The following is a 144,179-nucleotide window of genomic DNA, read 5'->3' on the forward strand; positions in this document are numbered from 1 at the left end:
ATTATATGCTTATATCCCACTAGAGTAACTAAAACAAAACAAAAGCAGCACCCCACCCAACAAAAAAAATCCCTGAAAATAAACAAAAAAAACAAAAAGAACTCTAGACTCCTATTTTGAGACTCAGCATTTTCTTTTTTTAGATTTTTTATTATTTATTTATTTAGGTGGTACTGGGGTTCCTGGAATCCCTTCTACCTCCAGGCTACACTCCCAGACCTATTTTATACTTTTTTTATTTTGGAAACAGGGTCTCTTAAGCCAGCACGGCTGGCTTTGAACCAGCGCAATCCTCCTGTCTCAGCCTCCCAAGCACGGGGATTACAAGCGTGCACCACCATGCCCAGCTGAGACAGCATTTCCTATGATCAGACCAAGGACGGTCTTAGGAAAATAGCACAATTTAGAAATGTTGCCATCTAGCGTTCACCTTTAGAATTAGCCCCATAACATTAGTATAACACAAAGAGATTATTCCAAGATACTTATAATTGGCCAATAAATAAATGAAAAACTGTCCAACATCACTAGCAATTAGGGAAATGTAAATAAAAACCACTGAGATTCCATCCAATTCCAGTTAGAATAAAGTACAAACCAGGTGTGGTGGTGCATGCCTATAATTCCAGTACTTGAGTGGCAGAGACAGGAGGATCCACACACTCAGCAACTTAGCAAGGCTCTCAGCAACTTATCAAAATACCGTTTGCAAATAAGATTAAAATCAGGCTGTGGGGGTGTAGCTTGGAGGTAGAATGTACCTGTGTTCAATCCCTAACACCAAATAATAATTATAACAACAACAATAATGAATGGAATAATTAAAAAGTTACAAATGCTGATAGGAATGTGAGGAAATAGGAACTTCTTGTTTTTTGTTTTGTAGTACTGGGGATGGAACCCAGGGGCATTCTATCGTCAGGCTACACCCAAACCCTATTTTTTTATTCTTTATTTTGAAACAGGGTCTCATTGAGTTGCAAAGGGCCTCACTAAGCTGAGGCTGTCCTTGAACCATGATTCTCTTATCTCAGCCTCTCAAATGCTGGGATTACAAGCTTGTGCCACCACGCCCAGCTAACAGGAAATTCTCACATACAATCTGTGGATTCATAAATTAGTACAACACTATGGAAGTCAGCATAGAAGGTCCTCAAAAAAATAGGAATGGAACCACCATATGGTCCAGCTATACCACTCCTCAGTATCTTTCCAAAACAAAGTCAGCATACTGTTGTTATACATGCATATCCATGTTTATAGCAGCACAATTCTCAATAGCCAAATTATGGAACCAACCAGGTGCTTTTCAACAGATGAATGGATAAAGAAAATGTGGTGTGAGCCAGGCGTGGTGGTGCACACTTGTAATCTCAGTACTTGGAGGGTGAGACAAAAGGATCACAGGTTTGCAGCCAGCCTCAGCTACTTAGTAATGCACTCCAACTTAGGGAGACCCTATATTAAAATAAAGAATTAAAAAATAGGGCTGGGGGTGTAGCTCGGAGGTAGAATGCCCCTTTTTTCAATTCCAAGTACCACAAAATAAATAAATAAATAAATAAATAAATAAATAAATAAATAAATGCGGTGTATATGCACAAGGACTTCTACTAAACCATAAAACAAAATTGTGTCATTTGCAATGAAATGGATGAAACTAGAGAATATTAGGCTGAGATTAACCAGTCTCAGAAGGTCAAATGTCATAAGTTTTCTCTCATATGTGGAATCTAGAGAGAAAATAGGAGCAATTTTGGTATGTAGATTTTTTAAAATTTATTTTTATTGGTGCATTGTAATCATATATCACATTGGAATACAAGACTTGAGAGGATATACAAGCATACATCATCCAATTAGCCCTCATCCACTCCCCATCCCATTTCCTTCCCCTCCCTCGATCACATGCTTGCTTGGTGATTAAATTTGATACATTTGTTTATGTATCTCCTGCATTTTAAAGAGGCTTCATCCTCCCCTATTCCATACTGTCTGATTGGTCACCTTAATTGCTTCGCTATAGGGCCCTTTCTATAACTCGAACTCTTTCTGTTGCCCCTTTCCTCCTAGTTATTGCTGATGAGGGGAAGGATCTGGTTTATATTTTCTGCGATATTTCTCTGTGCATGCCTTGTTGCAAGTACCGATCCCACTCTTGACGGCCCCAGTAGTGGCCTGGCTACCCGGTGGACTGATCCAGACCTCGTTGGCTCAAGCAGCGGCCTTGATTCATGGGAGGCCCTGATTCTGGCCTCGCTGGCCCTTACACCGGCCTAACCTCTCGGCTGGCTCTGATCCTGGCCTCGGTGGCCCCAGCACCGGCCTTGCCTCACAGCAGGCTCCGATCCCGGCCTTGCTGGCCCCGGCACCGGCCTAACCCCTCGGCAGGCTCCGATCCCGGCCTCGAAGGCCCCAGCACTGGCTTTGCCTCATGGCAGGCTCCGATCCCAGCCTTGCTGGCTCCTACACTGGCCTAACCCCTCGGCTGGCTCTGATCCTGGCCTCAGAGGCTTCAGTAGTGGCCTTGCCTCACGGCAGGCACCGATGCTGGCCGCTGGCCCCGGCATCGGCCTAATCCCTCGGCAGGCTCCGATCCCAGCCTCAGAGGCCCCAGTAGCGGCCTTGCCTCACGGCAGGCTCTGATGCCAGCCATTGGCCCCGGCACCGGCCTAACCCCTCGGCAGACTCTGATTCTGGCCTTGGAGGCCCCAGCACCGGCCTTGCCTCACGGCAGGCTCTGATCCCAGCCTCGCTGGCCCCAGCACCGGACTTACCCCTCGGCAGGCTCCGATCCCGGCCTCAGAGGCCCCAGCACCAGCCTAACCCCTCGGCAGGCTCCGATCCTGGCCTCGGAGGCCTCAGTAGCGGCTTTGCCTCACGGCAGGCTCTGATGCTGGCCGCTGGCCTCGGCATCGGCCTAACCCCTTGGCAGGCTCCGATCCCAGCCTCGGAGGCCCCAGTAATGGCCTTGCCTCACAGAAGGCTCCGATCCTGGCCTCACTGGCCCCGGCACCGGCGTAACCCTTCGGCAGGCTCTGATCCTGGACTCGAAGGCCCCAGCACCGGCCTTGCCTCATGGCAGGCTCCAATCCCAGCTTTGCTGTGTCTGTCGCTGGCCTCACCCCTTGCCAGGCTCCAATCCGAGCACTCTCTTTGCCCAGCCAATTGTCCCATGTTCTTGAGGGTGTGTGGTGGTAGCATTCTGCCTCTGGGGTATTACTTCAAAAGTTCCAGGTGTAATGCATCAGATCTCTGCCTCCCCTGAGTACTGGCCACTGCCATTGCCACTGCCTCCACCATTTCAAATCTTTCCCAAGCTCTTTTTCCACTCTGAATGTTGTCCAGTGTTCCTCAGCATCCATGACGGTAGCATTCAACGTTTGGTGCCTGTGAGGCACTTTAACTTCTGGAAAAGGCAAGGTCAGCTGGCAGCCTGGAACCAATTGTTAGTTTTTCATATAGTGTGAACATCCATGTATAAACATCTCTGCTTTGTGAAAAGGATGAGCTACTGTAGCAATTAAGAAAACACCTAAGTGTAAGCCGGGCATGGTGGCACATGCTTGTAATCCCAGCATTTGGGAGGCTGACACTGGAGGATCGCAGTTCGCGGACAGCCTCAGCTACTTAGTGAGGCCCTCTGAAACTCAGTGAGACCCTGTCTCAAAATAAAGAATAAAAAATAGGGCAGGGAGTGTGCTCAGAGGTCAAATGCCTCTGGGTTTCATCCTTTCATTCCCAGACCCGCAAAAAGAGAAAAAAAAAAAAAAGAAAAAAAAAAAGAAAACCAGAAAACACCTAAGTGAAGAATTAAAGAAAGCACAAATCACAGCAGTGAACAAGCTAAAGGCCTGGGAATTTGCTGTGTTGGTGACTATGAATCAAGGCCCAGGAGTGCATTTGCCTTTTGTTCCTGTTAGTGCATCTTTTTATGTGATCTTCACTTGTGTTCTTATAACTGTGGCCACCGAATAGGACATGCATTCCTTGGAGTAGCCTTGGACACCAGATTTTAGTTTAATATCTGATTGGGACAACTTAAGGGGGCATTTCCAGCCATGACTTCCTATCTAGAATACAGGAGAGTGAATATTAGAAGCAAGATGACAACGAGGTGCCTGCCATGCAAGAAAAGTGATTTTTGGAAGAACATCCCAGAAGAGATGAGAGAAAAGACCACTTTAGCCGTGCATGCTGGGGAACTCTTAACAACATATCTTGTAAGAAAAATGATCTGGGTGTGGTGGAGGGAGCCCAGCAGTGCCGGGCAGGAAGCCCAGCCAAGTCCCAGGGAACTCAGTGGGCCTCTATTCTGTGCTGGGGGCCGTGATGTGCTCGGAACAGCAGATCCTGCTCTACGCAGTGAGGCTGTGGCCTCTGCTCTTTGAGGGGAGATAAAATCCATTGCTGCTGAGTGCTTGATCTCACAAGCTCTTCAAAATATTGGAGAGGGCTAAGATGGCAGCGGCGGCAGCCAGTATTCAGGAACTGAAGACAAATCCTATCCAATCCACCTTGAACTTTTGGAAAAAAAATTTCCGCAAAGGGGGTCTGCTCCTGCTGTACATGCTTAGGAATTCTGGACATTATACCATGTAAGGAAGTTGCTCAGGAGAACCAGGAGGACGGCGACGGTGGCAGGGGTGGCAGCGGTGGCCATTATTTGGGAGAGACAGAGATCTGATCCAATCCATCTCGAACTCTTGAACTCTTGAAGAAATCTCCCCAAAGGTAGACTGCTACCGCTGTGCATGCTCAGAAATTCTGGACAATACACTGTGTGGGAAAGTTGTTTGGGAGAAGAGCTGAGACGGCAGTGGCGCCAGTACTTTGGAGAGGCAGAGATCCAATCCAGTCCACCTTGAACTTGGGAAGAAATCTCCCTAAAGGTAGGCTGCTACCTCTGTGCATGCTCAGGAATTCCAGACAACATGCTATGTGGGAAAAGTATTTGGGAGAGAACTGAGTTGGTGATAGTGGCGGTGGTGGCTGCCAGTAATTGGGAGAGGCAGAGATCTGATCCAATCCATCTCGATCTTTTGAAGAAATCTCTCCAAAGGTAGACTGCTACTGCTGCACATGCTCAGAAATTCTGGACAACATGCTGTGTGAGAAAAGAGTTTGAAAGAGAACTGAGATGGTAGTGGCAGTGGCGGTGGTGGTGGGCAGTATTTGGGAGAGGCAGAGATCTGAACCAATTCACCTGGATCTTTTGAAGAAATCTCCCCAAAAGCAGAATGCTGCCACCACACATGCTCGGGAATTTGGGACAACATGCTGTGTGAAAAAGGTACTCAGAAGAGAATTGAGATGGCATTGGCAGCGGCAGCGGTGGCCAGTATTTGGGAGAGGCAGAGATCCAATCTAATCCACCTTAAACTTTTGAAGAAATCTCACCAAAGGTAAACTGCTATTCCCACACCTGCTCAGAATTCTAGAAAACATGCTGTGTGGGTAAAGTGTTCAGGAGAGAACCGAGATGGCCGTGATGGCAGTGGTGGCGGAGGCAGTGACCAGTGTTTGGAGGGACAGACAGATCCAGTCCAATCTACCTTGAACTTCTGAGGAAGTCTCCCCAAAAGTAGACTGCTCCTTCCCCACATTCTTGGGAATTCTGGACAACATGCTAAGTGGTAAAAGTGTTTGGGGCATATCAGAGGGAGCCCCGCATAGCTAGGTTGGGCCACCATGCTGCGTTTTCTGGGAGACATCAGCCCTCATGTCCACTGTGCTCCTCTGTGCAGTGTGGGAGGCCCAGGGTGCACATGGAGCAGCAGAGCCTGCTTTCTGAAGTGAAGCTGTGGACCTCTGCCTTCAGAAGGGAGACAAAATTCATTGCCACCAGGTAATTGGGCTCCCAGCTTTTTCAAAAGACATTTACTGCTTTCTCATATTTAAAAAAAATGGAAGAAAAAGGGGAACATCTGTAGACAACCGGCTCACAGTGACAGAGACCAGAGCCCACAGCACAGCGAGGTCAGTGCCAGAGCCTCTGAGGCCAGGATAGGAGCCTGCCGGGAGGCAAGGCTGGTGCCAGGGCCAGTGAGGCTGGGGTAGGAGACTGCCTTGCTGTGAGGCCGGTCCATGTGGCAAAGCCAGTTTCAGGGCCAGTGAGGCCGGGATCAGAGCCTGCCATGGGGCAAGGCCAGTGATGGGGCCTCTGAGGCCAGGATCGGTGCGTGCCGTGCGGCGAGGCTGGTGCCGGGACCAGCGAGGCCAGGATCGCAGCCTGCTGTGTAGTGAGGCTGGTGCTGGGGCCAGCGAGGCTGGGATTGGAGCCTGCCATGTGGCGAGGCCGGTTCTGGGGCCAGTGAGGCCGGGATCGAAGCCTGCCATGAGGCGAGGCCTGTGCTGGGGCCAGCGAGGCTAGGATTGGAGACGGCCTTCTGGGGAGGCTGGTGCCAGGGCCTGCCAGGCTGGGATTGGAGCCTGCTGTAAGGAAAGGCCAATGCTGGGACCTCTGAGGCCGGGATCGAAGCATGCCATGCGGTGAGCCCGGGGACAGGGCCAGTGAGGGCAGGATAGGAGCCTGCCATATGGCAAGGCCGGTGCCAGGACCTTCGAGACTGGGATAGGAGACTGTTGTGCAGTGAGGCTGGTGCTGGGGCCAGTGAGGCTGGGATCGGAGCCTTCCGTGAGGCAAGGCTGGTGTTGGAGCCTCCGAGGAACAGGGTTGGAGCCTGCTGTGTGGTGGGGCCGGTACTGGGGCCTGCGAGGCTGGGATAGGAGACTGCCATAAGGCAATGCTGTTGCTAGGGCCTCCGAGTCTGGGTTCAGAGCCTGCCAGGCAGCGAGGCCGGTAATGGGGCTAGCAAGGCTGGGATCGGAGCCTGCCGTGAGGTGAGGCCAGTGCTGGGGCCTTTGAGAGTGGGTTTGGAGCCTGCAATGTGGCATCCACAGGGAAATAGCAGAGGAAATAAAATATCAGATGCTTCCCCCAATATGCAAAAACTAGGAAGAAATGGGTAATAGGAGGAAATCTAGTTGGAGAAAGGGCCCTATGAAGGAGCAATTAAGGTGACCTATCAGAGGGGACGGGAGGGGGGAAAATGTAATCTCTTTAAAGCACATGATGTACTTAAACAAATATATCAAAGTCAATCACTAAATCAAGCATGAGATTGAGAGAAGGGGAGGGAATAGGATGGGGATTGGATAAAGGCTAATTGGGTGATGTGTGCTTGTATATCCTCACAAGTCTTGTATTCCATGAGATGTTTGACTACAATGCACCAATAAAAATATATTTAAAAAATCTCACTCTACAACTCTGCTTATTCATTTTCTTTTCTTTTTTTTTTTACTGCCAGCTATCTTTATATTTTTTATTTCTTTTTCTGGGTTTTTAAAAAATTTTTATTGGTGCATTATATTCATACATCATATTGTGGTAAAAAAAAAAAAAACGTGTGTGTACAAACATATACACATCGCTGATATAACCCCTACCCAGTTCCCACCCCATTCCCTCCCCATCCCTCCTTCCCTTGCTTGGCTTAGTGGTTGACTTCAATATGTTTAAGTACATTGTGTGCTTTAGAGATTTTCCTCTTACCCCCTCCTTTCTCCTCCTTTAGGTTGCCTTATTTGCTCCTCTATAGGATTTCCATTTATTTATTTATTTATTTATTTATTTATTTATTTATTGTGGTACTGGGGATGGAACCCAGGGGCATTCTACCTCCGAGCTACACCTCCAGCCCTTTTTAATTCTTTTTTTCTTAAATTTATTTATTTTTATTGGTGCACTGTATTCATACATCATATTGGGATAAAAAAAATTTTGTAGACATACATGCACACATTGCCCAATTAGCCCCTACCCAATCCCCACCCCGTTCCCCCCATCCCTCCTTCCCATGCTTGACTTAGTGGTTGACATCTAGTATTATAGCAATTTATCCAAAATTAACAATGATAATCTCACATAACAGTTTCATTTGTCTGATACCAAGCTTTTGATGACTTAAAGATAACATTTCAATATTTCTTTTTGCTTTCTTTCTTACCAGAGAATATTTTTTTCTATTTTTTTTAGGTGAAACTATCATATATTTATATATTTATTTTTCAGACAAAATCTATCCTAATATGGAATATGGACTCTAGATACCCAAAATGATCTCGAAAAAGAGCAAAGCTAGAAGATATATATTTTCTGATTTCAAACCATATAAAGCAACAATAATTGAAACAGTGTAGTACTGTTATAAAGGCAGATATATAAACCATTGGAGTTAAATAAAAGCCTAGAGATGAATTCTTCCCTATATTTTCAAGTTATTTTTGACAAGGTTTCCACGAACATTTGGTGGAGGAAATAATAATCTTTTAACTAAATATTGTTGAAAAATAATAATTACATGAAAAAGAATAAAATTGGACCCTTACCTAATCCCATATACAAATATTAACTCAAATTAGATAAAACACCTAAATATAAATCTTAACACTATAAACTTTTAGAAGAAAATCTGGGTCATAAAACCTCACAACATTGAAATTGGCAGTGATTTCTTGGATATGATTTCAATGGCACAGGCAACAGAAGGGTATACAAACTCCCTAAAAAATAAAATATTGTATATCCAAAGACAGTGTAAACAGAGTTAAAAGTTACTGATAGAATGGGATAAAATATTTCCAAATGCTATATCTGAAGGTATATTAGTATTCCAACTAGAAATCCTAAAAATTAACAACAATAAAAGCAAACAATACAATTTAGAGATAGGCATAAGACTAACATAAATAATGAATCTCCACAGATAACTAATCTTAGTTGTCTGTTGGATGGAAAATCTTGTTTCTCTGGTTCTGGTGTGTGTTACCTATTTCTTCTTTGTAGTTAATCTCTTTGAGTATTTTCTCTAGTGCTGGTTTTGAAGACATAAATTCCTTCAGTTTCTGTTTGTCATGGAAGCTTCTTATTTTCCCCATCTAATTTGATAGAAAGTTTTGCTGGGTAGGAAATTTTTGGCTGGAACTTGTTTTCTTTCAGAGTTTGGAATATGTTACTCCAAGCCCTTCTGGCTTTCATGACTTGGATTGGGAAGTCTGGAGTGATTCTAATTGGTTTGCCTCTGAATGTCATTTGGTCCTTTGTTTTTGTTGCCTTTAAGATTCTCTGCTTGGCTTCCACATTGGTCATTTTGACAATTATGTGGCGTGGGGATCCTCTTCTCCGATCCTGTCTAAAGGGGGTTCTATAAGTTTCCTGGACCTGTGTATCCACCTCTTGCTCTATGTTTGGAAAATTTTCTGCTATTACTTCCTTGAAGAGATTGTTGATCCCTTTGGTTTCACCTTCTTTTCTCTCCTCTATTCCAATTATTCCTAGGTTAGCTCTCTTAAAATGGGCCCATATTTCTTCAATGTCAGATTCCTGTTGTCAAATTTTTTTCTAAGTTATAAATTATGCGTTCATTTTTGGAATGATCATCTTCTAAGAGCAAGATTCTATTCTCCATGTGGTCTAGTTGGTTGTTTGTGCTTTGAATTGAGGCCTTTACTTCATTAATTGCATCCTTTATCTCTTTTTGGCTCTCTCTGAATTCTTTTCGAAACACCTCTATTATTTCTATAGTTATTTTCCTGATTTGATCTTTTAGAAATCTCTGATTTTCTGTTTTATCTGGTTCTGATGTTATGGGGTTGTGGGCATTCATTGCTCCATTGTTATTCTTCTTTCCCATGATTTCAGAAGTTTGTGCCTTCTCTGCGTTCTTCCCTTGGGTCACTACGACTTTACTTAAGGTGCTCTGGATCTCGAGTCTGTGGTATCTCAGACCCCACTACTCCTTTACTGGGTTGTATCGCAGAATCTCAGACCCAGGGAGTCAATAGAGGCTGCTTTAGACTATGGGGGGTGCCAGGTTGGGCGTTCTCCTATGGTGTGATATCTCTGTCACCGCCACTCCCCCACTGGGTCAAGTCCCTGGGAGTCAATACTGGGATTTCTCCTCTGGGGCCCGCAATTTGACTCACTGTTTTTGAATATGCAGATGGAGCTGTAGCGGACTCGGTGAATTCTCTGCTGCTGCCGCCGGTGGCAATATGGCGCTGCTGTCACGCCCTCGGCCATGAGGCTGGCGTATTTCTTCTCTGGTTTTGAGCTCCGCTCTGAGTCCCTGCAGCATGTGCTGAGCTCAGCCACTGGGAGCTTTAGATGCTCCCTGCGCTGAGAAATCTGCCGAATTCCTCCCAGCTGATCCACAGCAGCTCACCTGGAGCCTGGTGGGCTGTTGAGTGCCTTGGTCTGTAGCCGTAGCTGTCCAGTGAGCTTGCCGCTGCCGCCGGCAGTATGGCGCTGCTGCTGCGTCCTCGGCCATGAGGCCGGCGTATCTCCTCTGTGGCTCTGAGTTCCGTTCTGAGACTCTCTCCTCTCTGGGGCTGGTGATTTTTTTGTTTCTCTGGTGATGGTGTTTTCTGGCTATGAAAGGCGCTGATTTTGTGGAAATAGAGGTTGGTTGTTAGCGGGGCTTTTTAGCCCCGCTTTTCTCGGTCACCATCTTCCTTTGTATAATGTACTATTTGGAAGGAAGTATGCATGGTCCTTACTGCCTCTCTTTTTGAGTATCTGTATTATTTGGAATTCTTCATGGAAGATTGGTCTATTTTCCCCTATTAATTTATGCAATGTTTTATTTATATCAGTATAGATTCACAGATATTTATTTTACACTGTAGTGATTTAACAGTGCTTTGTTTTTCCAATCTTTCCAACTTTGGCCACGGGACGTCCTTGCAGCTGGCGCCTGTGCTCTTCTGACAGAACCGTGTCAATATGGCGGCTCTTGGTTTGCTCATTTTTGCCCTTCCTTACTTCCTTACAGTTCAATATGTTCTAGGCTCATCTTGCAAATGTTCTACTCTACTCCTAGACCAATTAATTTCTCCAAGGTATTCTGATTATTTTATGGGAAATGGTGTTAGAATGATTTTGGAATCCAGGTGTGGTGGCACACAATTGTAGACTCGGTACTTGGGAGGCTGAGACAGGAGGATCACAGGCCTGATGATCAGCAATGTACTGAGACTCTCAGCAACCTAGCAAGATCCTGTTTCAAAACCAAAAATAAAAAGGGCTAGGGGTGGAGCATAGAGGTAGAATGTTCCTGGGTTCAATATCCAATACCAAAAAAATCCAGTTAATAAACTTTTGTTTTATGGACATTTCCATTTTTTTTTTGTTTTTTTGGTGGTACTGGGGGTAGAACCTGGAGGCTTTCTACCTCCGGGCTATACTCCCAGACCTATTTTATATTTTATTTGGAAACATGGTTTCACTATGTTGCTGAGAGCTCACTATGTAGCTGAGGCTGGCTTTGAACCTGTGCAATCCTCCTGTCTTAGCCTCCCAAGCGCGGGGATTACAAGAGTGCGCAACCACGCCTGGCTGGACATTTCTATTTTGTTTATACATTCCTCCTCTATTCCTTTTTAAATTTTTTTATTGGTGCATTATATTCATACATCATAATGGGATAAAAAACTTGTGTAGCCGGGGTGGCACACGCTTGTAACCCCCGCGCTTGGGAGGCGGAGACAGGAGGATCGTGCAGGTTAGTAGTCAGCCTCGCTGGCTTAAGAGACGCTGTTTCCAAATAAATTAAAAAAAAGGTCTAGGAGTGTAGCCCGGAGGGAGAAGGGCTTCCAGGAACCCCAGTACCACACACACAAAAAGAACTTGTGTAGACATAATGCACACATCATCAGTTAGCCCCCACCCAATCCCTACCCCATTCCTTCCCCAGGTCACTGTAGCTGCTGCTTCTTCTCAACATTCAATGGCTCATATAAACTCTTAATTTATCTGTCTTTGTTGTGTCAGCCTGGAGTTTCAGAAAGTTTGGAGACCTATACTCAGGCCTACCAGGTTTTTGATCATGTTGTAGAAAAGAATTTAAGCACAAGTCAAGTATTAGTAGCAAATAAGAAAGTTTATTACAGAAATTGAAGGCATGTACTCTCAGAGCAGAGAGTGGCAACCTCAAGTGTGAGCACATGGGCAGGGATTAAGGTTGAATTTTGATTAGGGTACATAACTAGGTGGAGTATGTATGATTCAAAAGGACTGGGTTCTCTCCTTGCTGGAAAACAGAGCAAGATCTTGTTTTTGCTGGGTGCAGTAGAACACGCCTTAATCCCAGTACTTGGGACAGTACTTGAGATGGAAGAGTCCCTGGTTTACGGTTAACTTCAGCAACTTAGTAAGGCCCCCCCTTTTTTTTCCAGTACTGAAGATGGAACCCAAGGCATTCGACCTCTGAGCTATACCCCCAACCCTTTTTATTTTTTTAATTATTCTTTATTTTGAAACAGGGTCTCACTGAATTGCAAAGGGCCTAAGTAGCTGAGGCTGTCCTCGTACTGCGATTCTCCTGTCTCAGCCTCCCAAATGCTGGGATTACAAGCGTGTGCCACCATGCCCAGCTATGACCCTGTTTTCAAAAAATAAGTGATAAATAATTAAGCTGGATGTGGGGGCACCTGCTTGTAATCCCAGAATTCTGGAGACTTTAGACCAGAGGATGGCAGTTCGCGGACAGCCTCAGTTACTTAGTGAGTCTCTTTGCAATTCAGTGAGACCCTGTTTCAAAATAAAGAATTAAAAAAAATAGGGCTGGGGGTGTAGTTCCGAGGACCCTAGGTTTTATCCCCAGACCCGCAAAAAAAAAAAAAAAAAAAAAAAAAAAAAAAAAAAAAAAAAGCTAGGGTTGTGGCTTGGAGGTAGAGTGACCCTAGGTTTAATTCCCAGTATTAAAAGAGAAAGAAAGGAAAAAAAATTACAAAGATTGTGTTTCTCCATTATGGGGTCTTGTCTGGTCTGTTGGTTTCAACTTAAATCAGTGTCTCTAGTAGTTCGTTGTACGGTTGGTCAGGTGATGGGGCCACAGGGTCACAGCCCAGTTAAATATTGGCCCCTACTTTCAGGAGGCTAAGTGAGTGTGTGTGTGTGTGTGTGTGTGTGTGTGTGTGTGTGTGTGTGTTTATTGAGGTCTTGTTCCTGTTTTTCTACATTCCAGAAAACTTGTAGGGTACTGGAAAGTTACAAAATAGTTTCTGGGCTATTTACATTCTTACATTCTAATTTTTTTGTTGTTGTTGCTTAGTCTTGTGTGGTTTATGAGTTATTTATGAGTTGTTTGTTGTATAGTTTAACCAGGGCATTTTCCCTTTAGAGACTCAGTGTTCTTTCTGTATTCCTAAATTTCTCACTTGGAATACTGACTCAGAACTTTCTGAACCAGTGTTTCCTGAACTGCAATTCCTAAGACCCCAAATAAAGTTCTTTTTATTTTTGCAATATCTGAGTTTGGATTGATACTTGGCATAAAGTTTGCACTGGAAAGGAGAATTAATGTTTAATTAGTTAGTCTGCTTTATCAGTTTTCAGAACAATGACTTGGTTCACTAGCATCTTCCAAGGGTGGCAATGGGTTGTTCTTAAATTATCATACTTAGGAACACCTAGATTTAGAATATTTGATGTGCTTCACCATCTTGTAGTTATCCTTTTAGTGCTCTTATTGTGCCATCTTTGGCATGGGAAAGCTTCTTTAAGTTGTTTCCTGAGTTCTTGTGACATATTTGTGGTAGTTTTTGCTAGTTTTCCTATTTCTAGTTTGTCAAGATATTTCATGGGTCATAAATTTGGCTTGATAGTATCAATATAAACTTATGCATTTCACCTTAAAATAATTTTGGGGGGTACTGGAGATTGCACCCATAGAGCCTAGACTGTGGCATCTAAGTACCACTTTCTTCTAACAAGAACCAGTATTCTTGGGGAAATACCTGATTCTAAATATGGCAAAATTTTATCTTCTGAAGTCTCGTATCTCCCAAGCCAATTACTGTTATTGGCAGAGTTTGGAATTATATTTAAATACAGTTCTATATATGGATCTCAGATTAAGAATCCTCTAGAAAATCTAAAGGGAATCATGGACATTTAAAGTGGTGGAGTAACAAGGTTAGATTTCTATTTTAGAAGTAATACCCTGACACCAGCATTAAGACTGGGGCAGGTGGCAGGGGAGTCCAGGGCAGTTGCACAGGTGAGGGACGCCCAGTGAAGGGGCTTAGTGAAGATTAGAATGGATATGGGGAGGAGTTAATTTGAGGCAGTGGTGGTGGGATAAACAAATAGGGGACTGGTCTCGCTTATTGGTGTGTGTATAGGAGGAGGGAGTTTACTGGGCAGGGTCAGAACAGCAAAGGCTGCTCTTGGCATCTGCTACCTGGGGAAAAGTGTGCTCAGAGTTATAGGAATGGGTGGGAGAGGACACAACTTGTGGAGGAATCCTTGACCTTCATGCCATAATTGAATTCGAAAATGCCTTTCATAGGTGGGCATTCCACCCTGGATTACCAGGGGTCATAGACTTCAATACTGTGAACATTTCCTGAATAGTTAGTAATAGTCCTCCGCCCCCTGTTTGCCCAGTTAGTAGTAAGAAGCATTGCACAGAAACTTAGAAATTTTCTGATGTGAAGTGGGGTGTTCAAGTGGGAGAGGAGGCCTCTTTCAAATAATCATAAATCCTGGCTGATTACTGATGTGGAAGAATGGGGCATTGTCATTTAAGAAAAATATGCATTGAGCAGAATTTTAAGGTAAAGTGCAACAGGTGAAGAATGAGCTACATAGTAGATCAAGTCTTTCCTTTTTATGGGGGGGGTGGTACTGGGTGGGGGGTGTGTGGAACCCAGAGGCTTTCTACCTTCGGGCTATACTCCCAGACCTATTTTATATTTTATTTGGAAATAGGGTCTATGTTGCTGAGCACCTCATTAAGTAGCTGAAGCTGGATTCGAACCTCTTGTCTTAGCCTCCCAAGCGCGGGCATTACAAGCGTGCACCACCACGCCCGGCGATCAAGTTTTCCTTTTGCAAGGCTGGAAAAACGTTTTAAAAACGTGGTCAGGCTAGTAGGAGATTGGGTTCCCGTAGGAAGCCAGCGGCCGAGCTCGAGGAGTAAAATCTAAGCCGACATCGGGCGCGTCCACCGGGCATCCTTACTAGATTGATGGGGTGAAAAGAGCAAAGGTGTTAAGCATCCTCCCTGCCTCTCCAGGCGGCGAGCGCCGGGCTCATCCCCGACTTGTGCGCATGCTCACGCCCGCGAGCCGGCGAACCCGCGGACGCCGGGAGGTTCCAGGACCACGTCCCAGGCCCCGCCCCCTCCCGGGCGGGGGCGGGGCGTGCGCGCTCTCGAGCGTGCCGGCGCGGAGCTCCCCCGCCCTGCGCGGACGTCAGCGCGCGCCCGCCCCGCCCGCCCATCTCCTGCTCGCTCCGGCCGCCCGCGCTCCGCAGCCATGGAGATCCCCGGGAGCCTGTGCAAGAAAGTCAAGCTGAGCAACGACGCGCAGAACTGGGTGAGTGGCGCGCGCGGCGAGAGGGCGAGCAGCGGGGCGGCTCCGGGGCCTCCGCCTGGGCCGGACCGCGCCCCCGCGCCCGCCCGGCATCCTCGCGGGAGCGCGGGGGCGGGCGCGGGCCGGGGTCTCCTCCACGGCCGCGGCAGGACCGAGCCCCGCTCCGGCGCCGGCCCGGGAGGACCGCGACGAGGCCCCGCGGCTGCAGCCCGCGTCCCGGCGAGGGAGCCGCCCGCGTCCCGGGAGCCTGGAGCCCGCAGCGGAGGCGGGGCGGCGCGCGGCCTGCGGCCCCTCGCTCGGCCCCGTGGACCGCCCAGGTTTGGGTCAGTCTCCACGTCGTTCCATTCTGAGTTTGAGCGTGAAGGGAGCGTATCCAACAATGTGGCCATTCATGAGTTGAGACTTCCCCGAACTGAGGGTCTTTGTGTCTCCGTTTTAAATGGAAACGTCTGACTTGAACAGTTTCAGAAACTTGATTCCTGGTGACAGTTAGATGTGGGGAGACCAGTGGTTTGTATCGTTTAGCAAGGACTACCAGTTGGCTTGTTGGTCAGAGGCTGTGGGCTCAGAAGATTGCTTCCTTCCGTAATTATTCTTCGGTAAGAAACAGCTAATGTTAGCGCGGAGGTGGGGGCGGTCCAACTTCGGATTCTGGAAAGACATTGGTTTTAGGCTTAGGTGGAATTTTTTGTTTCAGAGTCTAACAGAATCATGAGGTTTAAATGCAGTCCTGCAAATCATCACTTGCTCTTGGTGAGTCAAAAGGGAAGAAAACGATTCCAGGCAAATGTTCTTTCGAAGTTCATAACTTAACATACTGGTTGTGATGATCAGCGATTCTCAGACTTCCTTTCTCTTTTTAACTAACTCTACCATAGAAGGCGAGGAGGCAAGGGACAGAAGTGATGTGGGTCAGGACATTGGAAAGAGCTTTGGACCCACGGCCTAGTCTCAGTCCCAGCTTTGCCCTTTTCTGTCTGTGTGGTCTCTGGGAGAGTCACTTTACCTTGAGCCACAGCCGACTCGAGAATATAATAGTGTGTTCTTTACAGGTTGTTTTTATGAGCAAAGAAGATAATGGATTTGAGAGTGCTGTGAAACCCCCGCTCAAACTCAATTTTGCTTCTGCTACTTTGAGGTATTGATTTCATGCTTAGGGAAATACGATTGGCTAAATTTGGAGATTTACAGATAATTTCAGTTACACTGCCCATAGCTAATTTAGTCATTATTCCTTTTACCATATTAGAGAGTGTTTTATGTAGAGACCCTTGCTAGATGTGGAGATGAGGAATGTGGGACTTAACACATGCTCTGGTTGCTCATGCCTGGTTGGGTCTGTAAGTGGGGTTTGCCAGGTGATGAGTGTGTATGTTTATGAATCATAGTGAGTGGTCAAAGGCAAAAGTTTTATTGCAATTTAGAGGAGAGATTAGTGTGGTTTGGCTATTTATATTTTATGGAGGAACTCATTACTGAGGCAGAAGAGAACTGTGTAAATGCTGGGAGTAAGAATTATTGGAGAGGAGAGACTTGCTTGACTACTGTGGAGAGTTTTTTTTTTTGTTGGGGAGTAGCTAGGTCATTCAGTTCCATTTGTTTGGCTGCAGAGTTAATACTTGATTCTGTGGCGACTCCCTGCTATGGGGTTTGAACCCAGGGTCTCCTGCATCCTAGACAAACACTCTACACTGATCTACATCTCCAGACTCTCTGAGAGATTTGATGGGGTTAGAATTTAAAATGTTCAGGCTCTTGTAAATCTTTTCTCTCCCTAATTAAAAAACACATCCCACATATTTAAGTTGATTGATAGGTGCAAGTGTGAAGCGGTTCGGGAAAGCCTCAGCTACTTAGGCCCTCTGCAACTCAGTGAGACCCTGTTTCAAAATAAAGAATAAAAAATTGGGCAGGAGGTGTAGCTCTGAGGTCAAATGACTCTGGGTCCCATCCCCAGACCCACAAAAAAAAAAAAAAAAAAAAAAAAAAAGTCTTACCTTTAAGGCTCCTATTACTGGTAAAGTTGGTAATCCAGAAAGACTAGTCTGCTGATGAAATGCATACTGTTAGAGCACAGAGGTGGAAATAAGTCCTGGAGATTAAGAAAAGGTTATAGGGAGGGTTAAACAAATTAATAGATTTGAAGCATGTCTGGTACATGAGCATTATTTAAGGTATCCTTGATACTGTTATAGATTCATTTAGTGTAAGCAGGTGAAGTGCTGGCTCTAAGGTGACAGAAGACAGGAGCAGATGTGCCAAAAATTTTTAAGGAAGGATAGAGAAGACCTTACTAGATTGAGTGGGTGAAAAGAGGAAAGGTGTTAAGAAATGGTTCTGAAGCTTTGATCCTGGCAAGTAGGGAGAAGGGTTGAAATGTTTTACATGAATTAACTCATTGGATTTTTGCTACATTTGTGGGGAATAGGGAAGTGTCATGAAAGATAGTGGAGCTGGCTGGCTGGCTGGAATCTGGATTCCACTGTTTGTTATCCCTGCAGCTTTTGGCTGGTCACTTAAATTCTGTATGCCTATTTATTTATAAAAGAGAATGATGGCCTCACAGGGATATTGTGAAGATTAACTTACTATTATCATCTTCTTTATCACCATTAATACCTCCATTTGTTGAAAAAACTGAGGCATAGAGATGTCATAGAGCTTGTTATTGGTGATGCTATCTTTGAGAAAGCCTTACTGGAGATAATTTATAGACCAGTGCTGTCCAACAGAAATAGAGCCACATATGTAATTCAGAATTTTCTAGAGGAAAAAAAAGGTGAAATAAATTTTAATATTTTTTAGCCACATATATCCAAAATATTATCATTCAGTGTAAATGATTTTTTAAAATATGAATCTAAATTTGTGTGTGTGTGTGTGTGTATGTGGTACTGAGGGTGGAACCCAGGGGCTTTTCTACCTCCGGGCTATACTCCCAGACCTTTTTTATATTTTATTTGGAAAAGGATCTCACCAAGTTGAAGCCTCACTAAGTACCTTAAAGCTGGCTTTGAACCTATGCGATCCTCCTGTCTCAGCCTCCAAAGCACTGGGATTACAAGCATGAGCCACCGTGCCCGGCAAATCTGGAGTATCTTTTACACTAACACCTTTCTGTTCATACTAGTCATGTTTTAGTTACTCAGAAGAGACATGTTGACACGATAGTTAAAGAGACTGAATTAGGTTGAGGTTGGACGTAAAGATCTGATGTTTGAATTTAAGTCAGAGAATATCAGGAGAGTTCATGGGAGACCAAACACAAAGCTTTGGGTAATGTCTCCTGTTGAGGAGCACATAAAAGTATTACATTTTTGGGAAATCATGGACAAGAGATAGGAAAAGGTTAGCACTGTGGCATGCATTGGGAAAGTTTTTTTTTTTTTTTTTTTTGGGTCTGGGGATGGAATCCAGGGGCATATGACCTCTGAGCTACACCCCCTGCCCTATTTTTTATTCTTTATTTTGAAACCGGGTCTCACTGAGTTGCAGAGGGCCTCACCAAGTAGCTGAGGCTGTCCGCGAACCGCGATCCTCCAGGTCTCAGCCTCCCGAATGCTGGGATTACAAGCGTGTGCCACCACGCCCGGCTTGGGAAAGGTTTCGTGTTTAGTTTTATAGAAAGATGTCTCCAGAGATCTGCAAGAATAGCAAAGCAAAATCAAGAGTCCACTTGCTTTCAGAGCCTGCTTTCATATAAGTCCAACCAATCATCAGATATAATGAATAGCATTTGTTCTCTGATTGACTTTCTCCAGTTGGTCCAGTTTTCATTTGCCCTCTGTGATGTGTTAGTTGGGCTAAGGGAAATGTGAAGCATTCAGTTGAGACTCTGTGTTTTCCTCCCATTTTGTAGGCTAATGTTGAGCTGAATTCCGTACTTGGACTAGCCTTACAGTGGAGTTGGGTCCTACTTCCCACTGAAGAGTCTGAAATTCAGTATGACTTTCAGAAGTGGATACAGTCTCGCTCTGGTTTGTTTTCCATTCTCCTCTCCAGCCCTCCCCACATTTCTACAGTGCCCTCCAACTTTCCTTCCATCCCTTACTACTCATGCTTTTTTTTTTTTTTTTTTTTTTTTTTTTTTTTTTTGGTGGTACTGGGGATGGAACCCTTCTACCTCCGGGCTACACTCATATTTTATATTTTTTATTTGGAAACAGGGTCTCTTAAGCCAGTGCGGCTGGCTTCAAACCTTTGTGATCCTCCTGTCTCTGCCTCCCAAGCGTGGGGATTACAAGCGTGCGCCACCACGCCCTGCACTCCTCATGCTTTTACATAAGCTTATTTGTCTGCTTGAGAGGCCCCTAGCCCTTATCATGGGCTGAGATCTTGAGAGGGTTGGGCTCTTACTGAAACAGGGTGAAGTAGGTGGCCCATAATATTGACTTGCTCTTGGGCTGAATTGGCTGAGCCCTCTCTACTATTATCATGTGTGTATAATATTTCATTACAGATGTTTTATGTCTAGACCAAGATTCTTCTAATATAACAGGATGATAATAAGAGGCAGGGTATAGAGTAGCTTAGGTGCTTCTGGTACTAAAAATTCCTAGACACTTATTAATACCTTAGCACAGCTTAAGTGAGGGAATAAACTGCATATGTGGTAGGATTCAAATTAGTTTTGTTACTTTCCGTCTAGGTGATCTTGGACACCTTTTCTTAAACTCTCTGTGTTTCAGTGTCATTATCTGTAATAATAGGGATTATGAAGCATACCTCCCAGTGAGGATAGTAATGCCAACCTCATGGAGTTACAGGGAAGTTTAATAAGTTAATATATACAAAGCAGTAAGGTTCCGGGCACATGAGCACTATTCTTGCTATTATTTATTAACTCATCAAATATTTAGCACCTGCTAGTATGTGCCTTTGTTCCTTCTGCCAGAGGTGTAGTGGTTGAAAGACAGAAAGGGTCCTGCTCTCATGGATACTGAACATAGCTGCCTGGGAGAGTGAATGACAAAAACAAGTCAGTGTAAGATAATTCTTTCACAATCTGCCTTTCCCAAACAATTCATTCCTTCATGCTGTAGATACCTTTTGTAGAAGGTCAGCAGTCTGTTCTGAAGTTTGAGGAAGACAGACAGTATGAAAATGAACACAGACGTGAAAAGCACCAAAACGCTGGCCCGTCTGGTCAGGGGCAGGTACTGATACTTAGGCTAAAGCTCGGGAGATGTACCCCAAAAATTGCTTAAAGAAAAGGTAAAACTGAGTTGGGTGTGGTGGCGCACACCTGAAACTTGTGAAGTTGAAGCTGGAGGCTCACTGGTTTGAAGCCAGCCTCAGCAGTTTAGTAAGACCCTCAGCAACTTAGTGAGACCTGTTTTGAAATAAAAAAATAAAAAGGAGCTGGGCGTGGTGGCTCACGCTTGTAATCCTAGCATTTGGGAGGCTGAGGCAGGAGTATCTGGGTTCACCGGCAGCTTCCACTACTTAGTGAGGCCCTTTGCAACTCAGTGAGACCTGGTTTCAAAATAAAGAATAAAAAATAGGGCTGGGTGTGTAGCTTGAAGGTAGAATGTCCCTGGGTTCCATTCCCAGTACTGCAAAATAAATGAATGAATGAATGAATGAATGAATGAATAGACTTGGGGGTGGATCTCAGAGGTAGAAAGTCCCTGGGTTCAATCCCTGGTACCAAAAGAAAAGAAAAGAAAATGTAAAGCTGAAATTCACCAACAGATGTACTTTTTTTTTTTTTTTTTTTTTTTTTTTTTTAGGTTCTGGGGATGGAACCCAGAGGCATTCTACCTCCGAGCTACACACTCAGCCCTATTTTTTATTCTTTATTATGAAACAGGGTCACAGTGAGTTGCAGAGGGCCTCACTAAGTAGCTGAGGTTGTCCTTGAACCGTGATCCTCCTGTCTCAGCTTCCCAAATGCTGGCATTATAAGTGTACACCACCATGCCTGGCACAAATGTACTTTTAATGTTGATTAATGCTGTGGTTTGGATAAGTGTACCCCAGAGGCTCGTGTGTTGAAAGCCTGGTCCCCAGCCTGTATGCTGCTGGGTGGTGGCAGAATCTTCAGGAGCTGGGGGGTGTGCTCTTGAAGGAAGTACTGGAGCCCTTTCCCCTTCCCAGCTCTGTATCCTGGCTGCCTTGAGGGGAGCATCTTTTTCCACCACGCACTTGGTGCTGAGAGGTCTGGCCTCACCACAGGCCCAGAGGCAGAATCCAACCAGCTATTGGTGAACTCTAAAACCAAGAGCCAGAGGATACCTTTCCTTCTTAAAACTTGATTATTGTGGGTATTTGGTTACATTAACCAAAAACTTACACAAATAACAAGGTGATAGCAAGGTATACATTTTTATTATCTAATAAGGTAGCCACTGGCCACATCTGGCGAGCTAAATTTAGCTAAAATTAAACAAAATAAAAAATTTAGTTCCTTAGTTGAGTTAACCATATTTCTAGTACTACATATATGATTAATGGCCAGAGGAATGGGCAGCACAGTACAGTTTTTATTAATTTGTAAAGCTCTCTTGGACAGTGTGGGTCTAGATGTTGCTTTCGGGTGGCTGCCAATTTTGTCTACTTATCTGTGTATTTATATATTCATGTATTTTGGTTTCTTTCCAGGGTGAGGAATTTCCAGAGATATTGGCTTCTTTGGTATCTTGTTTTGGGCAGTTGGGTATCCCTGGTGTTTGGCAGGGTACCTAGCGCTTTTAGCTTCTCGGTAGCATAGTTGCGTCTGTGAGAAGGAAGTGTCAGTAAGCCTCCAGCCTCGCTCTGTCTAGTTAATTTCCAGGAGTGTGTCTGTACCCAGTGGTTTTCACGGGGGAGGCTGGCAGTTCTAGAGATGCTTTTGGCTGTTGAACGTTTGTGTGGGCAGGTGGTACCTCTGGCATCAGTTGGCTAGAGGCCAGGGGAGTTGCTAAACATTCTTCAATGGGAAAACCAACCCATTCAACCAAGAGTTAGTTTGTCCAAAAGGTCTTTAATTCTGGAGTTAAGAAATCCTATCCTACTTTTTGCTTTCAGCAAGAAAAAGAAAAAAATTATTTAAATCTGAATGTAAAGTAGTCATTGAAAATAAAGTCCAGTTGATAAGGGATTTTCTCTTTTGTCAGCCTCAAAGTTAACATCTCTTAATCTGAGATGATCTATTACCTATAGCGTCTCAGTTAACAAAGCAGGAAAGCTCCAGTCCTCAATTCTTTTGAAATAATAATACTGAGTGTAGTTGTCCTGTAGTGTTTGTGGGGGATTGGTTCCAGGGCTCCTGTGGATACCAAAATCTGTGAATGCTCAAGTCACTTATGGAAAATAGTGTGGTATTTGCATAGAACCTACACACACCTCTTATTTATTTTATTACTACTTTTTGGTACTGGGGATTGAACCCAGGGGGGAAAAATGTTGGAAAAAAGAACATATGGGACCAGTAGGAAATAAACAGGCTGGGTATGATAATGCACACCTGTAATCCTAGTATGTGGGAGGCTGAGACAGGAAGATTGCAGGTCAAAGGTCAGTCTCTGCAACATAGGGAGAACCTGTTTCAAAAAAAGGGGGGGGACTAAGGGTATAGTTTGGAAGTAGAATGTCCCTGGGCTCAATTCTTAGAGGATTCAATTAAATTTTTCAGTTCTGCTAGGCTGGAAATTTTCTAATATGATTTATCATTTTATTTACAAGTTATACAAAAACCATACTTTAACACAAATGTATCTATAAGCCAGGTGTGGTGGCGCACACTTATAATCCTAACATTTGGGAGGCTGAGACAGGAGGATTGTGGTTCATGGACAGCCTCAGCTATTTAGTGAGGTACTTTGCAACTCAATGAGACCCTGTTTCAGAATAAAATTAAAAAATAGGGCTGTGGGTATAGCTTGGAGGTAGAATGCCCCTGGGTTCCATCCCCAGTACTCCCCTCTCTCAAATATATCTTAAGTTTTGCTGAGCACTGACTAGGAACAAGAAAGGAAGTTGGGCATTGTGGAAAACACCAGGATTTTTAACTTAAAGTCCTTGACCTACCCTCTTAAGGAAGTAAAATATATATATGAACAAAAAGGCACTTAAAGGTATTATATGGCTGGGTGTGTTGGAGCACACCTGTAATTCCAGTACTTGGGAGGCTGAGACAGGAGGGTCACAGGTATGAGGCCAGTCTCAGCAACTTAGTGAGACCCGTACCAACTTAGTGAGAACCTTTTTCAAAATAAAAAATAAAATGGGACCGGGGGTGTAGATCAGAGGTAGACTGCACCTGGGTTCAATCTCAGTACTACAAGAAAGTATTATATGGCCCATAAGTAGCAAATGATACAGGCACTTAAGGGATTGCCTGGGTGATATGTCTTTCTATTCAGGCTATTAGGTAAGAAATAATAAGCCGGATTTCTTTCCTGCAGATAGAAATCAGGCCATTCAATCAAGATCAGAAATTTAGAGTGGAAAGGAAACAACTCATTCCTGACCCTTATTGAGTCACAGAGCTAGTATTTCTTCAGATGAACTATGGGAAGGATTTAGTTGGGGTGGGCACAGAAACACAAGAAAGGGCAGTTAGGAGATTTTATATAAAAGTGTTCCTCAAGCCCCACTGAGGTTTTCTTCCAATATCTGAAGTCCTGGTATCCCAATTACTCCCCAGCTTCCACATATTAGAAAAAACATACGACCCTTCACTTTTTGATCTCACTTAATATAATGTTCTCCAGTTTTATCTATTTTTCTACAATGACATTATTATTATTGCTGTGTGTGTGTGTGTGTGTGTGTGTGTGTGTGTGTGTGTGTGACTGGGATTGAATCAGGATGCTCTCCTCCTGAACTCTACCCCCAGAGCTAATTTTTTATTTTGAAACAGGGTCATGTTAAGTTGCTGAAGGTCTCATTAAATTGCTGAGGCTGGCTTTGAACCTGCAGCCCTCAAGTCACAGCCTCCCAAGTATCAGGATTACAGGCATGTGCCACTACACCCAGCTGCAGGTATCTCTTTGATCTAATGATTTCATTTCCTTTGGATATATACGCAGAAGTGGGATTGCTGGATCAATTGGTAGTTCTATTTTCAGTTTGTTGAGGAATCTCCATACTCCATATTCCATGAGGAATTTAAAAATTCCTACAAACAGTAAACAGTATGTGAGTTGTCTTCACATCCTTGCCAGCAATTGCTTTTGTTGATTGAACCTAAGGCCTTGCACCTGCTAGGCAAGTGCTGTGCCACTGAGCTCCATCCACAATCCTATTTATTGTTTTTTTTTTTTTTCCTTCAGTACTGGGAATAGAACCCAGGGGCATTCTACCTCTGAAATACACTCCTAGACAGATTTTTTATTTATTTTTTATTTTTATTTTTGAAATAAGGTCTCATTGAGTTGCAAAGGGCCTAAGTAGCTGCATCTGTCTGCGAACCGAGATCCTTCTGTCTCAACCTCACAAATGCTGGTATTACAGGCATGTGCCACCACGCCTGGCTGTCTTTTTGATAATAGCTCTTTTTTTCTCTTTCTTTCTTTCTTTCTTTCTTTCTTTCTTTCTTTCTTTCTTCCCTCCCTCCCTTCCTTCCTTCCTTCCTTTCTTCCTTTCTTTCTTTTTGCCATATTGGGGATGGAATCCAGGAGCATTCTATCTCTAAGCCAGATCCCCCAGCCCTATTTTTTATTCTTTATTTTTGAAAAATATCTCACTGAGTTGCAAAGAGCCTCACTAAGTAGCTGAGGCTGTCCGCAAACCCGGGATCCTCCTGTCTCAGTTTCCCAAATGCTGGGATTACAAGTGTATGCCACCATGCCCAACTGATAATAGCTTTTCTAATTGGGTGATATCTCATTGTGGTTTTTTTTATTTTTTGGTGGTACTGGGGGTCCTGGAAACCCTTCTACCTCCGGGCTACACTCCCAGACCTATTTTTTATATTTTTATGTGGAAACAGGGTCTTTTAAGCCAGTGTAGCTGGCTTGGAACCTGCGTGGTCCTCCTGTCTCTACCTCCCAAGTGCGGGGATTACAAGCGTGCGCCAGCACTCCCAGTTCTCATTGTGGTTTTGATTTTCATTTTCCTGATTTAGTGATGTTGAACATTTTTTTATACACTTATTGGCCGTTTGATTTTCGCCTTTTGATAAATGTCTATTCAGATCATTTTCCTATTTTTAAATCAAACTATTATTTTGCTGTTGAGGTTTTTGAGTTCCTTAGTATTCTGGATTTTAATTCTTTGTTGGATGAATAGTTTGTGAATATTTTCTCCCATCCTAGGTTTTCTTTTTATTTTGTTTCCTTTTCTGTTAAAAAATTTCTTAGTTTGACATAATCCCATTGTTTTCAACCCTTCACTTTTTAGTTTATGTGTATCTTTACTGGTGAATATAATTTCTTGTGTTTCTATACCCGTGAAGTGAGTTTCTTTTAGATGGGATGTTGTTAAGATTGTTTTTTAATCCATTCAGTCAATCGATATCTTTCTGTTAGGAAATTGGTTCTATTTACATGTAAGGTTATTATTGATAAGTAAAAATTTCTTCCTACTACTTTGTACTGATGATTGAACCCAAGAGCATTCTACCTTCCAGGTACACCCCCAGCCTTATTTTTTATTATTTTTGAAACAGGGACTTACTAAGTTAAGTTGCAGAGGGCTTCACTGAGTAGCTTAGGCTGGCTGAAAACTTGTGATCTTCCTGTCCAAGCCTCCCAAGTACTAGGATTACAAGTGTGCGCCACCACACCTGGCCTTGTTCATTTTTTTCTAATATTTTCATCATTCTTTTTTTGTCTCATTTTGTGATTTGGTTACTTTCTATAGTAATAAAGGTTAATTATTTCACTCTTTCATTTTTGTGTATGCTTTACCAGTGAGTTTCATTCTTTCACATCTTCATGATGGTAATTATCATCCTTTCACATGTAGGACTCCATTAACCATTTTTTGTAGGACTGCTCTAGAGGTGATGAATTTTCTTAGTGTTTTCTTGTCTTGGGAAGATTTTAATTCTTTTTAATTTCTGAAGGTTATCTTTGATGAATATAAAATTCTTAATTGGCAACACTTTTTCTCTTTCATATTTTGAATATACCATCACATTTTTTTTTCTCCCTAGTCTAATTTTTTTTTTTTTTTTTTTGGACTGGGAATGGAACCTAGGGGCCTTCTACCTCCGGGCTACACTCCCAGACCTATTTTATATTTTTATTTGGAAACAGGGTCTCTTAAGCCAGCGCAGCTGGCTTCGAACCTGCGTGATCCTCCTGTCTCAGCCTCCCAAGCGTGGGGATTACAAGCGTGTGCCACCACGCCCAGCTAGTGTAAGGTTTTTGCTAAAAAATCTGCAGTTTGTATAATGGGAGTTCCCTTAAATGTGACTTGGTGCTTTTATCTTGCTGCTTTTAGAATTCTCTTTGTTTTGGACTTTTGACAGACTCTGATAGGTTGTGACGAGCCAATTTTAGTCAAATCTACTTTAACAAGCATATCAAACTCAATCACTAAGCCAAACATGAGAAGGGGGGGTGAAGGGAATGGGATGGGAGTTGGGTAAGGGCTAATTGGGTAATGTGTGCATGTATGTCTCCACCATCTTTCATTTCATTAAGATGTATGAATTCGGTGCACCAATAAAAAATTAAAAAAATAAGAAATAAATGCAATAGTACCTTAAAAAAAAAAAAAAGTAGAGGCCTAGGAGCCGGGCATCATGGTGGAGGCTTGTAATTTCAGCATTTGGGAGGCAGAGGCAGGAGGATCGAGGTTCACTGACAGCCTCAGCTACTTAGTGAGGCTCTTTTCAACTCAGTCAGATCCTGTTTCAAGATAAAGAATAAAAAATAGGACTGGAGGTGTGGCTTGGAGATAGAATGCCCCTGGATTCCGTCCCCAGTAAAAAAAGTAGAGACCTAGGAACCTGGATGTCCATTTCTTTTCCAAAGCTTGGGAACTTTTCAGCTGTTGTTTTATTAAATAGCGTTTCTATCCTCTTTCCTCTCTCTCTTTTGAATACTCATAATGCTGATTGTTTATTTAATGGTGGCCTATAAGTTTTGTAGGCTTTTTTCATACTTTTTTTTGGGTGGTGCTGGGGTTCCTGTAAACCCTTCTACCTCCGGGCTATACTCCCAGACCTATGTTTTTAAAAATATTTTTATTTGGAAACAGGGTCTCTTAAGCCAAGGAGACTGGCTTCGAACCTGTGTGATCCTCCTGTCTCCGCCTCCCAAGTGCGGGGATTACAAGCATGTGCCACCATGCCTGGCTGTCATTGCTTTTTAAAAAAAATTTGTCTATGTAGTTTTAAAACACCCATCAAGTCCAGACATTCTTTTTTCTGTCTAGTCTATTGTTAACGCTTACAACCATATTTTTTATTTCTCTGATCTTTCAGCTTCAAGACTTGCTTGGCTTGTTTTTCTTTTTTTTTTTTTTTTGTGGTACTGGGTGTGGAACCCAGGGGCTTTTCTACCTCTGGGCTATACTCCCAGACCTATTTTATACTTTATTTGGAAACAGGGTCTCACTAAGTTGCTGAGAGCCTCACTCAGTAGCTGAGGATGGCTTTGAACCTGTGCGATCCTCCTGTCTCAGCCTCCCAAGCGCTGGGATTATAAGCGTGCACCATCATGCCCGGCCCCTTCAATTTTCATCTGTTTCTTTGTTGGATTTCTCACTCTGATTATGGAGTTGTTCTTATGTTGTATTCTCTATTTGTATTCTTTTGGATCTCAACGAGTTTCCTCAGGATCATTATTTTGATATCCTTTGCATTCATTTTGTAGATTTTCTTTATATTGAATTCTGCTTCTGGGGAATTATGGTATTCTTTTGCAGGTACCATGCTTTCTTGATTTTTTATATTTTTTATGTCTGCATAGATGGCTGTGTTTCTGGTATAATCATTGCCTCAGATTTTATGTTTTTTTTTTTTTTTTTTTTTTTTTTTTTTTTTTTTTTTTAATAGGGGAGAACTCTGTCCTGTAGATAACTTTTAGGGCATTAGTTAGATAGGGTGCCTTGGCTTTAGTTCTGGGTGAGGACAGAGATGTGATCTTTAGCTATAATCCAACTCAGTGTTGTCTGTGATTATGTCAATTGTTTAGACTGTGGGTGTTTGTGGAGGGTAGTGGTGTAGATTTGTATTAGATGGAGGTGGCCAGGGGTGTATGAATTCAAGACTAAGGGAGGTAAGTGCTGAATGCTGATTGCAGCTGTGCCTCTGATAGTAGCAGAAAGAGTGTTGAGGTTGTGGACCATAAGAGATATATCTTTGTCTTCAGGCCTTGCAGAGATGGATGCTGCTGGCAATGGAGACCTCCATTGATGAGGCCTGTAGCACCAGGGGTGTGTGGACCATGGGAGACATGTCCTCAAGTCCTGCAGTAATGAGCACTGATGGCAACAGTCGGAGGCTGGGAGTATAGTGTTGATGGGCTCCAGGTTCCAGGATGCATTATTTTTGGTTCTTTACATCTTGAGGGTGGTACTCCCTGCTGTGGGGACCACTTGTCTCTCCCCTTTAGTGCAGGGAATTGCATAGACTTAGGTGCTGGGGTCACAGTTGCACAGCTGAGCCTACTTTATTCCTGAAGTTGCAGCCTTTTGTGTGTGTGTGTGTGTGTGTGTGTGTGTGTGTGTGTGTAGTGGAATGAGTCAGGGGCTCCAGGGATGGTGCTATTTGGAGACTTCTGTCCCCTAGGGCAACATGGACCCTATCCATGACTCTGTTCTCAAGATGCCACTGTGCTGCGTTATTCCTGGGGGCTGGGAGCAGGAAGACAGTGTGTGTTCCTTTTCCAAAGCTGAGTTGACGTGTGGACACCAGGTGGCTCTCTGGCTGGGTGCCAAGCCTCTGATGGCTGGAGTCCTTGGCATTGATGGTGGTGGAGTCTCCCTGTGGTGGAGACCTCCCGGCTAGGGAGTCAGGTTTGCTGTAGGCTTCAGTCCTCTCTGCACCTTGCATCACAGGTCACTGTGTCCTACGGGGTTCCCATCTCTCCCTTACTGAGTTCCAGGGCTCTCCCTTAAACTTATCTTGAAATTCAATTATTCATTTATCGTTTTGGTTCTTCTTTGTTATTGAAGTAGATGCTGGGCACCTCTATTTGGCAATCTCAGAATGTTTCAAATTCAATTTTTTTTTTTTTTTTTTTTGGTACTGGGGATTAAACACAGAAGCATTCTACTTCTGAGCTATACCCCCAGCCTGATTTTCTTTCTTATTTGGAAACAGGTCTCACTAAGTTGCTGAGAGCCTTGCTAAGTTGTCAAGGCTGACTTTGAACCTGCGCTCTTCCTGTTTAAATCTTCCAAATACTGGGATCACAAATGTGCCACCACACCCAGCTCAAATTCAGGTTTAAGGATGAAAAATATCAAACATACATTAAAAAAAGGCCTTCTTATACCCAGACTATGTTTGCTGACATAAACTTTTTCAGTGCAGTAGGCAAGAAACTCCCAGCATGCAGGTAGTCTCTACTTATCTTGTATTTTCTCTCATCCATAATCTCAGCAGTTTATAGCTTGCCAGGTAATTTTTATACAGTTTAGCATAATTTAACTAGAAAAGCAGAAGATATTTTATAGGACCAGAACAAATTAAAATTTACTAGATACAGGATTCTTCTTGCCCAAGAACAAAGTAACTTGGAAAGTTTTCAAAACAAAATGAGTAATTTGAACAGGTTCTTCAAGTGTAGGCAGCATAGCTTGTATAGTACCCCTACTTATCACCTGTCTAGCAGAGACCTAGCTCCTTTCTCCTCGTTAGCCAGAATGGCTGGTAGCTAGAGTGGCACTGTCTCTTCCTAAAAGATGCAGAGGTCTGTATGTGAAACCCTGATTTTTGTTTAAATTCTTGGAAATGCAGAGCTGGTAAGATTTGTTTGCTTCACCTGTTTATTGAAAATAATGGGTCCATTTTCTTATATTCAATTCCTCATAAGTAACTATTAAAACCTGTAAAATGTAATTTTATTAGAGACATCTGTTAATGAGATGATAAGTATAGCTTTTGTGATGTGCTTATTAAAAAATTGCCAAATTAATGATAATTGGAACCAGAAGGAACTTCAGGCAAATGAGAGAAACCAGTAGAACAGTGGGAGGGGGAGGGGGAAGAGTTGGGAATGTGAAAAATGAAGATTAAGGAAGAAAATAGCTCAAATAAGGTAATGTTAATATACAGTTTCACTACCAGTCTCACTGACATTTATGGGGAGGGAGAATGGGAAATGGGAGGGGTAGGTACATGGAAAGAAATAAACCAAGTGCTGTGTGCATGTATGTATATATTATTTTGGATCTCACTGTAATGTGTAATTACATTGCATCAATAAAGTATTAAAAAAAAAAGGAGTGGCCGTGGAACATGGCACTGGGATTGTAGTTTGTTGTGTTGGTGAGAGCGGGTCCATATTGAGGCCCAGCACTCGATTATGCTTATTATAAGAAGATGAGTTTGGGAGACCAGGTAGGGCATGACCCCTTCAAGGCCCAGTATCCATTCATAATTGGACTTTGTACTTGTTTTTATATCATTGTGATCAAAGGGAGAAGGACTATTAATAAATTTTAATTATGCATTATTGAAAAAATTGTTCCTTTGACAGAAAATATTTTCTCCCGTATGGCAGGAAGCCATATTAAGATTCAGACAGGCAGGAGATGCCTCTTTCCTGTATAAAATTGTAGGGGAAAGAGGGCACATTCACAGGAGACCAGTTTTAGAAAATAGTATGTGTGGGGCTGGGCGTGGTGGTGCACCTTTGTAATCCCAGCATTTGGGATGCTGAGACAGGAGGATGGCAGTTTGCGGACAGCCTCAGCTACTCAGTGAGGCCCTTTGCAACTCAGTGAGACCCTGTTTCAAAATAAAGAATAAAAACATAGGGCTGTGGTGTAGCTTGGAGGTAGAATGCTCCTAGTCTCCATTCCTAGTACCACAAAAATAAAATAGAAAAGAGTATGTGTAGAAGTTGAACATTTAGATGGAAGTAATTGCTTAAAAATAATCTGATTCTTGGTGGATATCAGGAAGCTGGCACAGTGGGAGTTTCCAGTGCTTCTGTCTTCACCCAGAAATATGAACTGAACAACCATCCTCACACAGAAATACCTTTAAAAGAGGTAAGGAAACTAGATGAGATATTACAGCATCCATGTAGCACAGGAATAAGATGCATTGAAGACATGAGCAGGGACAATTTTACAGTACCCATATCATCCCTCTCTTACCCCAGGCAGTCAGCTGGGAGAGAGGTACCTTGGACTTGGCACAAGGAGAGAAAGTAAGCACCACACTCTGCCTCAGACCTAACACTGGTCCCATGTCGGTAAAACCCGGCACTGGGTAGGCCGGCATGTTCCTTGACCCTAGGCTAGTACTCGTGGACAGCTTCTAAGCCTGCCTTGGTGTGGTGCCAGCAGTACCTACAGCTCTTGAGGCATACCACATTGTCAGTGTGATTTCAGTGGCTTCAGGCTCTGGGCTTCTCTCAGCACCAGGCGACCCTCTACTTGATCAGGCACTAAGGTGGCCTTAGCAGCCCCAGGTTTCAGACCACTCTAGTTCTAGGCTGGCCACCAGTCCTAGCATTCAGGCTGGTACTGCCTCTTGGTTCACCAAGTTCCAGATTCTACCAAGGATTTAGACCAGCCCAGGTTTCACGTCTGCTTTACTCTCTAAGCTGTCCTCTGCAGCCCCTTACTTCAATAGACCCAGGATTGCCAGAGTAGACTGTGGTGTCAGTCAGCTCTGGACAGAGACTCCAAGCCACTCCTTGTGCACCCAAGTACTATGTCTTAGTACGTGGTCAGCCCTTGCACACTCAAGCTCAGGGCAGCACTAGGTCAGTTCCTGTAGACCCAGGCTCAGAAAGGCCCTGTGGATCAAGGCTCCAGGCTCCAAGCTTCAGGCTCTCCTCTCTGCTATTTAAGGACCATTCAAGAATTAGCGGCAAGTCTTCCTGTGGGAGCCACCAAATGACTTGCCCAGAATCTCTGAACATTCTGACTTCAGGGCTTTCCCAGACAAAACCAGCCTGCAAAGTGTGGAGTAAGTTATTTTTCAGTTTGCAGAAGTCAACATAAGGCAATGAGAAATTTGAAAACCCAAGGAGACATAACATCACCAAAAGAACACAATACTCAATGTGGCTGGCCCAAAAGAAATGGAGAAACATGTACTACCTGAAGAATTAAAAATATTTGTTTTAGCTGGGCATGGTGGCTCATGCTTGTAATCCTAGCATTTGGGAGGCTGAGAGGGTTCAAGGACAACCTCAGCTACTTCGGCCTTTCGCAACTCAGTGAGACCCGGTTTCAAAATAAAGAATAAAAAAATAGGGCTGGGGCTTCCACTTCCAGCCTCCCCAACTTGACCTCCATCCTGGGGTACTGTTTCTGGCCATCCTGACCTCAGGGGTCAGGGAAGCCCACTGGGAGCAGGGCCGGAGCGCAGCCATGGCACGCTCACTTGCTGAAGCCCAGCCTTGAGGGCCCAATTCTGAAGAACCCAGGGTTTAAGCTTCCCTCCAGAAGGGGAGCTCACGGCTACTGCCCACCCTCCTGATTGCCCTCCCGCAGGCCTCGCACCTCCTGGGGCTGACTCCCCAGGCCAGCCCAGCACACCTGGCGCCCACCACCCGTAGCTCCATAGTCCCGCGCCGTGTGCACACACAGTTTTCCTCATCTGTGCAGTGGGCACGCTTTTTTCCCCTCTCAGATAATTTTTAGGTCTTTGATCCATCTCAAGTTGATACCTGTGCACAGTGAGAGGTTTTGACTCTCACCATGGCCATCTCTCAATTTCGGTTATTTAAGGTTTGTACCTGCCTAGCAACATAATTCTCATTCTGAAAGAGATTAATATGCAGATCTGGCAGAGGAAGAAAGTTAAAGTGGAGATTAAATAACTCTGCCAACTACAGTTGATTATTCCTCAGTTCCTAAGAAGACAGATGTGGAAGAGTGGACTTCCTGGGATGAAGATGCACCCACAAGTGTAAAGATTAAAGGAGGGAACTGGAATGTGGCAACACAGAAAAACTTTGGAACAACTGGAACCTGTATTATTTTTTAAGGATATGACACCAACTATAAGGAAAACTCAGAAAATAATTATTAAAAAGAGAGAACCATTAAATTTTGGAACTCCAGATGGAAACAAGTTTCTCCAGTAGATTAGCAACTACACAAGATATGCCTTTTATTCATCAATCTTCTGAATTAGATGACTTAGATACCTGGCAAGAAAATACCAATGCATGGGAAGAAGAAGATGCAGCGTAGCAAGCAGAGGAAGTTCTGAGGCAGCAGAAAATAGCACACAGAGAAAAGAGAGCAGCAGAACAACAAAGGAAGAAAATGGAAAAGGAAGCACAGAGGCTAATGAGAAAAGAACAGAACAAAATTGGTATGAAGCTTTCATAACAGAAACTCTTCACATGTCATAGTGCTGGTAGGAGAAGTCTGAGCTCCTCAACCCACTCACTATTTGTATGAATTTAAGATTATTTTTGGAATATAACACGCTGCTTCATTTTAATGCATTCACCAGACCATAAAGGACATCAGGATTCTTCCAAAGTACCTTGAACTCTTAGTGACCGAGACTCAAAAGAACAAAGACTTATGAGACAATATTTTCTTCAACGTGCCCCAAATATAAGACAATTGTTTGCTGTAGAGAAATTATTACAAATGGAGTATACTGGGACCTCTCAAGCTAGTTTTCTAGATAAATAAATGGTGTAAATGATTTTTTTGGTGGAAAAGAACTCTGTTTTCTATTATGCTTTCTTTCAGTGTGCATAATTATAAAATACATAATTTTAACATTCTCTTATTTCTATTACTACTTGACCTAAATTAGACCAATTATAGGACTTCAATTTCCTTATTTTAGTTGCCAGAAGCTGGTGTTGGAAATCATTATCTCTAATTTAAACTGGAATTATTTATGTTTGATACACCCTCAAGGAATTTGATGACTTGGGTTTTCAAGAGAAATTAAATGCAATAATTTTATTTATAAATATTTGTACATCACTATTTTCTTTTGGATGATGTAATATATATATTTGTAATTTATGCTGCATGTATAAACATTGAAAATAAAAAAATAGGGCTGGAGTTGTAGCCGGAGGTAGGATGCTCCTGGATTCCATCCCCAGTACCGTAAAAAAAAAAAGAAAAAGTGTGTGTGTGTGTGTGTGTGTATACAATTCAAGAAAATACAGAGTTAAATAAAATAAGAAAAACATGATGCAACAAATTTAACAAAGTGATTGAAATTATTTTAAAAAATCAAGTTCTGGAGCTAAAAAATAAGGTGAATAAAATGAAAAACTGCAGTTGAGAATAGTAACAGCTTAATTGATAAAGCAAAAGAAAGAATTGGTGAATTTGAAGATAGGTTATTTATTTTTATTTTTTAATTTTGTTGTGGTACTAGGGATGGAACCCAGGGTCTTTTCTACCTCTAGGCTATACTTCCAGACCTATTTTATACTTTATTTGGAAACAGGGTCTCACTAAGCAGCTGAGGGTGGCTTCGAACCTGTGTGATCTTCCTTTCTCAGCTTTCCAAGTGCTGGGATTACAAGAGTGTGCTACCACGCCTGGCTGAAGATAGGTTATTTGAAAATGTACAGTTAGAGGAAGAAGAAGAAAAAGGAATTAAAACAAATGGACAAATATTATTGTATTATGGGACAGCATCAAAAACAGTAAATATTTGAGGTATAGGAGCTCAAGAAGAGAAAGCAAAAGGTAAAGAAAGCTTATTTAAAGAAATAATATGGCTGGTCATGATGGCATGTGCCTATAATCCCAGTACCTTGGAGGCTGAGACAGGAGGATCATAGGTTAGAACAGTCTCAGCAATATAATGAGACTTTTAGCAACCTAGTGAGATGCTTTTTCAAAATGAAAAAATGGTCTGGGGTTGTAGCTCAGATAGAATGCTCCTGGTTTCAGTTCCAAGTTGCCCCTACACACACACACACACACACACACACACACACACACACACGAAAAGAAAGCCGGGTGGGTGGCTCACGCTTGTAATCTGAGCATTCGGGAGGCCAAGACAGGAGTATCACAGGTTAATAGCCTTAGACATGCTTGTAATCCGAGCATTGGGGAGGCTAAGATAGGAGGATCATAGGTTAACAGCCTCAGCTACTTAGTGGAAGCCCTCTGCAACTTAGTGAGACCCTGTTTCAAAATAAAGAGTAAGAATGTCCCTGAGTTCCATTCCCAGTACCGAAAAAAAAAAAGAAGAAAAGCAAAGAAAGATAATAATAGAAAACTTAGAAAACTTAAGAAATGTGAGGAATAATGTAAATATCCAATTACAGGAAGAAAAAGGTCTCTAGTCAGATTCTGCCCAAACATGACTGTACCAGGACATACTGTAATCAAACTGTCAGAAATCAAGAGGAATGCAGTAAGAGAAAATAAGCAAATCATAGAAGGTAGTTCAAATAAGTCTAGCAGTAGACTTAATAGAAACCTTACAGGCCAACAGAGTGGGATGATATATTCAAAGTACTGAAGGAAGTAGACTGCCAACCGGGAAGACTGTACTCAGCAAGGCCATCCCTCGGAAGTGAAGAAGAGAGACTTCCCAGATAGAGCCAAGGGAGTTACCATCACCAGACCTGTCTTACAAGATATGCTAAAGGAAGTCCTTTAAGCTGAAATAAAGGATGCTAGTTAGTTCACATAAAAGTATGTAACACTGTGTAACTCACTGGTAAAGTAAGTACACAACCAGATTTAGAATATCGAACACTGTAATGTTTTATCTTTAGTATGAGTTTAAAAGCCAGAACTTTCAAAAACTATAAGAGTTGTAGTAATTTGCTATTGGAAAAATTGTTGAGGGATGGCTTCACTGTCAGATACTTTCAAATATTTATAGAACAGTTAATACCAGTCTTTTTTTACACTCTTCCAAAAAAACTGAAGGAGAGGGAATGTTTCCAAATTCATTTTATGAGGCCAGCATTACCTTGATACCAAAGCCAGACAAGAACACTGTAAGAAAATGACAGGTCACTATTTTTTATGAAATGGATACAAAAATCTTCAACAAAATATTAGTAAAATGAATTCTAGCAGCATAGTATAAGGATCAGTCTCTATGACCAAGTGTAAATTTTTCCAGGTTGTAAGAATGGTTCAACATACACAAACCTATAAATGTGATGATATTACTACATTGATGGAGAAAAATATGATCATCTCAATAGGTACAGACAAACCATCCTGTTATGAATTTTGCCATTTTGACAGAATTCCACATCCTGTCATGATAAAAACTCACAACAAATTAGGCTTAGATGAAATGTATCTCAACACAGTAAAGACCATATATGATGAGTCTACAGCTAATGTCAAACTTAACAGTAAAGAGATATATGTACTCTTATCTTTACTACAGTGTTTTCCACAATTGTCAAGCTATAAAATCAGTAGCCAGGTGTGGTGGTTTTGATCTCATTTCCATGATAGGATAAAGATATTAAATATTTAATGTGCTTATTGGCCATTTGTATATCTTCTTTTGTTTCTTTGTTTTCAAGACTGAGGATTGAACTCAAAGGAATTCTATTTCTGAGGCATATCCACAGCCATTTCTTAAATTTTTTGTTTTGAAACATGATCTTGCTAGGTTGTTGAGAGTCTCGCTAAGTTGCTGAGGCTGGCCTCAGTCAAACCTTTGATCTTCCTGTCTCAGCCTCCCAAGTGTAGTGTTACCAGGTCTGGCTGTGTATTTTCTTTTGAGAAAAATCTTTTCAGGTTTTTCAGGCCTATGCAATTTTACATATTTTTTATTTTTTCATTGCAAAGGTAGCTGTTTCTTGGTACCTGTAGGTATCCTTTTCATGGTTCTTTTGGGAATCTGCTCAATACCACCTTCTTAGTGCCTTTCTTGATCACCCTATTGAAAAAGGGTATTTACCCCTTTGCCCTTTTCTTTCAGTTTTATTTTTATACAGTGAACTTTCATGCTATTAATAGGTTTAATTGGTTCTCACTTTTCTCTAGTTGAATTTTAGCCCAATGAGGGAAGGGGTCTTATTTTGTTCACTTCGGTCACTAGTTGGGCCTCAGGTAATCCTGATTGAACGAATGATGGACTAAATGGGTGTGTAAAAAGACTAGGCTCTGGAGTCCTCTGATCATTAGTTATGGGAATCTGGATAGGTTATTTAGCTTTTCTCAGTTTTTTTTTTTTTTTTTTTTTTTTTTTTTTTTTTTTTTTAGGTCTGGGGATGGAACCCAGAGCTACACCCCCTGCCCAATTTTTTATTCTTTATTTTGAAACAGGGTCTCACTGAGTTGCAGAGGGCCTCACTAAGTAGCTGAGGCTGTCCGCGAACCACCATCCTCCGGTCTCAGCCTCCTGAATGCTGGGATTACAACTGTGCGCCACCACGCCCGGCTTTTTCTCAGGTTTAACATCTTTCTCCATAAAACCCATGGTAGTATGAGTACCTGTGTCATTGGGTTCCTGTGAAGATTAAGTTAGTTGTATATGAAGCATAAACACTATGCTGGTACTTTAAACAAAACAAAGACTGGCTGTTTTATCATTTCCCTGCCTTTGGCATGTTACCTCTGGTACTGTTTGCAAGGAGCATGTGTTTACCTTTTAAAGGACTCAAGTGAACTACAATTCATGTGTTTTCTTTTTTATCTTTTTTCCAGGGGATGCAGAGAGCAACTAATGTCACCTATCAAGCTCACCATGTCAGCAGGAACAAGCGGGGTCAGGTGGTGGGGACTAGAGGCGGCTTTCGAGGTTGCACAGTCTGGCTGACAGGTATGGTCAAGAGAGATACGTTGGCTTATTTTATGTTGATAGGAGCCTCATACTAGGATATGCATTTTAAAATTCTTAGCTCTCTTTTTGTATTTGGAGCCAGAACAACATATAACTGACACAGTTGCTTAATAAAATAAAATTTCTTTGGGTAATTCCTTTTGTTCTTTTGTAGGATTGCTATTAATAAAAGAAAGGGGGGAAATGAGAATGTAGCCCAAAACTACCTTTTAGTAGATACTACATTGAATTCTCTAAACTTCTAAGTGCAACTAAGACCTCCTCCTGCTATAAGAAGCTAAAAACCAAGCTGGGCATGGTGGTGCATGTCTGAAATCCCAGTACTTGGGAGGCTGAGAGAGGGGGATTGCAGATTCAAGGCCAATTTCAGCAATTTAGTGAGAAACACTGTTTCAAAATAAAAAATAAAATAGGCTTGGAAGTTTAGCTCAAAGGTAGAATGCCGTAGGGTTCAATCCCCAGTACCTCTCTACAAAATAAATAAAAATGAAGCTAACAATCACATAAAAAGTAAGAATGAGTAATAAGGAATTTCATATAATCAGTTTCTGTCAATCAGCTTTTACTTTTTGGTCTCTGATTGTTTCTTGTATTGGTTTTCTGAGATTTTCTCTTTGGGCTTAGTCATAGCAGGCTGGTAAGAGGGTAAATTGATCCATACTTTGGAAGTAGCTGTAAAAATTACCAATCCTCTGCCAAGCATGTGGTGTACCTCTGTAGTCCCATTACTTGGGAAGCTGAGACAGGAGGACCACAGGTTTGAGGCCAGCCTCAGCAACTTAACACTTTTTAAATATTTATTTATTTATTTATTTATTTATTTATTTATTTATTTATTTATTTATTTATTTTTGTGGTACTGGGGATGAAACCCAGAGTCTTTCTACCTTCGAGCTACACTCCCAGCCCTGTCTTTTATTCTTTTAGTTTTGACACAGGGTCTCACTGAGTTGCAAAGGCCCTTACTAAGTAGCTGAGGCTGTCCTCAAACCGCGATCCTCCTTTCTCAGCCTCCCAAAAGCTGAGATTACAAGTGTGTGCCACCATGCCTGGCTATTTTTTATTTCTTAAAATAAAAAATAAAATAGGACTGAGGGGGTATAGCTAAGAGGTAGAACACTCCTGTGTTCAACGAAACAAAACAAAACAAGAAAGTCATGGATTCTTAAAGCATGTTATTTGCATGTATAAATATGCCACAATGAAACCCATTTTTCAGTATAATTAAAATGAATTCATTAAAAATATGGATCCTATTACATCTAGGAATTTTATTTAAAAATTTGATATAGCTGGGCATGGTGGTGCACGCTTATAATCCCCGCTCTTGGGAGGCTGAGACAGGAGTATCACGCAGGTTCAAAGCCAGCCTCAGCTACTTAGTGAGGCTCTCAGCAACTTAGTGAGACCCTGTTTCCAAATAAAGTATTAAATATGTCTGGGAGTATAGCCCGGAGGTAGAAAGCCCCTGGGTTCTACCCCCAGTACCACCCCCCAAAAAAATTATAAAATTTTGATTTGATGTATATTTCCAATTTGCCCACTGAAATTTTATATCTGTTTACCACCAGTGGCCTGGTCCATTTTCCACTGTCTTTGACAATACTTAGTATTTTCAGTTCTTAAAAATTTGTACTGATTGTAAGAAAACAATTATTTATTTATTTTTTTTGGTGGTGGTACTGGGGTTCCTGGAAGCCCTTCTACCTCCGGGCTACACTCCCAGACCTATTTTTACATTTTTATTTGGAAACAGGGTCTCATAAGCCAGGCGCGGCTGGCTTCAAACCTGCGCGATCCTCCTGTCTCTGCCTCCCAAGCGCGGGGATTACAAGCGTGCGCCACCACGCCCGGCGAAAACAATTATTTTTTAAAAAATGTTTTAGACGCCGGGCGTGGTGGTGCACGCTTGTAATCCCTGCGCTTGGGAGGCGGAGACAGGAGGATCGCGCAGGTTCGAAGCCAGCCGTGCTGGCGTAAGAGACCCTGTTTCAAAAATATAAAATAGGTCTGGGAGTGTAGCCCAGAGGAAGAAGGGCTTCTAGGAACCCCAGTACCACCAAAAAAAAAAAAAAAAAAAGTTTTAGACAAGTTTATTTTTCTGTGAAAGAAGATAGCATCCTCATATTTTTCCTATCCTCATTCTTTTTATTTTATATTCTTATGGTATTGGAGATTGAACCCAGGAGCATTCTAACATTGAGCTCTACCCTTAGCCTTATTCTATTTTATAAACAGGATCTCACTAAGTTGTGGAGAGCTTCACTTAAGTTGCTGAGGCTGGCCTCAAACTTGTGATCCTCCTGTCTCAACCTCCCAAGTACTGGGATTACAGGCAACCATATTTCCTTATTTATAAATCTGTCTAGATTGTTAAATTGTTGTTTTTAGGTTGCACAGGTTTTTAAACACTAATACTCTGTTCTAACATCGATAATTTTTATACTTGTTTGCATTTTTATTGAATAACCAAGTTGATTCAGCATTCAGTAGTTCCTTGAAGATGGTCACTCGTGCCCTTTATTTGAATTAGGTCTTAATAGTTTGTATTTCATTATTAAGTAGTTTTTGCAAGATAATCCTGTGTTGGGATCTGAATTTCCTGAGATTTTATGTTTGCTAATATCTGCCATTTTTAAGACAACTTGTCTGTATATTTGATTCATACTTTCTTTGTCTTGGAATTTTTATTTTTTATTTTTTAAAATTTATTGTTATTGGTGCATTGTAATCATACATCACATTGGAATACAAGACTTGAGAGGATATACAAGCACACATCATCCAATTAGCCCTCATCCAGTCCCCATCCCATTCCCTCCCCCTCCCTCGATCCCATGCTTGTTTGGTGATTAACTTTGATACATAAGATTATGTACCTCCTGCTTTTTAAAGAGGCTCCATCCTCCCCTATTTCATACCCTCTGATTGGTCACCTTAATTGCTTCACTATAGGGCCTTTTCTATAGCTCGACCACTTCCTGTTGCCCCTTTCCTCCTAGTTATTACTGATTAGGGGAAGTATCTGGTTTTAATTTTCTGCGACATTTCTCTGTGCATGCTGCATTGCAAGTATCGATCCCACTCTTGACGGCCCCAGTTGTGCCTGGCTACCCGGTGGACTGATCCAGACCTCGCTAGCTCAAGCAGCGGCCTTGCCTCATTGGAGGCCCCGATTCTGGTCTCGCTGGCCCCGACACTGGCCTAATCCCTCAGCTGGCTCCGATCCCGGACTCAGAGGTCTCAATACCGGCCTTGCCTCATGGAAGTCTCCGATGCCGGCCACTGGCCCCCGGCACTGGCCTAACCCCTCGGCAGACTCCAATCCCGGCCTCGGAGGCCCCAGCACCGGCCTTGCCTCACAGCAGGCTCCAATGCAGACCGCTGGTCCCGGCACTGGCGTAACCCCTCGGCAGGCTCCGATCCTGGCCTCGGAGGCCCAGCACCGGCCTTGTCTCACGGCAGGCTCCGATGCCAGCTGCTGGCCCCGGCACCGGCCTAACCCCTCAGCAGGCTCTGATCCGGCGTTGGAGGCCCCAGCACCGGCCTTGCCTCACAGCAGGCTCTGATCCCGGCTACGCTGGCCCTGGCACCGGCCTGACCCCTCGGCAGGCTCTGATCCTGGCCTTGCTGGCCCCAGTACCGGCCTAACCCCTCGGCAGGCTCCGATCCCGGCCTTGGAGGCCTCAATAGCGGCCTTGCCTCACGGAAGGCTCCGATGCCGGCCGCTGGCCCCGGCACCAGACTAACCCCTCAGCAGGCTCTGATCCGGGCCTCGGAGGCCCCAGCACTGGCCTTGCCTCACGGCAGGCTTAGATCCCGGCCATGCTGGGCCTGGCACCGGCTTGACCCCTTGGCAGGCTCTGATCCCAGCCTCGGAGGCCCCAGCACTGGCCTTGTCTCACGGCAGGCTCCGATCCCGGCCACGCTGACCCTGGCACCGGCCTGACCCCTTGGCAGGCTCCGATCCCGGCCTCGGAGGCCCCATCACCGGCCTTGCCTCACGGCAGGCTCCGATCCTGGCCACTCGCTCCGGCACTGGCCTAACGCCTCAGCAGGCTCCGATCCCGGCCTTGGAGGCCCCAGCACTAGCCTTGCCTCATGGTATGATCCGAAACCGGTTTCACTGGCCCCAGCACCGGCCTAACCACTTGGCAGGCTCCGATTCCGGCCTCGGAGGCTCCAGCACTGGCCTTGCCTCACGACAGGCTCCAATCCCAGCTTTACTGTGTCCGTCGCCAGCCTCATCACTCGGCAGGCTCTAATCCGAGCACCCTCTTCGCCCAACCATTTGTCCCACTTTTTCGAGGGTGCGTGGTGGTAGCATTCTGCCTCTGGGTTTATTACTTCAAAGGTTCCAAGTGTAATACATCAGATCTCTGCCTCCCCTGAGTACTGGCCACTGCCATTGCCACTGCTTCCACCATTTCAATTCTTTCCCAAGCTCCTCTTCCACTCTGAATGTTGTCCAGTGTTCCTAAGCATGCGCAACGGTAGCATTCGACCTTTGGTGTAATTTCTCCAAAAAAAAAAAATAAGGTTGGTAGGCTCCAATTTCTGCTTCTCCTGAATACAAGTCTCTACCGCCAACGTGGAGACCGTTTTCAGCATCGCCTTTCTCCTTGGTCTCCGCTAAAGTCTCTCTCCTTACAGGTGATGTCCAAGATTCTTAACAATGTAGAGAAGAAGCAGTCCTCCTTAGCAGGGAATTTTTTCAATAATTCCAGTTCATTTGGATAAGTTTTGTCTGCATCTCCAGTGTCCTGGCATCCGCCACGGCCTCCTTGACCCCTCTCCGATATTTTCCTTTTTTCTTTTTCTTTTCCTTTTTTACAAGGTCCTTCTGGGTGGAAAGGGGGTCGCTTAGGGATGCCCCACCAGTGCCTGCCCGCCCGCCCAGGATCGGGGGCAGAGGCCCGGACCACAGGGTACTTCCGGGTGGAAGGGGGGTCGCTGAAGTGTGTCCCGCCAGTGCCTGCCCACCCGCCCAGGGTCGGGGGCAGAGGCCCGGACCACAGGGTACTTCCCAGTGGAAAGGGGGTTGCCTAGGGGTGCCCTGCCAGCACCTGCCCACCCGCCCAGGGTCGGGGCCAGAGGCACGGACCACAGGGTCCTTCCGGGTGGAAAGGGGGTCGCCTAGGGGTGCCCCGCCAGCACCTGCCCACTCGCCCAGGGTCGGGGCCAGAAGCCTGGACCTGTCTTGGAATTTTTAAAACAGTACTTCATTGTTTTCTGACATTTTATATGGTTGTCTGAGGATAATCATATTATTTTCTGCTTTTTAGGAACTTTTCTTTTTCCATTTGATGCCTGAAGAATTACATCTTTTTCCTCCATTTTCTTTCAGAGATTTGGCTTTTCTCATTCAACTGTTCCTCTGCAGTTGGTTCTTGTATGTCCTCTGAAGGAGGGACCCATTCTTATTTCTCATATGGATCGTCAGTTGTCCTAAGTAAATACATTGATGATCATTTGTCCCATGTATAAACAGTCTATTCTCCTTCATGTGAATAATCAGTTTCCCAGTGTTTTCTCTGATATACAAAGTGCCAACTTTGTTGTGTCCACATATCTTGTTGTCTGGGCCCTCTGTTCTGTACCATGGCTATAATTGTCTGTTCCTCTGTTATGTCACATTTTCTAATTGTTATCTATTTTCATAAGTCTTGAAAGCCGGAATAAGTCCTTTTACCTTGTTCACTAATAGCACCAACTTTAAAGAAAAGTTATGGCTTCCCCCTCAGCTCTTGTGTTATTATATACATTTTGTAATAGACTTAACCAATTTCCTGAACTCCATTGGGATTTAGTTTGGGAGTGTGTTGTATGTAAAGGTTAATTTTGGGGAAAATTGATCTTTAGAATAGTGAATATTCTTTTTCTTGAATATGGTCTCTTTATTTCTATTAATGATGCTTGTAAATATTTTATCATATTTTCTAGTTTTTTTTTTATGGTGTTACTAGAGATTAAGCCAAGGGACATTCTACTTCTGAGCTATGTGAAATAGGGTTTAGGGTTGCTGAGAGTCTTACCTAATTTCTGAGGCTGTCTTCAAACCTGAGAGCCTCCTTTTCAGCCTCCCAAGTATTGGGATTACAGGCATGTGTCACCATGTCTGGCTCTTGTATTATAATATTAATTTCCTTCATCTACTTTAATTTCTTTTCCTTTTTGTCTGTATTCACTGTAATCGTATCTGTGGAGATTCCTCTCTGGGACTTGGGAGGGAGAGACCTGAATTAACAACTCGGAAAATTGCCTCCTCACGTGCAGCTGATAAAATTTACTCTCTAAAACTAAGTTTTTGCCGGGCGTGGTGGCGCACGCTTGTAATCCCCATGCTTGGGAGGCAGAGACAGGAGGATTGCGCAGGTTCGAAGCCAGCGCGCTGGCTTAAGAGACCCTGTTTCCAAATAAAAAGTATAAAATAGGTCTGGGAGTGTAGCCCGGAGGTAGAGGGCTTCTAGGAACCCCAGTACCACCAAAAAAAAAAAAAAAAAAAAAAAAAAAAAGTAAAAAACCTAAGTTTTTTATATCCTTTTCCAGTTAGGTTAATTATCAAATCCTCATCAGAAAGAGTAAATAGCAAAATACAACGGGGGGGGGGGGGGTAAATTGCTAAGATACAATCATAAGCAAGACAAAAAGACCTCATGAGACATTATAGGTCTTGTGATTAAGATCAGCCCCCTGCTCTCACTGGTGGGCCTTAGAGGGCAAATTCCAGAGAGGACAGGAGTCACACCTAGAGCTTTTGGAGGATTCGACCTTTAGACCTTTCGTAGAATCTCCTTTAACTCTTTCGGAATCTTTCATTCCTCAGGCTTCATCCATGTCCTCTGTCAATATCAACACTTTTTGTCAGCAATTCAGTTTTCAACAGTGTCTATTTCTTTCGAATTTTATGTATTATATGTGTCTATATGTATATAAACAAATATAGGTATATAGATATTTTATTGTAATTTAGGTTGTCTTTATAAAAGACATGGTTGTTTTTTGTGTAATAAATTTATAACGTTAGGTTTTAGCCTGTCTTCCTTTACCCCCATACTTGGTGTTTAATTGGTACTTAAACAACAAAAATAAAACAGTAGGACAATTTGCTCCTTTCAGCCACCATCTCTTTGTTCCAGTTACTGTTGTCGGGTAACAAATTGTCCAAAACATAGTGGTATAAAACAGCCACCATTTGTATTTACTTGCCGTTCCGAAGGCAGGGAATTTGGGAGGGCCTAGCGGCTGCTTTTGCTGAGATCTTAGTTGGTGGTGGTTGATCTGTCCTGGGCTGCAGGTCTTCAAGGCTCTGCTGCAGTGGGCTTCCAAGGTGACCTACTTGGTTGATGCTGCTTGTCAGCCGGGAGCTAAGCTGCTGACACTGTGGACTGAAGCTCCTACTTCTGATCTTATTAGCATGGTGGGCTCAGGGTACTTAGTAGCTGGCTTCAGCCAAAATAAGTGACCACAGAGAAGCTGCATAGTCTGTTCAGACCCAGCCTTGGGAGGCTCACATCATTGTTACTCTGGCTAATGGTGACTCAGCCAGTCCTGATTCAAGGTTGGGGCTAAGAGCTTGATGTGACAGTGGCAATGTCCAGTTGTAGGACAGCTTGAAGGATAGGATATTATGTTGCTGTCATCTTTGGGAAATATAATCTGCAGTACGTATTTAAGTATTTATAAAGCAGTAAGCACTCTGTTGATTGTCTCAACATATCCTTTCTTGTCTTTTTTTTTTTTTCCAGTTAGCTTTCTATGCTCCTATGTTTCTTCTCAAGAATATTGGCATATTAGACTTTAGTATTTCATCTCTTGCCTTATAATTACCTTGGCTATGAATTCTATAATTACATATTCATCAAGGTGGCAAAGTAGTAGTACTGCACAAATGCTCTCTTTTAAATACCACTGGTAGAGGAAAGTGAGTTGAAGGAGATTTTTTTATTTTTCTTACAGTACTGGTGATTGAACCCAGGGACATTCTACCTCTGAGCTACATCCCAGCTCAATTTTTTATTCTTTATTTTGAAATAGGGTTTCACTAAGTTGCAGAGGGCTTCACTAAGTAGCTGAAGCTGTGAACCTGTGATCCTTCTGTCTCAACTTCTAAGTACTGGGATTACAAACGTGCGCCACCACGCCTGGTGAGGATATTCTTTTAAGAATATTATAAGTTGAGCTGGGTATAGTGATACATGTCTGTCATGCTAATACTTCAGAGGCTGATAGGAGGACTGTAGGTCTGAGACCAGTGTGCAGCAACTTAGACCCTCAAAAACTTAGCGAGACCTTGTTTCAAGATAAAAAATAAAAAGAGCAGGCAGTGTAGCTTAGAGATTGATTGGCCCTAGGTTCGGCCTCTAATAATAATAAAAAAAAGATTATAAATTGGACTCCCAGAAGCTTTTATCGTGGTGATCTGTGGGAGATGATGTACCTGGAATATGGAGGTAGTTTTGTTATTTGTCTTTTTTTTTTTTTTTTTTTTTTGGTGGTGCTGGGGATGGAACCCAGGGGTATTCTATCTCTGACCTATACTCCAGCCCAATTTTTTATTCTTTATTTTGAAACAGGGTCTCACAAAGTTGTGGAGGGCCTCACTAAGTAGCTGAGGCTGGCCACGAACCCGGATCCTCTTGTCTTACCCTCCCAAGTAGAGATTACAGGCATGCACCACCATGCCAGGGTCCAGCCCTAGCAAGAGTCGAGGTTTTTGTGTTGGTGATAGAGGAGCCGAAGTCGATGAGAGAAGAATGACCACACGAAATCACATTTAAACTTCTCCATTTTATTCAGGATTTGTTACAACTTTTATACTTTCTTTGTTGGTAGAAAAGCAAGGGCATAGTCATGCAAGCAGGATTTTCAAGGACAGGAAAAGTTATTATTTACATACTTCAGGGCAGGGTGTTAGACATTTAATTAATCACAGTATGCTTTTCTCACTTATAAGGCTGACTTAAACTTAATTTTATACATTGGCCCAAACTAAGGTCAGTTTGAATTTAATGTTTGGCCCAATAACTTTATCCTCGGGAAAAAAATCTTTGCTGCCTGAGTCTCTCACAAGCCGCTGCCCATCAGTTTTAGTTATAATGTTTGTACATAAAATTCCAATTATACATATTAATTCAAATAATCCTAAAGTAATTTTTTGAAGAAAGGAATGTTAGACATACTTCATGGGGGATCTACGCCATTGCGGATCCCCTGATCAAGCTTTCTCAAGATCTGCATGAAATGCTGTAGCACCACCACACCTGGCTTCATATGTCATTAATTTTTGTTCTTTCTTTTTCTTTCCTTATCAGAAATAATTTGGGAATTTAACCTTTTTTAAAAAAGTGTTGGCATGTAGTTTTAGAATACTGTTAACAAAGTGAATATATCTGTTGAACCATGTTTTCTAATAAAATTGATTAACCATTTCTAAAACTTTTCAGTGATTTCTAGGATACCTTTGACATAAATAATTTTTTCCAAAAATGCATATTTTGTGTAAGTGATAAATATTTTCTTAGGTAAGAGGTAATTTTTAAAGAGGATATCGGATAAAAATGTTTCTGAGAGACTGTTGTGAATAATGAATGCAGTTAAGCCTGTTAGTAAGATTCTTCAGTAGTTCTTCCAGCTTTACGCACATTCTGGTTGTTTGCTTTTAGGTTTGTCGGGAGCAGGGAAGACCACGGTGAGCATGGCTTTGGAGGAGTACTTGGTTTGCCATGGCATTCCATGCTACACTCTGGATGGTGACAACATTCGCCAAGGTCTCAATAAAAATCTTGGCTTTAGTCCTGAAGACAGAGAAGAGAATGTTCGACGCATTGCAGAAGTTGCTAAGCTGTTTGCAGATGCTGGCTTAGTTTGCATCACAAGTTTTATATCACCTTATACTCAGGTATGTGGATTTTGTGCCACTGCTGTTCTAATTACATTTATTGAAAATATGATATCAGAAAGTGCATATGATTTAAACATTGTTATGTGCTTTAAGGCGCAATCCAATTAAAGTAACCTCTAAAGCATTTCTGTATTATGATTTTCTGAGTAAATCAATTTTTGCTAATACCTACTGTTAAAAACCCCAAAGTAGGGGATGGAGATGTAGCTTAGCAGTAGAGTGCTTGCCTAGCTTGCAGAGGCTCTGGGTTTGATTCCTAGCACTGCAGAAAAAAACAAACCAACAAACCCAAAGTGTAACTGAATTTTGAACTCAAGCCAGTATCCATATTATTTCTAGCTTGACTTGTAAGTTCAATAAAAACCTACCATGAATACTTGACAGGTGTCATATACCAGGGAATATTCAATTTCCTTAACAATTCCTCTTCTATGACTTCTTTGCTCACAGTTCTTTGGTCACAGCTCCCATCTCCCTCTTTCTTTTAGAGACCTTACCAATACTAAATTGCTTATTTAATTTCTCTGAAAAAATCTTGCTTGTCCTGCCATAGGATTTTCATTTCTTTCTGGCTTGGAAGGCCATCTTCTTTTTCCTCATGCTACTCACTTTTTCAGCTCATTATCAGTTGGCATTTATTCAAAATTTGAGACTCAGGTTAGGCATCTCCTCCTCCTGAGCAATTTCTTTCCTCTCGCAGTTTTTCATGCCCTTTTTATTGTACCTTTAAAAAAATACTTTTATTGGTACGTTATGGTCTCACATCAAAATGTTGTTCATAGTGATAATGACATATACACACACACAGCACTTGGTAGACTTTCCCCTGGCTTTCTCCCCACTCTTGCCTTCCTCATGCAGGATATTGAAATTAACATTGGTGTTCTCACATATGTACCTAATGTTCATGGAATTGATTTCTTTGTTAAATTTTCCCTCACATTCCCCTTCCCCCAGATCACCTCCCTGGCTCCACTGGAGTTTGTCCTGCATTACCCAGTCTCTCTGGTATTCCAATTACTCCTTACTTCCAGCATATTAGAGAAAACATATGATTCTTTAACTTTCTGTGAGTGGCCAATCTTACTTAGCATTTTGTTCTCCAGGTCCATCCATTTTCCTTTGAAGGACATAATTTTGTCCATTTTTGCTGAGTAGAATTCCATTGTGTATATGTCCCATAATTTTATAATTCATTCATCTGTTGACCTGGGTTGGTTCTGTAATTTGGCTGTTGTGACTTGTGCAGCTATAAGTGTGGATAGGCATATATTACTATGATTTTCTGATTTCAGTCCCTTTGAAAAGATATCCAGGAGTTTTATAGCTGGGTCATATGGTAGATCCATTCCCAATTTTCTGAGGAATCTCCACACTGATCTCCCTCCATAGTGGCTGCAGTAATTTGCAACCCCACCAACAGTGTAGAAGAGTTTCTGTTTCCTCACATCCTCACCAGCATTTATTCTTGTTTGACGTCTTGATGATTGCCTTTCTAGTAAGCTTGGTTTGTCCTTCTAGACCTTCTTCAGTGCTTATTATATGTAAGGTAATTTCATATTATCCCATATTTCTTGACTGTTCATCATCGTGTTTTCATTTTGACTTCTGTATATTGTTGATGGTGTGATCAGTTTTGAATGAACTATCTTCTGAGGAGACTCTTGTTTTCCATGTGGTCTAGCCTGCCAGAGATGATTTCTGTTGAGGTCATAATTCATTTATTGACTACTTGATTTCATTCAAAGCCTCTTTTTGGCTTACCTAGGACCTCAATTTCTCTGTTCATATGTTCTTTTATTTCCTATACACTCTCTGTGATTTCATTTCTGGGGCCTTTGATCATATTGAAAATCAAAATTATGAATGCTTTAGTCATTTCTGCAGCTCAGTATTGGTGATATCCCTTGTTGTTGAGTTGTGGGAATTTATTGTTCCCTTGCTGGTCTTCATTCTCATGTTTTCAGAGTTCTCAGTTTTATATTTTTTTGTCTTGGCATCCTTTTTCTCTTTTGTGTGAGAATCCTTTGTCTATTTGTCATCCCTTTATAAGAAGGCCTCTGTTGGGAGGATATATATGTGCCTCTATGTATCTGTCTCATATAATCAAATTTATGAGTGCCCCAGAGCCTCTTTAATAAAATATGGTACATAGTCAGTACAGGCAAACAGGAGTCTCTGATTGTTCAAAGGTTACTGTGCTCTTCAGGCTCAAACTCCATAGGATTAGAGACTCTGATGTTCTGTTCAGAGCCTGCAGCCTGCTGGTTGGGATTTAATACTCCACAGACCCCAGTTGATCCTAATGCTTCTCTATTCGTTGTGAAACCTTGAAACTGTAGAGTTCTGATCTCTAACCTTTGTGGACACTGGGCCTAGCTCATCAGGGACAGAGAATACTGTGTTTAGAGCTTTGTGGCTTGGCTGAGCTATGATGGCCCATATATACCACTGTGTATCTGCTGGTTACTATCACCAGAGTGTTGAGCCACCACAGGATACAAGTTTTTATAGCCTTCTGAGCCTGCTGCAGGGTTGGCTGAGTTATTTCAACCTACAGGCACTGTGGCTGGTGGTTGTGTAGTGAATCCTGGAGACCCTACAGGGGCAAGGCAAACTGTGGACCCTAGGTCCTTCCCGCCTGAATATCCCTAGGAGTTGTCTGCTAATTCATGGTTCTGCTGTGTCTGACCGTAACCCCAATCCCCACCTCTGCAGTGATGATTTGCAAGTAGACTCAGTCTTGACAAGTGCTGCAGGAATGAGTTCAGCTGCAGCCATAGGAGTTCACTGGATGACTGGTCTAGATTCACAGGGGTCTTGACAGGTGGAATATAGCCCCTGGGGTCCCTGCAGGAAGGTCCAGGTATTTCTCAGGCAGAGTTCAGTTATAGCTGTAGGATTTTGCTGGGGGTGTCTGGCTGGGTGGCCTGAAGAGTCTTCAGATATTTGAGTTTAGAAAGAAGAGTGCTATTGCTTTTGATGATACATTCTTCTCTGTTGGAGTTGGGCTCTGAGAACCAAGATGGTGCCACCTCTGCTCTGTGCAGACAGATGAGACTCATGGGGCTCTTTCAGTCCTTTTCTCTTTGTGCTACATCTAATTCCACTATGTTTCAACTGTCATTCTTCTTTTGTGTTCTGGCTGCTTTTTTTCTCTTGTCCAGAGCACTCTTTCTGCTGATTGAGTTCCAAGTCTTGGAGCAACTGAAATGTACTGTCTTCCTTTATTCTGCCATCTTTTTAAAAAAAATTGTACCTAATGCATTATTTATAGTATCTTAGTTCACTGGTGGTGTTTATAGTATCAGTAATGAAAATAATTTTAGTAATAGTAGATAAAATTTAATGAACATAGCCGGGCGTGGTGGCACACGCTTGTAATCCCCGTGCTTGGGAGGCTGAGACAGGAGGATCGCGCAGGTTCGAAGCCAGCCGTGCTGGCTTAAGAGACCCTGTTTCCAAATAAAAAAGTATAAAAATAGATCTGGGAGTGTAGCCTGGAGGTAGAAGGGTTTCCAGGAACCCCAGTACCACTAAAAAGTATATGTGAATGGCAGAGTGGTAGGAAAAATAAGATTGTTAGGTGGGATATGGTGAAATTAGTAGCACAGAGATTTCACCAAAAACTTTTTTTCTGCCTAGAGATTTTCTTTTTGAAATAGGGAGTAGGTATTGTGTGTCAAAGGTCTCCTAAGAAGGGTGGTAAATGCTAAGATGAACCGTGTGTGGAATGAATGGCAGAAGTTGCAGGGCCAGCTTGGAAAATACTGGCACTGCACTTTGGTATACAGAGGTGGAGTTGGAGCTTGCACTTGAGAACAGCAAAATAAGCAGCATCCTCCAGGGAGACCTGGGTTTAGTTAAGAGAAGGAAGAAGAAAGGGCTGGCTTTAGAGGAAAGCAGTGGTTCCAGAGGAGGAAGTGGAGAGTTGAGGCAGTGATGAAGATGGCTTTGAGAGTTGGGAGTTAGGAGCTGTGCAGAAAGGTTAAGTTTGGCAGTGCTAAAGAGAAGTGGCTCTGTTTGACAAGAAGGGCCCTGCATTTGGCAAGGGAATAAGCTAGTCTCAGAGCTCTGATGACCTTGCTTAGGAAGATGCTTCCGTGCCAGCTAAGGCCGTGATTGAAGAGGACATTAGAAAGAGGCTCTGAAAGAGCCTGGATGATAGCACATTCCAGCTGGACTTGGCTCAGTTTTTCCAGTGAATTTAGGTGCAGGCATTCATGGCACACTCTTCGTTTCTCCTCTGTGACTCTCCAGTATCTTAGCTTTGTAGAATAGTATCCCTTGTAAAGTTATTACAGAGAGTGAATGTTAATCTAATAATTTCTTAGATTTGTTTATTTCAGTTCACATTTTAAAAATATAAGTTAATTTTTTGCCAGATATACTTTCTTCTAACTCAGGTGCAAATCAGTTTTTACTTGGCCTTGATATTAATTCCGTACCTTCCATTTATGTGAACACTTTTTATTGTTTCTGTGCATATCTTTTTTTTTTAAAGGATCGCAACAATGCAAGGCAGATTCATGAGGGTGCAAGTTTACCCTTTTTTGAAGTGTTTGTTGATGCTCCTCTGCATGTTTGTGAACAGAGGGATGTCAAAGGACTCTACAAAAAAGCACGAGCAGGAGAAATTAAAGGCAAGTGCTATTTTTTCCCCCGATTTTCTTAATTATTTTGTCTTTTTAACTGAGACTGATCTTCTTTTCTAGGAGATGGGGAGTGTTTCTAAATGACTTGGGGCTCCTTAAAGAGAGAAAGAGGTCTTATTCCACTACTCACTCTCTCGGGCTTAGAGGTTATACCTGGCACTGTGCACTAAATGAATATTGTTAGTCATGTTGGAATCCTACTCCCAAAGCAGAATTGATGAAAACCTGCCTCATCTAGTAGGTGTGTAGCAATAGATTAGCAGCTGTTGAGACTTCTACTCTAATTGTTCCAGTGAAAATATAGGGTGTCCCATAGCCATTGGGAAAGGTGCCTGAATTGTAAGCATTTTGATTATAAGGGATATATCTTGTTCTTATTTAATGCATAGTGCTTGGAATAGAGCCTTTTTCATTCTATGTAGGATCATTGAATTAAATAGATTTAATAGATCACTAATTCCATCAAAGTATACACCACTTTATTTTTAGGTTTTGTGATCTTGCTCCCAGAAGAAGAAATTTAGAACCTGTATCTACTATTGCTTTTTTTTTTCTTTTTTTTTTTTTGGTGGTACTGGGGTTTCTGGAAGCCCTTCTACCTCCGGGCTACACTCCCAGACCTATTTTATATTTTTGAAACAGGGTCTCTTAAGCCAGCGTGGCTAGCCTTGAACCTGCACGATCCTCCTGTCTCTGCCTCCCAAGCACGGGGATTACAAGTGTGCACCACCACGCCCGGCAGTACTATTGCTTTTGATACCAATGAAATTATTTATTTTATAGATTTTTTTTATGCCATTTCTGTTCTATTATTGTTAATGAAATAATGGGAACAGAACATGCTGACATGAAAGAAAATTAAAGATTAAACGACCCAGTGAGCATTGTTTAGGGACCAGTGAACCCTGCAGGTATCTTTGTTTGCCTTCTCAGCATGGAGTGTGATGGCCTGGGACCATCATGGGAGTGCCCTGGAGCTCTGTGAATCCTGGATTTTGGTATTCAGTTTCTGGCACTGAAAAGAGAAAGGTAAAACAGGAAGGAACATGATTGCTATTGTGGACTCTACTGTGTTTGGACTAGGGAGTGCTTTAGCTGGTGAGGCAGATTCCACCTGCTGGGGGGCACCTCATTCTGTAACTGAGGCTGGTCTTCATTATTGCTCTCTAGCAGACAGCCAGTTTTCATTTCAGTGCTTAAATAAAGATTTAGCACAGAAAAGCCAACTGGTATGTCCATTATGTTTAAGCTTTCTACTCATGTTGACTGTAGTTGGTTTTGTTGTTTTTGCAACATTAGATTGGTGAGGGAGGTAGACGTATTTGTATTTTTAAAATTTTGCACAGTGTGTGGTCTAAAGCTTACATCCCATGCATATAGTAAATGCCTATTGGATGGGTGCAAAGGAGGAGGGAGAATGGGATGTTCAGTACACATTTGTCACTGCTCTCTATTTGCAGAGTGTGTGTTTGCTGCTAGGGGTGCAGAGATGAATAAAACCAAATCTCAAATGCTGTCAGGTTGCCCATGGTTTGCACTCCATAACTGGGAATGTCCTTTTGTTGGACTTTTTCCAACAGAAAAAGTTTCCAAGTGTTGGCTGCATTCTTCAGTGTGTGTACTCTCAACATTCATTCATCTGAGGGTTGTCATAGTGTTAGAATTCCTGGTGGTAGTGTTATTTTTAAAAGAGCATTACTTGTCAAAATAGTGTTTAATAAGTTTCTTATCATTACATTTTCCCAGCTGTGATGATAAACATTCAAGAACAGACAAGATTGCATATAAACAGGCGCTCTCAGTCATTTATAGATCTTCTTTTGGGGGGGGGGGTACTGGGAATTGAACCCAGAAGCAGTTTTCCTCAGAGATAAACCCCTTCCCCTTTGTTTTTTTTTGTTTTGAAATAGGGTCTTGTTAGGTTGCTGAGAGTTTCGTTAAGTTACTGAGGCAGGTCTTGAACCTGTGAGCCTCCTGTCTCAGCTTCCCAAGTACTGGGATTACAGGCATGTACCATTATGCCCAACTTTTCCTTTTTTTTTTTATTATTTTTTGCCATTTGGGAAGGAACCCAGGGGCATTCTACCTCCTAGCTACCCTCAGCCCTATTTTTTATTCTTTATTTTGAAACAAGGTCTTACTGAATTGCAAAGGGCCTTACCAAGTAGCTGAGGCTGTCTGCAAACTGTGATCCTCCTGTCTTGGCCTCCTGAATGCTGGGATTACAAGTGTGCACCACCATGCCTGGCCCCATGCCCCACCTTTTATGAACCTTTAAAGGCATTTATTATGCAGTTATAATCTGAAATCCTTATCACCCATTTTGATATCTAGATTATTTCACGATTTACAACTCAGGTAGCTAATTCTTATTGTAATATTAAGTGTAAGTGTTTTTCTCACAGTATGTATTTATCATAATCACTTATGAGATAAAGTAGCTAGGGGGAGAACTCTTGGATTTCTACAATGTTAAGCCAAATCTTCTAATTCAGGGGTTTTCTCAGAAAGCCCTGTGCAGATTGGCATTGCCTTGGGAACTTCTATACTTAAATGTTATGGCTGTACCAGAGACTGGTGAAATTATGAGGGTTGGACCTGACAATTCCAGTGTGTAGCCACGTTTGCAAGTCACAGTTTATTTTATTTTATTTTATTTTTAATTTATTTTTTATTGGTGCAATGTATTCATACATCATAATAGTATAAAGAAACTACTTTTGTAGACATACATGTACACATCACCCAGTTAGCCCCTACTCGATCCCCACCCTATTCCCTCCCCATCCCTCCTTCCCATGCTTGGCTTAGTGGTTGACATCTAGTTTTATAGCAATTTATCCAATATTAACGATGATAATCTTACATAACAGTTTCATTTGTCTGATACCAAGCTTTTGATGACTTAAAGATAACATTTCAATATTTCTTTTTGCTTTCTTTCTTACCAGAGAATATTTTTTTCTTTTTTTTTTTAGGTGAAACTATCATACATTTATTTATTTATTTTTCAGAAAAAATCTATCCTGATATGGAATATGGACTCTAGATACCCAAAACAATCTCGAAGAACAAAGCTAGGTTGTTAGCGGGGCTCGTAAGCCCTGCTTTTCTCCGTTGCCATTTTGAAAAAGCTTCTCAAGTCACAGTTTAATAACTACTGTTCTAACCAGATTTTTCCCATCCAGTTATTTTATTGTGACCCATCACTAAATATAGTTTGGAATATTGGTAATGAGGGAATTTTTTTCCTAGCTTCAGAACTTAAAGTGATACTTAGAAAAGGAAATACATCCATCTATACCACTCCTGGGTATCTTTCAAAAGGGACCGAAATTAGAGAATTACAGTAATATATGGATATTTATGTTATATCAGCACAGTTCACAGTAGCCAAATCATGGAACCAACTTAAGTGTCCATCAACAGTTGAATGAATTACAAAATTATGGGCTATACACACAATGCAATTCTACTCATCAATGAAAAAGAACAAAATCCTCGTGAATGTAATGGACAGATTGATTTAGTGTCAGTTTTTACATTGAGAATGAAAAAGCCTTGTTAAGTTTGGTTTTATACCCAGGCCTTAGGTGTGATATTTTGTATTCCTGTGGAGAAATTGAGAAGCTCTGGCTTACCTAGTTGTAATTTGAGATGGGATGTCACTAAGTTACCCAGGCTGGCCTTGAACTTGCAGTCTTCCTGCTTCAGCCTCCCAGGTTCCTGGGATTATAGGTGTGTTCCACCTGCCTGGCTTAATTCTTTATTTCTTCACAGTGTAGGTATTTACTTAAGAGGAAAAGAAAGAAAAAGGTGAGAGAAGAACAGATAAATATAAATGTGTCCAGTTGCTGGAATTTATTTGTAGTCCTCAAAGCAACACTCTTGGTCTAGTGGGGTCATTGTGGACAGGAGCAGTCTTGAGAATGGAGAGTAACTTGGTTTACACATTCCCAGCAAAAGGCAGTAGGTGACACTAGCCTTGTTTCAGTTCTCATACTTTAAGTAGGCGTCTCTTTTGTAGCCTACTTAATACCAAGATTTTTTTTCTTTTTTGCATTTTTATACTTTTTTGGATGATTTTGTTCTTTGAAATATCCCCCACTGTTAAAAATGCTGTTTAATATTTCTAGACACAAAAGGCTATTATGTGCGTCAGAGAGAAAATATATATGTAAATAACTCATATTATCTAATATGTGTTAGATAACTATTGTGGGGAGCCATTAAGGCTTTCCCCTAGATTGGTGTCTCTGACTCAGCTGACTGTCCTTCGCCCAGAGTCAACAAGGTTTGGGGTTATGGAAAGTTCAAAGAGGTCTGAGAGAGGATCAGGTGGTGATGACACGAGGGTACTGATAGGCCTATCTGAAATGTGTGTGTTTTGTATTGGTCTGTTTTGTATTCCGGTGGTGGTAGCACGAGAATGTTGATTGACTTGTAGCTGTGTATAAATACCTCTGGAAAAACAAAGTCAGCGTCGGCACAATAAAGATGAGATTGACCCAGAAGTTGCGTTGGACAGGAGTGTCGGCACAATAGAGAATACTGACCCAGGCATAGTCGTCGACCCATAGGAAATATTGAACCACGAATAGGGGTCGGCCAGTAGAGATAGTAAGCTGGTGGCTCCCCCACGTTAGAATTAAAAATTCTACATCCTCACACTTCACTTCAGAACCCGTACTCTTGCCGGCTGGCTCCGGCAAACTATATTTTATGTCATGCCTGAGTTACAGTACTATTGGCTCTGAGTTCAATGTAAATGAGTCAGTATGTTAAATTAGGTATGTATAGCCGGGAGTGGTGGCGCATGCTTGTAATCCCTGTGCTTGGGAGGCAGAGACAGGAAGATTGTGAAAGTTCATAGCCAGCCGTGCTGGCTTAAGAGACCCTGTTTCCAAATAAAAAGTATAAACTAGGTCTGGGAGTATGGCCTGGAGGTAGAAGGGCTTCCAGGAACCCCAGTACCACCAAAAAATAAAAGTAAAAAAATAAAAAAAATTAGGTATGTATAAGCAAACACATGTAAAACAAAGGGAAAGAAGTGATCATTTGTCTGGGATGGTGGGGCATGCCTGTAATTCTAGTAATTAGGAGGCTGAAACAGGAGGATTACAGGTTTTGTCAGTCTTAGCAATTTATTGAGGTTCTTAGCAACTTAGTAAAACCCTGTTTCAAAATAAAAGAGCTGGGGGTATAGCTCAGAGGTAGAATGCCTCTGGGTTCAATCCCAAGTAATACACACAGTCACACACATGCACACCTCACACAAAAAAGAATTAGTTGGGCCTGATGGCACACACCTGTAATCATAATCATTGGAAGGCCGAGACAGGAGGCCATCAGGTTCACTGCCAGTCTTAGCAACTTGGTGAGGTCCTCTGCAACTTAGTGAGACCCTCTTTCTAAATAAAAAATAAAATAGGGCTGGAGGTATTGCTCTGAAGTAGAAATGAATGCTCCTGGGTTCAATCCTCCCCACCCCCCAGTACTGCCACCAAGGGGGAAAATAGAATTGATCAGTTGATAAAAATATTGTAATCAGAGGCTGGCAGGAACCTAACCTTATAGTTCACTGAGGAGTAATGGTTCATTATTCACTTCTGTAGTATTTGTGGCAACTTTATTAAACATAATTACACTGAATAATGAGCATCAATTATATGTTTAAAGAAGAAATAAAAGTTCAATTAGAAATCTTCTCCAAAGAAAAAAGTGTCAGTTCCATAACGCTGGAGCTGAGAAGGGACTGCAGAAATGTTAATTTCAACTTGGGCTTGCATTGAAGAAACAAACCTTTTTTTGAATTATCTGATACCTTTTAAAGGTTTCACTGGGATTGATTCTGAGTATGAAAAACCAGAAGCCCCTGAATTGGTGTTGAAAACAGACTCCTGTGATGTTAATGACTGCGTCCAGCAAGTTGTGGAACTTCTACAGGAACGGGTAAGAGGAAGTCAAAGAAGGAAAAACCTGAGAACTGTATCATTCTGTTATTCCCCCGACCCCCCAAATGGTAGTGGTAATACTGACTTACATTTGTACTTTAAATTCTATCTAGTGCCAGCAGTTTTCTCTGTGTCCCTGTGTTAAGTATTGGTGAGGTGTGCTATATTTGTACAATATATGAAATAGCCAGTCAACATAAATTCCAGAAAGCTTGGGAGTCAAGTAATGGTTATGAGTAGTGTTACCATATAAACACCTAATAGCCGTGATTGTTTAGCCCTATAAACTGGTGGTATGATAACTTTCAAGTTGAGAAATACAATGTTGTTAACTCTCCGTGTGACAGCTTGATGATATCCGTGGTTGGATTTCAGAGAGGGACCTGTGGAGGATATGCTTGTAGAACAGGAGGGCCTTTGGCTGCTGACCGGGCATAAGAGACCTGGAGTGGTTTGATGTCACCCACCGTGCTGAGGCCCCCTAGCAGGCGAGTGGTTCCCCCAGACTTCATTCAGAGTGTTTAGAAGTTGGTGTTCTTTCCTTCTCCTTTTCCCACACTGCCCCTACCCACTGGTCCACTGGACCCTCCTGGAGGGCCGCAGGGCTCACTTTGGAGAGGACTGGGCTTTGTGTGGGTGAGGTCCAGGCTCACCAGCTATCCTGTGCCCTGTCACTTGTCCCTGCCTTGCTGGTCAGTCTTGCTGTAGGTAACAGCAATGCACTGTTACCTTCCTCTTGTCCTCACTGTGGAATATGGACTTTGAATTTCCTCTTGATCTACAGAATACGATTACCTGAATCCTCTTTCATGCTGGAATTGCAACATCTTAGAACATTTCTTATATCCAATTATATTATAAATGTTTAGCTTCTGAATTTTCCATATTATAGAATGTTATACCAGGTAGTTAACCTGAGACTTTTTTTTCTTTATTTCTCTTGTCCACACATTTTCACTGAATAAATAGAAATAATACAAAATGGTAACTGCTCTGATGTTTTTCTTTGTGTATACTGATGTATTATTATCTGCAGGTCAAGGAGACATTCTCCTAGCAGGTTTATACTTTATCGCTTTGTTTCTAGGTTTCCTATTAACTAGCGTCTGAGCTCTTGCTCTGGTCCTCTTGCTTTGCTTCCAGCTCTCCTCTTGTCTCTCCAAAGCTGTCCCCGCAGCCATTCCTTCCTCATCCATCATCAGCCACACACTGATGAAAAGCTCACTACTACATTTGGTTACAGTCCTGGGCACTAGCAGTGCAGAGATTAGTCAGCTGTGTCTCCATCCTTGAGGGACTACATTGCAAGTGATAGAAATCAGAGTATATAACTCCTGGGAAGAGTGTTAACAACTATGATTTCACTGTGTCCATGACATCCTTGGAGATACAGAGGAATTAGTTTGGGAAGACTTGACTTCAGATGTTTCTTCTGTGTCTGCTCATTCTTTTCTGTGTGGTACCAGGGATTGAACCCAGGGACATTCCACCCCTGAGCTGCCTTCCAGCCCTACTTTATTTTTATTTTGAAATGGGGTCTCCCTAGGTTGATGAGAATCGCACTAATTGCTAAGACTATTCTCAAACCGACCATCCTCATGTCTCAGCCTCCCAAGTACTGAGTGAGCATCACCATGCCCAGCTTTCTGTTAGTGCTTTAAAGATACTACTCCATGGTTCTTTTGTTCTTTTGCTTGTATTATTTCAGATAAGTTTGATGTCTTTCTTTGTTTTACTCTGTAATTTTTCTCTTTTTCCCTGCCTGATTGAAGATTTTCCTTTTTTTTTCCCCTTTTGGTACTGGGCAGTGACCAGGGCATTCTCCCTCTGAACTATACCCCTATCCTATACCTATCCTATATATATATATGTGTGTGTGTGTGTGTGTGTGTGTGTGTGTGTGTGTGTGTGTATGTGTGTGTGTATGTGTGTATATGTGTGTGTGTATACATATACATATACACATACATACATATTGGGAAGACTTGACTTCAGATGTTTCTTCTGTGTCTGCTCATTCTTTTCTGTGTGGTACCAGGGATTGAACCCAGGGACATTCCACCCCTGAGCTGCCTTCCAGCCCTACTTTATTTTTATTTTGAAATGGGGTCTCCCTAGGTTGATGAGAATCGCACTAATTGCTAAGACTATTCTCAAACCGACCATCCTCATGTCTCAGCCTCCCAAGTACTGAGTGAGCATCACCATGCCCAGCTTTCTGTTAGTGCTTTAAAGATACTACTCCATGGTTCTTTTGTTCTTTTGCTTGTATTATTTCAGATAAGTTTGATGTCTTTCTTTGTTTTACTCTGTAATTTTTCTCTTTTTCCCTGCCTGATTGAAGATTTTCCTTTTTTTTTCCCCTTTTGGTACTGGGCAGTGACCAGGGCATTCTCCCTCTGAACTATACCCCTATCCTATACCTATCCTATATATATATATGTGTGTGTGTGTGTGTGTGTGTGTGTGTGTGTGTGTGTATGTGTGTGTGTATGTGTGTATATGTGTGTGTGTATACATATACATATACACATACATACATATACACACATATATACACATACATACATACATACATACATATATATTTATTTTGCAACAGAGTCTTGCTAAGTTGCTGAGGCTGGTCTTGAACATGATATTCTCCTGTCGTAGTCTCCCAAGTACTGGGACTACAGACCATCACACCCAGTAAGAGTTTTCTATTAATCCTTGGTTTTCAGTATCTAGATGTTTTGTTATTTTTGATAGTTTGTTCTTTTGTTTCTGTTTTTATTTTCATAGTTCTTTATTACCAGATTTTTTTCTCGCTTATACTGGGGATTGAATCCCTCCACCACTGAGCCAAATCCCCAGTCTCTTTTTACGTTTTATATTGAGACAGGGTCTCACTGGGGTGTCTGGGCTGGCCTGGTGGTGGTCTCCTTGTTTCAGCCTCTCCAGTCACTGGGATTATAGACATGTGCCACTGTGCTTTATTAGCTTTTGAAAACTCTTAGCCAATATCTTTTTCTTTTTCTTTTCTTTTCTTTTTTTTTTTTTTTTGTGGGTCTGGGGATGGAACCCAGGAGAATTCAACCTCTGAGCTACACCCTCTGCCCTATTTTTTATTCTTTTTATTTTGAAACAGGGTCTCACCAAATTGTGAAGGGCCTCGCTAAGTAGCTGAGGCTGTCTGTGAACCATCATCCTCTGGTCTCTGCCTCCCGAATGCTGGGATTACAAGCTTGTGTCACCATGCCTGGCTTGGCCAATATCTTTTTCTAATATGATTTTATATTAGTTGACACATAGTAATTGGACATATTTATAAGCTATGTGTGACATTTCAATACATGTATACAATGTACTGAATGATACATTGTATTGTGTATAATGATCAGTTTGGCCATTTTCTCTTTTAGTATTTCTTTTGTGCTATTCTGTTTTTCTGGGAGTTTAGATAAAGATATGTCAAACAGTAAACTATTATACAGTGTTTCAATGCTGTTTTTCATTCTTTTTCTGTTAATATTTACACTTAGGTAATTTTAGCACACTCACTTTTAAGCTTCCTGATTCTCCAATGTGTCCAGCCTGTTGAGATGCTCACAGAAGGACTGTTCACAGAAGGACTTTATATAGTGACAGTTGTTAACAGGAGTAGTCATCATTGGGCTCTTTTTTCTTCTGTAGTCTACATCTCTGTTGAAATCCTCTATCTATTCATGCATGTTGTCCATGTTTCTGCTAGACCATATTGATCATCATTATTTTAGCATGGTAATCATAGTTATTCTAACGTCCCGAACACCTGGGTTATTTCTGCATCAGGGTTGATTGTATTCTCATATGAAGTGGATGATGTTCTTACTTTTTCGGAGTATCTGGTAGTTTTTTACTGTGGTAGATGTTGTGTCTCTTTTCCTACTGTGCCCTTGGTGCAGTGGGTGTAGTCACTGCATCTGCCCTCAGCTGGCTGTGGATTCTGTGTTCTGTAGTTGCTCCTTTTGTCCCACAGGCTGCACTTTTCCCCAGTGGGGAGCTGTTCTCCCTGCTTTGTGGGGGCTGGTCTGGTCAAGGGTTTTCCTCAGTGTTCCTGCTCTAGATGTCAGCATCTCTTGTGTGTCTGTACTACAGAAGTGTCTCTCCCTGCTCTTGTTCCTCTCTCAGCAGTAATCTGCTATTGCTTATGACTTAGTGCCAGGATCAGGACAGGAAGAAGTGATAGTGGTTCTTGGTCTCCTGGTCCAGCTTCAGTCATCTCCTCTGCGTGCTGAGTCTTGAGGCACATTTTTTTTTCTTTCTTCAGTTTCTTCCCCATCATAGCTTGGCAGATAACCTCTGCTTTGAACATGGAGGTTTTGAGGATGTGTTTCATCTCTGTCTGCCTGGTTCTGTGCAGGATTCTAGGCCTAAGAGGGGTTGCTATCTCCTCTCAGCAGACCATATTTACTTCCCCACTCCCCTAGAAACAGTGGACCTGGGAGGGCTTCCTGCCTCCAACCTTCAGTGTAAGGTTTTGTGGGTATGAGGAAAGGGTCTGGAGATTGGGCAGAGCTTGTGTCTGTGCACCACAGAGGAGGATTATTTGAGTTTCCAGACCAGTTTCTGACCTTTCTTTTGGGTACCCAAAAGGTCTGCTTGTGAGTGAGTGCACAAACCTTGTGCCTGGGGCTCCCATTTATACTCACCTGTCATAATACTTTGTAAGAGATTTTAAAATACTTCAGCTATGTTCTTACCTTCCCAGTGCTGAGAAATAGTTCATTTCTTGTCTTTTCTTAGCAACACTTGTCATCCATGGGAAGTAGCTTGTTTCCTTGCTTTAGGACTTCGTCTCTGTGCCAGGCTTAAAGAAGTTTATGATTCTATAGGCTAGTTGGCCTTTTCAGTTGTTGGGTGATGTTCTCCTATGGAACCTACATAACTCATTTTCAGCAAATTTTTGCTCTTTACTTTTACTTTAGTGGTGTTTATGTTAGTCAGGTTTGCATTACTATAATAAAAAAAACCTGAGATAGTCAACTTAAAAAAAGGAATGGTTTATTTTGACTGACAAGTTTCAGTCCATGGTCAGTTGGCCCTGTTTCTTCGGGCCTCTTGTGAGGCAGCACATGATCGTGGGAGTATGTGGCAGAAGAAACTGCTCAGCTCATGTTGGTTAGGAAAAGAGGCAAGAGGAGGCTGGCATCCCAGTATCTTCTTCAGGGGCTTGACCACAGTGAATAAGCTTCCTTCCGCTGGGCTCTATATCCTAAAGGTTCCACGACTCCTGGTGCCACGATGGGGCCAGGGAGCACACCTCCAACATGGGCCTTTGGGGTGGGAGGGCATTCAGTATCTCAACTATAGCAGTGTTGTTGATAGTATAAAATCTTTTTTTAGACACGGTTGTTAATTTTGTGTCATTTTTAATGAAAATGTTTTCAGTATTTTTTCCTTTTACTTTGTAGCTTTATATAATTTGTGTACATTGAACTTTTTTATTCAGATTTGTTATATCAAGGTTAGAAAGCTATATGTAGTTTAATTAGCTTGGGGATTTTTATATCTAATTAATAATTTTAAGTATTTACATTCTTAAGCATTTTATATTTAAGAAATAAGTACCATTTTATATATAATTTTATTGGGCTCTTGAATCTCAGGCTGGTTTTTCTTTATGACTACAGTTCAGATATTTGTAAGGGATTATTAAACTTCCTTAATGTTTGATGAATACTTCAAATATTTTTCTTCCTTCATTTTTTCTTTTAGTTCCTAATCATTTCTTTGGGGCCCTACTTAGAGTAGCATCCTTTGCATTCGGAGCTTTACCTACATACAGGCTTTTATTTTTTTTTCAAAGGAAGAAGATTTTTTAAGAAAAATATTTTGAGAAAGCTTTGCAATTCCTCTGTATGTTTAAAAATAACAGTTCCCCTACACCCTTCACTCAACTTCCTCTTATGATGATTTTTCCACTAATGGCCTTTCCTGTTTCAGAATTCAGTCCAGGATCTCACATTGTATTCAGAATTAAATTGGGTTTTAACGACATTTCTGTAAAATGATGATACAGACTTGTATCTATAAGCATAGCCCTTTGCATCGTTTTTTATCCTAATGCCTAAAAACTGAGGGCACTATATTATTTTTGTTACTGTTCTGTCAGTTCTGCGTGCCTTTTAGTCTGTCACATTATTTGCAGAGTCATCTTCCTAAAGTGAATTGTGAACATTTCCTGTTTTCACTCTAAAATATTTATTCCCATTGTTCTTAACTCTATAGAATTAAGGCGATTTATATTCTGGGTTCTTCATACTTTGCATACTTTGTAATCTATATTGACTTTTTTTTATTTGACCCCGCTGTAGTTTTTTCTCTCTCTGTATATCTGTCTTTGTCTTTCCATTACTTAGCTTATCTCTATAGTCCTAATTGTTTGCTTCTGGTTAATGATTATACAAATTGCTTTTCCTTTTATACAGAAATTAATTTAGATTATGCTTGCTAGACAATGTAATAATTGGACAGTTGCATTCAATACTTATTATAAGGTACGTATATGTATATGCAGGGCTTTGTGGGTTTTTTTTTTTTTTTTTTTTTGTCGTGGTAGTACTGGGGATTGAACCTACAGGTATTTTACTTCTGAGCCAAATCTCAATCCTATTTATTTTTATTTGAGGTTGCTGAGGGCTTCTCCCTCTCCCCCGGTCAAGCCAACCAATTAAAAAATTTCTGATATCACCTGAGTGTCTATTAATTTACTTCTGACTCTTCCTCTCTGCAGTTAGATGAGACACAGGTTAAGGGCTCAGTCCCCTAAGACTGCTTCTGTTTCAGATGCTAGCCATGAATGAGGTGCCGGGCCACATCCTTTTCTGCTGACTATAGATCCAGGCTTTCCCCCTCCCACCAGCTTTGGAAATTTGTTAGAATGACTTATGGAGCTTGGGAAAATGCTTCATTTACTATTGCTGGTTTATTATAAATTTAGGAACAGCTAAATGGAAGAGAGGCACAGAGCAGGTAGGGAGGGGAGCAGCATTTCCACGCTCTGTCCAGGTCTGCTGCCTTCCCAGTACCTCTGCCTGTTCAGCAGCCCAGAGCTCTTCCAACACCTTCATTGTATGGGTGTTTTTTTTTTTCTTCTTAAATGGAAGTTTTATGTAGCATGAATAAGTAAATCATTGGCTACTGAACTCAATCTCTGACCCCTTTCTACTCCCCAGTGGTGGGGGTGGGTAAGACCGAAAGTTCCAACCTTCTGATCAAGGCTTGGTCTTCCTGGAAATCAGTCTCCACCCTCAGTCTGTCTAGGAGACTTCAACCAAGAGTCATCTTAGCATACCAAGTAAAAAATTTACAAGATTCTAAGGGTTTTAGGAGCTCTGTGTCCAATACTGGGGACAAAGACCAAATATATTTGCATTTCCCACTGCATCATGACCCTTATTTGAGAGAGCGGAGTATGATCTGGGACTTCCCAGGAATGAATGTGTTTGGGAAGTGTCTCCAGGGGAATAATATTGATTAGTGGAATTTTCTTTATGTGATGCTCAGCATTACTTTAGAGAGAGACTCTTCTGTGATGAATCCACCTGGAATTCTTTGTTTAGTGTTCATTAGTAAGATAAATTATTTTTTTGTCCAAGAAAAACATGTTTTTAGTATGTTGTCCATTGGGTGTTTGGAATTATGAGTACTTAGTACCACAAGTATTTTAGAATAATGTTATGGACCCTTCATTGCCTTTTTTTTTTTAGTCTGGCTTTTAATGTAATTGGGATAGGTAATGTAGTCATTCATATAAAGAATGCATTTTTTGGTGTTTGGTCAGAGTATTTTTTATTTTGATAACCTACTTCATTTGACATCTATTTACTCAAGAATATAGAAGATGCAGTAATGGGGACTTCTAGTTTAATTTTTTTCCTAAGCCTTGAGTGGTCACTAGATGGCCTGCTAGTATTGTACTTTAGCTTGGCTTGTTATGACATAAGGAAGTAGGCTTCTTGCTGCTGGTTTTAATCTGAAGTGATATTTTAAATACTGTTTTTAAATCTACCAGGCACTATAGATTTACTAGTGCTATAAATTATTTAAAGGTTTGTCTTTTTACAAAATGATGGTTTAGTGCTCTAAATGGATTTTATACTGCACATAAAAACCAGACTTTGCAGCTCAGTTTTAAGTGTTGCCAGAATGTCCTTTGGTGTTCATGCTTTGGATGCATGTAGTTTAGATAATAGAAATTTAACAGTTACATAAAAATATGAATGAGCCTTAGTGTTCAAGTCTGTGGAGCAGATTTGGCTCCAGAAGAAAAGTGCAGAAAAAATTTAAGGAAAAACTTAAAAATGGAATTACTTTGTTTATTAACATATTTGGTCTTCTTTAGGAAGGTTAGAATGAGAAGGCAGGAACTACTATTTTATTGTAGTGAGTTTTGTTTGTCCTGTCTACCAGTGATCAAGTAAAAACAAACAATTGTTTGTCCAAACAAGGAAACAGATATAGCATATCATAAATTTTAGTTGTGTTTACCCAGTCAAACAAACAAAAAGATTTGGATACCTATGTTACATTTTAAAATTAAATGTATATACATATATGTATGTATATATATTTTTTACCTCTGAAGCACACCCCAACTCTATTTTTTATTCTTTATTTTGAAACGGTCTCACTAAATTGTGGAGGGCCTCTCTAAGTAGCTGAGGCTGGCCACAAACTTGTGATCCTCCTGTCTCAGCCTCCCAAGTAATGAGATTTACAAGCATGCATCACCACACCCGGCTTTAAATTGATATTTAACCTTCATAATATTTAAGTATTTCTAGACTTGCAGGTTGGAGAATTTACCCAGCATTCTGTAAAGAACTTGTATGCGTCCGGCATTTTGGGGGGCTTTACCTATTCAAGAAATTAATCGAACATGCAGGATGTGTGCAGTTTACTTAATGCATGTCAGATTGTCCCTCCAGAAGAAGTTGATTCTAAAATTTTTTTACTTGATAAAGTATAATAGTCTTCACATAGACTTCTGTAACTACCATTTGCTCTGAAACGTGCCTATGGGTGGAAAATAGTTGAATGAGAAGAAGATAGAAAAAATGCCCCATGACAAACGTGTATAGAGAGATAGGGTGATTTTTCTCATTTTCTGATACTCTGTACTGCTTTTTTATAATCTAAAATAAATATATTAAAAATAATATGGAGAATCCTCAGAAGAATGGGAACAAATCTACCATTTGATTGAGTAATACCACTTCTGGGAATCTACCCGCAAGGAAGGAAACCAAACTAATGCATGCATATCTATCTTCATAGCTGCACAATTCACCATAGCCAAACTATGGAACCAGCCAAGATGTCCATCAACAGATGAATGGATTACAAAACTGTGGGATATGTACACAATGGAATTTTACTCAGCCATTAAAAAAAACAGTTGCAGCATTTACAGGGAAATGGATGGAACTGGAGGACATTATGCTAAGTGAGATTAGTCAGTCACAAAAAGTAAGGAATCAGATGCTTTCCCTAATATGTGAAAGCTAGGGTGAAAGGGGTCATAGGAGGAACTCCAGGTGAAAAAGGAGATCCTATAGAGGAGCAAATAAGGCAACCTAACTGTGGGGATGGGAGGAGAGGAGAAGGAAGCTCTTTAAAGTACACGATGTACTAATTCATATCATAGTCAACCACTAAGCCAAGCATGAAAGGGAGGGATGGGGAGGGAGTGGGGTGGGGTCTGGGTGGGGGCTCGCTGGGAGATGTGTGCATTTATGTCTACACAAGTTTTTTTGCTTCATCATGGTGTATAAATACAGTGCACCAATAAAAATTAAAATTTTTTTTCTGTTAAATAATTTCTGAAGTTGGAAGGCACAGAATGAGTAACTCAAAATTATTTCTCTTGTTCGAATTAGTTAAGAATTTTTCTTTTTCTTTTTTTTTTTTTGTGCTACTGGGGATGGAACCCTTCTACCTCTGGGCTACACTCCCAGACCTATTTTGTATTTTTATTTGGAAACAGGGTCTCTTAAGCCAGCGCGGCTGGCTTCAAACCTGTGCGATCCTCCTGTCTCTGCCTCCAAGTGCGGAGAATACAAGCTTGCGCTATGATGCCCGGCCATAGTTTTGGTTCTTATGTTTAAGTCTTCAGTCTGTTTTGAGTTGATTTTTATGTATGATGAGAGATAATGATCTAGTTCCATTCTTCTGCATTTGAGTACTCAGTTTTATCAACACTATTTATTGAAGGTACTATACTTTTTCCAGTGTGTCAAAAATCAGATAGCTTTGGAGGCTGAGATAGGAGGATCACAGGTTCGTGGACAGCCTCAGCAACTTAGTAAAACTTTAGTGCCACTAGGATACAGGTGCATATACAGAATGGGATAAAATGGTTGTGTTTCAAGTGATTTTGGTTGTTTTCAATTGTTTTTGTCTTATCATATTTGAGTTCATCTCTTATTTGAAGTTGTTTGCTTTTGACACGTAGTATATTCTAGGAATTTATTCTTTCCAACTAGATAATAGGACCTGCTTGATTATATGAGATGTTATCTGAGAGAAGATCAGCTAAGCTTAGGAAAACTGATTGGGGGAAAATACATTAAATCCTTTTGTTATAATATATTTTATTAATCACAACATAAGCAATTCCTCATGCTGTTAATTCTTTTAAGAGTTTGAAGTGTTGATTTTCTTCACTAAGATACCATTTGTAAAACTCTAGATTGTTGAATCCTTTAACTATGTCTTCTGTTGTTACCTAGGATATTGTACCTGTGGATGCCTCGTATGAAGTAAAAGAACTGTATGTACCAGAAAATAAACTTCACTTGGCAAAGACAGATGCAGAAACATTACCAGCACTGAAAATTAATAAAGTAAGTTCTAAGCTGATGCTTTCTTTTCTTTTTTCTTGACAGAGAGAATGGAACCCAGGGGCATTCTGTCTATGAGCTATTACCCCCAGTCCTTTTAAAAATTCTTTATTTTTAATTAATTATTTATTTGCAGAACTGTAGATAGAACGCAGGGACATTCTACCTCTGAGCTACACTCCCTGCCCTATTTTTTATTCTTTATTTTGAAACAGGGTTTCACTGAGTTGCAAAGGCTCTCACTAATTAAGTAGCTGAGGCTGTCTGTGAACTGCGATCCTCCTGCCTCAGCCTCCCCAATGTTGGAATTATAAGAGAGCACCACCACGCCTGGCTTTCTTTTTAGTTTGAAGCTGTGATCTTACTAAGTTGCATAGACTGGCCTCAAACCTGCAATCTGCTTGGCTCAGCCTCCCTGGTCCTGAGATTACAGATGTGTACCACTGTACTTGGTCTGTGTTGTGTTTCAAACCAAGTGTTTTCTGCACAGTTGTTAGTTTGGTGATGTGTGATTTAGACCAGTGCGATCCTCCTATCTCCTCCTATCTCCCAAGCGCGGGGATTACAAGCCTGCGCCACCATGCCTGGCTCCAGCAGTTATCTTTGATATATATTTTGGTGGTACTGGCGTTCCTGGAAGCCCTTCTACCTTTGGGCTATACTCTTGTCTTCGCCTCCCAAGCATGGGGATTACAAGCATGCGCCACTATGCCTGGCCTGAGAACTGGATTTTAATAGTCACTATCAAAGGTGTAGGAAAATTAATTAGATAAAGACTTGAAAGTACAAAGGTAAAATTTCTCCAAGTACACTTTCTCCTGGGATGTCCTTACTGTTGTTGGAAGGTGTAGTGGAACACAGTGGCCAGAAGGCCTTGGGAAGAAAAAGGAGGCTTCATTCTTTTGCACTCCACCTGCCAGTGCTGCTGCTTTTTCCATTTGAGGTCCACTGCTTTATATCTAGTTTAAAAAGGAAAATGTCTGGCTTTTAGTGACGTATACAGTTCACAAATTCTTTAATGTTCTGATGGAATACTCTGGAAATCTGAAAGTTCAAGAAGTAATAGTCTTTGTAAAATGAAGGATTCTCTAATAGGAATGAGGGGATTTTTTGGTAAACATTTTTATTTAAAATTACTTTGGGTTTAAGACCATAGTTATTGAAGTGTAGTTTTTACACTTTGATTTCACATTTTCTGGGGACATGATAGAAGTAAAACAACTGACTGAATAAGAAACTCTGAATGTGAAACAGCATTCTTTAATAAGCCTTTCAGAGTGTCTAATACACATTAAAGTTTGAGAGCTAAGCTGGGCGTGGTGGCGCACGCTTGTAATTCCAGCATTTGGGAGGTTGAGATAGGAGGATCATGGTTCGTGGACAGCCTCAGCTACTTAGTAAGGAAGGCCCTCTGCAACTCAGTGAGACCCTATTTTAAAATAAAGAATATAAAAAAATAATTGGGCAGGGGGTGTAGCTTGGAGGTTGAATGCCTCTGGGTTCCATCCCCAGACCTGCAAAAAAAAAAAAGTTTGAGAGCTGCTGGTTTAGGGTGAGCTGTCCTAGTTAGAAATACTTGGAGGTCCAATGTTATTTAAATTTATTAGGAGAAATGAATATTTTGCTAGTGTTTTTATTTGTTAGATTTGTGTAATCTATAACCATCTTTAGAATGTTTGTTTTAAAATTAAACTCCTAATGGCCTTTACTGCTTGTGCTCATAAATACATGAAACAGAAATTTTTGCTTTCTTGCCGATTGGCTAGGTGGATATGCAGTGGGTGCAGGTGCTGGCTGAAGGGTGGGCGACCCCACTGAATGGCTTCATGAGAGAGAGGGAGTACTTGCAGTGCCTTCATTTTGATTGTCTTCTGGATGGTAAGATATTTTGCCTTTTCAAAATTACATTGTGTATGAAAGAAAAATTACACAGTTTCAGGCATCTGTCACTGTTTATAAAAAATAGTGGTAACATCCTAACTCATAAAGTCCAAGTTTTTAGCTCTGCTGATATTTTAACAAATTTGACACAAATGCATTAAAATAAGTTGAAAAGCTGTAATCAGGAGCATAAGTATATTATTATATTAGTTTGTATTATAACTATTATGCCAATAAGATTAGTATAATAAGTAATAATTATCATACTGATAATATAATCATATAATTGCTATAATTATTATATGATTATATACTACATAGTATTTAAGTTTTTATGGAGTTCCACACTTGGAAGATGGGACAGAATGGACTAATGGAGGCAGCATTTTAAGATTGCTGTATTGGTACTGAACACTTGTAAACCATGAGATTTTACTGAAACTTTTTCTTTTCCTGCTTGTGACTTACTATGGAGGAAGAGGGTGAACCTAGAAATTAAGGCCAGAATGAGTTGTAAAAGTAGATACAGTTTCCCTGAACCACATTAGCCCAATTGCTGTGGAAAGCTTCTCCAGGAACAGTGTACACAGACCCCAAATTTTGCTAAGCTGAAACCCATGGTTGAGCCTTCCAAAGAGTCCAAATTAGGAAATTCTGACATAGATGTCTGAACACATGGTTCTTCCTATTTTTTTTTTTTTTTTTTTTTTGGTGGTATTGGAGTTCCTGGAAACCCTTCTACCTCCAGGCTACACTCCCAGACCTATTTTTATACTTTTTTATTTGGAAATAGGATCTCTTAAACCAGCATGGCTGGCTTTGAACCTGCGTGATCCTCCTGTCTTCGCCTTCCAAGGGTGGGTATTACAAGTGTGCGCCACCATGCCCGGCTGGTTCTTCCTATTTTTAAAAAACATTTTAAAGATTGCCAAAGTATGTTATCAGTTAATCTTTCCATCTTTGAACTTTATGGTGTATACTGTTAATTGGTATACTTGAGTATACATTAAAGAAAAAATTTATTTATTTATTTATTTATTGATTGATTGATTTTTGCAGTACTAGGGATAGAACCCAGGGACATTCTACCTCTAAGTTACACCCCCAGCCCTATTTTTTATTCTTCATTTTGAAACAGGGTCTCACTGAGTTGCAAAGAGCCTCACTAAGTAGCTGAGGCTGTCCATGAACCACGATCCTACATTTTCCTGTCTCACCCTCCCAAATGCTGGGATTATAAGTGTGTGCCACCATGCCCAGCTAAAGAAAACATTTTTGAATGCCACCGAACACTATTAAATTCTTACCAACTTCTTCTACAGTAGGACTCCTTTTATCTTTGGAGTAAGATACACATAGAAGTTTTCATCATTCTCCTTAATATACTTTATCACAAAAACATAAGGATTAAATATTGCATTTTTATTTTCTTTCTAAGAATTAGTGGTGGTCTTTATGGACTGGGTGCTTCTCATGACTATCTTGGGCTTAGTGCAAATTAATTTGCCATTTTACACTGTATCTAGTGGCGGTAATTTTAAAAGTAATCCAGCAGTTTTCTTTCTTTCTTCTTTTTTTTTTTTTGTGGTACTGGGGTTCCTGGAAGCCCTTCTACCTCTGGGCTATACTCCCAGACCTATTTTTATATTTTTATTTGGAAACAGGGTCTCTTAAGCCAGTGAGACTGGCTTTGAACCTGCGCGATCCTCCTGTCCCTGCCTCCCAAGTGTGGGGATTACAAGCGTGTGCCACCACACCTGGCTAATTTTTTACTAATTTTTAAAATTTCTGGCATTATTGCTTGCTCTCCTTGAACTTGTAGTTTGCTTCCTCTCCTGGTTTTCTGTGCCGAGTACCAAGTAAGTCCTGTGGCCGGACCCATGACACTTTCCTAATTTGAAGAGTGTGCACTGAAGTGGAAGGCGATGGGCGGGGCCCGAGTAACCCACAGTAACCCATGCTGTGCTCTTCCTTCCTTTGTGCCCTGCAGGGGGTGTCATTAACTTGTCAGTGCCTATAGTTCTGACAGCTACTCATGAAGACAAAGAGAGGCTGGATGGCTGTACTGCCTTTGCCCTGGTCTATGAGGGCCGCCGTGTGGCTATTCTTCGCAATCCAGAGTTTTTTGAGCACAGGAAAGAGGAGCGCTGTGCCAGACAGTGGGGAACAACGTGCAAGAACCATCCCTACATCAAGGTCCTGAGTCCATCTTGCTGCATTTTATCTGGATTTGCTGATAACATTTGTGCTGAAATGTGTATCTTATGTGTGTATCGAGTGCTCCATTGGAATTTGTGGATATTTTGGTGTAATGAACATGTGATCTTGTCAGTTTGGTCCAGATAAATGTTTATTTAACAAATATTTTTAATTTTTTGGTGCTGGGGATTGAACCTAGGGCCTCCTACATGCTAAAAGCACATGTTCTACCACACAACAAATTTAAAAGAAAAAAGCCAGACACCAACAATGTGCTGGTGCTTGGAATATAGGGCTGGGAACACACTGGCTACTGAATTTTTACTCGTGGTGTTTAGTGGTGAGAGCAGATATTACTCATGTACTTAGAAGTGGGATGTGAAATCATGCTGCTGTGAGAGCCAACACCCAGTTTTTCCTGGGCTTTTGACATTCTGATTCTGGTGTGAAAGCAGTGAAATAGAATTAGTCTCTCAAAAGTGCTTCTTTTATTTTATGTGTTGTGTGTGGAATTTGAGCACTGAAGTAAAATTTCTATCAGTTGATAGTTCTTTTTTTTTTGGTGGTAGTGGGGGTGAAACCCAGGGTTTTTCTACCTCCAGGCTATACTCCCAGACTTTTATATTTTATTTGGAAACAGGGTCTCACAAAGTTGCCAAGAGCCTCACTAAGTAGCTGAGGCAGGCTTTGAATCTGTGCGATCCTCCTGTTTCAGCCTCCCAAGTGCTGGGATTACAAGTGTGTACCACTACATCCAGCAGTTGTTAGTATTTTAAAAGTAGATTGTAAGCCTTAAAAGAAACTAAGTGTATTATGGGCCATAAATGGAGAAGAGTGGGGAAGAGGTGTGCTTAGGCCACACTGGAAACACACAGGTCCTATAGGCCACTCTTTCCTCCTTCCAAATGCAAGGAGAAATGAATGATGCTGGAAGAAATTTGAGGTACTGTGGATGAGTTTATTGATGAACTTGACTAATCTGTATGAACTTGAATTTGTTAGTGATCATTCATGTTTTAGAAGTTTAGTAATGTAGCACAAGAGAGTAGAGAGACTCGGTTACAAATTATTCTGTTAATCAACATACAATAATGAAAAGAATGCTGGGTGTGGTGGCGCATGGCTTGTGATCCCAGTGCTTGAGAGGCTGAGAGAGGAGGGTCGCACAGGTTTGAAGCCAGCCTCAGCTACTTAGTGAGACTCTCAGCAACTTAGTGAGACCCTGTTTCCAAATAAAGCATAAAATAGATCTGGGAATATAGCCCGGAGGTAGAAAGGCCCCTGGGTTCCGCCCTCAGTACCACACACACACACAAATAATGAAAAGAATCCTTTGTTGCGTAAAAAGTCAGAATTATTCACATCAGCTTTGTTTGCCTTTCATATGCAAATTTTAAAATAGTTGTTTGACAAGCTTTTTTTTTTTTTTGGTGGTACTGGGGTTCTTGGAAGCCCTTCTACCTCCGGGCTACACTCCCAGACCTATTTTTACATTTTTAAAATTTTTATTTGGAAACAGGGTCTCCTAAGCCAGCGCGTGTGGCTGGCTTCGAACCTGCGCAATCCTCCTGTCTCTGCCTCCCAAGCGCGGGGATTACAAGCGTGCACCACCACGCCTGGCTTGACAAGCTTTTTGAGAAATTACACAATATAGACTCTAATTCTATAGTGTCTCTATTCCCAACTTAGTTGAGCTTCCAACAGATTTGCCATTGCTGTGAAGATGGAGAGTACATCACAATGATCTTATTTAGCTTGTATGAGGGAAATGTTCTTACTTAAGTTTGATTGTGGATTCTCTTTAAATAGCGCTATTCTTTTTCTTTCCATTAGATGGTTATGGAACAAGGAGATTGGCTGATTGGAGGAGATCTTCAAGTCTTGGACCGAATTTATTGGAATGATGGTCTTGATCAATATCGTCTTACTCCCACTGAGCTCAAGCAGAAGTTTAAGGATATGAATGCTGGTAAGATGTCAACTTAATTATCTAATATGAGACTCCTTGGAGACAAAGTTCTGACAGTCTTTTTCCCCATTGTTAACTAAAATGTAAATCAGAATGGTAAGTCAAGTTATATGTTGCAACAGAATATGTACACAAAGTGTTTTGGTCAGCATTTTCACCACTGAGAATGCAAGCACCTGACATGCACAACTTGGAGGAAGAAGACTTGCTCACAGATATGCAGATTTCATGCCATATGTGTATGTTAAAGTGGCTGCCACACAGGAGACAGGATGACAGGTGTTTTGAGCATCATGGTGGGGAGCAGACACCTGGAACAACAAGCTGCAGCTGGGCAGGGGCAAGGACGCACACACATGTACCCAGCCTTGCCTCCTGGGACCCACCTCTGAATACAGCTGCCTCCACAACATGTAGGAGGTTTGATGGACCTTTTAAATCCAAACAGTAATAGAAAAGCAGGTGCTCAATACCAGCCTGGATAGCTTGGTATAATTTCATCCAAAATGTGTATAGTGTATGGAAGATTGATGCTAATAACAAATTGTCCTTTTGTTTGTTTATTATGAAATACTTGTTAAAACTGAACAGAACTGTAGAACAGAAATTATTTCCCTCATTTCAAGGTGCTTTATATCCCAGAATGTCTTAAAGGAGCGGAATGTATCACAAAAACAGATAATGGAACAACAGAACTTTTATTATGTTTACTCAATTCAAACAGTGTCTTTTGTGCATCTTTATATACCAGTGTGCCAGCTATTGAGGAGTTTATGGCATAGATGAGAGAAGGAGACATCAAATAGTAACAGAAAAAAAGTTGGTGAAGATGGGACAATAATTTCAAATACTTTGAGTTTGGATGAGATCGAGCAATAAGAATAGAAAGGTCATAGATGCTATTCTTTTTTTTTTCTCGTGGCACTGGGGATGGAACCTAGGGGCATTATACCTCTGAGCTACACCCTCAGCCCCTATTTTTTATTCTTTATTTTGAAACAGGGTCTCACTGAGTTGCAGGGACCTCACTTAAGTAGCTTAGGCTGTCCGCAAACTGCGATCCTCTGGTCTCAGCCTCCTGAATGCTGGGATTACAAGTGTGCACCACCATGCTCGGCTGAAAGTAATTTTTAAAAAATGAAATGAAATCAGATGTGCACATAAGTGCATAGTGATTAAGGTGTCATAATTTCTGTGTGTGAGCTGAAGCTGTCTGTATATTCCTATGAAGATTAGAGATTATCTATTTATCCCTGAGCCCTGCTGTTGTTTGCTGAAATTTGAAGTGATAGGAACTTGGGGACGGTTAAGAACCTTAGGCCATAGATGGCCACACACTCCAGGGCTCCACAGCTCCCCGCAGCCACCTCATTCCCTTTCATTTCTGTCTTTTGAAGTTGAGGCTGGGGCTCCTCCCTGCCTTCTGAACTTCGCTCCTCTCCTCTGAATATAAAGCAGACATTTGGCCTAAGCTGCTTAATGTGCTTCTCAGAGTGCTACGTGGAATGCTTGCCTTTGTGTAAGCTGCTCGTTCCCTTCCTTTTTGCTAACATGTTTTGGGTTTAACTGGTGAATGAATAATGACTGATATAAATCAATAACAGCACCCTAATCTACACCCCCAGCCCTATATTTTATCATTTATTTTGAAACAGGGTCTCACAAGTTGCAGAGAGCCTCATAAGTAGCTGAGACTGGCAGTGAACCTGTGATCATCTCCTGTCTCAGCCTCCCGAGTTACTGGGATTACAAGCGTGCGCCACTCCACCGGGCTCCCTAGTTTCTTGTCAGTGTGTGATGTAAGGGTGTGTGTGTTAGTAAGTTCTAGCCATTGAGATGCAAGGGAGTAGGCTTCCAGGAAAGATTTTCCCTCCTGACAAGAAACTAACTTATGACCCAAAGGAAAACAAAATTCCCCACCCTCTCTTTCTGATTTGGATGCTATCTTGTAAGGATGTAATATGTGGAGTTTCTACAGTGATTTTGTTCACCAGAATCCCAAATATGCTAACCTGTGTTCTTAAACTGTGAGTTTCTGATCCAATCCTGGAGTCACTTATCTCCAGACTTAACTCAAAAGAGAAAACATATATTTGAATTATTTAACACACTTCTGGTTGGTTCTTCTGTTATTTGCAACCAGAAGCATCGGAGAGCTTATTGCATCTAGCTTGCTTTAATTCTTTTTCTTTTCTTCTTTCTTTCTCTTTCTTTTTATGGTGAACAGAAGCATATTTAACAGAGGACTCCTGATACCACCTAATTTTATTTCTTTCCAAAAATTGAATTCATATCTGGAATCTATAGTAGTAAATTAATTGTTGGCACTGTACATAATTCTTATCATGGAATTGTTGTTTATAATTAGAGACTAATATTACATCTGTTTTGCACTCTTCTTTTGGAGCCAAGTATTTTAAGTCATTTAGGGAATTTGTTGTATAATGAGTGACTGCAACTTTGTTTAAAGTAGCTGAGAGCCAGTTATTAGGCTTACATCAAACGAAAAAGATTGGTGGTGCTATTTTATTTACTTTTCCATTTTTGACTAAGGCAAATAAGCAACAGACCAAAAGACTTACTCTGTAGCTCTGCCTCCTTCCCCCTCCGCTTGCTGGAAGGACAGGGATGAGACTTCCCTGTTTCCTCAGTGTTGGCCCTGGCCTGGGTGGGGTTACATCCAGACAAAGGAGGAGGGAGCCTATGCGCCTGGGCGATCCCCTCCTGTGCAGTGCAGAAGGAGTCACTGGGGACTGGGCTTGAGTTTGGTTGGGGTGTGACAGTAATAGTCAAAGGAAAAGAACTGAGAGGATGTGGAAAGATAAGGAGCAGTCTTTTTTCCTGAGATGTTTGCTTTGATACATCTGTGACTGATGAATTGGAAGGTTAAGGCTTAGAGATGTGGTTAAAAGAAGCCATATGTAGCTGGGTGTGGTGGCACAGGCTTGTAATCCCAGCATTTGGGAGACTGAGACAGGAGGATCACGGTTCCCAGCCAGCCTTAGCTACTTAGTGAGGTCCTTTGTAACTCAGTGAGACCCTGTTTCAAAAAATAAAGAATAAAAAATAAGGCTGGGGGTGTAGTTCAGAGGTAGAATGCCCCTGGGGTTCATTCATCCCTAGTGCTCTGTGTGTGTGTGTGTGTGTGTGTGTGTGTAGTAACTGAATCCAGGTGAAGGGGTCAGTTCCTGAATGAGTGCATGTAAACAAGGAATTCCAAAGGGCCGAGCAGTGGACCCTGCTGCTTCAGGAGGATGACGTGATGTTAGAAATGGGTGGTTTGACTAAAATTACCAGGAAACATACAAAACAACATGTTTGTTTGTTTGCTTTTTCTACTGGGATAAGATGTATTTGCAAAGAGAAAAATTAGGAAACTGTGCAAAAATACAACGATAGTTATTTTGGGATAGTCCCATTTGTGGGTGATATTCATGATTTTTTCTTTTGAAAGGGGTGGAGGGATTATAGACTTGTGCCACCATGCCTGTAATCCTAGTATTTGGGAGATGGAGACAGGTGGATCTTAGATTCCTTAGTTTTAGTAATTTAGTGAGACTCTTTCAAAATTAAAACTAAAAAGGGCTTTGGTTGTAACTTGAATGTAGAATATCCTTGGGTTCAATCCTTTCTACCTCTCCTTCTAAAAAACAAAACAGGAAAGGGGTGGGGGAGGCAAGGCAGCTGAACTAGGGAGGCTTGGTGGTGTGGTTGGCAAGCTTAAGGCTTCGAAGACCTGGGGTAGATGGCTAGGATAGGTACTGTGGAGAGGCCAGGACCACTTAAAACATGAACGTACCTTTCGGGTTCACTGTGACAGAGCAGGAAGTGTTGGTTGAGTGAGTGAATCTGGCCCACAGCCTCATGTAAAGGTGAAGAGGTGAAGTCCTAAGTTGGGCGCAGTGGAGCAGCCTATAAACTCTCCTAGGGAAACAGGAGGATTGCAGGTTGGATGTCAGCCTCAACAACCTCGTGAGACTTTATTTCAGAAAGTCCAAAAGGCAGGGGATGTATTTTGGGGCAGAATGCCCTGGATTCAGCCCTCATTTCCCCCCACCCTCCACACACATCACTTTATCTCCACACCATTTGTAGCTTTATTTTCTGGAAACACAGATCTAATAATGTTCTGCTGGAGTTGAAGGAGCTACATTCCTTTTAACATGTGCTTACTCTCTTTTTAGTGAATGTTTGCTTTCTCTCCCTTGAATAAATTGTAAGCTCCTGGAGGCAAGACTAGTTTTATTGTTACCTCAGGCCCAGCTCTTGTAAATGAATCTTCCACCTTGTTCCAGACTGGCTTTCTCCTGCCCTGGCTGCGTTGCAGCTGGGTGAGGGAGGAAAAGCAATCAGTGGAAAAACTTGTGAGGAGATGATGAGTGACAGAGAGAGAGGGCAGGGTATAGAAAGCAGAGCGGAGAGCAGTGAGGTGTAGGGAGCACAGTGTTTGCTCATGGAGGATGAAGGGAAGGAAGGACTGGGAGGTTCTGAGATGGGCAATGGTGCTGTGCTCTCAGAGAGCATGGGGGACCTAGGGTGCAGATGGAGGCTGGCAGGAGTTGGATTTGAGTTGCCTATGCACCGTGAAGGCAGGTGGAGAAATGGTCTGAGTTGAGTTTTGGTCAGAAAACAAAATTTCCAGTCTCCGATGTGCTTAGTGCCTTGAGACAGGTGGGAACAGGATGGGGAGAGGTTGTAAGGGCAGAGTGGCACCTCTCTTTGCTTTTGTCTTGGTGCGACCTTATTTGCTAGTGTGTAGGTTGTGGTCTGTCCATTGTCCTGAGGGACAGATAAGTGGGTCGAGAAGATGGAAGCATTAGTAGAAGTCTCATGAAATCATGCACACAGCCTTCTGACTGTCTCTCCACTCCACTTACTCTCTCCCATGTCAACCCTGCACAGTCCTTTTAAACAAATTTTCTGTAAAATATTACTGCTTATTTCACTTTTCACTCACAGCCTCTACTTGGTACCCCATATCCTTCCCAACTGGGCATTCAGAATTCTCACATAATAATAATGTGCCAGGTCTTCCATCTTTGACAAAATAGATGACTTTGTGCTCCTCAGGCATATACCTGCCTTCCTTCCCCCAACATTTTACTCACACTGATTGGCTTGATTGGACTTTGCTTTTTACTTCTACCTACCATAATATATTTATCTTTGAGAGGTCAACAAAGGCCATTTAGCCCAACAGCCAAATCTGACCTGCCATCAGTTTTTGTAAATAAAGTTTTATGTTACTTATTAAGCTGTGTCTGATTTTTCACTGTAATGGTGGGGTTGAGTCATTGCCACAGAGACCCCACAGGTAGCAGAGCCTAAGACCCTCATTTTGGCTCCTTTCAGTACAATAAACTCAATGTCTGGGTTTCCTTTTAAAAAACGAGTTCTCTTAAGGAACTTTAAAAATTTTCTATTGGTGCAAAATAATCACACATTTTAGTAAATTCAGAGTGAATAGATTCATACATCATACAACCTCTGCTGATGTGCTTCCTTTCTAACCCATCTTTAGATTTATTGTTACTACAGTGTGTAACTCACTAGGCTATGCACTTTGTGTGTGTGTGTGTGTGTGTGTGTGTACACACACACACACACACACACACACACACACACACACCTCCGGGCTACACTCCCAGACCTATAATTTTATACTTTTATTTGGAAGCAGGGTCTCTTAAGCCAGCAAGGCTGCTTCAAACCTGTGTGATCCTCCTGTCTCCACCTTCCAAGCACAGGGATTACAAGCATGTGCCACCACACCCAGTTCTTTATTCTTTATTCTAAAACAGGGTCCCACTGAGTTGCAAAGGGCCTCAATAGGTAGCTAAGGCTGTCCTCGAACCGCGATCCTCCTGTCTCAGCCTCCTGAATGCTGGGATTACAAGTGTGTGCCACCACTCCCAGCTTGTATTATTTCTTTATAATAATGACCTTAGACCCATCCCTGGATCTCTTTCTAATATTCTACTGGTGTCTCCTAATTTTTTTTTTCTTTTGGTAGTACTGGGGTTTCTGGAAGCCCTTCTACCTCTGGGCTACACTTGCTCTCTCGCTCTTTCTCGCTCGCTCTCTCTCTCTCTCTCTCTCTCTAGCTTCCACATGTGAGAAAAAACATGTGACACTTGATTTTCTGTCTAGTATATCCTATTAGCATGATGTTCTCCAGGTCCGTATACTTTCCTGCAAACATAATTTTTTTCTTCTTTATGGTTGAGTAAAACTCCATTGCGTACATATAACATATTGTCTGTCCATCTGTTTACAGCACCTAGATTGTTTAATAACTTGACTATTGTGAATTGTACTGCTATAAACATGGAAATTCATGTATCAATATGGTATTCTGACTTGAATTCTTTTGAAAAAATAAAAGGAGTGGTATATCTGGAACCATGCGCATTACAGAGATGTGAAATTCAGTCTTTAAAGGCCAGAGCCCATGGCTAGAAATGGGTAGAACTATGATTTGAGCCTTAAATATCCTATTATAAAGCAGTACTTCTTCTGACATTCTACAATTGCGTATCTTCTCTTTGGAAACTTGTGATTTAAAACATGTAGAAATACTAGTATCCTTGTGTACTTCTAACACCGCTTGAATAGGAAACAACTCCTCCCTAATCTTGTTTGATCTCTACCCTTCCCCACCCTCCCACATAGCTTCCCCTTCATATTATTTTGAAAAAAATTTCAAACCTCATGTCATCTCATCTCAATACTTCAGTATATATATATCTTTTTTTGTGTGTGTGTGTGGGTCTGGGGATGGAACTCAGACGCATTTGACCTTCAAGCTACACCCCCAGCCCTATTTTTTATTCTTTATTTTGAGACAGGGTCTCACTGAGTTTCAAAGGGCCTCACTAGGTAGCTGAGACTGTCCACGAACCGCGATCCTCTGGTGTCAGCCTCCCGAATGCTGGGATTACAAGCATGCGCCACCATGCCCGGCTTTATTTATATCTTTTTAATTTTTTTTATTTGGTGGTACTGGGGATGGAACCCTTCTACCTCCGGGCTACACTCCCAGACCTATTTTATTTATTTTTTACTTGGAAACAGGGTCTCTCTTTTTTTTTTTCCTTTCTTTTTTTTTAATTTTTTTTAAATTAATTTATTTTTTAAATTGGTGCATTGTAGTCATATATCAATCACATTGGAGTACAAGACTTGAGAGGATATACAAGCACACATCATCCAATTAGCCCTCCTCCAGCCCCCATCCCATTCCCTCCCCCTCCCTCCATCCCACACTTCTTTGGTGATTTACTTTGATACATTTGTTTATGTACCTCCTGCGTTTTAAAGAGGCTCCGTCCTCCAGTATTACATACCCTCTGATTGGTCACTTTAGTTGCTTCACTATCGGGCCCTTTCTATAGCTCAACCTCTTCCTGTTGCCCTTTTCCTCCTAGTTATTGCTGATTAAGAGAAGCGTCTGATTTATATTTTCTGCGATATTTCTCTGTGCATGCTGCGTTGCAAGTACCAATCCCACTCTTGATGGTCCCAGTAGTGGCCTGGCTACTCAGTGGACTGATCCAGACCTCGCTGGCTCAAGCAGCGGCCTTGCCTCATGGGAGGACCCAGTTCTGGTCTCGCTGGCCCCTGAACCGGTCAAACCCCTAAGCTGGCTTTGGTCCCGACCTTGGAGGCCACAGGAGTGAACTTGCCTCACGCCAGGCTCCGATGCTGGCCATTGGCCCCTGCACCGGTCTAACCCCTTGGCAGGATTCCAGTCCCGGCCTCGGAGGCCCCAACACTGGTAATGCCTCACGGCAGGCTCCGATGCCGGCCTCACTGGCCCCAGCACCGGCCTAACCCCTTGACAGGCTCTTATCCTGGCCTCAGAGGCCCCAGTACCGGCCTTGCCTCAAGGCAGGCTCCGATGCCGGCCTCGCTGGCCCCAGCACCGGCCTAACCCCTCGGCAGGCTCCGATCCCGGCCTCGGAGGCCCCAGCACTGGTCATGCCTCAAGGCAGGCTCCGATGCCGGCCTCGCTGGCCCCAGCACCGGCCTAACCCCTCGGCAGGCTCTTATCCTGGCCTCGGAGGCCCCAGTACCGGCCTTGCCTCACGGCAGGCTCCGATGCCGGCCTCGCTGGCCCCAGCACCGGCCTAACCCCTCGGCATGCTCCGATCCCGGCCTCGGAGGCCCCAGCACTGGTCATGCCTCACGGCAGGCTCCGCTGCCGGCCTCGTTGGCCCCAGCACCCGCCTAACCCCTCGGCAAGCTCTTATCCTGGCCTTGGAGGCCCCAGTACCGGCCTTGCCTCACGGCAGGCTCCGATGCCGGCCTCGCTGGCCCCAGCACCGGCCTAACCCCTCGGCAGGCTCTTATCCTGGCCTAGAGGCCCCAGTACCGGCCTTGCCTCAAGGCAGGCTCCGATGCCGGCCTCGCTGGCCCCAGCACCGGGAAACAGGGTCTCTTAAGCCAGCGCGGCTGGCTTCGAACCTGCGCGATCCTCCTGTCTCCGCCTCCCAAGCGCAGGGATTACAAGCGTGCGCCACCACGCCCAGCTATATATATCTCAAAGGTAAAATTTGAAACTATAAAAAAATACAAATATGATGCTAGTATTATACCTAAATAATAATAATTTTCTTAATATTATTAAATATTCAGTCTGTATTCAGATTTCTAATAATTTTAGTCACTGTTCTTTCCTTTCTATTTTTCTTCTTTTTGTATAGTTTATTTGTTGATTCAGGATCTAAATTAGATCCACTCATTATCATTGGTTGATGTCTCCTTAGTTTTCACTTGTTTTTTAACTTTTATAGAAAAATTAGAAGAACAGTACCAAGAACTCCTATATGTCACCTAGATTCCACCATTATTAAAATTATACTTTTTTCTTTTTCACTTTTTGAGAGTAGCAGACAAGATGCTTCATTACCCCTTAGTATTTCCTAAAAGTAAGTAGTTTTCTACCCAACTGCATAAAATTTACTAAACTCTGCATAACAACATTGATGTAAAGCTAATCCATATATTTCTTTTATACTAAATGTGACTTCATGAGTCAAAGTAATTTTATGCAGAAGGGTTGGCATAAAGTGAGGGAAGAGAGAGTCCAGGAAACTCAACTCAGAGATGACATTTATGTAGGTTAGAACCAGAGTGGCAGATTGAATTTTGGTAGTCATTTTCTAAGAAATATTTGTGCTTCTGTGTCAGGAGGCAGTCTTTATCCATTCCTTTTTGGAAGACTGTGATATAGAATTAGGAAATAAACTGCTTCTTGATCTAGGGGAAGGGATCCTGGAGTGCTACTGAATGGTCAGAAATGTCTTAGGGTCTGTCATGTTTATATGTAAAACAAAATCTGAAGTGAATTCAGAAGAACAGAAAAATGTTCAGATCTGTAGCTCTCTTCCATTCCAAAGCAGAATAATTTTAAGTTCCCAAATTTTTTTTTTTAACCAAGACTTAATTATGCTTTGTATCTAATAGTCATATTAGCTGTTTTCTGGGTCAGTACCAGCCCCATTCATGTATAAAAGGTGACTGGAGGACTGAGAATAATGATAATGCTATACATCTTGGATATTACAGGATGTGGTAAAAGAGAAACAAAAAACATCCCAGTCACGTGCCTTTCTCTTGTGCTTTTGTCATGTTGATAGGGACTGAAAATAGTTTGAAGATGTTCACTACTGGGTTTAGAAACTATTTGGAGAGGGAGGCTGCTCCTTTCTCTGAGTCACGCGTGAGTCAATGTGGCTTGATGATGTGCCAGGTATTGTGAGGACGATCAATACAGAGATCCTCTATGTGGACTATCTCTGATATATGCAATCACTCCATACCCCAAAGAACCATGGCTTCTATGTGATGTCTCCCAATAGCAAGCACCACATGGGAATGGAGCCAGAGTTGTAAGCAGGAAAGAGTTAACCTGTTCAGTTAATCCTGCAGTTTCATTGTATGAGTGTAGCAATGGCCCTTGTAAGGAATATTGATGATGCTAAGTTAATTCTAAATCTCCACCATGGAGCACAGAACAAAGTACGGTTCTAGTCAAGCAAAGTATTCAACATAAATGAATGTATTTGGATAATAAGCAAAAATTTGAAACTATAAATATCTTTACCTTTCTGCCCCCTTTTAATGAAACAGTGATATAAGTTCTGTGGAGGAATTGATCTAGTGGATAATTAAAGAGCAAGCCAGAATTTTATCTGTTACAATTAGTTGAACTGAATGTTAAGACCAGAAAGAAAATCTGATGATTATACTAGTTTCCCATTGAATGAAGGGATTGTTATAAATCCATGACTCTTATGTTACCTATTCTTATGCATGTAAGATTTATTTAATATTGCATACTAAAAGTATATGTCAGGTTGCCCTGGAGTAAATGCTCAAAGTGATACATCTTTGCACCCATTTCTGATTTATGAGTATGTATATGTTTTCTTAATCCTAAGCATCAAGCTTCTATAATTGCTTATTCTATAGAAGGTAATGTTAGAAATTCTTAACTCTGGAAATTTCTCTTTGCAGATGCTGTCTTTGCATTTCAGTTACGAAACCCAGTGCACAATGGGCATGCTTTGTTAATGCAGGACACCCATAAGCAGCTTCTGGAGAGGGGCTACCGGCGCCCTGTCCTCCTCCTTCACCCCCTCGGTGGCTGGACAAAGGATGACGATGTTCCTTTGATGTGGCGTATGAAGCAGCATGCTGCGGTGCTGGAAGAAGGTGTCCTGAATCCCGAGACCACAGTGGTGGCCATCTTCCCCTCTCCCATGATGTATGCTGGGCCAACCGAGGTAGGCTGCTTTTAAGATCCCGCTGTAGCAGTGCTGAAGCCACTCTTAGCAAGTAGTGTTACCAGCTGAGCAGCTGGTGTTTCTCTGATGGGTAGTTCTGTTCCAAGCATTCAGCATGCCTGAGCAGTCTTCTGCTGACAGGGAAGTTTCCTACCTGTAAACTCAAGAGGAGCCTCTTTGGGAAAGGGAAGGTGGGAGGGTTTATGTTGCTCTTTTTGTGGCTCTCTGGTCTAGCTGTGGGGGAGGAACCATTTCCTGCAGACAGAAGGCTAGGTGCAGCTGGGAAGGTGTGACACAGGCCCCCTGTAATCTCTGGCTGTGTTACAGACACAGCTCTGGCAACACTTATCTTAGTCTTTTAATAAAGTCTTGGGTCACTTATCCCAAGGGACAGATTTGGTTTGATTTTTACTTCTTCTAAGTTTTGTTAGAGCTTAAAGGATTTCAATGGGAAGAAGAACATGGTACATGTTAGTCAGCTTTCTGTCACTGTAAGAAATACTGGAGACAATCAGCTTCTAAAAAGTGAGGCTCATCTTGGTTCACAGTGTTGGACGTTTCAGTCCATGATTAGTTGGCCCTGTTGCTTTTGGGCTTGTGGTGAGGCAGCTCATCATAGAGGAAGTACATGTGGAGCAGAGCCATTCATATACAGCTGGGAAGTGAAAGAGAAAGAGGAGGTGCCAGGGTCCCATAGTCCCCTTCAAGGGCATGACCTCAGTGACCTAAGGCCTCCCACTAGGCTTTACTTATTAAAGGTTCCACCATATCCTAGTACGACAAGCCGGAGGCCAGGTCTCCAACACACAGGCCTTTTGGAGACATTCTGTTTCTAAACTGTGGCATTCTATTCCTGGTGCCAAAGGCTCATCTCCTGATGCAAAATGAATTCAATATCTTAGAAGAAGATTCAGGAGAGGTTCTTCATCTGTTCTTTTGTGAAGGATTAGAGCATAATTGAGCCAGAAAGTGAAATTGCTTCTTGATATGGAGAGACCGTTATGGAATTCCATTTCTTGGTCAAAAGCAGTGTTCATACCCATATGTGAAGAAGAAGACTTTATTAATTTGTAGCTCAAGGCAGAGTAGGCTTTTGGAAAACATTTGCTGTATGAATAAGTAAATCAGTGAGTGACCTCAAGATCAGTGAGTGGGAAATTGCCAGTCTGTTTGAATTTTCAAGATAAAGAATGGAATGCGCATTGTTATTGTATTCTTTCTCATCCCTACCTTAGAGGGGGAAGAATTCACTTTAATTTTTCTGAGGGGCAAACACTTAAAAAAAAAAACCTAAGTAATTTAGTCACATAAACACAGTGATATCTTCCTCCAAAAAAAACTTTAAAGGGAATCCAGAGGCATTTGACTAATCCTTGGGATCGAGCCTAAAATTTTTTATTGAAACTTAGTTATGGGGCTGTATATAACATTACCTCTTTTTTTTTTGTAGTGGTACTGGCCCTTCTACCTCCGGGCTACACTCCCAGACCTATTTTTATTTTTGGAAACACGGTCTCTTAAGCCAGCACGGCTGGCTTTGAACCTGCGCGATCCTCCTGTCTCCACCTCCCAAGCGCGGGGATTACAAGCGTGCACCACCACGCCCGGCTATAACATTACCTCTTTGCCCAAGAAAAACAGACAAACAAAAACAATAAGCTAAAAGATTAAAATGTATTTGACTCTTCTTTTAGGTCCAGCTGAAATAATTAAATGAAACTTCCATGTCAGGTTCCTCATATTCCTTCCTGTTAGTGTAATGGGTTCATGAGAATTGTCCAGTGATGGCCCTTTATATCTACTAGAAAACACTACGACTTTAGTCCTTGCTTCTCAAAGAGGAACTTATTATTTCAGAAATAAAGTAACCATTTTCTTTCATTAATTTTCCCAACCTATCTTTTGGTGTTGGTACCATTGTCATCATCATCATCATCATCATCATCATCATCATCATTGTGAGGGAGATTTGTGGTCTGAGAGTTTCCTGAATTACGGGAAGAGAGAGAGGGAAAGGAAGAGGAAAGGGGAGGAAGAGGGAGAGAGGAGAAAGGGAGAGGGGGAGGGAGCAAGAGAGAGAGAGAGAGAGAGAGAGAGAGAGAGAGAGAGAGAGTGTGTGTGTGTGTGTGTGTGTGTGTGTGTGTGTGTGTATTAGGGACTGAACCCAGGGGCATCCTACCTCTAAGCTACACGCACCCAGCCTTATTTTGAAACTAAATTGTGAAGGGTTTTGCTAAGTTGCTGAGCCTGGCCATGAAACTGCAATGCTCCTGTCTCAGCCTCCCAAGTACTGTGCTTACAAGTATTCACCACTCTACCCAGCAGTGTGGGGATTTTTTTTTTTTTTAAACTGGGGAAATGACCCAAATATTTAGTTAGGGTCAGGAATGCTTTTATGATCAGTAATCCCATTAAGTACTAGCTAGGAAGGTGAGGAATTTATTCAACTATTTAGGACCTATTTTGTCTTTTATTAATTACCACTTATCTAAAATTAGAAGAGATCAAATAAGTAAACTAAAAACTGATTTTTAGAATGTGAGAATGGGGGGATAGTTAAATAATCGCCAGAGGTCGTATACCAAAAGTCTTTTCCTGAGAGAATACCATAAATGGTCAGGTGTGTTCCCTTGTCTAAACTGGAGTCTTATTTTCTGACTTTAGAGCTGGGTGTGTTTCTGAACAAGAGTCTGAGGGAAGGTACCTAAGGGCACATGGCTCCCTCCTTGTAGGCAAAGCTGAGTGGCTGTTTTTGTAAGGAAGAGATGTCTTTCTTCACTTGTTGTTGAAGAGGTTGAGACACCTATGAAAAAGGCAGACCGACAGTAGAACAGTGTATGGCTGCATTTAGTACATGTTTTACAGGGAGCCTTCAGAAATGAAGACCTAAAGAAGCATGCATTTTATGTTTAGGTGAAGAGCTAGCCGACAGTCTGCAGGAGTTGATTGAACTAAGGAGAAGGATCTGTCAGTGAAGCCCTGGGTGTAGGCAGGCCAGTGTCCAGGCTTCTTCAGACTGTCCTTTCCTCTGGCTCCAGAGAGGCACTTGGGAATGTGAGGGTCTTATAACCTGCTTCAGGGAAGAGCCAGTGGGGCTTTACAGCTTGGTTCAGGGGAGGCGGGGCGGAGGGTGAGGGAGGCATGGTGGCTTCCCATTTCCTTTCTTTTAGGTGCTACAGTGCCATATTTTGGGGTAGCAGTGTGCACCCTGTCAGTGTGCTGGGTGTAACAGGACCTGCCCTGGCCTCTTGACTGGACTGATCACTGCGCAGTACGGGGCTGTTGTCAAGGAGGCCAGGCATGGCCTGGCCTGGTCTGTATAGCTGGTTTGTAATTTCAGTTTAGTCTTAGACTTCTCTAAAGTATGCTTAAGGGTACATTAAGTGGATATTTAAAGGAAGCACAAGAAGAACTAAGTATCTTTAAAGTTCTCTCCTATTCCAGTCATTTTCTAATTTGTCTTATTTTGTTTTAACTACTCATTGAAGTATACATAGGAAAAAGTACACATTTCCTAAGTGTACAGTCAAATTGAATGAACTAAATTAAAAGTTCTCCTATTTGAATATAAGAATGCAAATAGCACCTATATTTATTAAAAGCAAAAAGACTTAAATCAGCTCCTAGAAGGTCTCCTTTCTGTTCTCTTTGATTCATACCTGCCCTCCCCAGTAGATGCTATGCCGAGTCTAAAATCATCGAAGTGAATACCTGTGTACCCTGGGAAGCAGACTCAGAGAGTGATATTAAGATTCACATTTTTTTTTTTGTTTGTTTTAATTTAAGGGGGTCACTGGGGATTGAACCTAGGGACTTTAAACTATCACCAAGGTATACTCTGAGCCCTTTAAATTTTTATTTTTTTAAATTTTGAAACAGAGTCTTGCTATGTTGCCCATACTGACTTTGAACCTGTGATCCTTCCTGTAATCCTCCCAAGTCTGGGATCACAGGTATGCACCACCATACCCAGCTGGATTCACATTTATTAAGGAGAGCTCTTGGGATCCATACTTCCATCTTGGGATGGGAAGAAAAAGAAAGGGACAAGATTGGGCAGAGGGAGAAGTAGAGGCCTTAGTTTACCCCAAGGGGAGTTCTGGATAGGCCACTCAGAAGTGGCCTTTAGTCCATGTTGAGAAGTAGGCACTAGAGTCCATGTTGGTCAAGCATTGGCTGCCTAAGGAATGGGCACAGCTATGGGTGCTGCTCTGCCCTCCAGGGGCCATCTCTAAAGGGGCACCGCTGCTGGCTGTCTTCTGGCAGCACTGCTGGGATCTGGGACTAATCTTCCTGTCCCGAGAGGCCGGGCCCTGAGCCACAGCACAGCTGTACAGAGTGCCCTCTTTTGTGTTTGGTCTCTTCTGTAACTTGCCCCTCCTATTTGTAGTTAGTGGTAGGTTTTTTTTGTTCTCAGTACTGTGTAGTATTCTGTTGTGTGATTTTACCTTTACTGTTGTGGGGTGTTTGGGCAGTTTCTAGGTGTTTGTTATGAACAATGGTGCTGGCATGAAGATTTTAGCCCAGCCCTTTTTGAGGATGTTTGTAGGTTATAGCTAGGAGTTAAATTGCTGGATCATGGGATGTGCATTTGTTCAGCATTAGGAGATGTTTCTAATCTATCTTCTAGTGTGTTTGTGTCGACACTCCTGTCAGTGGTGTGTATCCTTACCATTGCTTGATTCTCTGCTTTATTTTAGCTACTTGGGCCTTTAGTCCCAACTATTTAACCAAGCACTTTGCAATACTTTCACTATTTTTTATCAGCCTCAAAAAATCTTCTTTTGAGCTAGGTGTGGTGGAACACACCTATAATCCCAGTACTTGGAAGGCTGGGACAGAAGGATCCCAGGTCTGAGGCTAACTCTAGGACCTTATCAAGACCCTGTTTCAAAATAAGAAATAAAAAGGGCTGGGGGTATAGCTCAGAGGTAGAATGCTCCTGAGCTCAATCCCTTGTGCTATTTCTCCCCCCAAAAAAACCTCTTTTGGACCAGTTTCACTAATGAGAAGATATAGACTTATAGCAAATGAGTTATAGTTACAGACAATGAATATGACACAGAATAGAATAGTCTTTTTTTTTTTTTTGGTGGTACTGGGGTTCCTGGAAGCCCTTCTACCTTCTACCTCCAGGCTACACTCCCAGACCCACTTTTATATTTTTATTTGGAAACAGGATCTCTTAAGCCAGCGAGACTGGCTATGAACCTGCGCGATCCTCCTATCTCCGCCTCCCAAGCACGGGGATTACAAGCGTGCGCCACCATGCCTGGCATAATAGTCCATTTTTATTGAGCAGTTTGCCAAGTCTCTCAGTCAACATTCTTACTGCTAGAGTAAAAACATGACCACACAGCTTAGAGAAAAGAAGGTTTATTTGCTCACAGTTTCCTGGAGATTTTGGGTTCAGCCCCATGCAGGTTGATCTCAGGGCGCCACGGCAGGGAGCAGAGGGAGGGAGAGCACACAGGTGTTGCCCCTCACATCATGGAGGCCAGAATCAGAGCGAGAGCAAGCTAGCAAGAAGGTTCAAAGACACAGCACAGTCCTGAAGGCCACACCTCAGGGACCCACCTTTTCCAACCCCACCCCACCTGCGTAGGCTAACACCCTCAGTTACCACTGATGAGATTACAACCCTCATGACCTAACTGTATCAGCCCCGAGCTCTTCAGGGACATTCTATATTTGACAGTAACAGGAGGCAACTTTAAGTGCTTTACATATAATAACTAAATCCTTTTAATAATACTGAGAGGGCAGGCACGATTATTATTCATAATTTACAGGTGAGGAAAATGACATAGAGAAGTCACAAAACTTGCTCGAGATCACATTGTAGTCAATAATGGAGATAGAACTTGAGCCTAAGCAGTCTGGCCCCAGGCCATCTATTATGATTTTGCGGAGTTTTCAATGTTATACTTAACCAAAAGATATTAAAAATATGTAGTCACATACTGTTTTAAGAAACAGACTAGAAATAAATTCATATAGGAGTTCCATAATTAGATAAGATGTCTCTGGCTAGCATTCCTTAGGGGTAGTAGAATGGTTTTCTGACCTTTATCATGGCCTAGAGTGGTGGTTTAAGATATTTGTGTAATCTGTTCTTAGTTTATCATTTGATAATTGCTCGTGTTATTAGTAATACTTGCCTATGTTAGTTGTTGTGTAGGGAATCAGTCGGATAAATGTAAATCACCACATTGCCTGGCTCATGACAGTAGTATTGGCTGCCTTATAAATAATAAATAGTAGGCCGGGCGTGGTGGCGCACGCTTGTAATCCCCGCGCTTGGGAGGCGGAGACAGGAGGATCGCGCAGGTTCGAAGCCAGCCGTGCTGGCGTAAGATACCCTGTTTCAAAAATATAAAATAGGTCTGGGAGTGTAGCCCGGAGGTAGAAGGGCTTCCAGGAACCCCAGTACCACCAAAAAAATAAAAAATAAAAAAATAAAAAAATAGTAACGTATTGTAAGTTTGCAGCATCCCTTCTGTCCCACATAAGGGAGGTATCTGTATCCTATGCTGTTTCATAAAATTGTGTACAGTTCTAGAGTTTTGAATGTTCCTGAGCTTGGGATGACCTACCTCCTAACAGGCTTCATTTCAGAGCATGTGTCTGAGATCGGATTTAGAATTTTCTATGGTGTTTAGTAATATATGAAGCTATTAGTATAAAGAAAAGGAAAAATAATTGATTATTTGCACATGTGCCACACCCTGAATTGATGCTTGGTGAGATACATATTATTATTGCCATTTTACCAGTGATGTTATTGAAACTCAGAGAGACTAAGTAACCTAACTGGTTTATCGAAGAAAACCAGAGCTGGATAGTAGAGCAGTAGTAGAGCAGTAAAACCAGATTTTATTCAGGACTTACTGCAACAGAGGAAAAGAGATTTTATTGTAGATAGACCTGGGCTCCAGTCTGAATACAGCACACAGTGGGGATTTATAGCTCAGGAGCAGGGTGGAGGTTTAGTGGACAGAAAATTATGAAGAAAAAACATCAGAAGTTCACAACTGTAATCAAACAGGCCTGGCAGGATTCTTGCTAAAGACAGCCAGGTGAACCCTTGTCACTCAGGGATGGGTGTGGGGGTGAGGACAAGGAATTTGAGTAGGTGGGGTGGGATGATCAGACATGGAGGGAGACTTCTCACTAAACATTCTTAAGAGTACTTGTGCTACCCCTGGGCAGTGCAGGCCTGACAGCAAAGGACTCTTGCCCAGGCTAGAGTACCTGGGGTGGCCTGATCAGAGTTAGGTTAGGGGAGAATCTTTGTCAGCCTCAAAACCCAGGAGTAGAGTTGGAATGGAGCTCAGGCCTGCCTACCTCCAGGGCTGGGGCATTCTTTCTACCCAGGCTCATTTCATTGCTGCCCAAAGTGTCAAGGTAGCCGTGTCCTTGGCAGCCAGAGAGAAGGCAAGGAGCTTGGGTGCTCTGGGTGTCTATTCCACCATCCCTGGCATTCTAGGAAGAGCATGAAGGCACAGTATCTGCCTGTAGATCTCTTCCTGAAATGTAAATTATGAGCTAAGGATGTATGGTTCTTGTCAGAAGCCCCAGATCTGGTACCTGAGCAAAGGCAGCTTTTAATCTTCGAACTTCTAAGAAATAAAAGTTTAGAAGTTCTAGTAAACATCTTCATTTATTTAAATCATTCAGTGTTTAAGGCTTGTGACCTGGTGGGATTTAAGCTGTTAGTTTGAATGGCTTGTGAGCACTGTCCGTTTCTCTCTATTCCGTGTCGCAGTTGTGCTCTTGCCTTATTTGGCTCATTTGCAGCCTTGAAGTGAAGACTTTTCTTGTAATTAAACAAAAACATACACCCTTGTTTTTGTAGCTTTTCCAGTGACATCAGGAAAAAGTCTGCCAATAATGCTTATTTGCCAACTAATACTAATAAAATAAAAACAATGATTCTTCCTTTAATCGTTTCCGTAGGTCGTTTAGAAGGCATTGGTACCAGATTTGTTTCCTTAGCACAAATGCATTTCAGAACAATGAACAGCTGTTAAGATTGTTTGGTATCAACAGGATGTTCCTGATTTTTCAGTCTATAAAGATTTAGTGTCTTGATTCCTAAATTCCCTTTAGGAATGGACATGGGGTGTGTGAGAGGAATTAGCTTTCTAATGCTAAAATTGTGTTATACATGTACACTTTTTATGTGTATGAGGAAGTAAGTGACAGCATAGGAAATTCATTTTGTCTCATCTCACTAAATATTAAATCTATGTCTATGTTTCTAGGGCACAAATAATACTAAGACCTGTTAAATGAAAAGTGCTAAAAGTATGATGTATTTGTGAATGTGAATCTGTGCACCTAGCAGCTATATCCTGGGTTTATGAAGGTTTTTTTTTAATATATAATATTGGGGATTGAACTCAGGGGCATTCTACCTTCAGGCTTGTGCCCCTAGCCCTCTTTTTATTTTTTATTTTGAAACAGGATCTTGCTAGGTTTGTGAGGTTTTAATGAGGATTCTCAGTTGAATTTTGGGGACAGATGCATTGCTTCAGGTAGGTACTTTGTTTTGTCATGAAAGTTATGCATTTTTAAATGACTCCTTGGTAGAAACTGATTCTCTTTGAGCAGATGCCCTTAAAAGGGGACAGTAGGAACATATTGCCACGTGGATACCAGTGTATTTATTTAATTAGTCCATGTTTTACATCAATATCTGGAGTAGTAAGTAGGGTATCTGTTAAGTTGGTAAATCAGTTCTTGCCTATAAATACTTCAAAGAATTTCCACAACCTACAGGTATATTACTTCTTGAGGTCTGAGCCTAATTACATAACCCATATCACTTGCAGGGTTTGGTTGTGGCTTTGAACCTCTTAAAGTCTTTGATAATTCTGTCTTCTACTCTTTTTATTCACAGGTCTTGAGTAGAATAAGACAGGTTCATAATCCCTTACCCAAAATCTTTGCTATGAAATGTGAACCTTAATAATTTTTCTGCTACTTTTGTATTAAATTGAATAAATAAAACAGTGGGAATATACATTAATACAGCTTTCTGAAAGAACTTGCATGGACCTCAGATGCAAAGAATGAGATTAATCATAATCTTTAGTACATAGTACTCTATTATCATTTGCCTGTGAATTGATTGCTCTTTTTAATTTTAATTATGTAAATATATATTTCTTATTTATAGAAACTGTTGCCAGGCATGTGGTGGCACACACTTATAATTCCAGTACTAGGAAGGCTGAGACAGGAGGATCACAGATTTGAGAACAACGTCAGCAAGTAGTGAGACACTCACCAACCTAGTGAGGCCCTGTTATAAAATAAGAATAAAATATGGTTAGAGTGTAGCTCCGCGGTAGAATGCCTTTGGGTTTAATCCACAGAACTAAAACAAACAAAGAGCTATTGAATAAACAACTATAAATCGCCCTTGGCCTGAGAAATGTACCTCTAACAATCCCATTTTCTGTCATAATAAATAATTATGGTCTTGAATTTTGTGGGTTTTTTCCACTGTGTATACTCAGAGCTTGATCATATATACATATGCTTAAAAGATATATTTCTTAGCTTTACTAGTTTTATTAAAAAGGTATAATATTCTGTTGTCTTGTAGGACCTGCTTTCATTACTTATGTTGTGCTTATAGGTGCACTTATGTTAAAGAGATTCTTCCATATGTTTTGAGCATGTAGCTGTAGTTTGTTCATTTTCACATACATGACACAGTTTTATACTCTTAAAATTACATGGTTTAGTCCATCTGTTCTTCTTAAAGAAATAATCAGACCTCTTAATGTCCAACATCTCAGTAGGATGATTCTTCTCTTGGTGCTGATGGGGCTCAAATATCAAATACCTCTAATTCGCATTTCTTTCTATATTCCAAACTTGTGTATCCTGCCACCTTAGATGCCCACCAAATTGCTTATACCTAATATATCTAAAATATTAATGGACTCATTTTTCTTATATCAAATCTGCTTTATCTTTAGCCTTCCATTTCAGTTGATTTCAGTTCTTTCAAAAATCTTGGACTTATCCGGGTGTGCTGGTGCATGATTATAATCCCAGTACTTGGGAGGCTAAGACAGGAGGATCACACAGGTTCAAAGCCAGCCTCAGTTACTTAGAGGCTCTTAGCAACTTAGTGAGACCCTGTTTCTAAATAAAATATAAAATAGGTCTGGGAGTGTAGCCCAGAGGTAGAAAGCCCCTGGGTTCCATCCCCAGTTACCCCCCTCCCCCAAATCTTGGACTTATCACTGATTTCTCTTTTTTCCCCTACCCTATGCCTGCTGCCTGGAGAAAATGCTGTTGATTCCTCTTTCAAAAATATATTTAGACCTGTGCTGTGGTCATGATGGAGTAACTGATTCTGAGCTCGTCCTCCTATATTGGGCTTGCCCCCAACAACTATAAAATTCAGTAGTGAAATACCTGCTTAATAACATTGGGAAATGGAATGGAATACAATCCTGTGAAATGGAAAGCACACAGTGCTTCTCTGCCTGGAGACAATTTCTGACCTCAGCATAGGTGGCTGGAACCCAAATAAAAAGCAAAGTGGTCCTGCTGATCATGGGAAGTAGAGATTGGAAGTGGGGGCTGCTGAGCCGCTGAGACACGCTGAGTTCTTACCAGAGTGTGGGGGACACAGCAGGAGCACGAGCACGAGACTTGGAGAGTGTTGCCCATCACTCCTTGGACTGCCTTTGTGCAGGGCAGGACCCTGCAAGGGCTGAGAGAGAGTAGTGCAGTAAGTTTGAGAGTGGAATGGAGACACTACCAGTTACAGAGTTGGAAGATGACATTCCATTCCAGCTAGAGGGGAGAGACCTTGTTGAATCCCAGGCATTAAGCAAGACGCCAGAGAAACATACCTGAGGAGTAAGGACCATGCCCTAGAGAAAGGGTGTATCATTCTGGTCCAGTCAGGAAGTGGGAACCACACAGAATTTGTATGGAGGGTGACTTATTAAACTTTAATAAGATTTTAACCATATCCATATGAAGTATGCCCTGGGCATGAGGGAGATTACCAAAGGAGGGAAGGATAAGCTGGGAAAAGGAACTCTTCCCTCAGGCTGGACTTCAAATGTTATTGAAAAAAGGATGGGTTTAGCCCACCAGATTGTTGAGAAATTCTGTAGATTGCTGGACTAGAACTGGCTCACAGATACCAGCTAGCAGGAAACAGCACTGGGGCATAGGCTGGCGAACTCTGCTCAGAGCTGGCCTGCATGTCAGGAGTGCAGTGCACGGTGTGTGAAGTGTATGTTGGGGCAGATACAGGAAACAGCCATCTGGGGTGCACTTGAGTGCAAACTGGAGCAAGGTGTGTGGCAGGAGGCCAGAGCCACTGCTGGTGAGGCCCAGTGTCTACCCTCGGAGGGCTGTGGCAGTGTAATCCCAAGCTTAGACTAGGGTCGTGAGGCTGATGAGAGACTATTCACATCCACTATGCATCATGTGCTGGAGCAGAGTGCCCCCACCCCCATTTCACTCAAGTCAGTACCAGCAGATGACACAGCAGGAGCAAGAAGAGAAGGTCCCTTCCTCCTGCAGTGTTTTTCTAATGCCTTGAACTGATAAGATTAACATCATGTAAATCACTGTAAAGGGGGAAGTCCTTAAAGAGTACAATCTGTTATCTTAGAGTTGATACTGAAGGGTGTATTTGAAGTGAGAGCAATAGATTGGTAATTCGTACAGAAGGCTAGATTGGACCTGCAACAAGTCTTAAAGCCAGGCCTCAAAAAAGATAAGGAGAGGTGTCATTAAACTACCTGCCTGCTACAATTAAGCTTTAACACTTTAAAGGAAAACAACATAATTCAGATTCCTTAAGCCATCCATGAGTCCAGCATACAGAAACAAAGAAGCAGTAAAATGTGATTTATAACCTAAAATAAAAGCTGTCACTAAAAACATACCTTGAGATGACAACACTGGTATAGAAATTAGCAAATAAGAGCATCAAAGCTTCCTAAAGGAAAATAGTCTTATGAATGGAGAAAAATCTGAAAAATGGAAACTATTTAAAAAATTAAATGCAAATGCAAGGGCTAAAAGATCTGATGTGAAAACATTTACTGGATGCCTTTAAAAGCAGACTAGAGTAAAAAATCAGGTGCTTTCCCTAATATGTGGAAGCTAGGGAGAAAAAGGGTCATAGGAGAAATTCTAGACAAAGAAGGAGAAATCAGAGGAACAAATAAGGCGACTTAACTGAAGGGGATGGAAGAGGTAGAATGCCCCTGGGTTCCATCCCCAGTACCGCAGCATTGTGATATCTAATGTACGTATAATTGGAGTTCTGGGGGTGGTGTGGGTGGAGAATGAAATATGCGGCATAGAAGTTTTGCAAACATACTAGTGGAAAACATCAACCTACTAATTTAAGAAGCATAATGAATCTAAGGATAAATCCAAAGAAAACCATATGTAGGCACATAGCAGGCAGTGGAGGAGGATGAGGGAACATTTCTTTCAGAGAAGCAGTAGGGATGATGGTGGACTTCTAAGAAATGGGAAGAACCAGAAGCAGTAGCAAAAAAGAGGTTAAAGAAGAAGAAAAGAGGGGAAAGTGAGAGCAAGCCCAGTTGTCCAGAGCTATATGTTCAAGCAAAAATATTTTTAAAAAGTAAAATAAAGCCACTAAGGGAAATTTGAAAATTAGGGAGGAAAAGATTGTTGGAACCCTTCATCAACCCTGCCCAGAGGTCCCTTCATTTGCACAGATGCTCATGCTGTATGGCCAGGAAGGCTGAGGGTCCAAACCTGGCCCTTTCATCCTTTCGGGACTGCGGGGGTTTCTGCCATCCAGGAAGGGGGAGATCAGTGCAATGAGAAATCACTGGTTGCATAGGCAGCCAGCAGTGTCTACTACATCTGAGTTAAATTACTTTTACAGTCAGGAAATAAAATAATGGTATTTGTTAACTGCATATAACTAAAGCAGAAAATAAGTCATTTGTTGTCAGGCCAGACATTTTCTGATTCTTGGAAGGCTTTATAGAGAACCTTTAGAAATCACCATGTATTTCTTCCTCAGTTGCATTCCAAAGTCCGGACACCATGCTGGCTTCTGGGCATAACTAGATAAATGGTATCTCCTGATGAAGTTTTCAGGATTGATAAGCAAGCAGTATTTACTGATTTTAGTAACCATCATCTAGGCTGCATATCATCTAGGGTAGACTGACTCTCAAGTCTATATTCCTTACTAGAAGTCACCGTAGGTTGTCTTGCATTTTTTTCTCTGAAGTATATTTCTCAGTAGATTAAAGGTTGATCCAACAATAAACCTTTTTATTCACATCTAGTACAATTTTAAAAGCAGTTTTCATTGGAGAGCCATTGACAAAAAAGTAAATTGAAATTAGCCATCTGCAGAAGAATGTTGACTCCCTATTGGATCTGCTTCCATTTCATTTACTCATGTAACTGCTAGAAATTTGATGATTTGGTGATTTGATTTTTGGTAATTTCCTAAGACTCAGAACTGGCCACTGCCTACTACAGTAGCTTTATTTTTCTGGACTTCAGACTCCTCTCTCGTTTTTTTTTTTTGTTGTTGTTGTTGTTTGTTTGTTTGTTTGTTTGGTGGTACTGGGAAGCTCATCTACTTCCAGGCTACACTCCCAGACCTATTTTATATTTTGAAAAAGAGTCTATTAAGCCAGCACAGCTACCATCGAACCTGCACGGTCCTCTTGTCTCCGCCTCCCAAGCACGGGGATTACAAGCATGTGCCACCACGCCTGGCTCTCGTCTCTTGTTTTAAAAGGGCAAAGGAGTTTGGATTAAATGACCTGAGCTTTCTAACATATTCAAGTTCAGTCAGTTGTTCTCAGTTTAGTCAACCTTTTGGTGTTTGAATGATAGATGCAAATATGTAATGATTAAATTAAGTTTGCTTAAGTTTAGAGAAGTTAGACTGCCATTTCAATTTAGCTTAGTGTAAGAAGCTTCTAATTTTCATGAGGCAGAAAATATATTTTCATTGAAATAGGGTTGCAAAGTGATTGATTATAAAAATCTGACCCCCTAGATGAAATTTCTGAGTCTTGAATTAGTAGAAGTTTTCTGTATGTCTTCTGGGTAGGAACAGAGGGGAATGACTAGAATTTTCATAAAGAGCTGGATCTGAGAGTGGGCAGAGGAAGATAGCATCATACCTGTGTGTGGGTAACAAGCATCTGTTAGCATCATATTTTGCCCTCTTGTTCACGTAGAATGATCACAACTTAATGTACGCAGTAGCAGTGCTGTAGTAGAGAAAGGTGTAGTTACTGGATCTTGAGTTCCTTCTGCTCGGCTGGCAAATAGAGAAAAGGGACCAGGGTAGTGCTAAGGGCCCTTTTATGGGCCACATTTGGAAGCACTACATATCACCTTGGCTCTATTCCTTGGCCAGAACTCAGCCGCATGGCCACTGCCGGGGTGGGTGGGAATGTCTGTAAGCTGTGCACTCACGAAGGAGGATAGAACAACACACGTAAAAACAGAGGGACTGAACAACTAAACAAGGCAGAGCTTATTCTAGGAAAAATAAGCATTTGTACAAAGAGAATAAATTGATAATAATAGCTAACATTTATTCTATACTTGCTTGCACCAGGTACTGTTCCAAGTCTTTATATGTTTTATTTTGTTTCTTTAAAGTTCTGAGATAAATACCATTATAATTCCCATTTTTAATTTTTTAAATTTTTTATTAGTGCATTGTAGTCATACATCTTAATGGGATAAAAGATAGTGGAGACATACATATATGCGCACATCACCTAATTAACTCTTACCCAACCACCACCCCTTTCCCTCCCCATCCCTCCTTCCCATGCTTGGCTTACTGATTGACTTTGATATGTTTAAGTACATCATGTGCTTTAGAGAGTTTCCCTCTTCACCTTCCAATTCCCTCAGTTAAGTCACCTTATTTGCTTCTCTATAGGATCTCCTTCTTCATCTAGAGTTCCTCCTGTTACGCATTTCTCCCTAGCGTCTGTATATTAGGGAAAGCATCCTATTTCTTATTTTTTGTGACTGACTAATCTATAAAACTGATTTTACCAAAAATATCTAAACCACTATTTCAGATAAATGGAATGAGAAATAAGAAGAGTAGAATAACAGCCAAACATCTTTTGCAGTAACAAACATGAATAATGTGAAAATAATGTGTATTATTTAATAATTGAAGGTTAACAATCAAGACAAAAAACGGTGTGTACATACCACCACAAAAAAGAGCTTAACAACATTGAAAATAACAATGGAAACCTCTCAGCATGAGCAGTTCAGCTCAAGTAAGGGATTACTCTTTTATTATGTACTTTTAAACTATGGCATACATATATACCTGATACAAGAGAAGCTGTCAAGAAGGGAAAATGAAAATGAAATAATAAAATATTTTGGTCATCCAGATATAGTAGTTATAATTTATACCTGATTTTCATATAGAATAATAATGGTTGTATAAATTAGTAAATGGAGACTTACACTAAAACAGAGCTAAGACCAAATTGCTAGGCCTGAGTTTGTCTGAAACATAAGATAAATCACTTACCCTTTGGGGAATTTTCTTTCTTTCTTTCTTTCTTTCTTTCTTTCTTTCTTTCTTTCTTTCTTTCTTTCTTTTTTTTTTTTTTTTTTTTTTTGCGGTACCAGGGATGGAACCCAGGAGCATTCTAACTCTGAGTTACACTCCCAGCCCTATGTTTATTTTGAAACAGGGTTTCCCCTGAGTTGAACAAGGTCTCACTAAATAATAGCGGAGGCTATCCTGCGATTGTCCTGTCTCAGCCCCCAAAAGCTGGGATTACAAGCATGCACCACCATGCCCGGCTTTTCTTTAAATTTTTATAGTGAGTTGATCTCTTTTACTTGTTTTAAGTTATAAAATGCCATGATGTGCTGGACGTGGTGGCGCACGCTTGTAATCCCCGTGCTTGGGAGGCTGAGACAGGAGGATCACACAGGTTCCAAGCCAGCCTCAGTTCGAAGCTACTTAGGCTCTCAGCAACTTAGTGAGACCCTGTTTCTAAATAAAGTATAAAATAGGTCTGGGAGTGTAGCCTGGAGGTAGAAAGCCCCTGGGTTCCACTCCCAGTACCACAAAATTAAAACAAAATAAAACAAAATGCCATGATGTGAGATGTGAGAGTAAATTTTTGTTTTTAAACAAGGTCTTAGTATGAAAGTGTAGGCTTCAAAGGTAGTTTTGGATTCATAATCTCAAAACCAGCCCCTGGTTTTGTTCTTACCTGGCATCTTGGTAGTAGTCACTTAGTTACATGACTTCCTTAGTACCAGCTTATGTAATTAATCATATGAATTAGGTAATTTTCATTCAGTAGTTTTTTTCCACCAGTTAAAATATATTATAGATAAAAATTGAATTTTAAGTATGCATATATCTAAATGAACTTTCAGAGCATACTCTGATTATCCTCGTCTGGAATCAAAAACAGCACATTACTATTGTCTCCAAAGCCCCTTGCAATTGCTTTTCTCCAAGGGTCAACTACTATCCTGACTTCTCACCTCAGATTGAATCTTGACTTTTATAAATGGCATTATATAATTGTGTTAAATCATACACATAGACATGCATTCACAACCTCTTATAATAATATAGGAATTATATGCATATTTATCCTTATACATTTATGTTTTGAGGTGGGTTCTGCTGAGAAGAGGCATTTTTGTTTCTAGCTTCCCAAGGTGCTAAGTTTTAATTTGCTGCAATTTCTTGCTCTTAGATAATGATGATAGGAAAAGCATATATTTTCCATTTACTACCTCTCAGCATTTGGTCGTAAAGGTATAGTTATTATATATATATATATATATATATATATATATATATATATATATATATATTTGGTGGTACTGGGGTTCCTGGAAACCCATTCTACCTCTGGGCTACACTCCCAGATCTATTTTATATTTTTATTTGGAAATAGGGTCTCTTAAGCCAGCGAGGTGGCTTCGAACCAGCGTGATCCTCCTGTCTTTGCCTCCCAAGCGCAGGGATTACAAGGGTGTGTCACCACGCCCGGCGAAAGGTATAGTTATTTAATATGCAATTCCTCTTCTAGGTGCAGTGGCATTGCAGAGCACGGATGGTTGCAGGAGCTAATTTTTACATTGTTGGACGAGACCCCGCTGGCATGCCTCATCCAGAAACAGGGAAGGATCTTTATGAGCCAACCCATGGTGCTAAAGTGCTGACAATGGCCCCTGGCCTAATCACCTTGGAAATAGTTCCCTTTCGAGTTGCAGCTTACAACAAGAAAAAGAAACGTATGGACTACTATGACTCTGAACAGTAAGTTGTATATTCTCTGCACAACTCTGTGACACACTCTAGTCTCAGCTGCTCCCACTGTTCTGATGACAGAGTTTGTTGTACCTATTTCAGAGAAAGACAAATCAAGGAAATGAACTTCTCATTATTCTAAAAGTTAAAAGTGGAAATAAAAATTGAACCTATTTTTATACTTTATGGTTTCATGAACTTTACTTTGAGATCCTTAAGAGCACTATTGATTTTTTTTTTTTTTTTTTGTCTACTGTTGTCTCCTACAAACTTTTAGTATAAATTACTGGTCGTATCGAGTATATATGTCTTTCTTTGACTGAGAAAATTGTATTAGTACCTATCTATACATGTTATACTCTGTAAATTTTAAATGGCACCATGAAGCTATGGAGTCAGAGCTGTGGGTTCTAGCTCTATGTTTGCTATGTTGGTGGAGTCCTAAGTCTTTTCTGCCCTTAACTCCCATATCTCCAGAATGATGGCAGTAGGTAAGGTAATTCCCTCCTAGTTCAAAAATCTATGGTTCTTCCTATAAGGTGTAGCAACTAGTTATTTTTACATCCTAGAAGGTGCTTATACATATGAGTTGTTTTGTTTGAGACTCTTGTACTCTTGCTTTTTTAGTACAAATTATAGTTCACATTCAGCTAGTAAAACAGAATTCAACAAGTGAAATAATTATTTTTTAATTTATAGTTTATCATTGTCAACCCTAATAGGTACTAATGGAAAATCGACGATGGCCCAGTAACCTATAACCTGAGAACTCATACCCCTTTTCCTGTGGTACTTATGTCTATATTTGGAAATACTGCTAACCCTGACCCTGTGTCCTCATTTGATGTGGCCCATTTTGTCACATGGGGGCAGGAAATAAAACGCGACTTGCTGAAAATTAAAATAACAGTTTCTTGTTCCAAAAAGGGATATAAAGCTTATTTTTATTTAATTAATTTGAGATACAATGAGTGTCTGGATAAAGAAATACTATTAAAGCTGGGCGTGGTGGTGCACGCTTGTAATCCCAGCATCTGGGAGGCCAAGACAGGAGGATTGTGGTTTGCGGACAGCCTCAGCTACTTAGTGAGGTCCCTTGTAACTCAGTGAGACCCTGTTTCAAAATAAAGAATAAAAAATAGAGCTAGGTGTATAGTTCAGAGGTAGAATGTCTCTGGGTTTCATCCCTGGTTCAGCAAGAAGAAAATAAAAATACTATTATTATCATTGAAGATTAGAAAACTCGTAATTCTAGAGACAATGCCCACTTTTTAAAAATGGTAGCAGGCTTTTATGAGTGCTAAATTATAGGTAAAATGTAAAAAAAATCTTATGGAAATGAATGAACAGAAAAGGTTTTCATAGCTGGCTCAGGCAGACATAAACAGTCTCCTCATTCTTCCCTGTGGCCTAAGTGTAGAATTCAAGGCAGGAGCTATTGTTTCTTTGCAGAAAATGTTAAATGTGACTCAGATTCTAATGTGGTACTTCTTTTTTTTTTTTTTTTGGTGGTACTGGGGGTGGAACCCAGGGGCTTTTCTACCTCTGAGCTATACTCCCAGACCTATTTTATACTTTTAGGAAACAGGGTCTCAGTAAGTTTCTGAGAACCTCAGTAGCTGAGGCTGGCTTCGAACCTGTGCGATCCTTCTGTCTCAGCCTCCCAAGCGCAGGGATTACAAGCGTGCACCACCACGCCCGGCCTATGATGTACTTCTGAACCACACCAGAAGAATTTATAACTAACAAGAATATGGTTACCTTTATACAAAATCAGGTTTGCCAATAGCTAGAAATAATTTTAAATCATGTGTAGCTATGCATGGTGGCATATACCTGTAATCTCAACCACTTGGGAAGCTGAGGCAGGAGGATCTCAAGTTTGAGGCCAGCCTGAGCAATTTAGCAAGACTGTTCCAAAATAGTATTTAAAAAGGTCTAGGTTGTAGCTCAGTGGCAGAGTGCTTGCCTAATATATGCAAAGTCATGGGTTTAATCTCTAATATTGCCAAAAATATAAAAAGCAATGGCAGGGCATGGTGGTACATGTCTGTAATCCCAGTACTTGGGAACTCAGCAATTTAGACCCTTTTCAAAATAAAGAATGAAATAAGGCTGAGTGGGTAGCTCAGAAGCAGAATGCACTTGGGGGTCAATCCCCATAACCACCACCACAACAACAAAAAAGGTTTGTGTGCGTGCATGCAGGCATACATATGTGTACTTATATACAAATACTATGATTTCACTGTCTAAACAATACAGCTGGTATGATGCTGAAGGTTATAAATTAACTTTTTCTAGCAAGGGGATACTGTTTCAAAACTTGAAAATAATTTAAGGAAAAATGAAAGCTCTTATAGTAAACTTTCAACTCTATTACCACAAAAAGCTATTGAAACCTTAAATATAATTATTGAGGAAAATAAATGGATTTTGAGTACAGTCCTGCCCTTCTGTGGTTAAATTTACATATACTATCATCAAAGAATCTAATTTACTTAGCTTAAAGAGAGGCCTACCCATTGCAAATTCTTTTGAAATCCCACCTATACCCCCCTGGGAGGCAGGGTAGCAGTCCTTCCTACAAATCTGTGAAATATGTAGTGTCAGAGATGGAATGCTGGGACAAAGCACTTTTTGCTTTCATCCAGCATGTGACTTACTTGTTTAAGTATGTTATGAGAGATTATGAATATTACCTTGTTCTAAGAGGTTTGATTAAGTCCCTTACATAGTGGCAGGAGGTAGAAAGAGAATATAATTCAGCCAGTGGCTGAATTCTCTAAACTTAGGTGGGTTTCCATCTTGTTGCCTTAAGAAAACAAAGCTAAACTAAAAGTCAAGCTTTTACTTTACACGTCTTGTGCTTCGTTACTGTGGTCCCTTTGCATGGTCAGCTAATTTAATCACATGCAGGACCCTAGAACCCATCTGAATGTAGTTGACTGATGTGCTGGTAAGCCTTTGATAACTTTGATGTTTGGTTAAGTCTGTGCAGTATTGCTTTAAGTCTCTCTTTTAATCATTCAAAAGCTAAATAATTACATCAGTTCTCATAAGATTTTCCAAAGATGAATTCTATATTAGTTGCATGAGTGGCTCATTTCCTTGGAATTTTTTTGGGGTTACCAAATCTTAATAAAGTTGTAACTTGGAAGCTTTAAAACTGCCTTAGTTTTCTAACTTTTTGTATTTGTGTTCAGATATAATTAAGTTGATGGGAATATGTTGGAAAGTGATTAAAATTTTGTGGAAAGGCGATAGTCTTTGATGTAGTGAGAAAACACAGTTATTAATTATGCACATATGAGGTTGTCTTATATTTGATTAATGGATGTTATTCAATGCCAGACTTTATGTACTTAATGCTTTTGTAGCTTTTGATTTGATTAAATACCAGTATAAGACAAGGCTTAGGAGAAAAAATTTCATGAAGATTTTAGGCAAGATAATATTGATAGGAATTGTGATAAAAATCAAGTGTTTACATTTAGGAAGTTAGGAAGGTTCATATTAGTTATAATAGTGACGCAAGGAAATTTTGTTGTAGAACTACAAGATTAAAGCCCATTATTGCAGATATTACAAATATTTAGAGGCAATTCACTGATCTAATTTTTTTACCTTTTAGAAAGTAAATCTTAGCCGGGCATGGTGGCTCACGCTTGTAATCCCCTGTGCATGCCATTTCTTGGGGTAGGCAGTGTAAATGGAAACAGGCAGATGTTATCTTTTTTCTCATTGGACATAAATTCTAGGGAAGAAGACAGACAGTAAACATCTGAAAACACAGTTAAGTGCTTTGTAGATGACTGTGGGAACCTGTGCAGGCACTTTTTTTTTTTTACCAAGCCCAGGGTCTCAGGTGTAAATTCCTGGAGTTGGGAGACTGCATTTTTTGTTGAGGAGGGGAATAATAGCATTTTGGACAAAAGGATTAGCACATCTGTACTGTCAGATGCTACCTTGCTGGGCTCTGGCCAGGATCTCCCTCAGACTGTCCTGCCATTGAGAGTTCTGGGAGGAAATAGCCACAAGTCCTCTGCTCACACCCTAATGTCTTTCCTCCTGCTCCCCTTTTCTTTGCTCCGCCTTCCTTCCTTCCTTCCTTCCTTCCTTCCTTCCTTCCTTCCTTCCTTCCTTCCTTCCACCCTTCCTTTATTCCTTTCTTTCTGTGACTTTAGAATCTTCTAATTTTTGTCATTTTCCCCCCCTTTGGGGATGAGGTTGGGATTTATATTTTATAGAAGTACCAAGCTAGAATTTCTTTTTAATTTCTTTTATTAGAATCCTGCCTTTTAGCAGGATTTTTAAGTTCAGCATTATTGGCATCTTGGTCTAGATATTCCTTGTTCTGAGGAGTCAGTCTTGTACACAGTAGGCTGTATGTCTTAGGATGACCAAGGTGATAAAGTCATCCTGTTGAGAATCTTTGGTTTATAGTAACATAAGTATGTTTGAAGACCATATACTTTTTCTGACTATTTTATCACTATTGACAAAGCAATTATAAGTTTTTTTCCTTAATCTCCAGAGAGTCTCTTACTTTCATATTTAGGGCTGGGCTGGGCATTTTGAGAGTATTAGAAGTGCTAGTTTCTGAGTAAACAAGGATAGTCACATGTGTCTCAAAAATTGACAGCAAATAATGAACAAAGAAATCCTGGTGACTTATGTAAAGGAACTTAACTGAATACAGTAGAGCAGTATCCTTGTTAGCTAGAATTCAATACATGGGTTCTCATTAACTCATAGACAAGTACTTTGTACTACCATTTTCTTTCTTTTTTTTTTTTTTTTTCTTCAGTACTGGGGATAGAACCCAGAGGTATTCTACCTCCAAGGTACACCCCCAGCCCTATTTTTTAGTCTTTATTTTGAAACAGGGTCTCACTGAGTTGCAAAGAGCCTCACTAAATAGCTGAGGCTGTCCACAAACCATGATCCTCCATTCTCAGCCTCCTGAATGCTGGGATTTTAAGCGTGCGCCACTACGCCCACTGTACTACCATTTTCTAAAACTCTGAAAATGTCTCATGTTAGTTACCATAGCAAAATATCCGAGATAACTAAGTTAAAAAGTGGGAGTTTATTTTGGCTCACTTTTGGGTTTTCAGTCTGTGGCCACTTGGTCTTGCTGCTTTGGGCCCGTGGTGAGGCGTACATCATGGCAGAGTGTTGTGGGGCAAGTTCTTCATCTCTTGGTGCCCAATAAGCAAAAATCAAAGACAGCAACTGGCATTGCATAGTCTCCTCTATGTCAAGCCCCAATTTCCTGAAACTTCCCACTAGGACCTACATTGAAAAGGTTCACCACCTTTCAGTGTCACAAAGCCTATGGGCTCTTTCAGAGACATTCCAGGTCCATGATTATTTCTGTCTGTATACCCTTTTGTGTTTAGTTAAAAAGGAAGTACACAGGAGGTACAAGCCAGGAACATTAGCATGTTGCTCAAAGCAGCACAATGAGAGGGGAGTCTTAATACAACCAAAATTCAGCCTTCTACCTCATACCAGATACTTGTATTTGGATGGCCAGGCAGCTCCTGGGATTAGCTTTCTTAAAATTGAGGTCCATTCTTGAGTAATCAGTTGCTTCTGTCCAGAAGCTGGTAAATAAGGCTACGTCTTTTCTTAGTTGAAAGCACAGTAGCCCCAAATTTTGTACATTAAAATATTTATGGGTTCTTTGAAACCGTGCCCATTGCCATTCAGTTAAAAATCCCTACTGTAATCTATGGGGATAGATGTTATGATACTTTATGGTAAGGACAAATGAGTTGATGGTACAGTGTACTGTAGGGTGATCCTGGAGCTCACTATTTGACTGAATATATGATAGGAGCTGTTCTGTAACCTTTATAAGAAAGGTGCAGGGAGGAAAACATGATGAATTTGGTAAATTAGATTCTAGATAAATTGTTCAAGTATTTCAATTGGTCATTGGTTAGAAAATAGTAATTGTTAAAATTGTCATGAATGATATTCATTAGTGCTTTTTAATGTCTGAAAGAAAGCTATAAATAACATTATCTGGTTTTGAAGAGATCATTTTTAATCTCATTGTTAAGAATTCCTAGTCTTTTGATGTACTATAAACGAACTACTTTCAAGCTAGATGAAAAGTTAATTAGATCCAAAATAATTAATTAGATTCACTTGTAAGCTACACCATTTGTCTTCATTTTGTCAAAGAAGACATTCCCCTTTCCTTCTCTGAATTGCTTATCATCTAGTTAGCAGCCTGAAAAAGCTGGGCTAATTGAAAGTGAACCTTCAAAAGATACACTTGAAGAGCCATCTGCTGACCCCATCTCTTCTCCATGTGAGCAGCTCGTGCTGGTGGCTCTGATGGCCACATATGCAGACGGAGGGATGGCAGATGTTTGTAAAGATTTAAAATCACAAGCAAGTGTCCAAGAACCGTTGTACTTTGGAGTCAGTCAAGATGCCGGCCACATGTGGTGAACTGGTTATTAAGGGTCCCAAGCAGGTTGCTAGCTAGTGTGTTCATTCCCTCCCTGCTGTTCTAACCCCTTCCTATTTTTTTTTTTTAACAAGATAGCAATATGTCTGCCCTAGATTATAGGAATCTGTAACCAAGTGGTTTTGAAAAGGAAAAGAAAACTAACGTAGGTACTGTGAGGCCTGGCTGAAGGAGGCTGAGAACAAAGGACTCCAAGAACAGTGAGAAAGTAAAGAAAAATGCCTCTAGCTATCCTCTTGCCCTCAGCCCCATAAATCTGCTAATCAGAGAAATACACCATTGCTTTGCTTTCCCTATCCTAACCCCGCCCCCCCCCCCAAAAAAAAAACCCCTAGTCTGTAAGGAGGCCGACTTCTGACACTCACAGACTCTCTCTCTCCTGGTCAGTTGCCTCCTCCCAGGTTTTATTCCAAAACAGTATCTATTTCTTGCTGCTGAGCTGTGCTCTGTTTGACCCTTTATTTCCCCAACAACCAACATACTTGTGTTTCTTTTTCCAGGTGCTATGGAAGATTGATTAACTGGCCCTTATTAGAATTGCTTTGTAGTAAGAGCCTGAGGTCCTTTATTTAGTAGCTCTTTCTGAATCTGATAGAATCTTGATTACTCATAGGTAAAGTTTAGAGCTAATCTTAGATTACTCAGGAAATTTTCCAACTTGTAGTTGATTGAATTATTTCTGTGAAATGAGGTCTATTTAAAGGTGTACTGCTTGTGAAAATGTAGTTTAATCATAGACTGTGACTTTGGAGTGAACCTGGCCCCTGTTTAAAAAAAAAAAAAAAAAGTCCTTCCATAACAGAGCTAGGAAATACAAGTATGAGGCAGAGGGAAATATGTTTTCTGTAACCAGGGTGGAGTGGAACCACCAGCATGTGGAAGTATAAACTCCCATTTTATGCGATGAAGAAATGCTTGTGGCATGCGGGGCAGATGGGGTGTGAGACAGCTTCAGGAAAAGAGGTACCCAGGGACCTTGGTTAAAAATGCAATTTTAGAAGGAATGCAGGCAAACTTCTGGATTTCAGACGGTTTGGCATTACGGGGAAAGAAGGGACTTTAATTGGTCTGGCCATTTTTCTTTAATCAAAAAGTTCAGGCAGAGTCATTCAGCAAGTTGCTTTCTTACTTTTTTCCTTTTACCATCAAGAACAAGCACTTTCTGCATGTGACATGAATTTTTCTTTTCTTTTTTTTTTTGTGGTACTGGGGATGGAACCCAGGGATATTCTACCTCTGAGCTACACTCCCAGTCCTATTTCTTTTTCTTTTTTATTTTTGAAACAGGGTCTTACTGAGTAGCTGAGGCTGTCCATGAACCCAGATCCTCCTGTCTCAGCCTCCCAAATGCTGGGATTACAAGTATGCACCGCCACACCTGGCTAATTTTTCATTTTTTGAAATTAAAGTTTAGAATTTACATGGCCTGAAAGCTCCAGGGCCATAGTTTTCCTCAGTGAAGTTTATTTCATAGGCTGATAAGAGGACCTCTTAAAGAATTGAAATGTTAACCAATATTTTATTGAATGGTTCTTGGCTAAATGAACCAATTTTACATCAGGTTGGAGGGAGCATACAGGTACTGTTGGAAATAATTGGGATCCTTCATGGCTATTTAGTCAACATGGACTTCCTCTCTGGCCTCTGCTTGCCAGCCTGTCCAGCCTAAAGACAGGTCATCTAACTGTGTTGACAAGTCTGTTTCCACACAGATTCTTGTGATCTTCAAAGGCAACCTGACATCTTTACTGAGAAAGTTGAGGCTGTAAGAAGGCAAAACAATCTTTTGTATGGAAGTTACAAGGTCACATAGAAATGGACAGGGTTCCATTTTGTCACTGTAGCCTCGGCTTCCACTTTGAAACATTTGTACGCTGTGTCTGTATGTTCCACTCTGGGATGTACTGGTTTCATGTTTTTTCTTATGTAAAATCTGCCCAGTAAAAACTAGCCAACCAGATTAGTTGGCCCTTCACTGGTCCTTCAGTGGAGTTTAATTGGTTAGCAGCAATCTAAGAGGTAGAAATGGATTCAGGACCAAGATGTCGATCTCAGGAACTGACACCAGCAATCGGGTACAGGGGTGGACCCTTCGGGTGGAGAAGGTTGGCAGTAATAGAATTACACACAAGCTTGGGCATGGTGGTCCATACCTGTATCCCAGTACTTGGGAGGTGGGGACAGGAGGTTTGCAGGTTATTTTTAAGGCCAACTTTAGTAGCTTAGCAAGACCCTCGACAACTTAGTGAGACTCTCCCTATTTTAAAGTAAAAAATAAAAAGGGCTAGGAGGGTGTAGCTTGGAAGTAGAATCCCCCTGGATTCACCAGTACAAAAACAACTATGCCCAAGGCTCCCAAGCTCTATGAGCAGTCAGGTCATTGAGCATATAGATAAAAAATAAAAATAAAAAAGCAGGAGAGACCAGAAGCTCAGTGCTTCTGTGTAATTATTAGTTAAAACTTAACTAGTATATCTCTATAGCTGCTAGGGCCACTTGTCAGTTTATGATTTTTCTGAATCCTTAGGTCAGCCACTAAGTGAGTGGCTGGCCTGAGTGCTTATAGTTGGACCTGACGAGCCAAGGCGTCCAGCAGGCCTGGTGTTTGCTGAGGGCTCTCAGTGTTTTCACAGATGGCTGCTACTTTTGTGTCTTCACTTGGGGAGCAAGAGAGAGATCCCATTCCTCTTTCTTCTTTTTTTTTTTTTTTTTAATAAAGGCAATTGATCCCATCTGGAGCCCCATTATGACCTCATCTAATTCTAATCACCTCCAAAAGGCTCCACCCCAAATGCCACCACATTGTGGGTGAGGGTGTCAGCATATGGATTCCATTGCAATACCATTTGTAACATTTTGTGTCCTGGTCATTTCACTCACCATTAATTAGATATTGAACATTTTATTCCATGCTCACTTAAATGACCATGTAAAAGTCTGCCCAGGGCTGTACCCTAATTTATTTAGAATATTTAGACTTAAGGTTATTTTTTAAAATTTTAATTTTGGGGCTGAATATTGAATTCAGGGACATTTTACCCCTGAGCTATCCTCAGGCCCTCCCTCCTTTTAGTTTTATATTTTTTGTGTGTGGTACCAGGGATTAAACCCAGAGGCATTCTACCTCTGAGCTACAACCCCAACCCTTTCTATTTGTTTTGAAACAATCTCACCAGGTTGCTGAGAATCTTCATAAGTTTCTGAGGCTGATCTCATAGCTGAGTTCATCCTGTCTCAGCCTCCCAAATTCTGGAATTACAGGTGTGTGCTACCATATCCAGGTACCTAAGCCCTTTTTACTTTTTATTTTGAAACAAGGTCTTGCAAAGCTGCTGAGGGTCTCACTAAGTTGATAAGGCTGGCCTTGAACCTGCTCTCCTTCTGTTTCAGCCTCTCAAGTATTGATATTACAGATGTACTACTATACTCAGCTTGGCCTTGAGGTTATTTATAGTGTTTTGCTGTCGTAAAGTAACCTTCACATAGCTATCTTACACATAGCTATCTTATACATAATATTTGCCTTCCTCTCAGATTATTTCCTGATGCAGATTCCTAGAAATGTAATTGTTAGTTAAAACTTAACTAGTATATCTCTATAGCTGCTAGGGCCACTTGTGTCAGTTTATGATTTTTCTGAATCCTTAGGTTGACTCCACAAATAATGAAGAGAGGGGGGAGTGAGCTAGTGGTAAGGTTACTAGTTAGGAGTAAGCAGGCCCGTGATGGTGACCTGAATGGCCCAACACGCTTTCTGGTTTCTGGTCAGCTGTGTAAGTTAGTTCCATTTAGAGCTTGAAAGAAGAGGATGGAATTGCTGCAGATATGAATCATAGCCACAGGTGCTCTGTGTATAATGGCCTCAAATCTTTTGTATTTTTTTTATGTGTAACGATGAGAAAAACTGTCAGTACTTCTTCTGGGGTATCTCATCAATAGAAAAGTACTGATTATTGATAGTTACTGTTGCTAAAAAGTAAAAACTGCCTTTTTGTCCTCCATGTTTCAGTGTGCTATTAGCCTATGTTAAGTTACACTTAGTATTCCTTTAAAAAAATTTTTATCTCTACATTGGCAGTTGCCAGGGTTGGGAAGGGGATGCTGAGGGAGGGAGATACTGTTGTGGCTATGAAAGGCCAACCTGAGGAACCTTTGTGGTTCATGGTGCTGGGGAATGAGCTCAGGGAGTTCTATCAGTGGGCGACACCCCCAGCCCATTTTTACTTTGAAACAGGGTCTTGCTGAGTTGCTGAGGGTGGCCTGGAACCTCAGATCCTCCTGTCTCAGCCTCCCAAGTGCTGTGCCCAGCTGGGATCATTGTGATTTGGAGTTGCTCTGTAATGTGACTGTGGTGGACTCATGAACCTATGATAACATTATACAGAACCGACTCTGCATGGAGAGAAATGCGTCCGAGGAAAGCTGGGGAAATCTGAATAGGCCTGGGGCTTGTCTACATGCTGCCCTCCTAGTTGACGTTCTGTACTTTCACAAGATGCTACATTTGGGAGGAACTGGGCAAAGAGTACATGGAATTTTGCCATATTCTTACGATTTTATAAAAATCTATAATTTTTTTTTTTTTTTTGCGGGTCTGGGGATGGAACCCAGGGGCATTTGACCTCTGAGCTACACCCCCTGCCCTATTTCTTTTTTTATTCTTTATTTTGAAACCGGGTCTCACTGAGTTGCAGAGGGCCTCACTAAGTAGCTAAGGCTGTCCGCGAACCGTGATCCTCCAGGTCTCAGCCTCCCAAATGCTGGGATTACAAGCGTGCGCCACCACGCCCGGCTAAAACCTATAATCTTAATAAAAAATTAGTTGGAACCTTTCCCTTCTAAAACTGCATAATATTCAATAGTGTATCTTCTGCTCAATGACAAATTTGAAATTAGATTGATATTCGCTTTTTCCTCTTTAAATCAGTCTAATAGTCAAATCCGAACTGAAGAAACAAATGCTTTCTAAAATTTTCATGATAGCTTCTAAAAATGTGGAATTACTTTTCTTTTTACTTTCCTTTTCAGCCACGAAGACTATGAATTCATTTCAGGAACACGAATGCGCAAACTTGCCCGAGAAGGCCAGAAACCTCCAGAAGGCTTCATGGCTCCCAGGGCTTGGACCGTGCTGGTGGAATACTACAAGTCCTTGGAGAAAGCTTGAGCTTTTAACCCAGCCCCTCCACCTTCGATGCTTGCCTGAGTAGCAGAGGGGACCACATAGTCACTGTTGGTATTTCTTTGTGGTTGTGCCTGTCTGGATACACTTCCTAAAAACATACCATTTTCCTTAACTTGCGTCAGTTTTGGTCTGCCTTATGAATTCTGTTTTGAACTAGTGTAACACATCCCTGGTTTTAATATATCTTTTCCACTTAAAATAGTTAATACTCCTAAAATGCGATTTTAAAAAGCTTGTCTTTTTATATTGTATTTATGCTTCTGTTTCATGATTTTTTTCAAGCTGTTATATTAGTCGTAACCAGTAATATAAACATTGAAACTCACTTTTTATCCCCCAAAATATAAAATCACTAAACCGTAAATAAGCTAGATCTTCTTTTGGAAATTTTACAAGATATCTGTAGCAATTAGACATTGAAAATGTAAACTGCTTCTTCTTTTTCTTCCAATCAGCTATTAATCTTGCATTTGTTATAATCTAAAATATTCTTATGATTATGTAAACTCTAAATGAACTTTATTCAATAAAATAAACTTTTTGGCTTCTTATTTGTGTGATATTTTTTATATTCTTTGTTTATACATGCTCTTTCCTCATGTAAAGTTTTTTATGGAAGAGGGAAAATATAGGCATCCTTAATTTCTGGGATCAAATACTTGATTCCTAATTCTGTTATACAAGTGAAGTTTTAAGTAGTAAGAGCACAACTAAGTGAGAAAATAGTAAAACATTCTTTGTCCAAAAACTCAGCCAGTTTCCCCAGCAATGTCTCTAACCTTCTTAAACACCTATGTACAAATTTACCAAGGATTTGGAATGTAGATGGGCATTATCACATTAGGAAAACTAGCTTCTGTGCATAGAATGTCTCTCAATCACAGTGGCTTCTTTATGCCATATGATCCACGCAGGTTGATAGGTAAGAGGCTTTTCTTACCTTAGTCATTCAAATTGAGGTGGTACCACTCTACTGCTGCTATGATAACAAGTTTCAGAGGAAAGGAGCATAAAAATCACCCATATTCAGGTGTGGGAGAATGTGCCTTGTAGCTCCAGCTACTCAAGAGGCTGAGGCAGGAAGATTGCCTGAGCCCACAAGCTTGAAGCTTGAGATCAGTTTTAGCAACACGATGAGACCCTGTCTCAAAGCAAGCAAGCAAGCAAAAGGTCACTAACAGGCTCCGAAGTGTTTTGACTTAGAAGTGGCCCACGTTACCTGCTAGTTCCTTTGAGAACAGGAAAGCAAGCTGCCTGCTCAATTTCAAGGTGAATTTTACTATCAGAAAGTCCAGCTACTTGGGAGGCTGAATCTGGAGAATCTTGCAAATTTGAGACCAGCCTGGGAAACTTGTTAAGACTGTATCTCAAAATTAAAAAAAAAAAATGTTCTGGGGAAACAGCTTAATGTTTGAACCTCTGGGTTTAATCCCCGAGACTGGGGAAAATTAAAATCTTAAAAACATAGAAAGAAGGCATTTAAAAGATGTCACTCAGAAAACAGCATTGCCAACCTGAAGTGACAGAAAGTGGCTTTCCAAGATAATGATTACATTCAAAATGATAGGATTGCAGTCTAGGATATATGTGGAAGACCATGGACATATTCAGGGAGACAAAGGAAGACAGCTTGTAAAGGTAAAATGAGAAAGATTACAGGAGTTGTTTAGAAACAATTATCCTTGGACTGCAGTGGCCAATAACAAAGGTGACATCTTTCCAAAGCTTCCAAAGCTGAAGAGGCAGTTGCTGGGTAGCTTTGTAGACTCTGTGTGTGTGTGTGTGTGTGTGTGTGTGTGTGTGTGTGTGTGTGGTGTTGGTTGTCTTTTTGTGATGGTTCTTGTTATTAGGCAAATATGTGTGAGGACCCCCCTCTGCTTCCATGGATTCTCAATTACATTTTCTTAGGGTTTGACATAAGTGACTCCATTTTAATTTTGACAATTTTTCACAGTACCCATTCAATACCATACCAAAATACTTATAAAATTAAGATGAGAATTTGAATAATCAAAATTAACAACACCAGGATAAAAGGTGTTAAAAGGTGGATGAAAAGTAACCTTTTGTTTTATCAGGTAATTTTCCTTTCTGAGTCTAATCTCACTGTTCCCCCTACCTCTGGCTCCCAGAGAGATGTGGTGAAAAGATGACTGCAGACCCCAGTTCCTTTGTGATTGGCCACCCACTTGTATGTTCCAGGAGATGAAATAAAAGTAACCAATAATTTCCATGAGTTCACAGGTTGGTATGTGTTTCTTTAGTCTACAAATCTGATATGTGTGGAAATTTTATTTTTCCCCTTCCTAGTTCATAAACTAAGTCCAAACTAATCTTTAAAACATTCAGTCCTAATACCAAACCTCCTGCCAAGTGGTCTTGGAAATCTAAGTGCCACTTTAATCTATTCCATCAGCTGGAAAAGTGAATGGAAAAATTTTTTTAAAGGAAGAAAGAAAGTGCATTTATATTGGCAGAAATATAATATCTTAAGTCTGTCAATTTTCTATTCCATATGATAATCAAGACCACATATTTGAGTTTTACTTCCATCCAAGAGGGGAACAATTATGTCTATCTCTAAAAACTTAGTGTTAGAATATTTTATCAGGAAAAATTCAGAAGTCATGCTTCCCACACATGGTATATCTTTATTAGCACATATGTATTCAGGAGTGGGTTGGCTCATAAAGTAAGGAGGTATTTGCCCAATGGGCCTCTTTTATGTGTGTTATGTGTTTCCTGTGCAGCCTACAAGCCTCTTGGGTTATATCTCTGTTTGATTCCATATTATTCCAAGATGATAAGATTCCAAGATTATTCCGCATAATCTTGTCCTGGACATAAAATGCAAAAAGCATTTTGCCACCTAACTCCCCATTAGTATTTTTTCTGAACTGAGGTAAAATCTGGCCTCCCTAAAGATATGTACTTGAGGACTGTCATTCTCCATGGACATTTTAAGAGTAAAGCCTCTTTATCTGCTTCTGCAGATTCCCAAGAAAGATGCACCAGAATGTGTGGTATTGGGGTTCCTGGAAACTCTTCTACCTCCAGGGTACACTCCCAGGCCTGTTTTATCCTTTTTATTTGGAAACAGGGTCTCTTAAGCCAGCGCGGCTGGCTTTGAACCTGCGCGATCCTCCTGTCTCTGCCTCCCAAGTGTGGGGATTACAAGCGTGTGCCACCATGCCCGGCAATGCACCAGAATTTAAAGGCTAGAACTGATGAATAATTGAAGGAAAATAATTGAAGATATATAAGAAGATGGGATTATATATCTTCTTCATTATCTTTTTTTCTCCTTTGTGGTGCTGTGGATTAAACCCAGGGGCATTCTACCTCTGAGCAACACCCCAGCCCACATGTCCATATTGCAAATAGAGTCTCACTAAGCTGCTGAGAACCTAAGTTGTGTAGGCTGGCCACAAAGCTACACTCCTGTCTAAGCCTTCCAAATCCTGGGATTACAGGCATAGCACCACTGTACTTGGCTATTATATCTTCTTAACAAAAGAACGATAACCTTAAGAGTACAGAGGTACTGGAGTAATTGAAACTAATGAACTAAAGTTGGTGTGGGTCTGTCTTTGTGCTGACTTCCAGTCCAATTTATGGCCATGAGGGGAGATTCAAACAGTTCTCACTTCTCGGAAGTGTTTGTTTTTGGACAGATGAGGGAAGAAGCTCTAGGAAGGCTTATTTCTGCATCTGTTGATTCTCAGTTGCCTCTGCAAAATAACCCTCATGACAAAGGGACTTATTTTGGGGTTGTATACTCTTACTACCCCATAGTTAATAGGGATATTAAGGCTAATGTTTCCTAATTCTATTACTCACTCAGTAGCTGATGGAAGCTGGTATGGTTTGGTTTGAAGATGTCCTCCAAGGCTCCTGTGCTGAAGACCTGGACCCCAGGGCAGCCGTGCTCAGAGGTGGGACTTTTGGGAAATGATTGGATAATTAAGACTGACCTCATCCACATATTAATCCATGGATGGATTTATAATTGAGTGGCATTAAGAGGTGGCAGAAACTGTAGGAGGCAGGCCTAGTCAGAAGAGGCAGGTCACTGGGCTATGCCCTGGAAAGGTGTATCTTGTCTCTGGCCTTTTCCTCCTCTGTTTCTCCACCTCGTGGCTTCCATGAGCTGATCAGCTTTCCTCTCCATGACCTTCCACCCTGATGTTTTTGCCTTGGAGCCAGCTGACCATGGACTGAAACCTCTCTTGCTTTGTCTAAGTAACAGAAAGTTGACTAACACAGCTAGGAAGTTTGGGTTGTAGTAAAAAAATTATAAAGTATCTGAAATAGGAGCTAGAAGCTTCACAATTAGAAGAATGTGTGACTGAATTAATTAGTAGTTACAAGAAATAAAATGGAATTAAGCAACAGTCTATTAAACAAGGATGAGTTATAGGACTATTAAATAGAATATATATGCAATACAATAAGAAAAAACCCCCATAATTCTCTACACCAGGAGTTAACAAAGTGACCAGACGTACTGCTTGATTTTGTAAATACTTTTATTACCACAGGTGCACTCCATTATTTACATGTTGTCTATGGCAGCTTTTGTGCTCCAGTAACAGAATTGAGTAGTTGAGACAGATACTTTATGGTCTGAAAACTGTATCTCATCTTCCTCTTCCTTTCTCTGACTTGTTGGGAGATGAAGACAAAAGGGAAGAGATCAAGATCCTTCAGCAGGTTTAACCCCTAAGTCAAGTGAATCAGTGTGCTGTGTGCTCAGTTACCACCTACTCTCAGAATGAGGCTGTTAATGACAGTAAAATGGTCAAACAATTCAATTAAGCATCAGTCTTCAGTGTTGACTCAACTTGGGGCCATGTGAACTGTAATGATTTAGATTTATAAAGTCCCATGAGACCTCACGGAGAGTAGGTAGCCATGTGGGAGGCAGGGCTTGGTTGCTGAGTGGGGGCCTCTAAGGGTGTGGCCTTAGGGATTATCTATGGTCCTTCCCTTTTTCTCTTTCTTTTGCTTCTGGCCTCCACGATGTGAGAGCAGAGCCCTTGCTCTCCCTTTTTCTGCCTCCCACTACTATGCCCTGAGCTCTGCAGACCTGTCCTGAATGGACTGACCCCTGAGACCTCAAGAACTGTGAGCAAAGAAATCTTACTTCCTCCACGCTTATTGGGTTGCAGCAGTGAGAATGCTGCCTGAAACATGAACTATTTATTGAATAGACCAGAATAAGTACAGATAATTATATTGCTTTAAAAGACATATGATTGAGCCGGGCATGGTGGCACACGCTTGTAATCCCAGCATTCGGGAGGCTGAGACCAGAGGATCACGGTTCGCGGATAGCCTCAGCTACCTAGTGAAGCCCTCCGCAACTCAGTGAGACCCCATTTCAAAATAAGGAATAAAAAAAAAAATTGGGCAGGGGTGTAGCTCAGAGGTCAAATGCCCCTGGGTTCCATTCCCAGACCTGCAAAAAAAAAAAAAAGACACGATTACAAAAAATAAACATAAATTCTGGTAGCAATTTCATCAGTGGCTTTCTTTTGACTTTGAAACTCATGATGACTTTCCTGGCAACTATTGATTTACAGAAGTTGATAACCAATTGTCAGGTTTATCAGCAGAAATACCCAATATGTCAAATGTGTAGTGTCAACAAGCCATTGCACCTGAGAGCAGGGTCCAAGAACTAAGGTTCCTATGGGGACATTTGCCTTTGTATTTCCTCACTTCCACATTTTAATTTGTATCCTGTGCATTATATTAATATTTTTTCATGCATTTAGTTTCCTTTTTAAAAATAAAAACAAAAAATGTAATGTTCCAATCTTTCAGGAAAGTCACCACATACCACATAATAGCTATACTGGGGATCTTAAATTTTTATATATTTTACTTTGGAACAATAGAGAAGGGATTTGATTTCTTTTATCCATATTGCTAATGGATTAAACACATTATGCTCAAAGTTTGTATATGTTTTTTCTCTTAGTGCCAGAAATAATCAAAAGAGAACAAAGAGCATCACAAAGAAAACTAAAGCATAATATAGCTTAAAAACAAATTTGAAAACTCAGTTTTGATTGGTTAAAATTACATAAGTGGAACTGGACGTGGTGGTGCATGCTTGTAATCCCAGCGCTTGGGAGGCTGAGACAGGAGGTTGGCGCAGGTTCACAGCCAGCCTCAGCTACTGAGTGAGGCTCTCAGCAACTTAGCGAGACCCTGTTTCCAAATAAAGTATAAAATAGGTCTTGGGAGTACAGCCCAGAGGTAGAAAAGCCCCTGGGTTCCGCCCCCAGTACCACACACACACACACACACAAAAAAAAAAAAAAAAAAAAAAAAATTACATAAGTGGAGACTTTAAAAGGCAGTTGTTTAGCTGAGCATAGTGGCAGCACACACTTGTAATCCCAGTAGTTGGGAGGCTGAGACAGGAGGAGATCAGGTTCACAGTCAGCCTCAGCTACTTAGGCCCTCTGCAACTTAGTGCGACTATGTTTTAAAATAAAAAATAGAATAGGGCTGGGGTGTAGCTCAGAGGTAGAATGCCCCTGAGTTCAATCCCCAGTACCCACCCCTTACACAAAAGGCAATTTTTAAAGAAAATGGCCTAGAGTGATGACTTCTACAGTGATATATCTGAAAAGAGAGCATGGGGTGATGTGGTAAAAGTGATGGTGATGTCTCCATTTGGAGACAAATTTTGGGTATTAGGTTAGATGAAATAAAAAAAAAATGTAAGTACTTGTAAGAGAACTTTCCACACACTAGGTATTCAAATATGTGTGCTTTGGGCTCTCTTGAGGTAGACTCTAAAGATTGTCTTCATTCTTCCTTTCTACCTTAATTATAAACAGGATCCTGGTTTTATTGAGTTTGTGTGCCAAGCCCTAGAGGATGGGTAATGGGGCATGTAGAGTGATCATGGCCGCCTGGTTCCCAGATTTCCCAGCCTCTCTTGCAGCTATGCAAGGCCTTGGGACCAGTTCAGGCCAAGGAAACTTAAGTGGAATTCTGTTGGGGTAAAGGTTTTACTTTCCTTATAAAAGAAGGAGGACATAGCTCACCATATGCTAATTCCCTTTTTCTCCTCTGTCTGATAGTATTTCCTCAGCAAGCATTGTAACAAGACATGATGCATACCATATAGCCATTTCTGTTCAGTTGTATTTGAAAAGTTTTAAAATGTTTTTTAAATTGTAGCTTTAGCCCATTTATAGTCAAGTCACTTGGATTGGTATTTCTTGTTACCTTAATGCTCAAAGGCAGGAATATGCATTTTAAATAGGTGCTTTACATCATTCTTATGGATCTTAAAGTATGAGTATCTGGTAGCATAAACAGTGAAATGGATTTTAAAAAGTTATATTTTTTATTTGGCTAGGAGTTCTAATTAAGAACTTTAATAAGCTTTGGACTTTCTCAGATTGACGATCAGAGAGAAATTATCGCTTACAAATCACAAAATAAAGCTCTGGTCTTTTGGAAATTTTGAGAAATATCGAAGTCCAGAATAAATGCTATATTTTCAGGTCACACCAAGGATAGAATAGATATGGTCTTCTCTCAAACTAGGGCTCTGATAAATCATTTCTTCTTTGCTAACAAGGCTCAGAAATATTGTGTTCCCACAAAGAACTCTCTGAGATTCCTGAAATCCTAAGGGATCACGTAATCTTTTCAAAGAATAGAGTAAGACTGCCACTTAAAATAGCAATAAGATTTTTAATGTGTATTCTGGATTCTAAGGTACCTCTTTAGGAAGTTTCAGTTTGTTTCAAGATTCCTTCATGCTGTCTTAGTTGATAGCCTTATAATCAACCAAATGGTACTTTAAAAAGGAAAAGGTACCAGATATTACATCTTCAGATTCCTATTGCAGGAGACCCTCTAACAGTTGAGGAAATGCCAGTGTAGTGTCACATGATATAATTTTGATTTTTTTTTCCCCATCAGCTCAGGCACAGTGCAGGTGTTTTGCTCTTTAGGGCCCATCCAGCCTCCCAGTGGTAACATTTTAAATTATGGGAGGAAAAGACCCCCTCAGAATAATGCTCAGCACTGGGGGCCTCAAGGCAAGCATTTCAATGTTAACATTTTTTTTCTTTCAAATTTTCTTCATTCTCAGAGGAATTCAGGGCACCTCTGCCACAATTCACAGGGGCTGGGCATCTGTTATAGTTTACATCATAAATGCCTCCCAGAAGCCCATGTGTAAAGCCTTCATTCCCTAGTTTGGCACTGCAAGGAGGTGGTGGAAACTTCAAGAGTTAGAGTTTGAGTTGAGTGTGGTGGCACAAGCCTGTAATCCCAGTACTTGGGAGGCTGAGATAGGCTGAGACCCTATCTCAAAATGAAAAGTAAAAAGGACTGGAGACATAGCTTATGGTAGACTGCCCCTGGGTTCAGTCTTCATTGCTGCAAAAACAAACAAACAAACAAACAAACAAACAAATAAAAGGTTAGCTGGGCATGTTGGTACTCACCTGTATAATCCCAGTATTTGGGAGGCTGAGATAGGAAGGTCGCAGATTTGAGGCCAGATTTAGCAATGTAGGAAGATTCTCAAAAACTTAGCAATATTTGTTTTAAAATTAAAAAAAAAAATTGGGCTAGGGGAATAGCTTAGAGGTAGAACACCACTGCGATTCCCAGTACTAAGAAAAAAGAAAGATTTAAGATTTAAAAATGTTAGAGAAAATCTTGTCATAAGAAATAAAAACAAGATACCAAGCACAAAAAACAAGCATTGAAAAACTTCAAATTTATTATTAATGCAAATTGAAACAATCTGAAAGGTCTGTTCTGGCTAGGAAAGTAGATGTGAGGTATGAGAGTGGGAGGAATTTTGCTGAGTCCAAGCTTTTGAACTCAGCAACCACCTGCACGTTGGGAGAGCATCACCCTCCCCCACCTCTGGCAGTTGGAGCTCACTGAGGACTCAGTGGAAGAAGCCCACGGGCCTGGAGGAGCTGGCGACATGTACCGGCCAAGAATGTAGCGCTGACATCGCTGACATCGAAACCAAGAGCAGCAGCCTCTGCAGGCTGTGACCCGAGCGAGGTGAAGTGAGGGAGGCAAGTGGTGGCTTCTGGCAGTAGCTTCAGTGAGGGACGAGCCGAGGAGCAAGATGCTAAGGACAGTTAGCAGGCCCGAGCTGTCCCTGTGAGCCTGGGGCATCTGGCTTGGTGGTGAGACAGAAGGATGCCATTGTCATCGTCCTGAGTACCACCTGGGGCCTTACAGCTCTGACTGTTCTTTGGTGGCCACAAATGTTTTAGCTTCATTATTCACTCACAGGTGAGTGTTTGACAAAGTAAATTAAAACAAACTTTGTTCCTTTGCTGAAGCTCCAAACACTGCACATGTTTACCTTTAGTCTATGCCTCACGAGCACCTCCAGGGGCCTCTTCTCTCTGGAACCTTCCCTCTGGGTGCTCTATCAACGCTGCCCTGCTGGGGCATCTCCCTGCATGCTCTAGGGACATACACTGATGAGACCTCTCCTTGACTTCCTAGTAAGACTGTAGACATCTTTCCTCTATTTGGAGTTCAGGATTTATGAGGAGGAGGCTTCAGGAAACTGTTGACAGCTACTATTTGCTGCAGATCCCTGTCTTTATGTATTGACTGTCCTAATGTTTATGAGCCTATGGTGTTAAGTCGTATCTCTGTCCCCATTTCACAGATGCAAAAACTGAGATGTAGGTTGTGACTTGCTCAAGGTTACACAGTAATAAGTGGCAGGTTTGGGGACATGAACCATATTGTGCCTGATTCCAGTGACTGTGTATGAGATAGATTTCTACTGGGGGTTTTGGAGATGTCCAGAAATGCACACTAGGTTTTTAAGAGGAGTTGGTGCTTAAAGAAAACAATACCATATGAAACAAATAATAAATCTATGTACACTAAGTTCTGTGTTAAGTACTTCACAGAGTTTATCTCATCTTCTTGCCATAGGCTTATGAAATAAAGTATTTATTTAATGTGGCACTGGGGATGGAACCCAGAGGCACTCCATCACTGAGCTATACCCCAGCCCTTTTTATGTTTCATATTTAAACAGCATCTTGCTAAGTTGCTAAGTCTGGCCTCAAACCTGGAACCCTCCATTCTCAGTCTCCCAAGTACTAGAATTATAGGCATATGCCACTGTCCCTGGCACAATTCCCATTTTATAGGAGAAATTAGGGTAATTATCCAAGATCCTGAAACTGGCAAAAGTCAAGGTGGGGACTAGACTTATACTCAGGATTCTACGGAGTTAGCACACATTTTCAAGCTGCTTGAGTGAATCCTAGACCACGTGTATTTTCTGATTCTTACGCAGTGCTTCAAGTTGGAGCACCTCCATTATTCAGACTCACTGTGTTTCCTAAGGTGAAGACTTCTTATATCAAAAGTGTTTCTGATGCTCGATCAAAGTGCACCTCTGGCTTCGGTGATTTCGAATCTCTACAGGGGCCTTCGGTTCTGTATTTCCTAGATGCCCCAGCTTGATCACCAAGAGCAAGAGAATCCAGTGGCTCATCCTTGAAATGTTCACAAGTGCCACACTACATTGGCCAAAACATGGCCGAGGACCCCTAGATTCAAGGGAGGAACAGTAGTCACCATTTCCCCATGGAACGTGCCACAAAGTCATGTGAGAGCCACATTGCAAATGGTAGAAGGAGAGAAATGTTTTGTAGTCATTTAAAATTTTTATTCCCATGGTGAACCCCACCAAGCAGTAGGCTTGCCAGTGACCCCTTTATTCATATACTGTAATCCTCTTCCAGTGTGTAGTTCTTTCTGTGGTACAAAGTGATCGGTACACTTAGCTCTACAGAAATGAAACAGACTTTGCAATGAAGTGGGAAGAGAGTGTAAATCTTCTGAACCATAAAATGTTTACTGCGTTTGTCATGAGTACTAAAGAACTGTTAACTTAGAGATGTACTTTTTTTTTTAAGAAAACGACAAATGCTCTGAATTTGCTGTTCTTTTCTGTGATGACAAGTGACTGTCAATAGTGTGCTGCCCACTAGACTTTTTTTGAACACATAAACACACTTTATCCATCCTCTAAGTATGCATAAGGGTATTTTAGCAATGAACAAGAAAGTAATTACTTTTAAAAATGCATTTTGAAACTGTTTGGAAAATTTTCTATTGTTAATGTGATTTTATTTCCAACAATGCAAATGTGTCACAAAAATTTTCTCATAACTATTAAAAAAAAGAAAGCTTTTTTTTTTTTTTCCTGCGGTACTGGGGATGGAACTCAGGGGCGTTGTACCTCCGACTACACCCCCAGCCTTATTATCTCAGTCTTTTTATTTTTTTTGAAAAAGGGTCTCACTGAGTTGCCAAGGGCCTCCTCACTAAGTAGCTGAGGCTGTCTGCGAACTGCAATCCTCCAGTCTCAGCCTCCTGAGTGCTGGGATTACAAACGTGTGCCACCATGTCTGGCTTTGAAGCTAAATTTTGTCTTAAAATATTACTCAAATAGTCTTAGTGAGTTTGAAATTATTTGGTAACAAGAGAATAAGGTATTTTCAATTAATTTACAAGGAAACATCAGAGAGATGAAAATTTATTAGATTATTTTAACAAAAAATACTGAAAATTGGTGAGTTAAGTTGAGAAATAAACACCAGGATTTACAACCAGTCATAAGAGTTCTTCCATGTGGACCTAGTATATGTATAAGAACTGTTTTTCTATGACAGCCATTGAAACTCAGTGACAGCAAAGGCATGGTGGTGCACGCCTAGAATCCCAGTAATGAGGAGGCTGACACAGGAGGGTCACAGGAGGGTCACAGGTTAGAGGCCAGCTTCAGCGGTTTAGTGTAACTCTCAGCAACTTAGTGAAATCCTGTTTCAAAATAAACAATTAAAAGGGATGCTGGTGTACCTCAGAGGTGGAACTCCCCTGGTTCAATCCCTAGCACCACAAAAAAGCCATAGCAGAACAACTCAGTGGCATCACAAGAGAACTAAGTTTTAAAACGTATTAAAGGTTTAGTACAGTCATGTTCTGGGAAATAATACATAAAATTGGAACTTATTTAAATATAGATTACATGATATTTAATTTTTTATTTTTTAAATTTTCTGATCAACAGAAACTATTATAGCAAAGGACACATGTACAAAATTAGTATCACACCCATTAGGTAGGCTATCATACAAATTCCCCACAGAAATAACTAGTGTGGCTAGAGAAAGTGGAACCTTGGTGCATTGCTAGTGGGAATGTAAAATTGAGCGGCAGCTATAAAAAAATAGTATAGTAGGTTGGTGGGTCCTCAAAAAGTTAGGAGCCAGGCGTGGCGGGGCATACTTGTAATCCCAGTATTCGGGAGGCTGAGACCAGAGGATCGCGGTTCACGGACAGCCTCAGCTGCTTAGTGAGGCCCTCCGCAACTTAGTTGTGCAAAATAAAGAATAAAAAATAGGGCAGGGCGTGTAAGATCGGAGGTCAAATGTCCCTGGGTTCCATCCCCAGACCCACTTAAAAAAAAAAAAAAAGTTAGAATTACTATATGATCCGTTCAGCTTGGAATAGTTGAAAACAGGAACTCAAGCCAATACTTGTGAACCAATGCTTAGAGCGGCATTATTTTCTAGAGATAAAAGATGGCAACATGGAAAGTTCCATTAGCAGACGAATGGGTAATAAAAATATGGCATGTACATACAATGGAATATTATTCAGTCTTAGAAAGGAATTAAATTTGGATGCATAGCACAACATAGATAAACTTTGAAAACATGATGCCAAGTGAAATGAAAGACACAGAAAGACAAATATTATGTGATTCCACTTATGCGAGGTACCTGGAATAAGCAAATGCATAGAGGCTGAAATTATAATGGTGGTCTCCAGGTGGGAATGGGGCCTGACTGTTTAATAATTACAGAGTATCTATTTGGGATGATGAAAAAGTTCTGGAAGTGGATAGTAAAATGATTACACAATGTCATAAATGTATATAGACCCTATATTGTAATGTAAAAAACTTAAAGATGGCTAAAAGGGTAAGTTCTAAGTTACATATGGTTTATTATAATGACAATATAAATGGAGTCAGTTGCAGTGGCACATGCCTGCAATCTCAGTGCTTGGCAGGCATAAATATAAATATATATATATATATATATATGTTTATGAGAATGTGTGTCAATATCTTGCCAGCAAATAAATGCAACTACATACTGAAAATGTTTGGAGATCACCGAGGTTGGGGACTTGAGGGGCTCCACCCTTATAAATAAATATAGAAATGTTCCCGGTCTTTGGGGTGGGTACTGTCTAATCAGGAATGTGAGAGTTCAGAGCTGAATGGAAATAGTAAAAGTTTTGTAAAGGTTTCTTTATAATTTCCCCAAGGTTGCTACTTTTATGCATCCCTGGCTTATATCCAGGAGTGGTTAATAGTAAAGACCCTATGAGAGAAGGGTCATGAGACTGCCGTCTGCAGCCCAGGACACTGAGGACCCTGTGCTATTCTTTTTGGTTGATCCTTAGGGAAGATGGACCTTGTATTAATTTTCTAGAGCTATCATAATAGCACCATGGTGCTTTTTGATTTTTTATTTTTTGGTGGTACTGGGGTTCCTGGAAGCCCTTCTACTTCCGGGCTACACTTCCAGACCTATTTTTTTATATTTTTATTTGGAAACAGGGTCTCTTAAGCCAGAGCTGCTGGCTTCGAACCTGCTCAATCCTCCTGTCTCGCCTCCCAAATGCAGGGGTTACAAGCGTGCGCCACCCTGGCGTGCACCATGGTGCATTTTTAAAACAGAAACTTGTTCTCTCCTGTTCCGGAGGCCACAAGTCTGGAATCCAGGCTTTGGTGGAGCTGCTGGCCCTGGGGCTCCAGGGGAGCGTCCTGCCCAGCCCCTCTGGCTGCTGGTGACTCTGGGTGCTTCTGGGCTTCTCGTTGCATAAAGCCAATATCTACCTCCTTCTTCATGTGGCCTGCACCTGCCTTCTCCTTTACTGGCTTTTGTAAGACTACTTTTCATTGAATTAAGGGCTCACTAGGATAATTCAAGATGATGCCATCTCATGATCTCTAATTACATCTGCAAAGTTGTGTTTTTTCTTTTCAAAATAGGTCACATTTACAGGTTGTGGGGAATTAAGCCATCAACATATATCTTTTTTTTTTTTTCAGGAGTGATTCCTATTTAATGAATATTAGAGGGCGATTGGCATCTTTTAAAATGATTAAGCCAAATGCATGCAACCAGGGTTGAATGACGAAGTGTCATACTGGGAATTCTGCCTGAACTGCAAACATGCTTGAGGCTTCATAATCTATCCATTTCTAGAATCCTTGCTGGAATTTGGAAACAATTTTTTCCTGTTTCTTGCTAGTGATTCTCCTAAAGTAGAGCAATATGAATTTTTTCACCACATATCAGGATAAACAATGCTAACTTGAAACAACAAACTCAAAATCCAGTGGCTTAGGACAAAAACTCGTGTTTTTGTTGTTAGTACTGAGTACTGAATACTAGGGGCATTCTACTTCTGAGCTACACCCTCAGCCTTTTTATATTTTTAGTTTGAAACAGGGCCTTACTAAGTAGCTGAGACTGTCCTTGAATCTGTAATCCCCCTGTCTCAGCATCCCAAGTCCTGGGATTGATCACTCTATCTTTAACACTGCTACATTCAATACATGGCCCCACTCATCTCTATGGAAGAGAGGTGAGAATGGGAATGTTCAAGCAGGGGTTTTAGGGCCAGGCTTGAAAGTGGCCAACACCACTTTAGTCCATTGGGCAGCATCAGTCTAGTCTAACTTCAAGGAAGGCTGGGTAAAATAATTTTTTTTTTTGTGGTACTGGGGGTGGAACTCAGAGGCTTTCTACCTCTGGGCTATAATCCCAGACCTATTTTATATTTTATTAAATCTCACTAAGTTGCTCACTTATATTTTATTATATCTCACTAAGTTGCTGAGAGCCTCACTAAACAGCTGAGGCTGGCTTCAAACCTGTGTGATCCTCCTATCTCAGCCTTTCAAGCGTGGGGATTACAACCGTGTACCACCACGCCTGGCTTTGGGTAAAGTAATTTATCTGAATTCTCAGGAAGAGTTATAGGGGTTCATTATAGGAATTTAATCTCTGTTAAAACTTTAAAAAAAGTTTTTAGCCGGGCTTAGTGGCGCACGCTTGTAATCCCGGCAATTGGGAAGCAGAGACAGGAGGATCGCGCAGGTTTGAAGCCAGCTTCACTGGCTTAAGAGACCCTGTTTCCAAATAAAAAATAAAATAGGCCTGGGAGTGTATCCTGGAGGTAGAAGGGTTTCCAGGAACCCCAGTACCACCAAAAAAAAAAAAAAGTTTTTAAATCAAACAAACAACATATATATATATATATATATATATATATATATATATATATATATATGAATGAGGATTCATATGAGAAATGTTAGAATAAGTATAGAAATCAGGAAAATGAGAAATGAGAATGAAAGATGTCTCTTTCATTTAAAAATTGTCTTTCAGTGCTGGCGACGGAAGCCAGGGCCTCGCACACGGCAGACAAATGCTTTACCACTGAGCTGCTCTCCCCGCCCTGCGAAAGATAGCCGTACAAAGCATTTGTGTTTGACGAGCTTGAAATTCTCCTGTTACCTACCATACAGCCAGAGCCACAGTTCCTTTCCTCATTGTGCCAGCTCAGAGTTCACACTTCAGCTCAGCCTCCCCATAGATGCCAAACAAGGCATAAAAATGAAAATCCTGTTTAACTAGCCTCTTCCACGTCTCTTACGTTAGCTCTTGATAGAAGCCTAGGAAGTAAGACAGAGGCTGAGAGTGATGTTCCCTTTTTACATGAGACAGAAGCGCAGATGCTTTAGATGGAGGACGGTCTAGAAGGAATCCAAGACGCCCTGAGGGTTCATAATTTTTTTTTTTTTTTTGGTATTGGGGGTTGAACTCAAGGGAATTTTATGACTAAGTGACATCCTCAGCCCTTTAATTAAAAAAAATTGAAACAAAGTATTGCTAAATTGCTGAGGGTATTGCAAGGTTACTGAGACTGTCCTTGAACCTGTGATCCTCCTGTCTCAGCCTCCCAAGTACTGATATCACAGGTGCGCACCACCCAGCTTGAGGGATCTTGCCCTTACGTTCATACTCAGAAGAGTGACCTTGATTGCTGTGACATGGTTGGCTGTGGTCAGAAGCTGACTTCAACATGACTCGGAGTCAAATGCTCAATTTCCCCAACAGAGTTAAAGCCAAATGTGTTCCTGGGAAAGTTGTTTCACTGCTCAATTGTCTTACCTACAAAATGAGAACCTCAGAGGGACTTGGGGTTTGATGATAGCAAATACTTGAGTGCACTTAAGTCAGTTTCTGGTCATAACAAATGTGCCTAAGAGTCTTATGGTGGTCTTCATATCGCCTAGTGGGAGCCTGTGTCCCCTCTGCTGTGGCATGGTGGGCGAAGTGATCTAGATCATGGCTGCAGAGGAGCAATGAGCGGTGGAAGGATCACACCCGGCCCACAGTGCTGCTACAGCACAAGGTCGTCAGCTCATTCTGCGGTATGTGGACTCAAGAGATTTGTATTTAAACCTTAAACGGAACCAAGTTTAAACCAGTCTTGTTGGGGAGAAAGGGTGGGGAGGGTCACATAAATAAGTCTGTGGTCATAATCCAGTGAGTGTTCTGGGCTCTGGAGCTGGGCGGGGATAACATAGCACAGCTCCGAGGGCACCACTATTCTCTCCATCAGCTATCTGAGATCCACGTGCCAGGGAAGATCTGAGTGAGAGAGGTTGGTCTCTATACTCTCCCTGCCCAGAACACTAACAGTAGTCAATCAGTGGGGCCATTTCTACTGCTTCAGTATGAGTGTGCATTGAAGCTTGAGGAGAAAAAAACATTTGTTCTAGTTACTCTCTGGATAATGAAGCAGTATTTTCCCAACCATTCAGGTATGTGATATAGGCTACTGCTGTCTGCCATTCATCTTCATACAGGCAGGGCTTTAAAACCTGGGGAATACATTTCGCAGATTTCATGAACTCCATGGAATTATATAGGAAAGGAGCCTTGGGGTGTGCGTGCATGCATGTGCACATGTGCCTTTTTTTTTCTTTCTTTTTTTGGGGTGGGCTTGCAATAGATTCTCATAAGCATCTTTATTGTCCCCCCTTCCCCACCTCTAAATGTTGAGAATCACTTGTCAACCTGGTCTCAGCCAGGTAATGCTGGATCGTACCATTAGACATCACTACTAAGTTTTTTAGAGGATGTTAGTTACTGCTATTAATTACTGCTAGTCTCTTTTGTAGCTAATCTTGTTTGTGTAACCATATGTAGAGATAGATATGTTACTGCTTTAGCCAGCATTCTTATTGCTATGAACCAAATACCTGACAACCACACTTAGAGGAAGGAAGGTGTATTTGCTTTCTGTTGTGAAGATTTCAAGGGTTTCAGTCCTGTGTCCAGCAGGTCATATCTGCAGAGCTCAGGGTATGTTGGAGGAAAGCAGAAAAAGCCGAGACAGGGGTCTGGGGACATGGAGAGAACCAAGACCATACCTGCAGTGACCTGGGTCCTCCAGCCACATCCCACCTGCCTAGGTTACTATATATCCATTGCAGTGGATATATCCACGGATGAGATCAGAACCTCCTAATTTAATTATGTCACCTCCCAAACATCAATACATAAGCTCTTCCAGGGGTCATTCTATATTTTTTGTTTCAAAACAAAAAATTAAAAAGGTCTGGGGGTATAGTTTGGAGGTAGAATGCCATTGGGCTCAATCATCGGTACCAAAATAAAAAAGACTTTTTATGTAATTGATCCACAAATTATATTTTCCCATTGTGTACGTTATACAATGAGGCAGAAAAGAACACACTCTCACAAACATGATTTATTTTGCATGTATTTACACCACCAGTCCTCTTATACTACTGTCACCCTCCTGATCAATAGTCCCTTCTTTCCTTGCTTTTATTTATGTACAGTTTTATCATTGAAGCATAAATCCCTAAACACTAGGGTTTGGTTTTGCCTGCTTTTAAGCTTCATATAAATGCAATAACATGTATGTGTTTTTATCTGGTTTGTAATGTTTGATCCTGTGCTTGTGACCATCATTCATGTTGCACATAGCTGACACACTGCTCCTTTTTTAATCTAAGAATATCTCCATTTGTGGGTGACAATTACAAGAGGCGTCCATCCCCATTACACAATACCTGAAACGATTTTGCATCTAGGACTTTATAAGGAAAGGCAGTAAACACAAACTTATTTGAGTATCTACTTTAGTTTAGATATCACTAATCCAAATGTTTGTATAAAAGAAAAAGCAATGGTGTTTTGTGCATGTGCTTCAGGTTTCAGAGTGGAATGTTTGATAAAGGAAATAATAATATAGAACACATGAAAGATAATCTATGTTCTAATTATTTACTCCTTATTTTGAAAATAAAAGTTTACACAGGTGTGTGTGTGTTTGAGTGTGTGCGTGTGTGTGTGTGTGTGTGTGTGTGTTTGTAGTGTGTGCATATGCGTGCATGCATGTCTATGAAAATCTCTTTTTTCCTCATGGAGAGAATAAAGGTAAAGGTTTCTTACAAAAAGTAGATTGTCAGCCCCTTCTTATAGTGTGATTAAGATACATTAATTTACTGAAAGAACAATGTTACATTTTTGTTACTGGGACAAAATTTATTTTGGCTCACATTTGGAGATTTCAGTCCAGAATGGTTGTTTCTGGGCCTGAGGTGAGGTAAAATATTCAAAGCAGGAAGACTTAGAACCTAGATAGTGAACTGGGAAGGGAGAGAGAAGGGAGGAAAGGCTGGGGCGAGGTGGATGCTTCCAGGCCACACCCTAGCACCACCTTCCTCCAGCCAGGCTCCGCCTCCTGCAGTTTGCATTACCTCCTAGTCATTCTATCAGATTGTGAATAAATCAGTGGGTGAATCCACTGATCAAGTTGGAAGCCAAGTGATCCAATCCTAATCACCTTCCCAAATCCCCACCTCTGAACTCCGCGACTCCAGGGACCAAGCCTTCAGCACACGAGGCTGCAGGGGACCCTCCAGATCCAACTAGCACAGAACTGACTTCATTGTGATCATGGATTCCTGCCATCAGTTACTATGCTCTGTCATGAATGAAACAATGTGAGATCATTGATAAAATCCATTTCATCTTAAATATTTTAAAACAGAGAAATGTACAACTTTTACACTTATAAAGAACAGAGTTTGAAACAAATGCCTTTCTTCCAAATATCTTAAGCAAATTAATCTTTATGGTTGATTCATTTAAAAATACACCTACTTTGCCTGGTCTAGTGGTGAACACCTGTAATTTTAGTACTTGGGAGACTGAGACAAGGATTACAGGTCTGAGGCCAACCTCTTCAACCTAAGGAAACCCTCAGCAACCTAGTGAGACGCCGTTTCAGAATTTAAAAAGGGGCTGGGAATGTAGCTTGGAGGTAGAATGTGCAGTACCTAAATAAATAAAATATGTAAACAAATAAATTCCTACTTTCTTTCACTCACATTTCCAACAGGAGACAGTAAGCATTTTAAAGAATGTAGCACCTCTATTGTCCTTCTCTCTGTAACTATGAAGAATGACATTTTTGTATTTTTAACAGCATCCCAGTCTAAGTAAGTGTCATTAAGTATGAGAAGTGTCACTCAGGGAAGCAGTGACTTTCTGCATGCTTCCCCTGGGAGTCAGTAGATAGGCCGATTGTGATGACAGGAAGAGCTTCCTGCTAACCTTTATCTGGGGTGCCTCATCCTACCCAAAGAAGCTGCCTAAGGCTGAGACAGGAGGATCTCAGGTTTGAGGCCAGCCTTTCCCACTGAGTAGGATCTTCAGCAACTTAGCAATACCCAATTTCAAAATAAAAAAGTAAAATGGGGTATCTTGGAGGTAGAATGTCTCTGATAGAATGTTCAGTTCTCAGCAACACACACACACACACACACACACACCTGCTTTAGTACATACTCACATTTGTGGGTTCAATTTAGACTCTAATTGAAGAAGAAACAGGACTTTCGGTTTATAACTGTGCTTAACAATATAATATCAGTACTAGGTAAAGAAGTTTTTAGTCTGGGCTCCTGAGTCCTAGAAGCCAATATCTGTGCCACCAACATCTGTTACAATATCTACATGATTCCTTTGCTTCCCTGGGAGTTTTGGCAACATTACAAAGGTCTCTTTGCCACCAAAAGATCATTTCATAGCACTGCATTTTGCTGATGCGGAGAGGAAAAAAGAGCAATGTCAGCCCAATGGAACCAAATTCCCGAGCGAGGAAACCATTAGGCCTGGTGATTTCCAGGATATTAGAAAGGACATGGATACTTTGCATTTTTTCAGACAGGGAGATCCCCAGTAAATCCTCACTGCCACCAGAGTTACTCAAGTGGAATTCACATAACCTTCTTAACATCAGCAAGTTATTTCTAAAATTTACATGTTCTGTGCAACAAATGTGAACTTATAGCTCATTCTCCATTACTTTTAACAGGAGGATACATTCTGTGAGATTTTACATGAAGGGATTTCATTGTTCTGCAAACATCATAGAGTACACTTACACCACCTATGATTGCTAAGATGACTAACCAATCCACTTCTTTTTTTTTTTTTTTAAGTCCTAGGGATTGAACTCAAGGATGTTCTACCTCTGAACTATACCCCCAGCCCTTTTAATTTTTGAAACAGAGTCTCGCTAAATTGCTGAGGGTTTTGCTAAGTTTTTCAGGCTGACCTCAAACCTGCAATTTTCCTCTATCAGCCTCCCAATTACAGGGGTTAGAAGTGTGTGTCTTAAGCAATGTACTCTGTGGAATCACTGTCATATGTGAGGTCTGTCATTGGCTGAAATTTGGTGGGGCATAGGATTATACATCCCACTTCCTTCTCACAGTTTCCTAAGTGGAACCGAAGCAGTAAATGTGTATACTAATGGATTGTAAAGTGCGTACAGTATTGCTTCCTAGCCACCAGACTACAGGAATGTGGTTAATGACAGTTTACATGGAATATGCACTGTACGCTTTCTCTGTTAGCATTCTGGCTTTTAAACAAAGTCAGTGTAGACTCTGGTGTTTTAATAGTGGTATTCAGAATCACAGAATTTGCCTATACATAATTTTGTTTAAAATGTTGCGATAAACCAGGTGTGGTGGCACATGTCTGTAATGCCAGTACTTGGGAAGCTGAGACAGGAGGACTGCAGGTATGAGGCTATCCTCAGCAAATAAGTACGACCCTGTTTCAATTAAAAAAAATAATATAAATAGGCAGGGATGTAGCTCAAAGGAAGAATGCACCTGTATTCAATCCCCAGTACTAAAAAATATGTTGTAATGAGAATTAGGGACATAAATATAAATTCTTCCTATGTAAACATCACCCCAAATAAGCCACATTGAAAGATAGATATGTTTTATGAAGGTTGAGTATGAAAAAGAAAAGATGGTCCACCATAAAATGTTAGCCAAAGATAGGTGCTTAGGGGGATGACTGTATAAAACTCTTTTAAATTACACAACCATAAATTGATTAAATTCTAGTATTTGAGTATTTATAATCATGTGGAGGTCTATAGGAACAGTCATTTTACACTTGAAGTTATCCAGATGTAATTTTATAATGGATGTAATACTTTCTTAATGTTCTCCCCCCACCCCTCTGTCTCTGTCTCTCATCTCCAGAGTCCTTTAGCCTATCCATAAAATAGGAGTTGTGTAGTGTTTTATTTAGTCTTTCTTTCATTCCTATAACAGAATACTTGAGCTGAATGTTTTATAAAGTGTTACGGTGCCACACCAAAACTGTAATGGTGCCCACGTTCGGCGCCAAAACTGTAATGGTGTGAGGTGTTCTTGTTCTTAGCTATTTTAGAAAAGAATAGCCAGAACTCTTCTGCTGTAAGCTAAAGCAATTTTATTATTACAAAGGCAGAAAGAAGGGACAGGATTTACCAAGCACTGCATTAAAGAAATAAATGCAGTAGAGTAACTTGAAAATAAGTTACTGAAGTTTTTGGATACAGAACAGTTTTTATAAAGATACATTATCCTTCATCTTGCCCAATAATCTTCTTACCTAGGTGCGAGCCTGCTCATTAAATCCGTGCAGGCCCCTTCTTTATGATTATGGGGATTATGATTATGGGAATTTCTTGCTTGGCCAAAAGCCTTCTTCCTGCCTTGATGCAAGTGTAGGCCTACTTTGTTAGGACCAGAATGATTAACAAAGTCAGGGGTCACGTGGTATCTGAACCCCCTTGACAGAGGCCTGTACCCTCCTCCCACATTCTTGGGGAAGTCTATCTTATCTGCTAGAAGTTATTTAGTATGCAAACCTGTCTTTAAAATATGAAGGTCCACGCCGGGCGTGGTGGTGCACGCTTGTAATCCCCGCGCTTGGGAGGCAGATACAGGATCGCGCAGGTTCGAAGACAGCCGCGCTGGTTTAAGAGACTCTGTTTCCAAATAAAAAAAGTATAAAATAGGTGTGGGAGTTTAGCCCGGAGGTAGAAGGGCTTCCAGGAACCAAAAAAAAAAAAAAGAAGGTCTTGGGTCCCAACTCTTCTGTGTTCTTGCTAATTACTTTTGGTGCTAGGAACTCTGCAGAATTCCTTCTCTGCCTGAGTGCCTGTGCTGCATCCAAGTTCTGACCGCTTTTTATATTTTAAAATTAATGCCAAAGAATTTGAAATCAATACATTTTGAAATTAGTACCAAAGACGTTTCCCAGTACCAGCACATAAAGAAAAAAAGGTTTATTTGATTACAGTTCAGGAGGATGAAAGTCCAGGCAGCATAGCTCTGGTTCTGGTGAAAGCCTTCCTAGCTGCATATCATCATAGGGGATGGCATCATGGTGGGAGAATGAGAAATGGGAGAGAGAGAGAGAGAGGAGAGAGAGGAGAGAGAGGAGAGAGAGGAGAGAGAGGAGGAGAGGAGAAAGGAGAGAGAGAGAGAGAGAGAGAGAGAGAGAGAGAGAGAGAGAGAGAGAGCCTTTGAAACAAACTGGGCATCCACAAAATCTACATTGATTCCTTCCTATGGCAGTATACCCAGTGGTCCCACTCCCTTGCATTAAGCCCTGACTCTTACATGTTCTACCACCTCCTATCTTTGCCACACTGAAAATAAAGCTTCCCACACATGAACCCTTGGGGATACACTGAAATCATATCCAAACCATAGCTTGCATCTTGCTATCTTGTTATTTTTACTTACCTTTAGGGGATGTTTGAATATTTAACTGTAAAGAGGAAGAATGAACTAGGAAATGGTGCTACATAGCATGTCCCACAGGCTTCCAGAGGCAAATCTCTAACTAATGTTAGCATAGCAAATCCCAACAAGTGACTTTTCTCAATGGAAAAAAGCAGTGTCTTTGTTGACAAAATGACCTGGTTTTAAGTTCTGGATTTTCTAATCACTAGTTGTATAACTTTCAGCAAGTTATTTTTTGTGTGGTACTGGGGTGGAACCCAGGGGCTTTCTACCTCCGGGCTATACTCCCAGACCTATTTTATATTTTATTTGGAAACAGGGTCTCACTAAGTTGCTGAGAGCCTCACTAAGCAGCTGAGGCTGGCTTCAAACCTACACAATCCTCCTGTCTCAGCCTCCCAAGCGCGGGGATTATAAGCGTGCACCACCACGCCCGGCTTCAGCAAGTTATTGAACCTCTAAGATTCATTCTCTTCATCTATTAAAAGGGAATAGATTGTATGGCTACTATATAGGGTTATGGTAAGAAAAAATTGACATAATTAAATTTAAAAAATGATTTAACCCATACTAAATTGTGGTGACTACTTTTATGTCAACTTGGAGGATTTTTTGGATAAAACTAATTACCTTGTGAACTTGGAGTAAAAAGACCACCCTTCATCATGTGAGCGGGCCTCATGCAGCTAGTTGAAGGCTTAGATAGAATAGAAAGACCAACTTCACCAAGAGAGAGGGACTTCTCCCACAGGCTGTTTAGAACTTTTTCTGCACCATCAATTTTCCTGTATCCCCAGGGTACTGGCCTTCACATTGGAACTGCACAGATGCCCACCTGCATCTTCAGCTCACTGGCCCAACTACAGATGTGGACTTGATGGATTCCTAAATAACATGAGCCGATTCTTTATAATAAATCCCTTTCTATATATGTAGCCTACTGATTCTGTTTCTCTAGAAAATCCTGGCCAAAAATAGACCCACATCAAACTAAGGGCTCAAGCAGAGGTTATTTGAGATCAGTGAGCATCTGTATGTCAGTGACATCATGCCCCTATGCAATGCCAACAACCACTCAGTGGTCTCTTCACTATAAAATGCCATTCATAAGCAGAAACACATTATTTAAATTCATAATCTTAAATTAATACCAAGATGATTTTAAATAATTTTCTTTCCACTTGATGCAGGTTTTCTTATGTTACAATAGACTGTAATGTTTCCTGTAAGGTCAGGTCAAGGAACTCCATGGTTTCTAAGAGTGGGTTATTTTAATAGAGAGAGAGTAGCATGTTTTGAAAGAGACTGCTGAGCTCCTTATGGCTGAAGAATGTCAGATAATCTTTGTAACTTCAGTAGGTCATCATAATGAATTTAATGTTCTTAAATCATCTTAAAATTGACAAATGATCATGAAAATCTAGGGGAAGTGGAGGTCTTGCATCCATTTTATCAACAGTAGATGGAGCTACCTCCCCAAAAAAGGCTGCCTGTATAAAATATGATCCCCCTCCCAAAAAATACCAGGTATCCATCAAAAGATGAATGGATAACCAAAATGTGGTATACACACATAATGCAATTTTAATCAGCCACAAAGAAGAACAAAATTATGTCATTTGTAAAAAATGGATGGAACTACAGAATATGCTATGTTAGATCAACCAATCTCAAGAAAATCAAGGGCCACCTGTTTTTTCTCATCCATGGACATGAAAACTAGAGAAAAAATAGGAAACATAGGGACTGTAAATAATGCAGAGAGAGGGAGGGAGGGAGGGAGGAGAGAGAGAGAGAGAGAGAGAGAGAGCGAGAGAGCCCTGTAGAGAACTGGAAGAGGACTGGGGGAGGGAGTTTAGGGGGGAGAGGGAGGATTGAGGAAAGAAACAGTTCAAACAATGCTATGGAAATATGTGAAGATATTACTGCTAATTTCACTAACATGTGTGGAAAGAGGAAGAGGAAATGGGGTGGGATGTAGAGAGAAATATACCAAGAGCTGTGTGCATGTATGTATATTTTATTACATTGGCCTTCACTATGATATATAATTGTAATGCACTAATAAAGTACTTTTAAAGATGTGGTCTCTAGAAATGTGCATCTAAGTATTTGAAAAGAATAGGGTGGGCTTAGGGTTCTGAACTATGAAAGTTAATATTGTTGGATTTTAAAATTTTTTCAAGAGTAATCTAGATTAAAAAGTGTCCTTGCTTCTGCCTCATAGGGAGTTTCCCCACTAACAGATGGTGGTGGTAGGTAGTTTGGGGGTGCACTCAAGATTTAGCTTGTTACTGTGGCCTCTTTGCCACTACTACTCCCCATGGAAACTCTGCATGTCATAGACAGGATGGAGGCAGAACCCCTTCCTCCCCAGTAGTGGTCCTCGGTCTCCATCAGAGCATCCTCAGGAACCATCACCACTCTTTCCTCCAATGCATTTTGACTTTTCTGTACCAAACAGTGAATAGACTATAACAAAGATTTACAAAGTCGCTTCACTTAAAGATCAGCTATAACTCAAAAAGAAGACTTCAATGAAGAGGGAACCATGCCTATAACTAATTGGGTCCCCATATGCTACACAAAGCTTTATAGATAGAAGTAGGCATTCAAAAGAAGAGTAACCCATATTGTCTTTCTGTCTTCCCCTTCCTCCCTGGCTTTTCTTTCTGTTGCCTTTGATGTCCAGCCTTCAAATCCTGATATGTTTTCTTTCATTTAGGAAACTCCTTCCATTCTCAAGGGTTTGCAAAGTCTGGTGGCTTAGCCTTTGGCTAGGTGCTCATGATACTCTCCTTTGATCAACTTGGCTGATTTTTTTTTCCCACTGGAGATTGAATCCTGTGGTATTCTACCTCCAAGCTACAACTCCAGCCCTATATTTTATTATTTATTTTGAAACAAGATCTCACTAACTTGTGGAGGACCACAATAAATAATTTAGGCTGGCCACGAACCTGCGATCCTCCTGTCTTGGCCTCCCAAGTACTGGGATTACAAGCATGTGCCACCACACTGCTCCAACATGGCTGATTTTGAAAGAGAAGAATTTATACTAAGCCCCATGTTTGGAGGACTCTTTATATTTTATCACAGATATACTCACTTTTTATTTTTTTATTTTTATTTTTTGTGGTACTGGGGTTCCTGGGAACCCTTCTACCTCCGGGCTACACTCCCAGACCTATTTTATATATTTTTTAAAATTTGGAAACAGGGTCTCTTAAGCCAGCGTGGCTGGCTTCGAACCTGCAAGATCCTCCTGTCTCCGCCTCCCAAGCTCGGGGATTACAAGTGTGCGCCACAACGCCCCAACATAATTAAAAAAACAAAAACAAAAACAGGGTCTCTGAAGCCAGCACAGCTTCTCCTGTGCGATTCTCCTGTCTCTACCTCCCAAGCGGGAGGAGGGGGGATTACAAGCATGCGCACCCCCCACCCCCGCAATATGCTCACTTTTAAAAATGCATAGGAAGCCGGGTGTCATGGTGCACACTTGTAATCCCAGTACTTTGTAGGCTGAGACAGGAGGATTGCACAAGTTCGAAGCCAGCCTCAGCTACTTAGTGAGGTTCTTAGCAACCTAGTGAGACCCTGTTTCCAAATAAAATATAAAATAGGTCTGGGAGTATAGCCTGGAGGTAGAAAGCCCCTGAGTTCCATCCCCAGCACCACACACACACACACACACACACACACACACACACACACACACACAAAAGCATAGGAGCTGGGAGTGGTGGTACATGCCTGAAATCTCAGTACCTGAGAAGCTGAGACAGGAGAATTGCAGGTTCAAGGACAGCCTCAGCAACATAGTGAGAATCTCAGCAATCTAGCGAGTTTATTTCAAAATGAAAAATAAAAAGGGATGATAGAATACCTCTGAGTTAAATTCCCAGTATCATCAAAATAAAAGAAAATAAGAAGAAAGAAATAAAAAAAACAAGTGTATGGGCACCTCTGTCTTTCAAGTTCTGGCAATTAGTAAAATTACAGCTTGATCCCTAGCTGTAAACCTGTGTTCTCAGGGCTACCCCGATCATGCCCTCCGTGAAATGCTTCTCACATTGCTGATCCTCCATCCTCTGACAAAGGGTGACTGTGTCTGCCTGCCATGTGGGCTGTCGACGCGTGCAGCAAGTATTGGAATGGTCACAGCGCTAAGATAAAAGACAAGTGAATTAGCTCATCAAACCCTCCTTTTCAGAGGGCATAAGTGCAATTGCTTCTTGCATAACTAAATGCCACTTCCCATTAGTGCTGAGAGGCTGTTTTCTTTTATTCATTTTCAGTTTGTGAAAATAGCAATGCATTTCCAACAGGGTGTGCATGATTGCCGAGGAATGTTTATTAATGTTATACTTAGCACATTTTATATATGTATGTTTAGATGTAATGTTGCTAAAGAGTGGTAGTTATTCTTTATGTTGGCAATTAGATTTATATTGAATGTTAAAATCACAGCTTAATTTTTATAAATATATTCAATAAGAGTAATATTTAAAAATACTAAATTAAGGCTGGATGTGGTAGCACATGCTTGCAATCACAGTACTTGGGAGACGAGACAGGAGGATCACAGGTTTGCGGCCATTGTGAGCAACTTAGTGAGACCCTGTTTCAAAATAAAGAATAAAAAATAGGGCTGGAGGTGTGGCTTGGAAGTAGAATGCCCCTGAGTTCAATTCGCAGTACCACAAAAACAAAACAACAACAAAAAAAACCCTAAATTAGATTTATATTTTAGCTTTATTTATATAATTTTGTTTATAGTTCTTATTTGGTATTTTGGAATCAACATAGTAATTTCATTTTGCCTTTTGAGTTCTAAGTAATTTTTAACATATTAAAAATTATTTGAGAATATATGATTATAATTCTAATTTTTATTTCATATTCCCAATTATATGGATTTTGAATATAATTGCCTTTTTTGTGGTACTGGGGATGGAACCCAGGGGCATTCTACCTCTGAGCTATGCCCTAGCCCTACTTTTTATTCTTTATTTTGAAACAGGGTCTCACTGAGTTGCAAAGGGCCTCATTAAGGAGGCTGTCTGGGAATGGTGATCCTCCTGTCTCAGCCTCCCAAATGCTGGGATTACAAGCGTGTGCCACCATGTCTGGATCTATAATTACTTTTTATTTTAAAAATTTTCAGTATTTTATTTTTATACTTTTATTGGTACATTTTAATCATACATCACAGTGATGTTTGAAGTGATACATACATTCATGCACATAGAACTAGGTGTATTTCCCTCCAGATCTCACCCCTCTCTCCTTCCTACCCCACCCAAAACATGAGAGAGATTAGTGAGACTGGTAGACATACCTTCATATATGAACATAGCATTATTTGAACTATTTCCTTCAATCAGTTCTGCTTTTCCTCTCCTCCACCTCTCTCTTCCAATCCCCTTCTACTATTCTACTGGGGTCTCTCC

General features: G+C 41.2%; 1 protein-coding gene and 1 pseudogene across 2 annotated transcripts; both read left to right on the top strand.

Annotated features, from left to right (window-relative positions):
* Positions 1-15,327: 15,327 nt before the first annotated feature.
* On the top strand, positions 15,328-115,424 carry PAPSS1 (3'-phosphoadenosine 5'-phosphosulfate synthase 1; the record flags this gene model as incomplete). The annotated part of the gene is made up of 12 exons (XM_080696990.1): positions 15,328-15,387; positions 38,080-38,194; positions 47,881-48,116; positions 52,624-52,762; positions 58,608-58,726; positions 69,486-69,599; positions 71,363-71,474; positions 73,468-73,673; positions 75,510-75,645; positions 86,167-86,435; positions 103,547-103,776; positions 115,286-115,424. The coding sequence occupies 12 exons, from the start codon at positions 15,328-15,330 to the stop codon at positions 115,422-115,424; spliced, it is 1,875 nt and encodes a 624-aa protein (XP_080553116.1).
* LOC308263873 (receptor-binding cancer antigen expressed on SiSo cells-like) lies at positions 33,151-33,789 on the top strand (annotated as a pseudogene). Its single transcript has one exon. The product of its transcript is annotated as a receptor-binding cancer antigen expressed on SiSo cells-like (transcript).
* Positions 115,425-144,179: the final 28,755 nt, after the last annotated feature.

Source organism: Muscardinus avellanarius (assembly GCF_963383645.1).
Source record: "Muscardinus avellanarius genome assembly, chromosome: 6".
Lineage (NCBI taxonomy): Eukaryota > Metazoa > Chordata > Mammalia > Rodentia > Gliridae > Muscardinus > Muscardinus avellanarius.